Source organism: Malaclemys terrapin, chromosome 1 (genome assembly GCF_027887155.1).
Source record: "Malaclemys terrapin pileata isolate rMalTer1 chromosome 1, rMalTer1.hap1, whole genome shotgun sequence".
Classification (NCBI taxonomy): domain Eukaryota; kingdom Metazoa; phylum Chordata; order Testudines; family Emydidae; genus Malaclemys; species Malaclemys terrapin.
This window is the reverse complement of record NC_071505.1, coordinates 16,498,273-16,605,056: the sequence shown is the minus strand read 5'-3', so window position 1 is coordinate 16,605,056 and position 106,784 is coordinate 16,498,273. Positions and strand designations below refer to the sequence as shown.

Here is a 106,784-nt window from a genome sequence, read left to right as displayed (position 1 = left end):
GATCCACTCTCAGGAGGCTTGGGGAGAAGGGGGCCCTGGCTGCTTCTCGTCTGGATTGACCCACTGGAGCCCCAACGCCTCCCCCGCCCCACTGTGAATTGGTGGGGCTGGTCCTGCTTTCAGCAGGGGGTTGGATTAGATGACCTCCTGAGGTCCCTTCCAACCCTAATCTATGATTCACTGCTCTAGTCCATCCTGACCACCACCCACATCAGCCTGTGGAAGAAGAAGTGCTGCTGTAATTCAAATACAGCACTTCCTTCCCCTGGCAGCCTGGTGAGTGGTGACACCATGTGCCTTGGTGCTATTCACTCTTGTGCTCCTCCCCCTAGCAACGGGGAGGACCAGCAGGGATAACTTTAACCACCTGAGAGAGCGAGGGTGGGAATACTCATACAATTGTTTTATTTCACAGAAAGAACAGGAGTACTCGAAGAAGTGGGTTGTAGCCCACGAAAGCTTATGCTCTAATAAATTTGTTAGTCTCTAAGGTGCCACAAGTACTCCTGTTCTTTTTGCGGATACAGACTAACAGGGCTGCTACCCTGAAACCTGTAATTATTTCACAGAGTTTGCTTCATTCTCTGGTTTGAATGATTGACTGGTGGCTTGGCTGTTTCAGTTAATAAAAATAGTTCCAGGTCCCCTCATTTTTGGAGACTATATAACACCTTCATTTTCTTGTTGGAACAATGATAGGCATGGGGGTTGGGCCAGATTTGTAAAGGTATTTATGCACCTAAAGATACAGATAGGGACTTGTATACCTTTAAAAACCTGGCTCTTTTCCTTGTCCCCAGGAATTAAAGATTAATCTTTAATTAAAGATTGTCATGTGATGAAACCCCCAGGAATATATACCACCAAAATCGGCAACCCTATATGATACGTTTGCTCCAAGGCTCCTGTTATTTGTTTGCACCGATGCTTTTGCCCAGTTATCAAGTTTAGGAGGGGGTTAAAAATAGGGAGATTGTGATCAGTGCCTTCTGGATTTGTCACAGGACTCATTTAACCATCAGTTCTGAGTGAAATTTTAAATATCTTATTGTGACATTCATTTCAGTACCCTTCCTTGCAAGAATGGCTTGCTTTTGAACCAACCTTCAAATTAATCCCAAATAGTGAGAGCTGGTAGTTCTGTAACATTAGGGTCTCTCAGAAATTAGATGTATATCTCATGGGTACCATTTAAAATAAATACCAGAGCCTTCTGCATTTCACGCACACATACTTTAGCAATAAATGGTGGCTGAAAAGTTTGCTTTCTCATGCACAGTTCAACGGACACATTTATATACCACAACTCTCGTTCTTTCCATCAAAAAAAAATTTTTTTTTTTTAAGTAAGAAGTTGCCTGTCTGGGGACAGGGAAGAGTTAAGTCCATTAATGGCTATTAGCCAGGATGGGTAAGGAATGGTGTCCCTAGCCTCTGTCTGTCAGAGGATGGAGATGGATGGCAGGAGAGAGATCACTTGATCATTGCCTGTTAGGTTCACTCCCTCTGGGGCACCTGGCATTGGCCACTGTCGGCAGACAGGATACTGGGCTAGATGGACCTTTGGTCTGACCCGGTACGGCCGTTCTTATGTTCTTATGAGTTGTTCTAGAATCAAAAAACTAAAGAAAAAGAGAGTCACTTTTAGGATCTACTAGCCCAGGGGTTCTCAAACTGGGGGTCAGGACCCCTCAGGGGGTTGCGAGGTTATTACATGGGGGGTCGTGAGCTGTGAGCCTCCACCCCAAACCCCGCTTTGCCTCTAGCATTTATAACAGTGTTAAATAGATTTAAAGGTGGTTTTAATTTATAAGGGGGGGGTCACACTTAGAGGCTTGCTATGTGAAAGGGGTCACCAGTACAAAAGTTTGAGAGCCACTGTACTAGCCTGTAAAATAAATCTTTTTAGGGAAATGGTAGGGGCCTCAGCACTTGGAACATGTAAACTAGCTGAATGTATTTGTTTTGAATTGTACATTTACTAACTTGCACTGGTAGCAGGATGGACTAGGTCTGACAGTTAATTATCTCTTACCCAACCTTATACATTTTCAGAGTATCCTTGTGGGACACTGTTGCTGCTTGGGCTGGGGGCAGGTGCCAGGAATGAAGGTTTTAGCTTCCCTGAGACATGAAGCATATAATAAACTGCATTGAAAAGGCACTGGAAAGTTAACATTATTTGCAATTATTAGTTTATGGAAGGCACTCTCCTCCACAACTGGTTGTTTCCCTCTTCTCTTCCCATGGTCTGTCATTACCACTAATTTGTCTCCTGTCCAGTCCTTTTTTCTTCCTTCTCTCCTTACTTGTTTTGTCTCCTTCCTGGCTCTGTCTTCCTGCACTTCATTTGCAACTGGGCTCTTTCCACACCCAGAAAAGCATTTTTGCCCTATTATAAAGCCTTAGACCGGGGCAGTCAGTGGATAGGTACCAATTGTTCACCAGGAAAAATAATTAAAAAGGAGCTTCCAATTCTTGATTTGGCCAGCAGGAAGGTCCTGGTGTCATTCTGGGGACTCAGGTTAATTTCAGAATGCTGATTCTAGTAACAGAGCACTGACCTTCAGCTTGCTTGTTCATTTTTTGGAGGAGTCAGGGGATGACAGAGGCTAAACCAGGGCAGCAGTCTTTGTACACTGCTCTACATATCTATAAAGATCTTTATCAATAAGTTCAGCTGCTCTTGGAAAGGAAAGGGATAAAAAGCAGGCAATCTATTGCTTCTACCTGCAGGATACAGAAAACCTTCTGTGTTTGCTAAAGGAGACAGTCACAAACAGGTTTCAGAGTAGTAGCTGTGTTAGTCTGTATCCGCAAAAAGAACAGGAGTACTTGTGACATCTTAGAGACTAACAAATTTATTTGAGCATAAGCTTTCGTGGGCTACAGCCCACTTCATCACAAACAGAGGATTCAGAAAGATTGTTTGGGGAAGAAGGTATTTACATTAATTTATTCACTGTGCTTGGCCGAAGCTGGAATGCTGAAGCCGTTACAGGAAAAAGAGCCAAAATTTTGTTTGATTTTGCAGGATGTCTGTATGTTACCCACATTGATAAAGCCCTGCTGGTCAATGGCATGAATTTCCCCAAGGGAACTTAACAGTTGCCAGACCAGACCAGTAACAATTCCATTATATTTGAATACCCTTCAGAGGAGGATCTATTTCCATTTAGCTACTGTATATTATGAGCTATGTCTAGATACCCTGACAAACAATAGAAGCATATTAACAGTCGTGTGGCTATAATACAGTAGGTCTCATTGCTATTAGAAATCTAAACAAAATAATCAGTTCTCTTTTCTTTGTTGCAAAGCTAAATACATCCAGGAATCACACCGCCACCTCTAGAGTAGGTGCACAGCTAGATGCACAACCAGCACACTGCAGTGGTGGAGAGGTGCCCAGGGCAATTCCTTATCTTTCCCTGGGATCCAGTTGCCAACTGTCTAATCGCACAAACCCAAACACCCTTGTTCTGCCCCCTTCACTGCCCCTTCCCCATGGCCATGCCCCGCCCCTTCCCCAAGGCCCTGCCTGCATTCACTCCAGCCCCCCTCCCTCCGTCGCTTGCTCTCCCCCTCACTGGCCATGGTTCACCATCCCAGGCCAATTGGGACTGCAGGAAGCGGCGCGGGCCGAGGGATGTGCTGGCCGCCCTTCCTGCAGCCCCCATTGGCCTGGAGTGGTGAACTGCAGCCAGTGGGAGCCGTGATCAGCCGAACCTGCGGACGCAGCAGGTAAACAAACCGGCCTGGACTGCCAGGGACTTTCCCTGAACAAGCGCGGCCCGCCTTTGAGAAGCACTGAGCTAGAACACAGCATAGGAAGCCCTTAGGTTAGCATAGAAAACTGAAAGTTAAAGCATAGACCAGGCATGGGAAAACTACAGCCCATGGGTCATGTCTGGCCCATCAGATGTTTTAATCCAGTCCTTGAGTTCCGGCCAGGGAGCGGGGTTGGGGGCTTGCCCTGCTCCACGTGTGCCGTGGCTCTGCGGCTCCTGCAAGCAATAGCATGTCCCCCCTCCGGCTCTTATGCATAGGGGCAGCCAGGGGGTGCCACATGCTAGTCCCACCCCAAGCGCTGCCCTCGCAGCTCCCATTGGCTGGGAACCAATGGGATATGCTGCTGCTTCCAGGAGCTGCGGGGACAGGGCAGCATGCAGAGCTGCCTGCCCATGCTTCTACGTAGGAGCCGGAGTGGGGACATGCCGCTGCTTCTGGGAGCTGCTTGAGGTAAGCGCCGCTCAGACCCTGCACCCCAACTTTGTCCCACGCCCCAGCTCCCTGCCCCAGCCCTGATCCTCCTCCTGCCCTCCAAACTCCTCATTCCCAGCCCCCGCCAGAGCCCTCACCCCCCCGCACCCTAAGCTCCTCATTTCTGGCCCCACCCCCAGAGCCTGCACCCCCAGCCGGAGCCCTCACCCCCTCCTGTACCCCAACCCCCAATTTCATGAGCATTCATGGCCCGCCATACAATTTCCATACCCCGATGTGGCCCTTGGGGCAAAAAGTTTGTCCCCTCCCCCCCCCGGCATAGACCATTCTGGTTAGCCCAGAGCTCAACCAAGCTGTAGTGAACTCCCAGGTTCAGGCTCCGTCTCTCAGTCTGACCTCCTTGATCAGTTCTCAGGTGAGAGCCTCCTACTTCACTCCAGCAGCGACCTCTTGTCTCCCCTACCTGCCCCCCCCCCCACACACTTTCCCAGTCCTTTGTTCTTGAGCTGGGATCTTTGCTCAGCTTCCCTTCTGAGTAGCAGGGAAATCCATCTCCCTCTGGGTCATTAGTTGCTAGGTGTCAAAGTCCCGGAGATTGGCTTTTCAATTGTCTTCTTGGATTTTCCATTGATATGGGGTTGGCTTCCGACAGTCCTTTTTAATGACCCATTCAGACAGCTAGGCAACATGCGTACCTGTGTGTCTCCCAGCCTGCTCTGAGAGCAAACAGTCTTTTTTCCTCCACTGAGAAGCCATTCAAAATATAGGGGAAACTGATGCACATATAGGCTTGATAAAAATTAATGAAAATTCCCACTGTCTCATCTCTTCACTCTTTGAGACTGTTCTGACCAGGTCACTTTAACCAGTGACTCTGAAAGGGGAACATCTGATGGAGATTGGGCTCCTGTCTCCGCCTGCTAGACAGCTAGGTTAGTGAGCCCAGGCCTGCTGGAATCGATTCTAGAGAAGGGCTGGATCCCATCTCAGGCATAAAAGCCACCAAGGGATATTCCTTGTTCTCCCACTGCCAGCACCAATTTCTCCCTGTCAATGTATGGTTTCATCCTATTGACACGATCCACTTGATGGCTGTAAGCCAGGGCAGACAGTTCCACCACATAATTCACTTCATTAAATGGTTTGATGACTTAGAAGGCCCATCACAAATGGATGAGAACCATCATCTGGTCTTTGTGCCAGATGAGCAGGTATCAGGGCCGGCTCTAGGCACCAGCCTGGCAAGCAGGGGCTTGGGGCGGCCACTCCGGAGAGGGGCGGCACGTCCAGCTTTCGGTGGCCAGTCCCTCACTCCTGCTCGGAGCGAAGGACCTCCTGCCGAATTCCTGCCACAGATTGTGATCACGGCTTTTTTTTTTTTTTGTCTGCTTGGGGCGGCCAAAACCCTGGAGCCGGCCCTGGCAGGTATGCACAGAGTGGTCATACCAGACCCTCTGTTTCCCTTGGGCCCTGGCTACACTCTCTCTGGCAAAACCCAGGAGTTCAGGGAGCCTCTCTCAAAAGGACAGCACATACTCCACCACTGATTTTTCCATAGAGGGAGATTTTCCCCTTCCACTTCACCCTCTGCAAGTCCAGGGCATCCCCTCACTCGTCTCCCATACAGCAATTGAAAAGAGAAGAAGATTAATGGGGCATTTTCCCATAAGCAAGCAGCAGGTAGGTTAAGCATTTGTCCCTGTCCTGTGGATGCTGGTCCACAAAAGTCCTCAACATCATCTTTTGGGCCCCATTAAACCTTTCCAGCAGCCCATTTGTCTGAGGGTGATGTGCAGAGACATAGGTGTGCCGGACCCCACATTTCTCCTACAAGCACTGCAGAAGGTCTGACATGAAATTAGCCCCAGGTCTGTAAGGACCTCGCTGGTGAGTCCTTCTCTGCTGACAATGGTCAGCCGTGCATCTGCATTGCCAGCGGACAGAGCCACTGCCTTAAGTTAGCAAGTGGAAAGTCTACCACCACCAGACTGTATTTCTTCCCTGACCAGATTGCCTTGCTACAGGGCCCCACAATGTCCATCGCTAGCTTCTGGAAGGGTTCCCTCTATGATTGGCAGTGGTCTCAGGGCTGCTTTACACTTACTCCTACCCTCCGACAGGGATCATAGAACTTACAGTACTGCTTGACTGCAGCAAAAGTCTGGGCCAGTAAGTTCTGCAGCAGTTTTTGCCTGGTGCACTGGATCCCCTGATATCCTGAGAGAGGGACATCATGGGCCAGCTATGATAGCCTCGGACGGTACCTCTGAGGAACCACCAACTACCTCCTGATGACCCAAGACTCAGTCCTGGGGAGGAACCCATTCCCTATACAGGAATCGCTTCTCCCACAGGAATCTTACCCTGCAGTCAGCCTTAAGAGAGTATGCAGCACTGCAGCCTGCCATGGCCCTCAGCTTCTCTAAGGGAGGATGGGGGGGATATCCTCCTGCAGGCCTGCCTGAAATTCAGCTGCTAGGGCAGGGAGTATGACTGTCCCTCCTTGCTGGCAGGGACTGAAGTCACAAACCCTCTGGCTTTGCCCAATGCAGCCCTGTCCCAAGGAGCACACTTTCTTCAGTCAGACGTTTGCTAGCCCCAAGCTTGGTAGTCTACAACTCTGGGTCTGGGCAGGGTGGTAACTCTGTGCTTCTGGCTCCTAAGGACCAAGCCATTCTGGCACCATCTGGCCAGTCATCCAGATCATTTCCCATGAGCACCTTTGCAGGTCCTATATCCCAGTCTGTGTGCACCCTATTACAGGTACATCCTCTCTATAGGCACCTTAACTGAGGGTCCAACCTCCCCCTCATGATTATTCATTGGGCACAAACGGATCTGGGACCACCACTTTGGGCCTTGCCAGTATCACCTCAGCATCTGTGTCCCCGGTACCCCAGACCCTTTTCCCAAACACCTCTTATGGGGATGATAAAGTGATTACGCCCCAGGGTCTGCTCTGTGTACACCCTGTGAATTGGATACACTGGGGCATGAGAGTTAAGACCAGAGGCCTGACCTTCACACTCCCCAAATGGAATAGTCTGGCTTGGAAGCCACCAAACCCAGGACCACCACCCTCATGCCACAAGTACACTGTCAGCCCTGGTTCCAAGAGGATCCGAGTGACAGAGGCAGCAGCATAGCATCCTCAAGACCCGCTTCCCCTTCCAGCAGGGTGTCCTCACGGCCAGGTTTCCCACTGACAGATTTGAAGTGGTGGGAGTTGAAGCTGAGAGCAAAGGAGCTAGCAGACCGAGAAGGAACAACCTGACCATGGGAATCAGCAAAAGCACCAAGGGAAGCAGAGAAACCATGAACTGAATATGGAGTAGCAGAGTTGCAACAGGACCTATAGAGGGATAAGAGGAGAAAGACCCTGCAATGCTAATTCCCGCAGGAAGCCTAGATACCAAATTGTTGCCCCAGTTTAAGAAAGGGGTGGACATAGATGCCTACCTCACGGGGTTTAAAAAGACTTGCAATTTATATCTGGTTGACCCTGTGGACTAGCTCCGCTGTCTCACCCCCTCAATCCCAAAGCTTTAGAGGCATACAGCCAGATAGATGAGTTGATACTGGGGACTCTGAACAGTGCAAAAAAGGCTCTACTGCTTACGTTTGAATTGACACCTGAGGTTTATAGGAAAAAGTTTTGAGGTATGCAAAAATACCCAGAGGTTCAGTCAAGGAGGCAGTAATGTAGCATGATCTACCCTGGAGGAAGAGGAAGATCCCTTGGGGATCTGGCACACTGAAGGGGTTCCTCCTAGAGACTCTTCCATAGCTGTGGACATAGTACTGATCCTGTGTATCCGTGACAGTTATCCCTGTTTTACAGATGGCAACGCATCAGTGAGTTTCAGTGACTTACCTATGGACAGATGGGAAGTCTGTGACAAAGCAGGGAATTGAGTGTGGGTCTCAAGTCTTATACTAGCACCTTAAGCACTAGATCATCCTTCCTCTACATCATTATTTGTGGTCCTTTATTGTCAAGGTGAAGTACTACTGCATCAATCAGGGTTATAACTTTAAACCAGGGGCAGGCAACCTATGGCACGCGTGCCAAAGGCGGCACACGAGCGGATTTTCAGTGGCACTCACGTTGCCCGGGTCTTGGCCACTGGTCCGGGGGGCTCTGCATTTTAATTTAATTTTAAATTAAGCTTCTCAAATATTTTAAAAATGTTAGTTACTTTACATACAACAATAGTTTAGTTCTATATTATAGACTTATAGAAAGAGACCTTCTAAAAACGTTAATGTATTACTGGCACGCGGAACCTTAAATCGGAGTGAATAAATGAAGACTCAGCACACCGCTTCTGAAAGGTTGCCGACCCCTGCTTTAAACATTTAACATTTCTCCTACTTGAATTGAATTGGTACTGATCTGAAATCAATGTGAACTGGTATCATTGAAAATTGCTGGTGCTCAGCCTCTCTAAACTTGGATCCCAAGTACTGTAAAAATTGCACTTGTCTGGGTAACTCAATTATTATACCTACTGTACTCTTTAAGCAGCAAAACACATCAAAGTTTCTATCCACCATAAACCAAGCAGTACTCTGAATTTACTGTATTAGGTGTGAGAAATCTGTCTGCATCCATGCCATTAAATACAGTGGACATCAACTTGTATATAAAACCATATTTTATTGCTATTCCATAAGTAAACAAATACACACAAATGTCTTCCCTCATACAGGTTTTTCACGTAGTGATCACAAAGCCATTTGACATTAGCTTGAACAGTGAAACCTTCACTCAGGACTCCCCACTCCAAAAGGGATCACACCTTGCCAGTCTTTAGAAGCAGTTTCATTACTCACGTTTTGGTACAACTTGGTACAAACTTTAAAGACCCATCTACAAATAGGTGACTGATTTTTGCTTGTTCACTGGTTGGCTGTTTATGACTGATGTATCAACAGTTCCAAAAGGGTCTACGTCTCAAAATAAATAAAAGATTTGGTGCTGAAATGCTGTTATCTAATTTATTCCAGTCTGCAATGGCTCATTAAATATATTTAAAACAAACACACATCCAACCATTAGGGAAACAAGCCAACAAAAAAAGTCTCCTTTCAAATGAAATTATGATGCCACTTCAACAGTGATGACTTCACATTTTCCTGTGTCTTGATCTGTGCAAGTAACATGTAAGGATCCATCCCTAAGCAAGAGAGAAATAAATATTTACATATTATACACAAGAAGTCTTGAAAATATATCTCAATATAGCACGTATGAAAATTTTATTTAGGGATATCAAGAATCAACTTTAACATTGCTTTTGGGGAAGGCAGAAAAAGATAAACCAAAGATTCCCCACAAATTCATTCCCTTGTTGCAAGAGCCCCATGAATAATTAACTGCTGCTCTTTCTTAGAGAGAAAATAAATATAATCAATTCTCAGATGAAGTTCAGCAACAGAAAAAAAAGTCTGTTTCTCTCAAATGTAGTTTTCATAGGCACTCAGTGAGTTAACGCACAGACAAGGAAATATTTTGGATTTCTGGTACCTTTTCATAGTGAGAACAGTTAATATGTCATGAAGACCGCCTTCCTTTTTATCTAAATCCTGGAGTACAATCTGTTAAAAAAATTAAAAAAAAAACAAAGGCTAAAGTTGATTATATGCATTGATACAAAGTAAGCCAAGCCCATGAACAGACCTAGTGTGCAAATTCCAGAAATACATTAGTCGTTAGGAATGAAATCCCTTGCTCTAACTTTCTAGGCCACTGCCCACTTGCCTATTCTGCTGCCGTCTCTCGAAAGTCTAGAATTTTAAAACAAGAACCTAAACTCAGCTGTCAAATTGGAAAATAGTCTGATAAAATTCAGTAAAGACAAATACAAAATACTACACTCAGGACGGAATAATCAATCCAAATACAAAATGGGAAAGGACTGCCTAGGAAGGAGTACTGCAGAAAAGGATCTGGGGGTTACAGTGGATCACAAACTAAAGATGAATCAACAATGTATACTTTTGCTAAAAAAGAGAACATCATTCTGTGTTGTATTAGAAGAAGGAGTGTTGTATGCAAGACACGAGAAGTAATTCTTCCACTCTACTCAGCACTGATAAGGCCTCACCTGGAGAACTGTGTCCAGTTCTGGGCACCACACTTCAGGAAAGATGTGGACAAAGTCCAGAGGAAAGCAATAAAAATGACTTGTTTGTTTGTTTGAAGTTTTCAAAAAAACAAAAACAAAGGAAAACCCATGACCTATAAGGAAAGTTTGAAAAAAAAGAATGGGTTTGTTTAGTCTGGAGAAGAGAAGACTGGGGGGGGGGGGGGGGGGGGGGGGGGGCGCGCATAAGTCTTCAAGTAGGTTAGAAAATGGTGATAAATTGTTGTTCTGTTCTCTGGATAAGGAGTAGTAGTAATGGACTTAATTTGCAGCAAGGGAGATTTATCTTACACATTAAGAAAAACTTCCTAACTAAGGACATTTAAGCACTGGAACATATTACCTAGGGAGGTTGTAGAATCTCTGTCACCGGAGGTTTTATGAACAGGTTAGATCAGGGGTAGGCAACCTATGGCACGCGTGCCAAAGGCGGCACGCGAGCTGATTTTCAGTGGCACTCACCATTGCCCGGGTCTTGGCCACTGGTCTGGAGGGCTCTGCATTTTAATTTAATTTTAAATGAAGCTTCTTAAACGTTTTAAAAACCTTAGTTACTTTACATACAACAATAGTTTAGTTATATATTATAGACTTATAGAAAGAGACCTTCTAAAAACGTTAAAATGTATTACTGGCACTCGAAACCTTAAATTAGAGCAAATAAATGAAGACTCGGCACACCACTTCTGAAAGGTTGCCGACCCCTGGGTCAGATAAACAAGGGACTGGACTAGTATCAGAGGGGTAGCCGTGTTAGTCTGAATCTGTAAAAAGCAACAGAGAGTCCTGTGGCACCTTTGAGACTAACAGAAGTATTGGGAGCATAAGCTTTCGTGGGTAAGAACCTCACTTCTTCAGATGCAAGACTGGACTAGATGACCTACTGAGGTCCCTTCCAATCCTACATTTCTGTGATTCTAACTCTCCTAAATGGAGGTGACAGAATCACAAGTACTGCATTTTCCAAAAATAATCAAAATTGTACATGCTGTAATTAAGCTGAATATTATTTATTCTGTTCAGAATTTATTACTGGTAATTTAGGATACAAGGTAGGTTGCAAAACAGTAAGTCCATATGTATGTGCAAGAGAGATCCATACAGGAAGGGCTCTACCCTTCGTTGAGGTAGCTCCTTGAAATGGGAAAGACTATGCAAGGTCTGATCCCGAAAGGGGCAGTGCACCTTCAACTCCCATTAACTTCAGTATCAGTTGAGCATGCTCACCACCTCTTGATCAGGTCCTAAAATACTCACTATGCAAACTTCAGAATACTCCCATTCCCATCCTCAAAACCTCGAGTTATGGCAAACTTTTGTTTTTGTCTACTAAGTGGTATGAAAGTACCTCCAGCTAGGGGTGATCAGCACTGTGCAGACTGCAGACCAACTAAAGTGTGCTTTTAGGAGGAGGCATTTCTTCAGGGATTCTGTTGATTTGCAGCCAAGTGCTCTATCCACTAAGCTAACACTGAATCCTCGCCACTACTCATCCAGGGAGTATTAGATGTACCTGACTGATTTTTAACTTCTCTAAATCAGAAGTATTGAGTACCATGCAGCGTACTGTCTTTGTTTTTCAAAGCAGTATTTGAAACTAAGATCCTATACAATCTAGGTGGACTTGAATAGATCCCACCATTCCTGGCCAAAAAAGTTCTCTCCTAATTTACCATTGTGAAGTAAGTCGCTGGGCTGGTTGCTTGCTGCATTTCAGCAGTGCTCATATATAAACAGCTTACAAAGCACTTGCAGGATTCTTCAGCATGATAAAGGTGCTAGGTAACGGTAGAATTCCTTTAAAAAAAAAAAAATACTTTGCTTGGAAACTCAGTATGATCTGTTTATGGGAATGATTTAAAGGCAATTTCTAGTGAGACTGGTGTAGGGACTACCACTCCTCCCAACAAAAAGTCTGTTCTTGTACATCCACTGAATTTCCAAATAATTCACAGCAACAATTTTATATTAACTTCTTGTATGTACTCACCTGTGCAAATTTGCCTTCCTCTTTTGCAGGACTTTTCCCTAGAGACTCATACAGTTCAAGACATACAGAGGAATTATTTCCCGGTGCAAGTAGCGTGTGCTGCCTTCGTGCTGGCAAGGGAGTTCCCGATGGAAACAGCACTGTGAATTTGTTAGTCCCCGATTCATCTACACCCTAACAAACAAGAAAAGTTTGCATGACATATCTAATCTCTGAACTTTACAGAAGGGGTTCAAATTTAAAGACATTAGTCTATAGTTTTATTCAGCTCTACTCAATGGTAATTAAGCTAGTGAAAACTGATTTTTAATTATCAGATGGCTACATACAGTGGTCACTGCTTAAAAGTATAAATGAGCATTAATACTCACAATAAAGGCCAATCCTGCAGCATGGTAGTGTCTGCAGCATTTCCTATTGCAGCTATAAAAAACACTGCACACGGAATGGTAAATTCAGCTATTATAGCGTAGGAAGGATTTGATCCAAAGTCCAATGAAATCAATAGGAGTATATCTATGGATTTTGATAGGCTATGGATCAGGCCCCACATGTTGATTTATTAGGTAGGAAGTTGCAATGTAATTGCTAGTGCTAGAATGGTTATTGGAGACTACCACCACTGTAAATCAATGAATATGACATTTCCAAGTGAGTCACCACCAACAATGATCCATTTTTGCATTAGTGGAGTAAAAAAGTTTCAATATTAAACTGAGACTTACCTTAACTAGAATATCTTTGGCAGAACACTCAATAGATAGTGCCTCCTCCTCTAATGAGAGGTTCTCTTTCCCTACTAAGATCCCTGCTTCTGTGGCTGCCCCAATGGGAATGACCTCATCTGGTGTGATAGAATTCAGCAACTCCACAGCTGGAAAAAGGTCTTTAATCAGCTGTTGTAGCTTTGGGATTCGAGCAGACCCACCACACAGAACTACCTAGAAAATATTATTCCTTAGTGACTTCAGAACTTTTACAGAATGTAAGTGAACATACAGCTACATTGTGGAAGGTTAAATTGCTCTATAATGTTTAATGCTCTATGGCCCATTGTATAAAAAACACACAGAAATGCTACAATTAAAAACACATTATTTTTGCCTGACCTCTGGACCTTTGCAAGCTGTCTAAGACAAATGCTAGCATGAAATCATTTCTGGAGAAGGCATCCTTATATCAGTCAGCTAGCAAAAAAAACAGCATTCCATAAAGAAAAAATTAAAAAAAAAAACGTTGTTAAAGAACCCTTTAAGAACCCTTTAAATCCATCCCCCCCCCATATAACAGTGTCTTAGCTGAGGCCAACCTGACCTGGAAATGAAGCAAAAAATCATGACAGCCAACTATTTACATAAAACAGAGCTCAGGAGTTTATTGCAAGCCAAAAGCAGAACGTTTATCAAAAATGTTCACTTTTAAAAGACACGTCACTTAACATTCCACTTTTATTCACTGAATTTAGTTTCCTTTTTAAAAATTTAATGTTACAATTTTCACTTTGTTTTGTGTTGACTCCTCTACTCACCATTTCCTTTTGTTAGAAATTTCTTTTAAACACACTACGCTCAGTTCAGACTTGTAGGCACCATTTTAAGTGAGCTTGTCACAGCTTTCAAACCCCTGTGGGATACCCTGATGTATTCTTTTGCCTGCAGTTCCCATTCAAGGATCAGTTCTCACTGTGCTAAGAGGATCTGTTAGTTATTGCAGAACTTAATATCTTAGATGCCATCCCTTCTCTATCCTATCACTGAAACTAAACAGATGTCACATGTGCAACATGGACTATGGAAATACCAGTGGCATGTAGTAGTATCCTTTGTGCTGAATAACTGAAAGACTTATTGGCCTCGACTATTCTGCCATATTACTGTAATTTATCTTGGGTTCTGCAAGCAGAGTTACAATATAAATGTGCAAATCTAAAAGAAAATAAAAAAATTAACTACTACTACATAGTTACTTTGTACTTTACATACCTCTCCATCTTTAAAGCACTTTTAACTCTAGCTAAACAGCTCATACCTTTGTGATTTGGGTAAATACACCTCTACCCCGATATAACATGAATTCGGATATAATGCGGTAAAGCAGCGCTCCGGGGGAGGAGGGGGGGAAGCTGCACACTCCGGCGGATCAAAGCATGTTCGATATAATGTGGTTTCACCTATAACACAGTAAGATTTTTTGGCTCCCGAGGACAGCGTTATATCGGGGTAGAGGTGTATCAACCTAATTTAATGGGCTAGTGAGGCAGAGGTAAAGTGATTTACTCAATCAAAAAGTACATTTCAGAGATGAACTAGAACTCAGGAGTTCCTTTAAAGACATGCGAAAAAGCCCCTCTCACACATTTAGAGCACAATCCAATTCCTGATGAAGACAAATGTAAAATTCCACAGACTTCAGTGGGTGTTGGAACAGTCCCTTAGCCCTCAGTTACATGATGTACATGGTTTAAGTTTTAAGAATGTTTAAAAACCTAAAATAAACCTATGAAATCACTAGTTATAATAAATCTCCAAGTATAAAAGATTTTTGATAGACAACATTTTAGATAAGGTTAGTACAGTACCTATCCCAGCGTAGGCATATAAAACACAACATTAAAAATAATCATAACTGATTTTAGTTTCCTTGAATTGATCAAGGATTTGTTATCAATGTGCTACATAGATGAAAAGAGCAGTTAAACCATAAGGCTTTAGTCATCCTTTAATTTTTATAAACCCAAAGTCTGGTGTGTGATATGTTCTTCCCTTAATGTGAACACAACACCCCTCAGCAGTAATAAGAGCTACACATACGCAGAGGGTAAATTGTACCTTTAACTATCATGACATTTAGCAGCCAGAAAATGCTTCACATACAATGATATACTTTGAGCTCCAGAAATTAACAGCTATTGGCTAATTCCTTGTTAATATATTCCTCAGGTGTTCTTCCAAATGAGTTCATAAGCATCCTGAGAATAAAGATTAATTGTTACCTTGTTAATGTCATCTGCTGTAAATCCAACTTGTTGCAAGAGTTTTTTAATTGCTTCTACACATTTATTAAAAAGTGGAGAACAAATCAGTTCAAATCTGGCCCTGTTTAACAAACAGAGAGAAAATGCTAAGTAAACAACAAATACAATCTCCCACCCGTTGGAAGAATCAGCAGTTAAAATGGAAGAGAAAGATATTTTCCACGGCATACTCTGTTTCCATAGCCATGAACTGGTAGGATTAAGTAACAGCAGGAGCAATGTACTGGTGTGAAAGAGTCTCAGAAGTATTATGGCTTCACAAATATACCAAGAAAGCGATGGATTCAACTTTGATTTTGTTTTTTGTGAAGAACAGCCGAAAAAATGCAGCAGTTTAGACATACAAAAAAAAAAAAAAAAAAAAAAAAAAAACACCCCATGATGATTTCCCACTCAAAGTTTCACCAATACACATTAATCCTGATGAGATAATGTGGTGGAGAAAGTGCCTGCATGCTATAAACTCCATCAGTGGCAGTACACCAGTAGAGAATTACAGAGCCAGTTTTTCCTCCTATATAGACGTACCACAGGTGGTCCACAGAAAACAGTTTCCATATGCAAGTTGTGGGGTGCAACAAGGTGGTGAGACAAAGTGGAAAAATTTAATCTAATTTTGATTTTTAATCTGAAGACGCACTGAAACAGTAAAACGCATTGTTTCACCTCTGCAGATAAAAGAAAGAAGAGTTCTTAAGAATGAACTGTCAACTTCTCGCTTTATGTTCACAAGCAAGTAGACTGTGGACCCCAATATGTTTTACTACCTTTAATCAGGGCTTGAGAATACCGCTCATCAAAGGTGACTGGGGAAGTTTCATGTGGTTGAAAGGTATACAATGAATCACTTTCATTAAAACAAAATATTAGTCCATAATGCTGACATAGAGCAATCCAGACTGTGGTTTCTTAGATCTGCAGATAGACTGCTCCTTTGTCTCTGCGGTGGTGGGTGGGTGGGTGTGTAAAAACAAAACACCACACACAACAGGCTGCAGCAGCAAAATGGAACTGCTGCTATTCAGTTAAGAAACTGTCAAGCATCCCATTTTATTCTGTTTCTACTGCCAACTGGGAAAGCAATGAGCAGTAGCAGAATTCACAGGGGAGGACAATCCGTCTCCAAAACCAACCAACCCACCCACCCACCCACAAGCCTCCAGGGAGGAGAGTAGTATAAACAATCCATTCTCACATCAGAAAACTGAGGAGGGGTGAAGGGAGAGAAAGTTTCTGCCCATCTCAGCAAAAAGGATAGAACTTATTCTGTGCATGGTCTTGGAACAGAACATCTGGTACAAATCCCAGCTCCCTACACCTCTCACTAATCAGGGTTCCTTATGCACTTTTCTTTGATATCTAGCTCTGGCCAGTAGGTCTCTGGTAAGGTTTTCAAGCCCCGTCTTCAATAAAGTTAGATGCTATGTCATTATGCTAGATTAGGGCTAGTCATCCTTCAAGTAAAAGTCTGGAAAATAGTGCATAAGGAATAAAGGTGAAATTCTGCTCCCAAACGTATGCCTAAATTCTGGGGGATCTTTTCAAAAGTCAACAGTCAGAACCTGCAGTGCAATGCTAGAAGCCTTCCTTAGTACTCAGAGCCCAATTCTTGCAGCCTTTACTCATCTGACACTAAAGCCAACGGAACTATTCACATAAGCAGAGACTTCTAGATATTGCAGGAATGAGCGATCAAAAACCCCGTTTTCATTTTCAGTACTCCCCCGCTGCCGAAATTCAATTTTCACACACACACACACACACACACACCAAAATCAAAAATTGAAATATAATCCTAGAAATCAATCCTAATAAAAATATCAAAAGTAATTTGAAAAGGATCACCCTTACCTGGATACATTACAATCAAAATCCAGACCATCATATAATGAGTCTACAAAACAGTTTGAACTTCCCAAGGTTGACAAAGAGTGCTTTGCAACATCAGCGCTGTTCATTAGCTTCATCATAGCTCTGGAATTTCCTCTTATATCATGTTTATAAGATCTGTATTAAAAAGAAGTGTTTACAATGACTGAGAAACTGTTTTAGACATAATACGTTAAGCATTAATGCTTTCAAGAAGTTAGTATTAAAGTGGCTCCTTTTCCCATTCTTCAGTAAATTATTCTTGTAATGCCACACTGAATGACATTCAAAATGTACGAAGCAAAAGGTCTGTTTCAAATTCAAGCAAAGGATACATTCTACAGTGCTGTTTGGGGAAAGCCAGGAATTAGTGTTTTAACAAGTAGAGATTTCATCAGTCTCTCCTCAGAACAATCTCCTAACCTAAATGAATGCAATATGGGAAGAAGATGCCTGAAGCTAATCAATTTAAAGTTCAATCATCAGGGTTGTTTCAAGAAACAGAACAACATTAAACAGAAGTTGTGATAACCTCATCCAAAAGATCTCAAAGCATTCTATAAACTTGACTAAGTGATTAGGAACAATATATATAGCAATTGCTTCACCAACTTCTTAATAAAAGCTGCCATTATTTAAAACCAAAACGAAAACACTCCAACAGCCCAGAGCTGGAATGAGACAGCTAAAAAAAAACAAAAAAAAAAAAAAAAAAAAGCTTACACTTACAGCAACACTGCACAACCGTTTGACTCCGAAAATGAAGGTTATCCATCTGAAACTTACAATTCACCCTATCTTACTTCTGCTGAAGTGCATGGGATTATTAGTCAATATTTATATGGTGGTAGCACCTAGAACAGGGGTTCTCAAACTGGCCGTTGGGACCCCTCAGGGGGGGGGGTCGCAAGGTTATTACATGGGGGGGGGGGGTCGTGAGCTGTGAGCCCCCATCCCAAGCCCCACTTTGCCTCCAGCATTTCTAACAGTGTTAAATATATTTAAAAGTGTTTTTAAATTATAAGGGGGTGTCACACTTAAGAGGCTTGCTATGTGAAAGGAGTCACCAGTACAACACAGTTTGAGAACCACTGACCTAGAACCTTCAACCAGGTAGAGGTTCCTACCATGCAAGGCACCTCACAAACAGCAAATGACAGTCCCTGCCCTGAAGAGCTTAATTTACAACCCGGAAGACCATAATTGGTGAGAACATTGGTTTTACATCTTATGTAGAAGATGGCACATCCAGAAGCATGGTGCCCACTGATTCAGTATTGTCTCAAGAGTAATGAGCAACATCCCTTCCAACACAGCTTATTTCAACAACGGGGCATTGCAGACAATTTAAAAAAAAGATAGTCCTAACATTAATAGCAATGTATGTTTTTCTGTAGCTGTAAAATATTCACCACTTACCTCTGAAATTCAGAAGCTAAATGTTGTGCTAAAGCTTCTGTGAAACAGACACCACCTATACTATCATCTGTGTTTGTGGCAAGAACACGATATATTCCACTATTTACTTCTATAACTGTCACAGAGAGCGATGTTCCTCCAAGCTTAAAAACCAACACATTGCTGCCAGGTAAAAAAAAAACAAAAAAACAAAACCTGAAAACTAGATCAGTAAAATATATACATTTCCTCATACTCATTTTTTCTAACTAAACATATACACAATATAAATTAAGTTTTTTAAATTGTTTGTCAATAACATTTGATTGGAAGTTCTGAAATACATACATCTATCATATCTATGGCTATTATTTTACAGTATTCCTCCAAGAAACAGAATAGTTGATAACACGCTTACAATAGCAAGCCGCCTATGACTAAACAGAGCATAACTGGGAACTAACATTTACTTGCTTTTACGAGCCCAAGTTATACTTACAGCAGGATAGAAAATGGACGCCTAGGCAGATCTCAACTTTTTAATTTTGTACAGCACCTGAACACTCAGGTAATAGAAGTTACATATATTCACTTAAAACTTGAATAAAACAGTAATATGTTTACTATTGCCATGACTTCCATAACAAATGGACTTACATTTTGGTTTTTATTTTCAAGTTATGTAATCATGGTCTTTTATCAATCCAATCACAGCTCACTACTGAGCAAGACTTAATTTTTGTACATATTTTTCTCCATATCCAGTGTAGCACAGTATGGGTTTTTAATTATGGTTATTTAAAAACAAATCTGGATTGAAAATGAAGGCTATAGAACTTTTCAAATTTCCAATGACAAACTTTAATGTTAACTATAATATTGTGTACCCTGGGCATTTCCTAGCAGAGTTATGATTTTTGCATTTATTGTTATGTCAATACAATGATGTCTCCCCATTTTTATAGCCATAATAAAGCCTTAATAATTACACACCACTATTGTTTATCAAACCTCCAGTTTCCAAGCAACCACACTTAAATCTATTTTAAAAAGCACACACAAAAATAAGATAAAAGCATTTTACCTTTTCCCAGTGGGTGAATCTTGTCCAATTCCATATGCCAAGAGAGCTGCAGATGGCTCATGAATTAATCTCAGAACATTAAATCCAGCTGCTCCAGCTGCTTGCCTGTGATAAGACACACCACAGCTAAAGGTCTGCATTTCACTTACCGTAATGGTACATATTACTGAGGCCTCATCAATGCACATAGACCACAGAGCCATGTTACCTGGATATTATATGATATTTTCAAGGTTTTGGCCTAGTGAAGGAACACTATTAAAAGTCCTGTCTATAATGCAAATTGTTACTGGGTCCCCTGCCTTAATTGTATATATGAAGTGTCAAGGAAAAATGTTTTGTAATGCATTAGAGTCTCTGACAAAATATAACAAAGTGAAATTGGCTGTGTTTTATTTGACTTTCAGAACAAAATCTAAATGATCACATTCCAGAAAAAAATCCCCCTAAATTGTTCTCAGCACTGATATAGCAGGAAAGTTTGGTTTTATATCTGATCCAAATCACCTTGATTGCTTTAAAAAAAAAAAAAAAAAATCCACCTCTTGAAAATTCAATGTCTCAAACTGCCTACAATTCATCTCTTCCAGGTAAAAGTCTAGTACCTTTATGCTTGAAACAGAAGTCATTTTGACTCACTCCAGTATGCATCTTGTAATAGCCATTGAACTAATTTTACCTTTCTCAGATTAACTGGCGAGTATGAAATGTTCTGAGTAACACAAAAACCTCAGAAGCGCTTTGCTCAATGACTCTTAAATACCATTCACTGGTTTAAGACTCACAATGCTTACTGTCCAAAGGGATTTTTAACAGACATCTGGCATTTGATTTTTTTTTTTTAAATCTAAAAGCTGGAGCATTTCGACTTATAATAGTAAAATACTTTGGTTTTTTTAAATGACTTATGCTTGTGTAATATAAAAAGGAGTGACAGCCCTGGAGAGAGAACCCCTACAAAAATAAACAGTGGTACAGCAAGTGGCCCTGTGTTGTCCTGCCAGCATGCCTCAAACCTAGCATGGCGGGATAAGAGTTCAGTCTCCATGCTCATACAGCATCTAACCTCCCTGGTAAAATCGCCCATAAAAGGTGCTATTTAGTGCCAATTGTCATGCTCAGATTTGTGATGTAAAAACCTAAAGGAGGAACAGCACTGAAGTCATTTTCATTTCAAGTGGAACACAACAGTCACCAGGGGATAAAACCTGAGAGGGGCGGGGAAAGATATTTTCATCACCAAAATGATTTTCATCGGCATTTTCAGTATTTAAATCATTATTTTCACTACTAGAACTACTGACTAATGATTTTGTCATTTTATTGGAAAACCAATCACTAATGCTTTTCTGGCGTTTCATTATGAAGAGTAAATAATATTGAATAGAAAACTTTAATCTCTGAATAACAGTCCAGTTAGTATTACGCACTGAAATATCACTAGAAAAACAGACCGACTATGACTCACTGGTTGTATTGAATTGTACAGAAAACAGTTGAGCAAGTGCACAAACTAGGCAAGTGCGACCCTTGTTAATAAAATAATAAACTAGACGTTTGTCTCGCATCAGGACGGACTTGGATGCAACCGAGTTGCAGCCTGCGAGGACATTAGACGTGCACAGCAACATAATTCTTGACCTATCTGTCGTAGAAACGGCTCTTTAACGGTTAGAATTTCGCGTCTCTTTGCACTTGAAGTTTATTTTGTACACCGTTTTATAAGGTTAAGATTATTCGGTTTTAAGATAATTTTATAACATTTGTTTTCATAACACTTTTTAACAACCAGTTCTAAAACTGCTTCAAAATTAACAACCGGTTTGCGCGAACCGGCTCCAGCTCACCACTGCTTATGTGTGTGAACCTTATGATACCCCCCGCTCCTCCAACTCCCTTTTGGGTCAGGATCCCTACAAATACAACACCGTGAAATTTCAGATTTAAATAACTGAAATCACGTCATTTACGATTTTTAAAATCCTAGGACCATAACATTGACCAAAATGGACCATGAATTTGGTAGGGCCCTACCCATCAGCAATCCCCCTGCATCTAAGTGAAAAGAGAAGTCATTCTTCTTACCCAAGGGCATTTTTCTGGTTCTCTCCAAACTCAAACGGTACAGTAATAACCACATCATTGACATCGGAACCCAAAGCAGACTGAGCAGTTTCTGTTTACAAACAGAAGCAGAACATGTTGATTAAAACATTACTATTTTTAAAAAGTGCCTTAATATAGCCAAGGTATTGATAACTTTTAAAGTTTTACTCCCTATTTACCTTTCATTTTACTGAATATGAGTTTTGCAACTTCTTCTGGGCAAACAAGTTTGTTATCTATTTCATACTGGAGTTTTCCATTCTTCTCAGTGACCTAGGAATAAAGCCAACATATGTGCATGTGACATGGTAAGACTCATTTTGTTTGTAATGAAAATTAATGTTTATGTCTAATTTGGTTTCCATTCCCAGAAAAGAAAATTAGACCAGGGAAACATTTTCATGTTTTTATTTGGCTCAAATGATATGAAGGCTCCCCAACAGATTTGACCAAGGAGGGGCTCATAAAGATGTCTTACATTATCCAGGCCTGAATCACGGAGCCAGGCCCATGGCACATAACATTTAAACACAAGGGCAAAAACCCTTAAGGATTTGGACCTCAAACATCATGGAAATGTTGGGGAAGGTTTGCCTAAGATAATTTCTCCCAGGCACACAGGGAGGACTTCGAGACCCTATTATCTAGCTTTTGCCCCAATTTACATGAATTTATCAAGATGGGTGGTCAAGGATTAACACAAGCCGGCTGTCACTCCTTTGGGAGGAAGGAGGTGAGGCAAGGACTGGATACAGGACAGTCAATCATTGATCTGTTACTCAGGCTCCCCCATGCCTGTGAGCTCCTGAGATAGAGATCAGGCCTGTATCTTGATTTAATAAAGTTTTTTTTAATCTTTCTTTGCAACAAAGCTTTCCAGTTGCAAGGATAATGTGGTCTTAAAATTCAGTAATGTGGTTGCTTGTGTAATAAACATTTTTAATTTCATGCTTCCTATGCTGAGCGTTTTCTGTATTTATTTATAATGTTGTTAAAAGCTAGTTACTATTCTCTTTGACGGCATTAAAGAATCACCCTCTCTGAAGTTCTCCTTCAGACATATTACCCAAGGGAGAACCCACATATAATGGATGGCTCTAACTTCACAAGAGAGAGACAAATAGAGGGTTTGAAGCAGAATATAGCAAAACCTCTCTCGTTAAAAAAGAAGCTTCTATCACACGTGGTGTCCTGTAGAGCTTCAGGTTGTGCCATATGGGTCTGATCACTAAGACACTGTAATGAGGTGTCTACGATACTAAAATAAATGATGGAACCAATGCAGATTTTTTCAGCTCTAGGGAGAAAAAAAGAAACTGGATCATACTTACTGGACATTTGCTTTCTGCAATATATTTCTCAGCTTGTGGGTCACCAGAGCTGTCAAAACAAATTAAGAGTGATAGTTTTGCAGGTGGCATTGGATGTGTAGTTCCACCTATCTAGTTGTTTATTTTTTCAACTTATGACACTCAAGTCTATGTGATCCACTTGTATTTTATTTATTTTAGTCAAAACTCCTGTGGCAATTACTATTAATAAACAGCAGGTCTGGGGCTCCACCCTTGTCATGGAAAAACCCAAGGGAAAGGGACAACTTTTCTAAAGCTTTATCTACACTGGAACTTTGTCGGCAAAACTTTTGTCATTCAGGGGTGTTTAAAAAAATAAACCAACACACAACACCCCTGAACGACAAAAGTTTTATCGACGAAAAGCGCCGGTGTGAACAGTGCTTTGTCGTCAGGAGCGCTTTGCTCGGCTACATTACACACCTTTTAGCGGCATGGCTATAGTGGCACAGCTGTGTCGCTAAAAGGTGCGGAGTGCAGACAAAGTAATTTTTAAAATTACATTTTAAAAAAGGAAAAGAAAGTGCACCCTGGAAAAATATTTGTCACTTCTTATTTACTTAATGCTAGCCTCATGGATAAAAAATACAATCTAAACAATTAACAATATCTTCTGCATTCAACGTGATTTTTATTTCAGGACCATATTTCAATATCGTTTTTGTTATATCAATTGTAAATAATCATAGCAGTTACAAACTGATTAACTTATTCTAAAAGATGAGTGAAAGTTTAACTGTTAAAATTCTACACCAGAAGGAAACTAAAATAAAAATCAGACTATACACAGGTATATTCTCTCATTCAACCTGCCATAAAGAATTTTAATTTGTTTTTAATCTGTTACAAATCTTTCTTGTTGACTTGTCACCTCTCTAATTACAAGGTTGAGTATTTTATTAGGCAGGACTAAAACCAAATAAAGTAGAACCTTGATAATTTGCAATGATGATGATTCTTGTGTTCACTGTAGTTCACAAGATGTTCTTTGTTAATTTGTGGATTTACTTGTAGTTTACTTTAAATTCAAGGTAATAATTCAGTAAATGCACTACAGCATATTTTAACCTTTGTAACGTTTTCTGCATACAAATAAAGAAGTCTTGGTAATAAGAGCCCTCACTACAGTTGACAAGTAGGCCAAACACACCATTATTTTGGGCAAGTTACGAAGTGTGAGGATTACCTATGGGCAAAGTCTTATTCCAGTTTGATTCTGCAAACAAATGCAGGCAAAGAATATTCAAAGTCTCTAACTTCTTATTCCACAGTTCACTAAAGAAAGGAAACTACCAGAAACAATTTTGGGGATCTAGTGACCTCTCTTATCAAAGCCAGATTATTAAATTGATTAACCTTTAGATCTTATATTATTAGCAGACCAGCTTTAGTGAGAAGACTGGTGTACAGATATGTGTTAAATAAACCATTTGCTACTTACATCCCCAATTTGTAATATACACACACACACTCCTCAAATAAAATATTTTCTTTCCTATCTATTCACTTACCTTCTCCCAAGAATCTGCTTTACTTTCACTACTGTATTTGCAATATTTCTTACTCTATTTTGTTTTGCTGCCAAACCAACAACCTGCAAAATGGAAAAGAAATTATGAAGTGAAAAATGGACATTCCTCTCTGCCGAAAACTGCTACAGCGAAAAGAAAAATTACCTCTTCGTTTTTTGAGTATGCAACAACAGCTGGCGTGACTCTATCACCTGCATCATTGGCAACCACATCTGCACGGCCATCCTAAAAACAAAATATACCATCCAAAGGTAGAGAGAAGTCATTCAGTGAAATATTAACATACCTTCCTACCTTAGCAATGAAATATGTAGCATCAACATTTATTACCAAACACAGCCAATGATGCCAATTAAAAACCTGTGCTCTATGAGTGAGTTTAGTATTTCATCATTCCATCCTGCAGAGCGAGATCCTCTACTGGGAACATAAGAACAGCCATAGTGGGTCAGAACAAAGGTCCATCTAGCCCAGTATTCTGTCTTCCGACAGTGGCCAATGCCAGGTGCCCCAGAGGGAATGAACAGAACAGGTAATCATCAAGTGATCCATCCCGTCGCCCATTCCCAGCTTCTGGCAAACAGAGGCTAAGGGACACTATCCCTGCCCATCCTGGCTAATAGCCATTGATGGACCTATCATCTGTTCTAAACTGAAAAGTTCCAGTCTTATTAATCTCTCTTCATATGGCAGCCATTCCATATGCCTAGTCATTTTTGTTACCCCTTTCTGAACCTTTTCTAATTCCAATATACCAGGGATCGGCAACCTTTAGCACGCGGCCGGCCAGGGTAAGCACCCTGGCGGGCCGGGCCAGTTTGTTTACCTGCTGCGTCCACAGGTTCGGCCGATTGCAGCTCCCACTGGCCGCCGTACACCACTCCAGGCCAATGGGGGCAGCGGGAAGCGGTGGCCAACACAACCCTCGGCCCGCGCCGCTTCCCAGAGCCCCCATTGGCCTGGGACAGCAAACTGCGGCCAGTGGGAACCTCAATCAGCCGAACCTGTGGACGCGGCAGGTAAACAAACTGGCTCGGCCCACCAAGGTGCTTACGCTGGCGGGCCGTGTGCCAAAGGTTGCCAATCCCTGCAACATATCATTTTTTAGATGGGGCAGCCACATCTGCATTCAGCATTCAAGATGTGGGCATACCATGGATTTTTATAGAGGCGATATGATATTTTCTGTCTTATTATCTATTCCTCTCTTAAGGAGTCCCAACATTCTGTTTGCCTTTTTTTTTTTTGGCGTGCACATTGAGTGGATAGTTTCAGAGACCTATCCCCAAGGACTCCAAGATCTCTCTCTCTCGAGTGTTAACAGTTAAATGCCCCCATTGAACAGCTCTGCTGCTAACAGCAACTGACTGACACCAGAAAAGCATCGTCTCGAGGACACCAAGGGAGGGAGACTCCGTCACGTGCAGGGGTTGGTCATCCCGGCCCGTAACAGCCCGGGGCCCTGACTGTGCCACACGCACCGTGGCCACGGGGGTCTGTCAACAGTGGCCCTGGCGCCCCCCACAGCAGCACCAGAGATGGCTCCACCGTCCCACCCCCAAGCGGCTGGCCCGGGAGAGGGCCCCCAAGCCCTGCTGACCCCTCACCACACCCCCAGCGCGGCCCACCTTATACACGGCCACACAGGCGCAGGTGCAACCCAAATGGACTCCGATGGCCGCCATGAGCCCCTCGCTCCACGCCGCCGCAGCGTTCCCCTCCCACAATGCACCGCGACGCCGCCCGCGCCAATCCTGCAGGGCCGCTCGCCCGCCCGGCCAATCACATTCCGCATCTGCTCCCCGGCGAAGCTACCGTTAGGACCAATCGCAGAGACAGGGTCAGATTTCTCCCTCGTGCTTCCGGGGCCAGACCAGGCGGCTAACGGCCAATGAAAAATCGAGCGGTGTTCGTCGTCACCGAGCATAGCAACCCAGGCACTTTTTTCCTCCTGGCAGCCCCGCCCGGGAGGAGAGAATGGGGCGGGGTCATTCGGCCGGGTCTCGTCTCGTGCCAGCACCATGCAGCGGCAGCCCGCACGCGCTGTGCGCAGCCCCTGTGCAGGTCTGGCCCTAGCGCTCCTGTGCACGGGCCCCTGGCTCGCTGCCGCCCTTGCCCCGTGGGGACATGAAGCTCAGTGCGAAGGTGAGCGGGCAGGGAGACTGGGGGCCGCTTGCCTTGCTGCACCGTGTGCTGCTGCCCTGTGCATCGCCCCCGTGCTATAAATAGCTGCATCCCCATGGCTGCTCGCCTCTGCGTGGCTGCGCAGACGCTGCGCCTTGTTCCTAATGGCATTTCATTAACAATATAACAATCATTATCCGTGTGTGAGCCCCCCGAACTGGTTAATCCACAGTGGAAAATGCAACCCCATGCATGGCCCAGCCTCCCTCCCCCCCGGCCTCTTCAAAGTGCTTTGCAAACATTGATTCCTCCCAGCTCCCCTGATGCAGATTTGCCTCCCCTGGTTTGAATCTGAGAAGTCAGGCTAGTGTTAAAGAGGTTATGGGGTGGGCTACGCTGCCTGGCTCCTACTCACTTGATTTTTGGAAGTGCTTAGCCAAAGATCCCATGAAAGTAAAGGTTTCAGAGTAGAAGCCGTGTTAGTCTGTATCCGCAAAAAGAACAGGAGTACTTGTGGCACCTTAGAGACTAACAAATTTATTAGAGCATAAGCTTTCGTGGACTACAGCCCACGAAATGCTCTAATAAATTTGTTAGTCTCTAAGGTGCCAGAAGTACTCCTGTTCTTTTCATGAAAGTAAAGTGGGAGCTATCTGTGCTCGCTCAGCAACTTTGGAAATCAGGTCAGACGTGGCAGACTGGTGTCTTACACAATGGTCCCTTGTCTTCGCTCCTGTTGCTCTAGAGCAGGGATTTTGAATGCTGCTTACATAGTTAATTATACTTCAATGTTACTGACAAATGGTAGTGACCGCGATCCCAAGGGAGTCTGCTGAGGTCACTAAATTAGGGTGAACTGCAAAGAATGGGGCAGGCAATCCCCAAAGCTGATGGATATTCCAATACTTAGACTTACCAAGCCACCACAAAGCAGCTTCCATTATACCTCACTGATTACTCAGAAGTCAGCAACACAGTCCCCTTAAAGTAACCCAGCCTCAGGCATCCACCTAGACACTCAAGTCAGGTATGATGATTTCTGAAAATCTTATTTCATCATATAAAAAAGTTTCTACCAATCCCAAAGGATTGGACACATTACCTCCCAGTCAATTCTTATGAACTAAAATTTATCAAAAAAGAAAGGGGAGAGAGTATGGTTAAAAGATCAATGTACATACAGACATGAGTTCAATTCTTGAGGTTCAGATTCATAGCAGAGATGGTGAGCTTTGTAGTTGCAAAGAGTTCTTTTAGAATGTAGTCCATAGATTATAGTCCAATATCATATCCAGAGTGTTCCAGTTTAACTGGGATCTCAGTCTTGCAACTCAAACTTCCCCTGATGAAGCTTAAGTAGATATGAGATGACAGGATCAGGACCAAGGATCTTTTATACAATTTCAGGCCTTCTTTGCTAGGTCGGAGTCCCTTGGCTTACAATAGGCAATCAGGGCAACTTTGAAGTGGGTCCATCACCTGTACTTAGCTACACAAATTAACATAAGGCAATTACCTGTTTTCCCACCATTCGCAGATGATTGGCTATACGTTTCAAAGAGAGATGAATACAATGATATCCCATGTTTACAGTTCATTTAATGCTAAAATGTTCTTTTGATCTCTGAATTAACAGAATACAGCATAGACAGGGACTGTTTGATTACATTATTGACCTCTACCAATATATATGTTTTTAAGGGTTGAATTTGATTCATTCATCCTGCATGATGCTTAACCCTTTCTGGTCATGCGTCACAGGTAGAAATTGAGGTTGGAATTCAGTTGTCAAAATTAAGGCTGCAATTTCATGCAATTTCCATTTATTAGAGGGCTTTTTTATAAGCATTGGTTGCTCTGGCCTGTTATACTTGGCCATTGATGGAGAAATAGAATAAATAAAACAAAATATTGGCCACCTTTTAGGCATCTCTGCCTGGATCCGTGTGGCTCTGTCCGTTACACCAGGTTGTGTATCTGCTTGATTTAATGGGATCAGTGTGAAAGGCTGTAGAAAATACTTAATGTTACAAATACTATGTATAATGAACCCCATAAATATGCTAATCACTGTGCAAATATACAAGACATAGTCTCTGCTTCTAAGAACTCACAATCTAGCGGTCAAGCAACAGGTGAAGGGTAGGGCAGAGGGATAAAACATACAGTGAAAGTTTTCTTCATGCCTCCTCCCTCCCCATTATGTTAGTTAATGGCTTGTAGAAGGGAGTCTTAAGGAGGGGTTGACAAAGAGCATTTTGAGCATAAAGAGGTAGTGTGGGAAAAGAGGACAAGGGGGTCAAGACTGGTATGTGCACAAGGTTGCAAAAGTTGAAATTGGCGCGCAGTTGGGACTGTCGTTGACAATCGTAAAAATAACCCCTCCACCCAGTTAAGTGAAATTCTTTGTGTAACGATGGCAAAAATTTGACTCAAGTCACACCATTTTGCCATCATGTCTCTCCTTGCTTGTAGCTTATGAAACTGTGGCTCATCTCTGCCACAGATGTACAATAATGTGTAAATAAAATTTTCTAACCTACCATCTGTGGTGGTGTGAATTTTCTTTAAAAGCTCTTATCTCTCACTGTACAGCCCCTTGTTTTCTCTAGGTCCTGTATGCTAAATGTACACACAATCTGTACATAAACAGTAGATGAATGTTGATATGATGCACGCAAAATCTTTTTCTATCAGCTTTTCTTCTTGCAGTAAGATGGACATGGTGACACGCCAGTACTGTTCGGCAACCGAAAACAAATATAGCTCCCCAGAGCCTATGTATGTGTGTGATGTTTTAGAACACGCTTGATTTAAATGGAATGTGTCAACTAAAAATTTTAGGCCCGTTTGAATCTTTTTTAAACAAAATCCAAATTGTAAAATAAATATAAATGTTTTATGCTCTAAACACTTTAAAAATGAAAACCTCAATTACCATGAGCCCAAAATGGAGCATTGTATTAGTACACGAGAATTGAGGCCCTGATCCTGCAAACCATTCCCATGCAAAGGCCCAAGCCAGTGTGGTTCCCCAGAAGCCCAGGGGTTTGCCCATGTGGAGCAGGTTTCAGGATCAAGATCTTAAGTGTTACACTGCAGTGTGATAATAGCATGGTGCTAATGCATGCCAACCAGGAAGTGAAATTAAGCAATCTAATTTCACAATCCAAATGGACTAAAAAGCTACAAGTACCATAACTGGTGAAAAGTAAATGGAATTTTAAGAATTCTTTTGTCTTTAACCATCTGAGATGATAACAGTAGCATAGGCAAAACATTCTTTTAAACATTTTACTTTCAACAAGAAAGTGGCGCACCATTACTTTAATCTCCGGGCTACTGTAGTAGAGCACAGTGACAGACTTCTCAGTGCTGCCATTCCATTGACAAGTTAGTACTTCAGAAGGTGCATGGGCAGCTCTGGAGCTGCCCTGATCCTGGGACTTACCTGGCACATGGGGCAGCTAGCAAGTAGTTACATTTAAATAAGGAAAGTGGGAGAGATGCCCAGCTTGCAATAGCAATGTATTGTAAGTGTATTAAAGGCTTAAAGGTGTCCATTCCCCTGTCTGGGGGAGAAGGGACGGTCAGGAGAGCATTGGATTGGGACTCAGAAGATCTGGGTTAAATTCCTGGCTCTGCTACAGACTTCCTACATGCCCATGACAAGTCACTCGCTGGGTATGTCCACACTGCAACTGGAGGTGTGATTGCAGCACATGTAGGCAGACCCAAGCTAGCTAGATCAAAGCTAGCACGAGTGACAATAGCAGTGGAACTGTGGGGCAGCACGTGCAGCAGCTGCTCACGAATGTACCAGGGGTCCTGGGTGGGTGGGGCTAGGCCATGCTGCCATGGCTTCACTGCTGTTGTTACTCAAGTTGGCTTGGATACCAAGCAGTGAAACTGCAGCAGTGCGGACTAGCTGCTAGAGTCACCAGGGTCCCGGGTGGGCTCATACAGCTTGTGCTGCAGTGGCTTCACTGCTCTTGTTATTCAATCAAAGCAGGCTCAGGTATGTCTACCCCTGCTGCAATCTTACCTCCCCAGTGCAGCATAGTCAGACCCTAAGATTCAGTTTCCCCTTTGTAAAATGGACACAGTAGTACTTCCCTCTGTCATAGGGTTTTGTGAACTAAAATTCATAAATAGTTGGAAAATACGGTGACCAGATGTCCCGATTTTATAGAGTCAGTCTTGATATTTGGGGCTTTTTCTTATATAGGTGCCTATTACCCCCCCCGCCGCCACCCTGTGTCCCGATTTTTCACCCTTGCTATTTGGTCACCCTATTAGAAGATGTTCAGATACTATAATGAAGGAGTCACATGTGTCTCTGAACAGAGACATTCAATTTCCTTTAAGTCTAGAGACAGGTTTCAGAGTAACAGCCGTGTTAGTCTGTATCCGCAAAAAGAAGAACAGGAGTACTTGTGGCACCTTAGAGACTAACAAATTTATTAGAGCATAAGCTTTCGTGGACTACAGCCCACTTCTTCGGATGCATATAGAATGGAACATATATTGAGGAGATATATATGCACACATACAGAGAGCATAAACAGGTGGGAGTTGTCTTACCAACTCTGAGAGGCCAATTAATTAAGAGAAAAAAAACAACAAAAAAAAACAACAAAAAAATTGTTTTTTCTCTTAATTAATTGGCCTCTCAGAGTTGGTAAGACAACTCCCACCTGTTTATGCTCTCTGTATGTGTGCATATATATCTCCTCAATATATGTTCCATTCTATATGCATCCGAAGAAGTGGGCTGTAGTCCACGAAAGCTTATGCTCTAATAAATTTGTTAGTCTCTAAGGTGCCACAAGTACTCCTGTTCTTCTTTTTAAGTCTAGAGAGATCTCACACTGAATTTCAGGGAGGTAGAGTTTTAGCCAAGAGTTCTGCTGAAATCTGTTAGTTCAACTCCTCAGACGGCCAAACTACTGGTGGCAGGTACTGAGCAAAGCAAACATTTCCCAGTCTGCAGCTTGCAGACCTGTTTCCTTCCTCAGTAGCTAGACCTGTGGGGGAGATCACACAAGTCACCACAGACCTGCATAATCTCCAGTCCCCCTCCCAGGAGTGGGAGGCAACCTATGGCATGATTCTTCCCATCTGGCACATTGGCGCTCCACACATTCAAGGCCAGACCTGCCAGCGAGATGCACTGTTAGCACACCGTGAGCTCCTCTACTGTAGGAATCCAAGCTACTACTGCACTGAAAGCCCAGGCTCAGCCTGAAATGCTGAGATTCAAAGAGCTCCCCCTCGGATTTCAGCAGGCTGGCCTGTACCTGTAGTAAAATCACAGTGATAAAAACAAGCAGAAACATCTGTTAGATATTTAGCTAGGAAGCAAAGACATGTATGCAGTGCCCAGCATCAGTGGTGTAGTGGTAAAAAAAGAAGCGGGCAAACTAATCTAACCTAAACGCCATATTCCCCAAATGAAAGGCAGGTAAACTCAATTTACCTGAATTTACCTTTGACTGTACTACTCCCCAGCATGCTGCTGGTGCTCAGTAAATAATATATGCTCTAAAATGTCCCTGGGGGGGTAAAAGAACCCCTTTTAATTATCTTTTGCATGTGCTGCCTTAATTCCTGGAAAATTAAGCTTGTAGGAGGCTGTGGATGACAGCTGTATCATCACGGTCTGTGCTCTTGTCAGATCCCAGGAGGTAAGCAGGGGCAAACTGAGTCAATACTTAAGAAACCCCCAGGGTAAATCCAGATGTTGCAGGAAATGGTGTTGGTGAACCAGTAGGTGGCACTTTCCCCTCTGAAAAAAGAACGAGGAATCCTTGTGGCACCTTAGAGACTAACATTTATTTGGGCATAAGCTTTTGTGGGCTAAAGCCCACTTCATCAGATGCATGCAGTGGAAAATACAATAGGAAGATAGATATATCTATATATATACACACACACACACACACACACACACACACACACACACACACACGACATGAAAAAATGGGTGTTGCCATACTAACTATAACAAGAGTAAAATCAACTGTTGGAAATGGGCCATCCTGATTATCACTACAAAAGTTTTTTTTTTCCTCCTGCTGATAATAGCCCACCTTAACTAATTACTCTCATTATAGTTAGTATGACAACACCCATTTTTTCATGCCCTCTGTGTATATATATCTCCCTACTGTTTTTTCCACTGCATGCATCCAATGAAATGGGTTTTAGCCCACGAAAGCTTATGCTCAAATACATTTGTTAGTCTCTAAGGTGCCACAAGTATTCCTGTTCTTTTTGCTGATACACACTAACACGGCTACCACTCTGAAACCTTTCCCCTCTGAGTTAGTACAGAACCAAATTCCTCACTGTGTTATTAGGAGCATCGTGCTACTGGAGGTGCTGGCTTTTTGAAGAGATGTAAAACTGAGGTTCTGATCACTTGTGATCATGAAAGTTCTCATGGAAGTTTTTATAAAATTAGGGCTATTAACCTCTCCCCACCCCCTAGCTAAATTCCATACAGTGTAGCTACATTCTGCCTATGTCAGAATACTTTCTTCAGTTTCAGATGGACACAGGGGTATTCTTCATTTCCTGTCCTAAACTGTTGTGTAGTGTGTATGTTAAACTGCTGCTCCCCAGAGTTGGATTTCAGTGGAGTGATAATTCTCAGAGCACTTTGGATGAAAAATGTGATATAGTTGTAAGGTATAATAACAATATTACATAGAGCTTTTCATCAATAGATCTCAAAGCGCGTTACAAAGGAAGTCATTATCATTATCCCTATTTCACAGTTGAGGTAACTGGGACACAGAGAGGGGAAAGTGACTATTAAATACTTTATAAAATCTGCCATTAGTGAATTAGATGCATTAAATGTTTTGGTTAATTAACGATAACTTGAATAGGATTTTTTTTATGAGCGGGGTGTCCAATGATACTAGATCATCAATCTTGCACAACAGCAATAAAAAAAAAAAAAGGATTAATGCAAAGCTTTACAAGCAAAATCTCTTGAAGGGATGTGTTATTTCCTGTAGGTGGCATGAACATATCATACAATTACCACCCGATAAGTCTTTTGCAGCTTGGAGACTGTTTGGCAGATTGGTGATTTTGCAGTAAAGTTTTAAGCATTGGCAAAGCTTGGTGCCAAAGGGTTTATTAACCAACATCACTGGGCTTTTTGTTAGGGTTTTTACATAACAAACACCTATAAAATTCCCTTTGCTGTTGTCCAAGAGTTGAGTTGTTGCTTTTCTTCTTTTTCCTTGAAAGGACATGGATAGCCTGGTAAGTGGTAACCACACCTCCTTTATAATACACTGAGTCACAAGTTTTAGTCACTGAGATGGAAAAATTCTATTGTCTGACAGCCTGAGACAACCAAAATCCAGACCTGCAACAAGAGTCATTAAATGACTGTCCCCTAGACAAAGCTGCTTTCCTGCACCGAACAATCCTGGGATAATTGACCAGTGAATCCAACTGATTTTGTTTGCTTGTAAACAGCACTGAACTGAATAAAATAATCAATGACTTGCTAAATCCCTTCTCTTGCTCCATTCAGTCAGCAATTCCCTGCCTAATTCTTCACTTTGGAAAGAGCGCACATGGCTAACTACACAAGGCCACCAGGTTATCGTCCATATTTCCATACTTTATAGCTAGACTTGAGACCTTTGGACAAATTACCATTTAAAAAAAAAAACGTTTGTAGCAAATCATCATATTCATGCACACATTGGATTATCCTCAGGGGCAGATACCAGGATGATGCAAATAAAATTACACCTGCACTCCACATTAATAAAACAAAAGAACAAATAAGCAGCATGTTCCCCAGATTACCCTACTGGAAACTTCAATAGACTCCATTAAAATCATTCAAGTAGTCACTGGCAGATTCTGCTGGCCTCTGGTAGTTCAACTGGATCAACTGCCCCAGGACCTAAAAGACGGATTGCTCTGTTCCAAACCTATACCCCAGCTCAGCAAAGCATTTAAGCATACACTGAACTTTAAGCAAGTGCTTTACTGAATAGGGGTGCTTTGCTGAACTGGATCCCTAGTTAACAACTGGAACTAGAGGAACCCACTGAACATTTTCTACTGGAATTTCCTCCAGGGTAGTAACTCGTGATGCCAGGACATACTCTGCAAGTTCAAATATTTGTAACTCATGAAATGAGGGGGGAAATCGGCCCCTTTAAATGCATGTTCAGTTTACGTTATCTGCATGCAGTATTACAATCTGGATTTAGGTGCCCAGCAGCAGATGGCAAGGTTTGAAAACCTTGGCCTTTCACCTCTCTGGGCCCCAGTTTCCACACCTATTAAATGGTGCTAATAACATGTCAAAGAAGTGTTGTGAGGCTTAATTAATTAATGTGTATGAAGCATTTTGAGACCCTTGGCTGGAAGGACCTGTATGAATGCAAAAGTATTGTGTTAATGACATAGCTCCAAGATGGGTTATGGGAAATTGTAACAGGGACGCTCCTCGAGTGCCTCCTGTTGCTGCATGCAGTATTGCAGGCCTTTTTCTGCGACTGGAGACCCCTGTATGTTGCTGACCTTTCTTGGTGGGTCTTCAGTGGCTTGGCTCTCTGGTCAGGTCACACAGTCAAAAAGGAACCCCTTCTGGGATAGCAAAAAGCCCAACAAACTGTCTGCCCTTGCCGGGGTCTTCAGTTGCAGCTCTAGGGCCTTTAAAATCAGTCCTTTGCTTGGGCTTCTAAACGAGCCTTGTCTTCTTCTCAGGTCTTAGGTCACTTTGCCAGTGGCTGGTTAAGGATATCTTTATCCAGATTCAGCAGGACTTCTGTACTGTTTTGCCCACAGCTTTTAGTATCTGGCTTAGTAGCACCTGCTGTTGTTCTTTCTGTAACCACACTGTTGCATGGATAATAAATAATAAATAAATAAATTAATGGAGATATCCTATCTCCTAGAACTGGAAGGGACCTTGAAAGGTCATTGAGTCCAGCCCCCTGCCTTCACTAGCAGGACCAAGTACTGGATGTCATTCAGTATGTTAGGATCATTTTTAATCTTCCTTTTTCCTCCTGGGGAGAGCTCTTTTTAGCTGGGGTCTGGCTGTGGCCTTGCCTTGCAGCCTTGTTGTGTTCCTGTATCATCTGAGCTAGGGCAAGGCAGCTCTTAATTTCAACTGTCTCAGGGTGCAACCACTACAACTCTTTTCTAAGTGTAACCACACACCTCCTGGGTGTGGTGTTCTGTCCCCTCTAGTGGCAGCGAGTCCACTCAGAGATTAATGAGTCTGCTACAGCCTTAGCTAAGAGCCCCATGACTTTTAGCTCATGCATTAAGCTCCAAAGGTCCCAGGTTCAGTCCTGCCCAACAACAACTGGGGTCTGTCAATGTTACATGAGGATGACTCCTTCAGGCTCTCCAGTTCTTTACCTTTATCCATGCTGGACCTGAAGCAAGTTGGACCTGAAGCAAGTTCTGGAGCTTAGTCTGCTCCTTCTGCAGCATCAAACACTTGTTCCCAAATCTCTTTTTTTCAATTCTGGCCAAGTCCTGTTCCCACTGTATAGCTTGAGCTCACATCCTGTCTTGAGGAGCACCTGTCTTCGAGTTCTTGCAAGTCCTCAACCCTTTGGGCCTGTAGGATATTGAATTGAGCCATGACTTCCTCTTTGACCCTGTCTTCTACTTTTCTCCATTCCAGTAGGGGTTGGGTTTGTTGAGTAGCTGTAAAGGCTACGGCCCTCACAGCAGCCTCTATAGTCGACACAATCTCTGTATTAGTGGCTGTTGTTACTAAATCTGTCACTGGGTAGTGAATCCACACACTTATACCATCTTCCCAGGTTCTTGAATCCTTACTGCATTCACCTGTGGGAATATAAGCTTTCTGGTCAGCAGTCACCAAGCTTGTGTGCTCATCACACCTCTCTGCCCTCTTCTGGACCATCAATCTCAGTCCTCTAATTTCCTCCATTTGTTCCAGGAGGTGGTTGTTGGCTTGGATGTTGAGGTCATCCTGCTGTCCCGTGACCGTCTCCTTCTTGCTCCCTTGTTGCTGCAGCTCCCATCTGAGCACTGCCGCCCCACCCTGCCCTTGGCTGGCTCCTCCGGCCACACTGTGGCCATGCTGCGCCCCCCCCCTTGCTCCTCCGGCCACGCTGCCCCCCCATGGCTGTAGAGGGAGACTGGCAGAGGACAGGGAGTTTGTGGGGAGATGGAGGGGAGGGATGTAGAGGGAGGGTAGCAGGGGACAGTGGGTTTGAGGGGAGGTGAAGGGGAGGATGTGGAGGGAGGGTGGCAGAGGACAGGGGTACGAGGGGAGGTGAAGGGGAAGATGTGGAGGGAGGGGGACATGGGGTTTGACTTGAGGGGAGCTGGAGGGGAGGATGTAGGGAGGGTGGCAGAGAACGGGGGTACGAGGAGAGGTGAAGAGGAGGGAAAGGCAGGGGAACGGGGTACATGGGAGGGGTACACGGGGTATGGAGCTTGGGGAGGGGTTACCGGGGATGGGCGTGGACTGGGGTCCCCGGGACTCTCTGTGCAGAGGGGGCTGGAGCTGCCCCCGGGACTGGGAGAGCCTGGGAGTCTGCTGCCTGCCCTTCTGCTGCTTCTTTCCGGGGCCCGGCTGCTAGGCCCAGCCCAGCCAGCAGCAGAGAACAAACCCCACTGTCACTGCCTCGGAGGGGCTCGCCGCCTGCAGTGCCAGCCCAGGCTCAGAGCTGGCGCTACCCCTTGCAGGGTGGGGGCAGAAGGCAGCGAGCCCCGCCAGGTGCGGTCCGAGCGAGCTGCAGCCCGGCTCGCCCGCTCAGCCCAGGGGCGCTGCCCTGCCCGGGGCTGCTGGCGGAGCCTGGCTGTGGGCGGGTCGCGCTGACAGGCTGCAGCGGGAGGGGGGAAGCCCCCCCCATGGCTGCCGGCCACCAGCCTGTGCCCCCCCCCCCCCCGCTCCTCCAGCCACGGCTGCCGGCCGCGCTTCGGGCCGCATGCCGCGTCCCCCTCGCTCTCTCGTCCGGAGCCCCGGGAGAACAGAGTGAAACCTCCGGACCCGCTCTCCCGGCCGCAGCGCCGGACTCCGCTCCCTGCCCCAGTTGCAGCGTCGGCCGGAGCACCGCGAGACCCCCGGACCTGCTCCCCCAGCCAGAGCCCTGGGCGGAGCGCAGAGAAACCCTGGATCCACTCCCCTGGCCGGGGTGCCTGGCGGAGCGCGGCCAACCCCCCTGCCCCGCTCTCCCGGCCGAAGCGTCAGACCCTGCTCCCTCGATTGCGGCGCCTGCCGCAGTGTGGCCAGACCCCCGGACCCACTCCCCCAACCAGAGCCCCGGGCGGAGCACAGAGAAACCCCTGGAGCCGCTCCCCCAGCCGGAGCCCCAGGCGGAGCGCGGCCAGACCCCCGGACCCGCTCCCTGGCCAAAGCTCCGGGCGGAGTGCAGCGAAACCAGCCTGTGCCCCCCCTCACTCCTCCAGCCACTTTTGGAAAGGCGCGGCTTTGGGGAAAATGTGCTGAGGGGAAGCAGCTGCTTCCTCTGCACCCCACTAGCTACGCTACTGTGGTTAGGGTGCTAGCCAGGAGGCCCAGGTTCAAATTCATGTTCTGTCATATAGATTTCCTGTCTGACCTTACACAAGTCATTTAGTTTTTCTGTGCCTCAGTTCCCCATCCATAAAATAGGGATAACAACACTTACAGAGCTCAGAGGTGTTGGGAGAATAAATGCATTAAAGACTGAGGCAATCAGATACCATGGTAATGGGGGCCAGATGCGTATTTAAAATGGACAGAACACAACAACCTTTCCTTGTCTTCCCTGGCCAGTCATGGGCAGTATCGTCTCACCTAAACTGATTTTTTTTTTAAATGGTGATTAAACACAATTAAATTTTCTAGTTGAGATTAGCTTAATTGAACCAAGATCAAAATGCTGATGTATTCTGATCTCCTGTTATAATAGAAGACTTAAGGCCGGGGTAGACATCCGGAGCTGACAGGACGAATTCCATTCCTACATATAAAGCTGTTGTTGGCAATACTGGGAGCTAAAAGGCTGAAATAAACCTTTGTTTGTTTTTTTTAAATTCTTCATTTGTTAAAATCTGTCATTTTCTGTTTTTATGAAGTGCTAATGGATCCCTGTTTTTAGCCAAGTTATTAAAATTCCTTAAGCTTTGCTAGATCCTACTGGGTGGCTTATATATTTTATTTTCTTATTACAGTGTGTAAAGGATTTTTGGACAGATTTTACAACTCATTAAAAGAAAAACATTCTGACTTCACCGTGGCCACCATAGAGAAAGAACTGGTTAACAGCTGCCTGGATACAAAAGGAAAAGAACACCGTTTGGTACTAGTCTCTTTTGTCTTTAAGTTCATGATGCTTTATAAAAAAAATACTGATTAATTGGTTCTTTGATAAAATAATATTGGTTCATCTGCACTGTTATTTAGTATTGACCAGTAGGTCACTGGTTCAAATCCAGCTACATCAACAGTGGCTGAAAATTATTACCAACTGCTAACTTACATAAAATAAGTTTGAAGGTTTCTGTTTAATTTCAGATGTATAAGGGTCCACATTATTAAGACACTAATCAAAAGCCTACACCCTACAGTTGGATGGGCACAACACATTTTTCAAGCCTGTGGTAGGTGCGTCTCTGTATTATTGTGCTGTGACCTGCACAGTCTTGAGTAAGTAGAAGAGCTGTCATTGTGCCAGGATGTGGGCTGAGGCTGCAGAGACCAAAGGCCATTAGGCCACCCTCCATTTTGGAAGTGGGGGCCTCTGGACTGCAGAAGAGACTGGGGCTGGCTGAAGCCTACTGCAGTATCTAACTGCTGTAATGTTATGTTAGTTGTTAATGCCAAGTTCTCCTGCCATGCCTTAATGCTGAGTCCCTCACAATTCAGAGGCTTTTCAGCTGTTTCCCAGTGTTCACTGGGGAGAAAAAATGCCCTTCATTCTTCTTCCTGCTCTGCTAAGCCGCCAAGTGATGATAAGGATTGGGAGAGGAATCACTGAGCCCCATAGGGAAGAGCTTCTGGGAGGGCACAATGCTGCAGTGTTATTCAGCACCTCACCAGCCTGGCTTTAAGCTAGTGACAGTCCCAATGACAGCTGTGGTGTCTTTAGCTTTGTTATGCATGGGTGGTCTGTATTCTGCCACTTTAAATCTTTAAGGACTGTTGTTTGCAAAGACTGGCAGCCATTTTGTTTTCAGTTCCTTGAAGACTGTTAAATGACACACACACACTGACGTCACTATGTCCTCTCTTGTTTTGTTAGGCTCCTAGAGCCAAGTTTTGTTATTGTTTGTATTACTGTGGTATCAACACTGCGTAGGAGCATGTCATGGACCAGGACCCCATTGTGCTTGGTACCGTACAAACCCTGAACAAAAAGACTGTCCCCGCCCCAAAGAGTCTACGGTCTAAATGTAAGACAAGAGACAACAAGTGGATACAGACAGACAGATGGGGGAGCACAAGGAAGCAACAAATCAGTCTTGGTCAGTGTGATGGGCAGTGGCCTCAGCACACCAACTGCCTAACCATTCTCATGCTGAATAGTACCCCATACGCCAAGTAGTCCCATTTTCCTCAGTGAGACTATTCAACATGAGTAAGGGAGGCAAAATCTGACCCTAATACAAAACAAAGATCCTTCTGGTTGGAAGTATCGGTTTGCTCTCTGCCTATTGAAAGACGTAACAAAAATGGGCCATTGTTTTCCATCAGATGCACCCCATTCTAGAAGGTGTTATGATAAGATGGAAATGTCCCATTGGTAACAAATTATGATTTATTGAGTTAACAGAGTGATATAATTCATGTCCTGGGGACAGAATTTCATATTTTCAATGGCTTATTTAATAACAATACTTTGTACAAAATAGTAATCAGTAAGAGGAATCTGTTCTTTGCACAAATCTGTTTTTTTGCACAATAACAGTTTCCAAGCTGCCTCATATATAAGGTGTATCTAACACAAACACACCTCATTTTCTGTGAGATGTGTCAGACCTCAATATCCCAACATTCCACCAAGCATAACAAAGCATTAATTTAACACACCACCCTGGGGAAGGTCCTTCTGTCAAAAGAGGAAGTGGTAGAAGTCGAGTTTTAGGGTACAATCCTTCAGGGTGCTAAGCGTCCTCAAATCCCATCAACTTCAATGGGAATTGGAGGTATACAGTACTTCATATGAACCCCTCAGCAGTTGGCAGGCGCCACTCCCCGTTTTGTCTTAATGCTGATGATGTATCCTGCTTGTTTCAGTGTTATTACATTGGGGCAACAAGCGATGCAGCCACGAAGATCATCAGCGCGGTCAGCCGCCCAATGAGTGCTCATGTGCCTGTGTCGAAGATATGTGAGAAACTGAAGAAGAATGACATTCAGATCTGTGAGCTCAAATATGGTAGGGCCAGAGTCTGGAGCAAACTGGGGGGGCCTAGAGATCTAGTTACATTCTGTACCTAGTTATCCCCATGTATTCCCATTGGCTCCTGCCTACATACCACATCTCTATTCATTGTCAAGTGGGATGTAGAAAGGAAAATAAATAGGTTTGTACTCTTTTTGCTTCTCCAAAATTAGGCCAGAAATGCCCTCCCCCAATTAGAAATATCAGGCGCATTAAGTCTTGTCTTTACTATTTTTGCTGGAGGACTCTTTGGCTGGCTTAGGTATGTGGGTGGGCACTCTCTCAGCCCTTACATGAAGGGGCAGTTGTGTTGAACTCTTTAAAGAGAGGTTCATGTGTTTGAGGTAAGTAGCTGTTAACAAAAAACAAATCATTTTAAACATGGTGAATTAAAAAACCTCTCTTCTCTCTCTTCAGTTAGGCTGTATTTCCTTTGTGTAACTGATGTTGAATACTTACTTCTTTCCACTTGTCCATGTAGTTTTCTGTGATAAAACTAAATGTATAATGTAAAAAACAAGCAAGAAAAAAAATCCATGTAATTTATGTGTGTATTAAAAACCCTTTCAGGCCAGTATGCACAAGGAAGAAGCAGAAACAAAGCACAACCCCTTTGGTCCTTTCCTTCGCAAGTCACCTTCAATTTGAAGAACTGGCAGGGTGCTGACCCCATGCCTGTTATCCTTCATTTGTGTTTTAATGTCTCTAACCAGAGGCAAAGGCATCCTGTTGTCCAGCTGAGCAGAACCACTCACATGGCACGCTTGGGTATATTTGCAAGCAATTTTTATGCAGGAATTGGAATGGATGCCAGGCAGGGCTTAAGAAGCTTAGGAAGTGAGCTCTGCTAAGCCAGTTCCACAAGGAATCAGCCTGCCCAAACCATTTAACAAACCATTTAAAATAAAGTCTTCACTACTGGATGCCAAGCCACAGAGTGGTGGTGAGGAATGGCCAAGGAAATGACTAACTCATGAAAATGCACCTTCTTCCATTCTCTCTACCCAATTCAGCCAGTATTTCCATCCTGCCTTTAGGACACTGAAATGTCCTGTTCCCCCTCCCCTCCCGCGAGAGTTACTCTGACCCAACGTCCGCCGCACTAATATGTTGCTAAAGCTCAGAGTCCTTAGGGCGTCATGCAAAGCCCACGGAAAGCAGCATGAGTCCTGCTGTTGGCATCAGTGAGCAGTGTTGTCTAGCTTTGCCAGTTCCAACTGTGAAGGTTTCTATGCAGAATAAGGGCTACTGTTGAGAAGCTGGCCATTTATCAGGCCCAATTCTTTCCCCTGCGCGGTTATGGGAGCTGTTTCATCGTCTCCAAAGGCACAATGTCTTTTTATTATGAAGTTGAAAATGGTTGAAAATTCTAAAAGCGTAAAATGATCACCAATTTTTTTTAAAGGGTTTTGATTTTATTTTTAAAAGGACGTTCATGACTCATCTTCCTCCTCAGAGAACTTCAAACTGCTCACCAGCGGTCTCTCTCCAGATAGAAGTGAAATGCTGTGCTGTTCAACATACTCATAAATGATCTGGAAAAGGGGGTGAACAGTGAGATGGCAAAATTTGCAGATAATAGAAAGTTACTCAAGATAAAACTGACTGCAAAGAGTTACAAAGGGATCTCCCTAAACTGGGTGATTGGGCAACAAAATGGCAGATGAAGTTCAATGCTGATAAGTGCATAATGCACATTTGGAAAACAATCCTAACTATACATACAAAATGAGGGGGGTCTAAATTAACCGTTGCCATTCAAGAAAGATCTTGGAGTCATCGTGGATAGTTCTCTGAAAACATCTGTTCAATGTGCAGTGGTAGTCAAGAAAGCTAACAGAATGTTAGGAACCATTAGGAAAGGGATAGGTAATATTGCCACTGTATAAATCCATGGTATACCTATACCTTGAATACTGCATGCAGTTCCGGGTTCCCCGATCTTAAAAAAAAAAAAAAAAAAAAGAATTGGAAGAGGTACAGCTAAGGGCAACAAAAGTGATTATTCGTATGGAATAGCTTCCATATGAGGTGAGATGAAAAAAAGACTGGGGCAATTCAGCTTGGAAAAGAGAGGAGTAAGAGGGGGTAGATAGAAGTCTATGATATCATGAATGGTGTGGAGAAAGTGAATAGGGAAGTGTTATTTACCCCTTCACAAAACCCACAAACCACCCAATAAAATTAATAGGCAGCAGGTTTAAAACAAACAAAAGGAAGTACTTCTTCACCCGATGCACAGTCAACCTGTGGAACTCATTGCCAGGGGATGTTGTCTAGGCCAAAACTATAACTGGGTTAAAAAAAGAATGAGATAAGTTCATGGGGGATAGGTCCATCAATGGCTATTGGACAAGATGGTCAAGGATGCAACTCCAACTCTGGGTGACCCTAAGCCTCTGATTGCCAGAAGCTGGGACTGGATAACAGGGGATGGAGCACTTGATAATTGCCCTCTTCTGGTCATTCCCCCCTGAAGCATCTGGCACTGGTCACTGTCAGACAGGATACTGGGCTAGATGGACCATAGGAATGTCTATAATGGGACAGACCAATGTTCTTACTTGCCTTAAAAACAAAGATAGGAGTTATAGCACTATGTGTATTATATTAAATTAATGGAGATATCCCATCTCCTAGAACTGGAAGGGACCTTGAAAGGTCATTGAGTCCAGCCCCCTGCCTTCACTAGCAGGACTAAGTACTGATTTTGCTCCAGATCCCTAAGTGGCCCCCTCAAGGATTGAACTCACAAACCTGGGTTTAGCAGGCTAATGCTCAAACCACTGAGCTATCCCTCCCCCACAGATGAAGCAATGGTAGTAAAGGTCCTGCTGGGTACATGTGTCAGGTGAATAAGGCAGTAAAATGGTTGCCAAATTTCCTTATATGAGTCCATGTCTTGTTACATGAGGGCCATAAGGCTCTGTGTTGTAACTCCTTCAAAGATCTAATCACCATCCTTTTTATATAGACCTCGTTTTGAGCCACAGAAGGTAGGATATTCAGTAGATAGAGGAAGATCTGTCCTTTTAATCAGATTTGGTCAAAAAACAATTCCAAATTTTGCAAAAATCATTGAAAAATGTTATTGAAATTTTGAAAAAAAACCTCAATAAAAAGAAAATTGAACAATCTGTAACTGGTTGAAAAAAAAAACACAATTGATGGATTTTTGTTGAAAACTCCAATTTTCAGTAGTTACAACCATGTACTTCTTATACAAGTGGTCACTTTGAGGAGAAAAGTTGGGTCTGATCCTGTTTTCACACTGGTGTAAATCAGGAGTAATGCCATTAAAGTCAATGGGGTTTCCACTTTTATATGCGTCTTAATGAGATCAGAATCAGATCTGATAGGCCAGATCCTCAGCTGGTATAAATCAGTGCAATTTTATTGTTTTTCATGTGAGCTATGCAGATATACAGTAGGTGAGGATCGGGTCCCTTATATTTAACTTTTTGTCCCTCTCTCAACTATCACCTGAGTTATAGGAGATACTTTTGGAACATTTGTAGGAACTGGAATTTTTTTCTTTGGCAACACAGAGGAGTTGAGGACAAATATGAACTCTCCTGTGGTCTCTAAAGCATGTCTCGCGTTCTTTGTTTTTGCAGAAAGGAAACTGGACTTAAACTCGGTGGATCTCTCCAAGATGAGAGTGGCTGAGCTGAAGAAGATCCTGGAGAGCTGGGGAGAAGTGTGCAGAGCATGCATAGAGAAAACAGACTTTGTGAACTTGATTAAGGAGCTGGCACCTAAGTATACGCTTACAAACCCCAAATCAGACCTTTGATACTTGTGCCAACCTCGTGCTTGCTATGGTAGGTCACTCTCTGTGCACAAAGTATGACAGACAATGGAATAGCTGGGCTAAAAAACTTATTATTTGGTTACAACTCACAAGTGCCAAAAAACGGAGTTGCTTATCTAGCACCACGAAAGGGCATTGTACTTGACAGACAAGACAAGGTCACTGCACCAAGGAACATAATATATAAGAATCAAATTGTATTTGTACTGCAATAGCAAATAGAGTCTTCAGCCCCACTGTGCTAGCACTGTACACACACATAACAAAAAAATGACCCCTGCCCCAGAGATCTTATACTCTAAAGTAGAAGAGGAGAGACCAAGCCCCACCCCCCTAAACAAACCCAAAATAGACCTTTAGCTAAACCAGTGTTGTCTGCTTTGACCATATTGGTTTAAAAACCATTAAATATTATTAACAAAAGACTGTTATTTTCCATGACATAATATATACCATTATAAGCAATTTGATAATAGTATAACTGCATCCACAGTAGAGGGTTGCATCTGTTCAACTACATTGGTTTCTAAACCAATCTGTTTAAATCAATACACAAACTGTGTGGAGACCAGCCTTTCTGTCTGTTCAAACCTGGCTTATATTGGTATGGCTTGCAATGTGCAGGCACAACTTGTACATAAATAAGCCATGTTTAAACCAGTGCAGTAAGTCTCTATGCAGAGGCTTGCACCAGTTGAATTGAATTGGTGAAATTTCTGTAGAAAATCTTCTTTGCAGCCTCTGCCTCATTCATTACACACCTTTTAACTCCTGCAGGGAATGAGGCAGGGGCCTCACAACCAGCATTGTGTCGTGAATGAAGCTGTTATCTCATCCACTGTCCATCTTGTGCATTTCCAGTCCTAGGTCGACACCTTGATATATTCAGGGAAGAGCAATATTTTTATTTAAGCGTTTGGAAACAGAGAAATTAGAGGCGGAAAAGACCTATTTGATTATTTAGTGTATTCCTTCTTCCAGTTGAGGTACTTCAGGGGGTCCACAGGCCCTGCTGATTAACTCCTCCCCCTTCCTCCCTGAACTCCTCCCCCTCCCTCCCTGTGCCTCCTGCATGCCACAGAACAGCTGTTCCTCGGCATGAAGGAGGCGCTGGGAGGGAGGGGAAGGAGTGGAGATGAGGCACGCTCAGGGTGTGTGTGGAAAGAGGCAGGGAAGAGGCGGGGCAGAGGTGGAGCAGGGGCAGGAAGAGGTGGGGCCTTGGAGGAAGGGCTGGAGTGGAGGCAGGGCCTAGGACTGAGTGGGGGGAGGGAGTTGGGGGTACAGGAAAAATTATAAATCAAAATGGAAGTTCTTGGGTTGCTAAAGTTTGAGAACCGCTGCTCTAGAACATTTTAGAAACTTGCAAACAAACCAACCTACTTTTTTGGTCCATTAAAACTAATTCGTTCCTTCTCAGATATTGACACCCTTCAAGTATTTGCAGCTGGCTAGCATATCCAACTTATTTGCTGCTTGGACACAACAGGCATATTTTGCTCTTTTAGGATGGGGTTTTCAAAGGATTTTAATGGAATTTTGGCCCCTAACTCCCTTAGACTCCTTTGAGAATTCCTCAGTTTCTTCATTCTCTCACATATTTTGTTTGGCCTTCTTTGAATTCCCTGAAGTTACTAAGTTGTACCACTAATGTTGACGGAGAGTGTCACTAGATCAATGGGACTGTTCACATGCTGAAAGTGAAGTAGGTCTTAATTGTTCTTCTGGATTGGGGTTAACTGATTATGATTACAGAGTTCCAACTCATTTTGCAATATGAAAGTGACCTAATACTCAAACATTTACATTTCAGAAAAGAAGGTTTTGTGTACACTGGAGAAAGCGATTTCAGTGCTTATCTTTAGAAGTGTTTGAAATATGGAAGATAGAGGTTACTATGAATTCACTGCCAGATATTTTCATCTTGATTGCATAAATCCCTGCATTTAATTGAAATCCAGTGGGTGATTTGCATGATTAATGTTTTATGCTTGCAAAAAAATATTTAAGCCCAGATCCTCAAAGGTATTTAGGCACTAGGTGCCTTTGAAGATCCAGGAATTAGTGGACCCACATCCTAAATTATGTGGGCCAAAATTCTATTATTTAATACAGAGACAACTCACATTGAATTGAAAAGGCATCTACACAACTTTGTTTCTTAGAGAACAGGCTTCATGACTGTCTCCTTTACATGGGTATAAATCAAAAGTAAATTCACTGAAGTCAGTGGAGTTACTCCAGTGTAAACTGCTGTGAGAAAAGAATCAAGCTTGAGATGTCTGCTGTGTGTGTAGTAGGAAAGAACCAGGCTTATACATTAGTAATGACCAGATCTCAAAAGGAATTGAGGTCCAGTTCAGATATGATTCCAACTGTAGAGGTGTGAAATAACCAGCCATCTGTGATATGGTAACCTTGCAATATGTGAAAAGCAACAGAGAGTCCTGTGGCACCTTTAAGACTAACAAATGTATTGGAGCATAAGCTTTCATGGGTGAATACCCACTTCGTCAGACGCATGTAATGGAAATTTCCAGAGGCAGGTATAAATATGCAGGCAAGAATCAGTCTGGAGATAACGAGGTTAGTTCAATCAGGGAGGGTGAGGTCCTCTGCTAGAAGTTGAGGTCGGAACACCAAGGGAGGAGAAACTACTTCTCTAGTTGGCTAGCCATTCACAGTCTTTGTTTAATCCTGAGCTGATGGTGTCAAATTTGCAAATGAACTGAAGCTCAGCAGTTTCTCTTTGGAGTCTGGTCCTGAAGTTTTTTTGAACTAACCTCATTATCTCCAGACTGATTCTTGCCTGCATATTTATACCTGCCTCTGGAAATTTCCATTATATGCATCTGACGAAGTGGGTATTCACCCATGAAAGCTTATGCTCCAATACATTTGTTAATCTTAAAGGTGCCACAGGACTCTCTGTTGCTTTTCACATATTGCAAGGTTACCATATCACAGATGGCTGGTTATGGCCACAGGACTCGCTGTTGCTTTTTACAGATCCAGATTAACACGGCTACCCCTCTGATACTTGCAATATGTGGTTTCTCATAAAGTGTATAGTATTTCCTGCTGCAGAATTACCTTTCCACGAGTTATTTGTGTACTTCTGCTTCTCGCTGAAAGAAGGAACTGCAGTGGTGTGTGAAAATTGAATTAAAGAGAATTAAGTAGAATCTTTTTTGAATTTTAGAAATGGTTCAAGTGCAGTTTGATTTATGGATAAAGAATCAGATTGGTTTTTATTACAACAAACCAGTTGTCTATTTTTATTAGAAACCAGCTGGCTGAATCTTAGCTTGCCTATGCTCTAAATTATTGTCAGTCCAGTTTTTGTATGAAAAAAGACAGAATGTAATGTCTACTTCAAAGCAACATTCTGATCTCATTTAAAGTAGTGTAATTCCACACACTTCAATAGAGTTACATTATTGTAAACAGTAGTGAAACCAGATCCTTGGCGCCAAATTCTTTGCTGATGTAACTCCATTGACTTCACCAGCAGAGAATTTGGCCCTTGGTTTCTAGTAACTAACTTGTGTTTTAATATTTTAAGACTGATTAATATTCCTCCCTCCCCCAAAGTTAGTATCACCTAATGCTGTATGATCCTTTCATATCTCACAAGCTAAACTTGTCCAGGTGTGGCTAGCTCTTGAAAACCTAGGAAGTGAGACTGGTGATTCAGTAGGTGGCATTGTTCCTTCTAAATCAGTAATGAACTAATGCCCTGGAATGGTGTTAATGTCACTCTTCTGCTGGAGGTGCTATCTTCTGCAAGAGACATACATCTGAGGTTCTGACTTCTCATGGACGTTTAAGATCTTCAAGCATTTATTAATCAAAACATCAGTGGTTAACCCCGTGTTCTTAGACAAACTCCAACTTGCTTAATAACATTCTGTCAAACTACAGTTTGATCTGAATAAGATATTCTGCATTTCCTACCCAAAACTAGTCTACTTTTGCTGCATGGTGTTAAATTGTGCAACATTTTGTCTCAGATGCCACAGGTTGCTTTGTAGTAGGGTGACCAGACATCCCGATTTTATTGGGACTGTCCCGATATTTGCTTATTTGTCCTGCGTCCCGACCTATCTTCGGTCGGGACGCGAATTGTCCCGATATTTTGCCTCCGCTCCTTCCCCCATTGGATCCCTCCCCAAATCCCCACTCTGGCCCCGCCTCTTCCCCAAGCATGCCGCATTCCTCCTCCTCCCCCCTCCCTCCCAGGCTTGTGCTGATCAGCTGTATGACAGCGCAAGCGCTGGAGGGAGTAGCACGCTCCGGCAGCCGTTTTTTCTTTTTTTTTTTTTTGCTCCACTGCCGGATTTTTTTTTTTGCTCCACCCCCCCGTGTCCCGATATTTCACCTGTGTGATCTGGTCACCCTACTTTGTAGCAATATACACGTATATTTACTATTGTGTAAATACAGTGCAGAGAGACGGTTAAGGAAGGAGTGGATAAACGGGTTTCGCTTTCTAGTCAATAATTTGGTTTTTGAACTCAGTCATGACTACATTTTCATATGAAACTATCATGGAGCCAAGTGAACACATATGACCAGATTTTCACTCTCTCTCTGTCAGGTGATGTCAATGGAGCTATGCCAGTTTGCCCCAGCTGAGAATCTGGCTCATAGCTTGCCTGATATTTATAACCAAAATAATACATGGGTGGATACTGTGTAGCCTCATGGACATTTTAGCAATAGTTTTTAAACCAAGGTAGAGGGAAACATTACTGACAACATATGGGAATAGCGCAATTTGTTGGATACCAAGGATGGCTGCCACACCCTGTTAGCCAATATAGGAATAACTGCTATCAGCATACACCAGCTTGGAATTGTGTGGTTCTAAAAATGACTGCATTTGCTGATGCCAACTATTTTTTCCTCCATGCTGCTGAGGATGCCACTCCACATACTCTGGCAGAAGAGGTACTTTGTCTCCCCGGGTCCCGTGACAAGAAGAGAAAGCCCTTTGTCCACCTACAGTAGAGCTGGTGATGAAGAAGGAAGTGTGAAACACTAGCTACTGTTACCAGCAACTGAGCCATAAAGGATGATTCTGCCAAGAGGACACAAGCTTGTTCAGCCTCCTGTATTGAGCTACTGAAAGCTGAACATAGAGAGGCTGGTATCACTAGAGAGATCTCTGCTGTATGTATGACTGTGCTTATCTGAGCCAATAATTCCCGTAAAGTTAGGGCTTTGTTATCATACTGATTCAGAGATACAAGTTGCTCTCAGAAATAATAATGATACTTGGCCTCTTGTACCTTCCATCAAAGGATCTCAAACATTATAAATTACTGCTTGTTTCACAACAATCCTAAGAAGAAGGTAGATATAGAATCATAGAACTGTGGGGCTGGAAGGGACTTCAAGAGGTCATCAAGTCCAGCCCCTGTACTGAGGCAGGACCAAATAAACCTAGACCATCTCTAACAGGTGTTTGTCCAACTTGTTCTTAAAAGCTTCCAATGATGGGGATTCCACAAACTCCCTTGGAAGCCTATTACACAGCGTAACAGTCCTTATAGTCAGAAAGTTTTCCCTAATATCTAACCTAAATTTCCCTTTCTGCAGATTAAGCCCCTTATTTCTTGTTCTACTTTCAGTGGACATGGAGAACAACTGATCACTGTCCTCTTTACAACAGCCCTTAACATATTTGAAGACTGTTTTCAGGTCCCCTCTCAGTCTTCTTTTCTCAAGACTAAAGCTGCCCAGTTTTTTAAACCTTTCCTCATAGGTCAGGTTTCCTAAATCTTTTGTCATTTTTGTTGCTGTTCTATGGACTCTCTCCAGTTTGTCCACATCTTTCCTGATGTGTGGAACCCAGAACTGGACACAGTCCTCCAGCTGAAGCCTCACCAGTGTCAAGCAAAGCAGGACAATTACCTCCTATGTCTTACATACAACACCCTACAATGACATTAGCTTTTTTTGCAACTGCATCACTTTGTTGACTCATTCAATTTCTGATCCACTACAGCCACATCCTTTTCAATGCTGCTACCAGTTATTCTCCATTTTGTAGTTGTGCTTTTGATCTTTCCTTCCTAAGTGTATTACTTTGCACTTCTCTTTATTGAATTTCATCTTGTTGAATTCAGACCAATTCTCCAATTTGCCAAGAATTCTAATCCTGCCCTCCAGAGTCCTTGCAACTCCTCCCAGTGTGGTGTTACCTGAAAATGCTATAATCATACTCTACTCCATTATCCAAGTCATTAATGAAAATATTGACTAGTACTGGACTCAGAAAGAGTAGGGGACTCTGAGTATTGTCTTTCAACCAGTTGTGTGCCCACCTTATAGTAATTTCATCTAGACCACATTTCCCTAGTTTACTTATGAGAAGTTCAAGAAGGGCTGCATCAAATGCCTTACTAAAAATCAAGGTATATCACAGCTACAGCATCCCCCCATCCACTAGGCCAGTAATCATGTCAAAAAAGGAAATTAGGTTGGTTTGGCATGATTGGTTCTTGACAAATCCATGGCTGGCTATTCTTTATATCCCTATTATCCTCTAGGTGCTTATAGATATCCCGGTTTTAATAATATCCCCATTTTACAGATGGGGAGGCACACAACCCAGGATTGGATTAAGGTAGCCCAAGGCTCCAGGCACTCACCCCTCATAGTAGGCTCTCTCATCATAGTCTGTCTTGGAGCATGTAGTAGTGGCAGTGGCCCCCTTCCCAGAAAAGGGGCTGTGGCAGTAAGCCTGGCAGCAGGAATCTCCTTCCTCGGCTCTAGGGGCTGCTCTTCCTTCCCCTGCTGGAAATTGTCTGCAGAGCCAGGCAGATATCAGTGCATTGGTTGCAGGGCCGGCTCTAACTTTTTTGCTGCCCCAAGCAGCAAAAAAAGCGCCTCTCCATCGAGCCCCCCTCGCTGAGTGCCGCGGCGCCGGAACCCCCCCCCGAGCACCGCGCCCCGCGCCGCCCCCCCCGCTGAGCGCCGCGGCGCCGGAACCCCCCCTGAGCGCTGCGCCCCGCGCCGCCCCCCCCGCCGCCGGAGCCCCTCCCTGAGCGCCACGACCTGCGCCGCCCCCCCACCGAGCTCCGCGCCGCCGGAGCCCGCCCTCCCCCGCCGAGCGCTGTGCCGCCGGAACCCCTCCTTGAGCACCGCGCCCCGCGCCGCCCCCCCGCTGAGCGCCACGCCGCTGGAGCGCTCCCCCCCCGCGGAATGCCGCGCCGCGGTGCCCCCCCACCATCCCAAGATTGGCCGCCCCTTACCAGGTGCCACCCCAAGCATATGCTTGGTTGCCTGGTGCCTGGAGCAGGCCCAGATTGGTTGCACTGCGCATGTTTTCAAGCTTTACTTTTCTTTGCTAGTGTAAGCGGAGTCTGAATGAGCTCTCCCCTGACATCTAGTGGTGAGCTGCGGAAGAGGACTTCAGGAGCTGATCTCGTTTGCATGGGCACACCCACCTTGCCTAGGTGCTCAGCATGATGGGATTACTTGCCCAAATGATCACTTTGGGCTGGTGTTGGATCCCCAGTATCCTTGTTATTGGGGCAGGAGTAATAAAGGGTTGTTATCCTTGTTGTGTGAACTGAGGGCAGCAGAGCTGTACTTGGCATACCCTGATTGAGGGACTCACCCTCAACTCAATGGCACTCTCTAGGCAGGGGACATGGGTTCCAAAGATCATTGAGTAGAGGGAGGGTGGGGACAGATAGTTGTGTTTAATGTCATTGTGTAATGAATGAGCTGATTTAGACTTAATTGAGAGTCTTGTTACACACTGCAGAGCTGAAATCACTGATATCTAGGTCTAAGTGTTTGTTAGACCTGCTTTGGGACAGTGTCTCTGATGCAAGAGACTGTCCAGTGTGCACCAGCAGTGAGGCTCTCCCACTCACAGCTGAAATTGTTGAGAGTTGTGTTAAGTGGTGGGACCTGAAGACAGCTTGGTAGATCAGCAATTTGCCAGTGGAGAGGACTGGAGCAGAGTCCCGCAGAGAGCTGTGGCAGTCGGCCAGCGGGGCGGCTGGTGGGGATTTCTCAGTAGGGTGGCTGGCAGAGAGGTGGGAAGTGCTGATTGTCCAGCAGGTTGGCTGACGAAGAGGAGTGGTGAGCAAGTGCCCAGGCAGTGGAGCGAGTAAGGTGCCTTCTTACCCCGCACACTACCACCCAGGGTGGGAGGTGAACTCTGCAGATGTGCCTCTCAACTCTGGGTCTGCACTGACCAAGGACAACAACTGTGAGTGGGGTGCAGAGAAGAGATGGGCACGTTAAAGGAACTTTTGGTTGCTGGACTTAAGAACCTGAGGGGAAAAGGACACTGCCCAACCTACTTAGGGGGGGTGTCTTTTGCTCATGGTTTATGTTTATGAACTCTGTTTGCTGTAAAAAGCAACAGAGGGTCCTGTGGCACCTTTAAGACTAACAGAAGTATTGGGAGCATAAGCTTTCATGGGTAAGAACCTCACTTCTTCAGATGCAAGCCTGTTTGCTGTGTTTTCCCAAATTAATGCTCAGTTACTTTTCTCCTTTTATTAAAAGTTGCTTTGCTACATAAGAGGGGAAGTATCGCCTCTTAGAGATGCTCGGGGTGGTGTGTAATTGTCCCAGCTCACTTGGTGGGGGCTTGAGCCAGTGTTGTGTTGTTGAAAAGGAACCCCTAAATACTGAACCCCGCCCTTGTTGCTGCCAACTCTGACTGGCAGAAGGGTCACACTAGAAACATTGCTTTAAAAAAGTGAATCTGAGACTCTAATGTTGTCACCCAGGACCCTAATGACATGCCCAGGCCTTAACCCAGCCCTGACAGCACCCAGACCTCTTGACCCCTACTATTCTATTCCAATCACTAGACCAGTGGTTCTCAACCTTTTTGTGCTGGAGACCCCCTCTGGACTTTACAAAAATTGTGACCTCCCCCCACTTGGACCAATTGCAACCCCTTACCTTAAGCTCGGTCTTGGGCTCTAGCCCTGGGCGGCAGGGCTGAAGCATGTAACTTAGCTTTGTGGGGCCCCTTATGGTATGAGCCCCAGGCAATTGCCCTGCTTACCACCCCCTAATACCAGCCCTGCACTTGCACCCCCCTAAACCCATCTTGTGATATGTTGGGGTTGAGAAACACCGCACTAAATGACACTCCTCCTAGGGAACCTGATAGCCCTTATCTTCAGGAGAAGACGTTTCGCTGGGCTAAGGGTTTCAAAGCTGCTGCCTAAAGTTAGGCTCTTAAGTCCATTTTTGAGGCACCTAAATAAGTGGCCTGGTTTTAAGTGGTCTGAGCTCCCAGCCACTGATTTCATCGATGGAGGCAAACAATTGCTCTTGAAAATGCTGTAAAATTGCCTACATTGTGGTTTAGTCTGACCTCATTAAACCACAATTGAAGGGGTGTGGGATGAGGGAAATAACCATTTAAAAGAAATCAGGAATGCCTGTGAAAAGGAGACAGCTGTTACAAGCATTGACACAGGAATTCCAGCCTGTGATCAGGCAGCCAGCTGCAGCCAGCAAAACCAATTGAGAAAAGCTCATAAGTGGAAGCCTGCACCTGGCATGCTGTGTATGCGCCTGTTTGGGTGGTTTTGAGAAGGGAAGGAAGTCTTAATAAAGGAACTCAATCAAATGAGAGTGAAACTAACAATGTAGCTGTATGGAGGCCGTATTGTAAGCGATCACTTATTAATTGTCTTGCAAAGAAAAATAAATGGTTCAGGGTCTCTCCCAAAGGAGCTATCAATGTTTAGGCAAGTTTCAGGACCTCTGTATAAGCTACTAGCCTTTTTACTATATAAATTGAGGCTAATGGCAACCAGGCTGTACAAACTGAAGTCAGAGACATTTAGTTTTTGCTAATATAACACCACCTTGGGATGGGTCATTTGCAGGGACTGAAGCAAGGACCAATGAGTTTAAACAAAAATGTGGATTCATTGGCCTGGGGGCAATGGCAGACTCAAGGATCTTTACATGGTCCAGTCACTAGAGGGGGACAAAGACACACCTGGCTAGTGTTGCACACAAAAAGTTCAGCTCTTAAGTTGTTCACCAACTGTCTATATTGACCAGTCAGTCAGGGCCGGACGCTACTATCTTATTCATGATGAATAGCACCTCACTCCACAAATTGCTCTGATTTATAATCCAGCCCTCAGTATTGACAGTTTGCTAGTAGAACCACGGGACTGGCCACCCTAAGCACATGTCCTCACCTCTAAGGCACCCCCTCATGCCTGGATACAGCATTACAGGGAGTCCTCATCTCTGGCACCCCCTCTTGGGCTCTCCCTCAGACCTGCTTCTCTCAACTCCCCCTCTCGGTGTTCTGTGGTTTGGCCCTCCAGCCAGGTCACAAAAGTCTAAACCCCTTCCAAGAAAATCTTCAAAGTAATAGCTCATCTGCCTCTCTCAGGCTTCAGTGGAGTTCCCTTGTAAGCTGTATCTCAGAGCTTCCCCGGTAGAAGCCTAACCTACTCCTGTAGTATTCCTCCTCTGTTATCTGTCTGGTTAAACCCTGTCCCAGGGCTGCGCTCCTCCAAGGAGACCTGTCACCGCTGTGGTCTCTTTCCAATTGAGCTCCCTCAGGCTACTTACAAGGTTAGCTCTGCTTCCTCTGACCAGGAGGCAATTGGTTAATCACCCTTCCCCGCCCAGGTGCAGAGCATGTCTAATTGGGGTTCTTCCCTTGCCTTGCAGGTGATGGGGGTTAAACCCCATCACAGTCAGCTACATCACATGGCATTGTTTCTGTGTGCTGATTGAATGGATGACCTTAACTTTGTAACTTACTTTGCTTCTGCCTGAAATGAATTTTATTTAGTCACAAATTGAATTTTGTTTATTGAGTAAGTGAATATTTTAGCCACAGGCACCACCATTGATTTCCACAAACATAGAGTATGAATGTTTGCAAAAAGCAAACAATGAGGTGTGAACATAGCTGAAATGAAATGGAAAGAACCAAAATGGTTGCAAATACTTTTTGTCACTAATCATCTTCCTCTTAAGACTGTTACGTGAGGGAGGAGGTGTTATTTAAAGCTAGCTAAAAAAATTCCATCAAAAAACTCTTACCTCTCCCCCTTTTTTAACTATTGGTGGAAAAAAAGTGTTTCCCAACCCCAACATAAAATCAAAAAAAAAAAAAAAAAAAAAAAAAAAAAAAAAATCATGTTGATTGCTTATGTTGGAAAACCAAAAGTTTTCACAGAAAATTGTGTAAAAAGTGAATTTTTAAAATGTTCACGAAATATACTTACCTTTTTGAGGAAAAAAAGGTCCATTTTTATTACTTACAAATTGTGAACACATTGAGATGAAGATTAAACTTTGCTCAATAGAAGCATATGGAATCTTTATATACATGGAATATGTGATTCCAGTCTTAGATGATGATGTCTTTTCAAGGGGGTATGAAATCTGAGTAACATCTCTTCCCATATCAGAAATTACTGGGTGAGTTTCTATGGCTGGTGTTATGCCGGTCAGACTAGATGATCATCATGGTCTCTGCTGGCCTTAAAATCTATGTATCCTTCTGTCAGTCAGCTAAACTTACTGGATAAGCTAAGCCAGTGTTCTTCACTGCAAGGCCCGCGAGCCACTGGCGGCTCCCATGGACCCTAAGTGTGGCTGCCAGTCGATTGCACTCTCTGGCGGTGCAGTGGGGCTGCAGCTAAGGCAGGTGCCCTTCCTGTCCCAGCCCCACGCTGCTCCTGGAAGCGGCCAGCACACCCCCGGCGGGTAAGTGGAGGGACAGAGGTCTCAGCATGCTGCTCTTGCCTGCAAGCACTGCCCCCACAGCTCCCATTGGCTGGGAACAGGGAACTGTGGCCAATGGGAGTTGAGGGAGCAGTGCCTGCAGAGAGGGGCAGTGCACAGAGCCATGTGCCCGCCCCAGGGGCTGCAGGGGCACGTTGGCCCCTCCCAGGAGAGGCTTGGGGCCGGGGCCACCCAAAGTAAGTGCCGCCCCCTTCAATGGGCAGGTCTGAATAACTCTTCCCCCACCCAACCTGCAGCCTCTCGGAGCCAGCCCCCCCATACCCCCTCCTGCACCCCAAGCCCCAGCCCTGAGCTCCCTCCCAGAGCCAACCCCCTCACCTCCTCCTGCACCCCAAGCCCCAGACCTGAGCCCTCTCCTAGAGCCAGCCCCCCCATACCCCGTCCTGCACCCCAAGCCCCAGCCCTGAGCCCCCTCCCAGAGCCAGTCCCCCCATACACCCTCCTGCACCCCAAGCAATATTACCAATAACGGTGATATTACCATATCCACCAACAAAGAACTTGGAGTGTTCAACCGTCTGTGTCGGGTATGTGTTCCACTGTCTGTGTCACATTGAAGGTTTTTTGCCACAGTCGCCCCCACTTAAATAGTGAAGAACACCGAGCTAAGCATTAGCAAAGTAAAAGTCAATGGAGCTGTGCCAATTTACACTTGCAAAGAATGTGTCCCAATGCAATAAATATCAGGAACCAGTTTGCTGTTCTGTCAACAGGAGGAGAGAAGCAGCTTCCCAAGGCTGAGGAAGAAGAGACCCCTGGCCCCCAAGGCTGGGAGGGTCACGGCAACCACACCCAAGAGATGCAGAGTGTTGGGGATTGGGGACTCCCTTCTAAGATGGATGGAGGCATCCATCTGCCAACCTGACCTGATGTTCCTGGGGGCAGAGGTGCTGGAACAATGTGTATAGTGGGGGTGCTGAGAGCCACTGAACCAAACTGTAAACCCTGTATGTGATGGAAACCACTTCAAGCCAGCACCCTCTGCACCCCTAGTTCCAGTATCTAGGCCGGAGTGTGTGCTGCCTGTTTGGAGTCTGAATCTGAGACATCGCTGAAAGGTTGCTGAGGCTCATCTGTCCCTCTGACCACTACCCCACGCTGCTCATCCTTGCAGGCACTGATGATACTGCCAGGTCTGACCCAGATGAAAGCATGGCTGCACAGATGGTGTTGAATGAAGGGCTTCGGTTTCCTCGACCATGGGATGTTGTTCCAGGAAGCAGGAATAGTGCCAAGGCATCTTCCTCGAGTGTAATGCCTTTCTGCGGTGGTCTTTCCTAGACATTGCCACCTCTTATTGTTTGCACCATTGCTCAGCGCATACGGTATCATCGGGGCTGGAATCCCCTTAGGGCTGGGACTGTGACTCACGTTTTTGTGCAGTACAATGTACACTCTTGCCCCATAGTGAAGAATAAGTAATGATACAAAATCTGGACTGGAGGGGAAGCTGCAAGTCCAGCTTGTTTAAATTTGGTTACATGTGCGCAGTAGAGAGTGAGGGAAAGGCTGAATCAATGAAAGGTATGTCGGTCTCGGTATCAGCTGCATCACAGAGGGCCCATTCCAAGAGCAGAAGGCCACTGAACAGATTTCCTCATTCCAGGATCCTAATTAGCCATCTGTGGTCGGGAACTGGAAGTCTGGTTTGGTTCATTCTGTGGAAGAATAAAGGGGAAGACCAGAGTATGATTCCGCTTGATTCGATTAGATCGACATTTCTACGTACATGGAAGCGGAATCTATTTTTTGTTGTTGCTGAATGTTGACCCAGCTGAAGGTTAGATAAGGGAAGGACAGTGCATCCCTTCAGACAATAGGTATATGGAAGCAAAGAAATCAGAGCTGAGTAGTCCCAGATGGGCCTTTAGCAAATACATTTCAAATGTGCATGTGGTGTCTTAGCCATCTGCTGTATTTATATGCCAGTCTATTGAATTGGCATTGTTCCCACTTATACTGCTGAGGGGCTGCCTGCCTTGAGACAGTCTTGCTGGAATTGTAATTTCCATTTTCTGTTATCCTCATGCATTTATATTGGTGCTGATCTAACACCCATTGATATTCCTGGTAAGACTCTCATTGACTTCCTAGCTTTTTACCACACAAATCGGATGAGAGATCCTTTCCCTGAAGAGCTTACACACAAAACAAACTTATTCCCTTTCCTTCATTGCTTTAAGGTATACTGCCTTTGACTGTGCTTACAAAGCTCACCCAATAGCCCCACATTTAAATTTTGTTTAAATAATGGAAGAGGATGTTTGGTTTGTTTTTTTTACAAATTCAAATATGACTAGAAAAGTATTTCCTTGACTTTTAAAATGATTAATCCATGAAAATGTGTTGTTTTGGACATATTCAATGCCCTGCAGTGCTACAAACAGTCTAAGATTCTCATGAGAGGACAATAACTGGAAACCGAAGCTGATTATAAACAGAAAGTGAAGCTGACAAATCTAGTTTCATTGAGTGAAGTGCAGAAAGTAAAAAAACAACAAACACCCTCCCAACTCCATTAATGAAAAGTCAATAAAATTAAAATGTTATTTTAAGTCAGCAACTCAAGGTGTCAGTAGTTTGCTTCAGTAATAATAATAATAATAATAAATGGAGGTATACCTCCATCTCCTAGAACTGGAAGGGACATCAAGTCCAGCCCCCTGCCTTCACTAGCAGGACCAAGTACTGATTTTGCCCCAGCTCCCAAAGTGGCCCCTGCAAGGATTGAACTCACAACCCTAGGTTTAGTAGTAGGCCAGTGCTCAAACCACTGAGCTATCCTTCCCCATAGGTCACTCTTGTACATTTTAAAAACAATATACTGCTTTTATATTTGGTATTATCTTGAATCTCTTGAATTATGGACAACCAGAATTCTGTTCTTGTCTCAAATGCAAGTGTAGTTCTTAGAAGATGCCATTTTATTTGCACTGTTGTTAAGCAACCTGGATTTAGCACCAAATTCCCAAATCTCTCTGTTTTGATATTACTCCTCACCATATTATCTTAGTGCCATGGGGAAAGTACCAAGTACTATTGTTGCTAAGGCTAATTGAAGAGGAGTGATCTTATGTAAAATTGACTTGAGAACAAGGAGGAAGTTCAAGGAAGACATCTTGGAAGAAAGGAGGAAAATAGAAGGTGGTTACATGGTGAGTTGTATTAAATAAAGAATCTCATTTACTCCTTCTGACTACTTCTGACCAGAGACTCGCAGGGAACATTTTACTTCGTTAATTGGTGCTGGGGCAGTCTTAACCTCCTCCTAAAACAAATTTCAGTATTAAGAATGGGGCGTGTTGTGGACAGAACTGACATTTCAATTTAGGTGAACAAGGGGGTGCTCTGCAGAATCTTTCTGCAGGACGCTGGGGGAAGTAATGGAGAAGGATCTTTGTAAAATACGGATCATGATACTTATCTCTATTGTAAAGAGCTTTGAGATCTCCTGATGAAAAGTGCTATACGAGAACGAGGTATTTTATTATTATTTAGGTATTAGTTTAAAATCATTGGCTCAGAGGTATTGGTAGCTCTAGGAATTGGAATATTTAGTGTCTTTCTTAAAGCCCCAGTGCTGGGAGGGGGCATGTGATTTCATGAGAATCTCAGCTTCCATTAAACTAAACAAAGCAAAACTTTGTGGTCCGCATGGTTGCAGAGAAAAGCTGGAAAAAGCAAAACCTAAAGGTTTAAAACCCAGAAGGCAAATAAAAAGAAGCCAAGGACATTTTTGTTGTTGTGGGGTACGGGGAGGGGCCTGATTCATGATTTTTGAGTGTTTGGGGTTGGCAATACTGAAATTCTGCCCTTGCCTGGCCCATGCAATGCCACTGAAGGCAGTGGGGCTATACAAACAAATAAGAACAAAGTTTGTCCCATAGATTTGTCCATATGGAATCTGCTCACTTGTTAATTTCCTTTAACCCCTTGGAAAATGTGGACAAATGTATCTATTCAGATGTCCCAGATGTTTACATATGCGCACACATTCTCTAAACATTTATTTGTATGGCATTTTCTGGACTGACAATGTGTCAAAGGTTAACTTCATTGATGTTTCACAGGCTACTCCTTTCTGCAACGTGGCCAGAGCTTGGACATGGAAAAACTATAGAACAGCATACTGCTTATCCAAAGAGTCATTTGCAAGTTAGACAAGAGAATCTCTTAAAAGTGTTTCAACTGTGGCTTTATCCACAATAGCAATAGAAACACTGCCTGGGAAACCAAGTTTATGTCCTCTTATGCTTGGTTTCACAGGACCTGTAAATTAATAATATATTATTTTTCAAAATATTAGCTAATGAATGTTAAGTGCACCACTGGAAGATAGGGAGTAAGAATTGTTATCCCTATTTTGCAGAGTTCACTGGCAGAACCAAGATTAGAACTCAGGTGTTCCTGGTGCCCTATCCTATGCCTCTTTCATGGATTTCTATGACCATTATGTGCATGGGTAGACAAGAGGATATGCACAAGGACCTCTGCTTCACTACTAGAGAAGAGTTGATACATACAGCCATCAACTTCTCTGAAGCAGAGGAGGGATGCATTTTTTTAAGCAGAGGTCTTCTAGTCCTGTCCCCTGCACTCAGGGAGGACTAAAATATTATCTAGAGTAGACCATTCCTGACAGGTGTTTGTCTAACCTGCTCTTAAAAATCTCTAATGATGGAGATTCCACAACTTCCCTAGGCAATTTATTCCAGTGCTTAACTACCCTGACAGGAAGTTTTTCCTAACGTCCAACCCAAACTGCCCTTGCTGCAATTTAAGCCCATTGCTTCTTGTCTTATCCTCAGAGGTTAAAGAGAACAGTTTTTCTCCCTCCTTCTTGTAACAACCTTTTATGTACTTGAAAACTATTATCACGTTCCCCCTCAGTCTTCTCATCTCCAGCCTAAACAAATTCAATTTTTTCAATCTTCCCTCATAGGTCATGTTTTCTAGAATGTCAATCATTTTTGTTGCTCTTCTCTAGACTTCCTCCAATTTGTCCACATCCTTCCTGAAACATGGTGCTCAGAAGTGGACACAATACTCCAGTTGAGGCTTAATCAGCATGGAGTAGATCAGAAGAATTACTACTTGTGTCTTGCTTACAACACTCCTGCTAATACATCCTAGAATTAGGTTTGCTGTTTTTTGCAACCGTGTTACACTGACTCATATTTAGCTTGTGGTCCACTATGACCCCAGATCCCTTTCTCCAGTACTCCTTTCTAGGCAGTCATTTCCCATTTTGTATGTGTGCAACTGATTGCTCCTTCGTAAATGGAATACTTTGCCTTTGTCCTTATTGAATTTCATCCTATTTACTTCAGACCACTTCTCCAGTTTGTCCTGATCAATTTGAATTTTAATCCTATCCTCCAAAGTGCTTGTAACGCCTCCCAACTTGGTATTGTCTGCAAACTTTATAAGTGTACTCTCTATGCCATTATCTAAATCATTGATGAAGATATTGAAAAGAAATGGACCCAAAACTGATCCCTGCAGGACCCCACTTGATATGCCCTTCCAGCTTGACTGCGAACCACTGATGACTACTCTCTGAGAACATTTTTCCAAACAGTTTTGCACCCACCTTATAGTAGCTCCACCTAGGTTGTATTTCCTTAGTTTGTTTATGAGAAGGTCATGTAAGACAGTATCAAAAGCCTCACTAAAGTCAAGATATATCACATCTACCGCTTTTCCCCCATCAACAAGGCTTATTACCCTGTCAAAGAAAGCTATTAGGTTGGTTTGACACAGGGCCAGCTCCAGCGTTTTTGCCGCCCCAAGTGGTGGGAAAAAAAGAAGAAGCCGCGATTGGCGGCACTTCGGCGGCAGCTCAACCGCCTCGGCTTCATTTTTCAGCAGCCACCGAATTGCCGCTGAAAACCCAGATGTGCCACCCCTTTGCCTTGGCTGCCCCAAGCACCTGCTTGCTGCGCTGGTGCCTGGGGCTGGCCCTGGTTTGATATGATTTGTTCATGACAAATCCATGATGACTGTTACTTATCACCTTCTAGGTGTCTGCAAATTGATTGCTTAATTATTTGCTCCATTATCTTTCTGGGTACTGAACTTAAACTGATAGGTCTGTAATTCCCCAGGTTGTCCTTATTTCCCTTTTCATAGATAGGCACTATATTTGCCCTTTTTTAGTCCTCTGGAATCTCACCCATCTTCCATGACTTTTCAAAGATAATTGCTAATGGCTCAGATATCTTCTCAGTCAGCTCCTTGAGCATTCAATATAGATCTAGGATGTATTTCATCAGGCCCTGGTAACTTGAAGACGTCTAACTTGTTTAAGTAATTTTTAATTTGTTCTTTCCCTATTTTAGCCTCTGGTCCTACCTCATTTTCACACACATTCATGACGTTAGATATCCAATTGCTACTAAACTTTTTGGTGAAAACCAAAACAAAAAAGTCATTTATTACTTCTGTCATTTCCACATTTTTCTGTTATTGTTCCCACCCCCCCTCATTCAGTAACGGGCCTACCTGTTCTTGGCCTTTCTCTTGCTTCCAATGTATTTGTAGAATTTTTCTTTTTACCCTTTATGTCTCTAGCTAGTTTAATCTCATTTTGTGCCTTGGCCTTTCTAATTTTGTCCCTACACACTTGTGTTATTTATTTAGATTCATATTTTGTAAGTTGACCTAGTTTCCACTTTTTGTAGGATTCCTTTTTGAGTCTCATGTCATTAAATATCTCCTGGTTAAACCAGGGTGGCCTCAGTGCAGTCTGGTTTTAAGTGTTCAAAGCTATGAGAGTTCCAGGTTTACCCATGGAAGATGCTCTACAATTTACTTGACCAGGCTGCTTCAATTTATCCAAATTTCAAGTCTTTGACCATTTTTTTAACTGAAATTTATATTTGAGAAAAACAAAACAACTTTTTGTTGAAGATTTGAGCTCCAGAGCTGGTTGACATTTTTTTCAAGGATCCAAAAAAAAAAAGTTGAAATGTCATCTTTTTTTTTTCTTTTTTTTCAAATGGTACCAGTGAAAAAATTCAAAAATATTTGTGATATTTTTTTTTTTTACTTTTTTAAAAACCAGCTCATTGTCAGCTTTTCTTGATAGTCAGCCTATGTTTTCCCTCTCTTAATTTCAGTGCGTTGTTCCTCATTAGGAATATAGGAATTGCCGTAATCGGATCAGACCAACAGTCTATCTAGTTCAGTACTCTATCTCTGACAGTGCCTAGTACCACACACTTCAGAAGCAAGTGCAAGAAATCTGGCAGTTTACATGGGATAACCTGACCACTCTATTTTATTATTAATTATTATTATTTACATAATAATGTCACGGACCAGGACCCCATTATGCTAGGCGCTGTACAAACATAGGACAAAAAGATAGTCCCTGTCTCAATTTAAGTATAAGACAAGACACAACGGATAGATACAGACAGGGAAGTACAAGGAAACAATGAGACTGTATTGGGCAGCATGCTAGGCTGTAGTATCAGTGCACCCACAGCCCAACTGTGTCAAGTTTGCTGTAGACATCATGGAAAAGGAGAGTTTGAAGGAGGACAATGAGTCAGCTTTGCAGATGCTAATGAACAGCACCTCCCAAGCATGAAGGGGACCCTGAGAGAAAGCACGGAGGTCCGAGTTGAAGATGATGCCCAGGTTGTGTGCCTGAGTGACAGGCAGGATGGTGGTGTTGTCTACAGTGATTGAGAGGGGGCAGCGAGGCTCCGGGGGGCAGATCATGACCTGTGTGTTAATCATGTTGCGCTTGAGCTGACAGGCAGTGATTTTTAGTTTGGACAGAAGGAGACAGGTCTGGAATAGAGACTTAGACCTGTGAGTTGTCAGCATTGAGCTGGTAGCTGAATTTGTGCTTGTGGATGAGATTATTCAAAGATAAGGCATAGCAGGAGAATTCCTTTTCATTCTTGGTGCTTATGCCTTATGCTTTGTTGTTGCTTAGCTGGGCAAAGCTCTTTAAACCTCCCGTCATAAACCAGTCCATCCATCATGCGTTACTCTTCTCCAAACTCCCTCCAGTCAATCGCCACCTTTCTGATACTTAGATGTCTCTAACTGAACTCAGTATTCTAGATTGTCTCACACATCACCTTTCATTTCAAACCTCCTTTGTAAGGAAAGATACCACTGCTATAGAAACACACGAAGTTGAACATCAATGGGGAGTTTCCATATGCATTTGAGTAGCAGTGGAAGATGTTTTCATTAGGCACAGTTGTATATTTTATTAACATCTCAGTGGCCATTTTTCTTAACATGTATTAGTTTGCTACTTAGAGATTGACAGGAAAAAGGTCTGTCATGAGGTACAGCAGGGAGTCTAGAGTCTGATACATTGGCTTGTCATTTAAGTGTAGTTCAGCTAACAGACAGTCCCTTGAAGAGTATTTTGTAAAGTGAGTAGAACCATATGTGTTCAACAGAAGAAAACAAATGGCAGTATGTTAAATTGAGAAGATTGAAAAAATTGGGTTTGTTTAGTCTGGAGAAGAGAAGACTGAGAGGGGACATAACAGTTTTCAAGTACATAAGAGGTTGTTACAAGGAGGAAGAAGAAAAATTGTTCTTAACCTCTGAGGATAGGACAAGAAGCAATGGGCTTAAATTGCAGCAAGGGAAGTTTAGGTTGGACATTAGGAAAAACTTTCTAACTGTCAGGGTGGTTAAGCACTGGAATAAATTGCCTAGGGAGATTGTGGAATCTCCATCATTGGAGATTTTTAGGAGTAGGTTAGATAAATGTATATCAGGGATGGTCTAGACAGTATTTGGTCCTGCCATGAGTGCAGGGGACTGGACTAGATGACCTCTCGAGGGCCCTTCCAGTCCTATGATTCTATGCACCCAGGGTGATGAGCTTTTAAACAGGCCATTTCAAAATTAACAGAACAATTAAGAGCCGAATTCAGATGTAAGTGGGCACCTGGGCTGAATTTGGCCCAATATGTCCTTCTGAGCCTTAGAAGAGTAAAAGAAAAACCACGTCAAGGAAACTGTAATTTTGAACTAATGATTCAGAGGACAGGTCATCCTGGTGGCTTGGCTGAAATTTGCCTTCTCCATTTACTCTCAATGTCCAACCTACTGATGCGTTAAGCCAGTACATTTGAGCTTGTAATTAATTTATGAGCAAATTCACAGAACAATAAGCCAGTCTTGTCACTTGTCCTAATAGAACCTGCCTCAAATAGAAATGTAGCTAACATGCTTGATTGGTTTATGTGAGGAGAGCTGGGCGAATGAAATAAACCTGGAGTCACACCTTCAAGGTTAGCAATAGAGATGGTTCCAAATCAAAGCTGAATACCCCCAAACTTGGAGGAGTTTGAGATCCAGATCTGAACACCGGGGCTCAGATCCATCAATAGTTATATATGTCATGAAAGTTCCACCTGTCAAGGCGGTTTCTCAGTCTTTTTAAAATTCAGGGCCAGATCCTTAGCTAGTGTAAATAATCACAGCTCTATTGACTTACACCAACTGAGGATTTGGCCCTCTGTTTATTGAAAGTGTTTTTAAAAAGTATTCACAAACTATAGATGCTGATCTGTGTATATAGGACACAGGCAGCTAATGCATTTCCCAATCAGCGGTCAGACAGGACTAGGCATCGTTTACAACACATGCCCTGTCTCAAACCAACATGCACAGTACTAGGCTGGCTTATTGTCTATGATCATGTCTCTCTCTAGTGACTGGCCCTCTAAGGGTACATGTACAGAGCAGCTGGGAGGCTGCTTCTAGGGTGACCAGATGAGAGAGAGAAAATATTGGGACACAGGGGTGGGGTGGGAGGGTCTGCCGGCGGAGAAAACAAACAAAACAAAACAGTGCTGCTGGCGGAGCGAAAATATCGGGACAAATTGCGTCCCGACTGATCTTCGGACAAACACCTAAATATCGGGACGGTCCCGATTTTATCGGGACGGTCCCGATTTTATCGGGACGTCTGGTCACCCTAGGTGCTTCCCAGCACAGATAGACAGCTATGCACTGGTGCTGCTTGAGCGAGCGCATTAAAATTAGCAGCGTGGGCACAGCAGTACGGGCAATGGCTTGGGCAAGCCACCGTAGCACAGTCCCACTCGACCCCCTGGACATGTACTTGGGTGGCTAGCCAGAGCTGTGGCTATTTTTAGCATTCTAGCCCGAGTACGGCTAGCTCGTATGTAGCTAGCGTTCTCCCAGCGGCTGTGTCGTGTACACATACCCATAGAGACCAAACCCTGCTCTATACACGGTGTTCTTGGAGAGGACTGGGGGCACACGTCCTGCACTGATGAAGGGATAGAAAGGATGTTTTGTAGGTGGCTGTCGGAGTTGCTGCTGAATTTACTTTAATTCTTTTGGGATTTTATTGTACTAGTGGTGTGTTAGAGCATCGAGAGCCTTGGATAGGTGTCTTTTTAAGTCATTATTTAAATCTTAAAACTATACTACTCCTTGATGAAAGAAGTTACTCCTTTAGCTCCAGTGGAAAGACTTTGCTTTTGGTATGGAAGATCTCCGGTTCAATCCCCCCTATGACCATGATGCCTTTATGTCTGTAACCAGCATTTGTTTCACTTCCCATTCTCTGTTACTATTGTAGCTCCCTGGAGCAAGAGCGTGCTGTAGTGTACAATGTCCCATCTAGCTCATATATGCAATCATATACTAAGTACTCAAAGACATAGACAAGCTACACAATTAAGGGTAGAAGGTGGCATAGAAAACTTCTGAGGGAATAGAAAAAAACCCACTCCCCCCGAAATACCTTGATGCACTAAGATTAGTAAAGGGAAATATTTTTAGGGAAGGGTAAATGGGTTTGGGGAAAAATAAGAATTCCTCCAAATTTTTGCCCATGTTTAGAATCAAACTGAACGTCTTTGGCGGTTCTGAAATGTATGGAAAACTTCTTCAGAATATTTTCCCCATGCCCTTTGTACTTCTGAGGCCCGGGCTAAAACAGAGGAATCATAAATCTTGTGAGAAAGTTTGTTCTCATGACATTCCGAGCCCAGTCTCACATACCCAACATGTCTGTATAATTCAAATAAATACCCAGACGGTTGGGTACTTGTTTGAACTCTGAGCTTTTGGAGGTTCACTGGTATAAGCGGGATGGATATCACTCTAGGGGACTTATATGCCCCCCCCCTTACTGCAGTATCTGAGCAGCTCATGATCTTTAGTGTGTTTATCCTTACACCACTCCCATAAGATAGGGAAGTGCTATTATCCCCATTGTATAAATGGAGAACTGAGGAATTAAGTGATTGGCCCAAGCTCAGAAAGTCTGCAACAAAACAGGGAACTGAACCCAGGTCTCCTGAGTCCCATGCTAACGCCCAAATTACCAGACCATTCTTCCTCACACAGACCACTAGAGTCTAATGTGCTCTTCCTTTATTAAAGCCATCTTCCAGGGAGCCCACAAGAAGAGGATCATAACACTTAGGGTGGAATTTTCAGAGAAACCTAAGGGAATTGGGCACCATTTGCCTTAGCTTATGTAAAAAAGGGGGAAAACCCCACCTCTGGATGTCCTCCTCGCCTCTGCATTCCCATGTTTTAGGTGTCCTGACTCAACTTTTTTATAGTTTGGACCATATTTTAATAGAATATACATTCTCATGTAACCTCCGCTCCCATTCTCGATGACACAGACCACTTACTCTCCTGTTACGTGGGATGGCTAGTTGGCAGCCGGTATCAAGTGGAGTGCCCCAGGGGTCAGTCCTGGGGCCGGTTTTGTTCGACATCTTTATTAATGATCTGGATGATGGGCTTAATTGCACCCTCAGCAAGTTTGCAGATGACACTAAATTGGGGGGAGAGGTAGATATGCTGGAGGGTATGGATAGGATCCAGAGTGACCTAGACAAATTGGAGGATTGGGCCAAAAGAAATCTGATGAGGTTCAACAAGAACAAGTGCAGAGTCCTGCACTTAGGAAGGAAGAATCCCATGCACTGCTACGGGCTGGGGACCGGCTAAGCGGCAGTTCTGCAGAAAAGGACCTGGGGATTACAGTGGATGAAAAGCTGGATATGTATCAGCAGTGTGCCCTTGTTGCCAAGAAGGCCAATGGCATATTGGGCTGTATTAGTAGGAGCATTGCCAGCAGATTAAGGGACGTGATTATTCCCATCTATTCAGCACTGGTGAGGCCACACCTGGAGTATTGCGTCCAGTTTTGGTCCCCCTACTACAGAAATTATGTGGACAAATTGGAGAGAGTCCAGCGGAGGGCACTGAAAATGATTAGGGGCCTGGGGCACATGACTTACTAGGATAGGCTGAGGGAACTGGCCTTATTTAGTCTGCAGAAGAGAAGAGTGAGGGGGGATTTGATAGCAGCCTTCAACTACCTGAAAGGGGTTCCAAAGAGGATGGAGCTAGGCTGTTCTCAGTGGTGGCAGATGACAGAACAAGAAGCAATGGTCTCAAGTTGCAGTGGGGGAGGTCTAGGTTGGATATTAGGAAACACTATTTCACTAGGAGGGTGGTGAAGCACTGGAATGGGTTACCTAGGGAGGTGGTGGAATCTCCATCCTTAGAGGATTTTAAGGCCCAGCTTGACAAAGCCCTGGGTGGGATGATTTAGTTGGTGTTGGTCCTGCTTTGAGCAGAGGATTGGACTAGATGACCTCCTGAGGTCTCTTACAACCCTAATATTCTATGAACGTAATATTAGGAAAGGATCTAATGCAATGTAGCTGCTGCCATCCAGGAGGAGAGCCAGTACCATGTGACCAGCCATGTCAACAGACAACCAGCAAACAGTGCATGGCCCACAGTTTGAGCAGCTGTAGACCACATCTGCCTCTGTAAAGCATAAGGCTAAAAGAAGAATGAATGGAGTCACCTAAATAGAGCAACAATTGCCTCACAATCCAAAATGGACACATCAAAATAATTTATTTCAATGGCAGTTAGGTGCCTAAATACCATTGAGGATCTGGGCCTAAATTACTTGCTCAAGATCACGCAGGATGTCTGTGGTAGAGCAGGGAATGGAACTCAGATTTTGTGAGCCCCGTTCAGGTGCTGTAACCACACAATCTTCCTTCCTCACTGAGCAAAGTGTCATTTCAGTGGCCAGCATCAAGCCACTTCATGTTGAGAAATAAAACAGCTCCCCTTACATATTATTTCAACTCTCTTGGGTTCTTGGCCTGACTTTAAGTGAAACTCTTCCCCTGCGTAGTTCTGCAAGGGTTGGAGGTCAGTAAGAACAGCATGTGCTGCCTGAGAGGAGCGGGGAGGTGTGGATAAATTAATAAAAAGAACCGAGCAGTGCATTATTCATTGCTTCCATGACACAAGGAAGGAAAGTTTCTAAGGGCTGGACTCCTATGTGCGCATGCAGTAGTGGGTCTGAAAAGATGCGTGATATAATTGACTACGCAGGGCTAATATAGGACCTAATCTTCTCCCTTCTGAAGAAAGCATAAAACCAGCCTCCCTTTTTAATAATGAATGATCCAGCCGGGGCCTGAAAGTACATTTTTGATTTTCATCAGTGACAGAGGATGATTTCAATTTTTGCTTTGTTAATCAATATTTGAGCTGTGTCACTGGAGCTGGTTATGCTATTGTTGTGATGTCACTGATACACACGTTAATATTATTATAGCTGGGAAGATCAGGCTACATTATCTTTTTGCTGCTTTGGCCAGGTAACTTGAGGCCACAGCCCTATTGACTTAGCCCTGTCTAACGCTGAAGCACCTGTGCTGTAACCGTAGCCTGCTGTGGGTATGGTGCTTTTGTGAGAGCTTTGTTTAACTGCTGACAGCTTTGGGGAAGAGCATGAAACTGTCTCAAACATTTTCACTGTACCTGCCCCTCTCCCGCCCAAAGACGCTACCTGCCAGAGGATATTAGAGAATGGCTGGCTGAGGACTGAGGGGAATGTTTGGACGGTAACCCGCTCCTAGGGATTTGCCAGAGAAGCCACTGGAATGTTCTTTACTTCAGAGAAGGGGCTACTCTCTCTCTAGGAAGCCTGGAGTGACATTATGCTACCTGCCTTTAATTTTGGTTCTCTTTAGGATGTGAATGCTGGCTGCTGACTATGCTTTGGTGGAAAGCAGGCTAGGCAGAGACAACATCCTGTTATCCAAAATGCATCCGTTCCCTTGTTCGGCCCTGCTTACCTGTTTTGGAAGTGTGCGAGAAAACACTGCTTTCGACCAAACTGACGGGAACCCCTTAGCCGCTGAGGTGCAAAAGGCTGAAACGGATTCAATGATATGCAGGCAACCGTCTGCAAAAGGAGCTGGCAGTGTGAGTCACAGCGGAGAGAAGAGTGGGGAGGAGATGTTCCAAGCCAGCAGCTGCTCAGAAAAACATAGCAGCGCAAACAGCAATTCAAGTAATCATGTTGTTGCTCAGCCCGCACCTACTCCTACAGATCCATCTATGCTTCCTGAGAATGAGCCGGACCATGATCCCATTACAGTCCAGACTCACATCCCTAGACCATCAATCATTGGCGTGCCAAAGGTGAGTGCTCTAAATGCTGATATACGGAGTGATAGAAGAAGTGGCTCTTTAATAAACCAAAGCATAAAAAGCAAAAGCATCATCTATTTTGTATTGATTGGAACAAGACAGGGCTAATGGTCGCTCATACTTAAATAACACAACACGGCAGCTATTGCTTTTCTGGGCTATTATAGGAAGGCTTGGGGAATGTTAGTAATAATACTGTGCACTTCTGCAGTGCTTTTCATTCACAGATCTCTCCCTATTCTTTGTGACCCGCACTTATTTTTAGACCTTATCCAAAGCCCATTGAAGTTTTTCCATTTACTTCACTAGGCTCTGGATCGGGCCCTTCGTCATGTTGTCTTCAGTTTTAGAGTGTACACATCTTACGGCCGGATTTCTCCATGTCTTCTGTAAATACAATCTCTCCTGGCTTTAATGAGAAACAATACAGCATGTAGCACATTTATGGGCCCTATCAATCAATAAATAAGAATAAACAAATGTGATATGCAAATTTCCACCAGGCCAGAAAGTGACTGAGTTAGGAATAGAACCCAGGTCTCTTGTCTCAACTTTTTAATAGTGTGGGCTATATTTTAATAGAACATTCTTATATTACCTTCCCTCGGCCATTCACAATGACTAGGACCCTACCAAATTCGTGGCCATGAAAAATACATCATGGACTGTGAAATCTGGTCTTGTGTGTGCTTTTACCCTAAACTATGCAGATTTCATGGGGGAGACCAGTGTTTTTCAAATTGGGGGTCCTGACCCAAAAGGGAGTTGCAAGAAGGTCTCGAGTTTATTTTAGGGGTGGTCGCGGTATTGCCACCCTTACTTCTGTACTGTCTTCAGAGCTGTTGGCCAGGCACCCAGCTCTGAAGGCAGCACCCTGCCAGCAGCAGTGCAGATGTAAAGGTGGCAATACCATACCATACTTACCATACCTTACTTCTGCGCTGCTGCCTTCAGAGCTGGGCAACCGGAGAGTGGTGGCTGCTGGCCACATCTGCTCTGTCTGAAGCAATTGGTGCTGCCTTTGTTTACAGCACTGTTCTCTTCTTGGCAGCCAAAGGGACACCACCAATAAACACATCATTGGCCAAACTATAGCTGCGGCAGAGCAGGTTCCCTACCGTTAATAGAGAGAGCCCACTTGGTGCTCCTTACTCCCAGAGTGGCTGTTGATGCTGTACTGCAGGCCTGTACTGAGGAAAATGCAGGTCACAATGATCTACAGGTCCATCTGTGACTACAGGAAGAGGAAGTAATGGAGGAACCGCTATACTGACTCTACCGTACCCTCGGCTGGGGTGATTCTCACATAGCCTGCTATGCTTCTTTGAACCATCACAACAGCAAAAAGTGGTCCCAATGCACAGCAGGATGTGGCTTATTCAAATCTCCAAGTTCCCCCACCTGGTCCTGTCTGTCTCTTTAAGACTTATACAACCGATTCTCCAACCCTTACAAGCCCCCTATATGATTTCCCTGACCCTCAGCAAGGGCTGTCTCCCTCTACCTGCTGTGCTGCCTTCTTGTGAGGTGGGCTGCCCCTGAAGGCACTCAGTGCCACAGCTAGGGAGTGAGCCGCCCTGGCGTCTCTCAAAGATGAAGCGCCAACTCCTGAGGTTGAGCAGGGCTTTGTTGACTGAGCTTGCGAGGCCTGACCCTCAGCTCAACGGCATTTCTCTGTTGGTAACAGGATACATATGGATTGCTGCATCCAATCCATTCCAAAATTGTGGGGAACATCCTAGGCATCAGTGATCAGAGAACCCTATTGATTTTGGTGACATCTGGAAAACTGGAAGAGGAAAATGGAGGACCAATGGGGCCCCTTGCATCTAGTTAGCAGAGCTTCAGCCACCTCTATAATTGTCTATAGATGAAAGAACCGGTTGAGGGTGGTGACTAACACCTTCCAACAGAGCAATACCCACCATCGCAGCTCAGACCATAGACCCCACACAGTTTAAAATGCTGACCCCCTGGATGACTTAGCTTCCAGATAGAAAGGAAAGAAATAAGACTGGTGAGAGGGAAGGAGAGCCTGGGTGGCACACAGAGCCCCTGGCATGGGGTGTGGGAAGAATGAGACACAACATTATGGGGAAGAGGACAGAGTTCCTACCGTTGTGGGGAACGGGGACAATGGTATGGAAAGGGACATCGGGGATACACAGAGGCCCTGGTATGTGGCGGAGAAAGGAATGGGAAGCACACAGAACTACTGGCATAGGGGGAAATGGGGAGCATAGGGGAGAAGGGTGGGTCACAGAGCGCCTGGTATGGAGGAAAGGAGAAACAGGGAAACCCTGGTGCTGGGGGAGGGAAATATTGGGGTGGTGTTGCAGGGAGCCCCTGAAATAGAGGGAGATGCGAGGATGACATGAGGGAGCTTGTGGGAAGAAGGGAGGGTTACAAAGACCCCCTGGTGTGAACTTGGCCTACAGACACAACAAAGCGTGTGATCTTCTAGAATATAAGGCCCTGAAAGAAAAGGGGAACTACTAGCAGGAAGTAGCAAGCTGCTGGCTTCCCCTAGCAGGGCAATAATGTGGAAGGTTAGGAGTTACAGAGGGCAGAGAGGCCATACTTGGATCTTCAATGGGAGAATGTGTGTAAAGTTCCCTGAACATCAGAAAGTACTGTTCAGTTTGGCCGGCATTAATCGATGTAGGCTTGAAGGTTTAACTGAATTAATTCACTCATCTCTTCTGTCAGCTTCTTAAAATTCCAAACAGTTCCCTGCTGACCTGGCTTTATATAGTGGCCAGGACATATATCTGTTGCCAAATCCGAGTCAACTCACTCACAGAAAGGTCCCAGTGACTTCAGCGAGTATGTGGGGGACTCAGATGAGCAGAATCCCTCAGTGTATTGACAGGAACTATTTTCCACCGGTTGCAAAACACCTTAATTCTCCCCATTTCCTCACAGGAAAACAGAAAAATCTTCTTGGTAGCTAACTGATTGGAATGAAGAGGCTTGAGAGCCTGGCATTTTAAGTAGGTTTTTTTTTATGGCTCTGAATTTTGCAAAATAAATCAGCCCCCCCCCCCCAAAAAAAAAAAAAAGTTTCAGAAGCTTTAGCTTTATAATAATAAATGTATTTGGTCTTCAGCACAATTGATAATTGTGTTCAAAATCCATGCATCACAAAGAAAGGCAGTGAGGTCCAATGGACAAAGTTGGGAAACCCAGTTTCCCTTTCTTTGTGTGTGACTATGGCAAGTCACTTAACCTCTCTTTGCCTCAGTTTCTCCATGGAGACAATGGTTTTCCACCTTCCTTTGTAAAATACATTGAAATATATGGATTAAGAGATCAGTATAAGTGCTAAATATTATTAAAAGACAAATACATGATTATAAAAACAAGAATGCCATTCTATAATAAGATAAAGATCAATATATAGCAAAGTGACTTAAAATCCATGAGCTCACATCAACATTTCATAAGAAGAGTTAAGGGAATATCAGGAACGATACAGATGCTTTTCCTTCTTCATTTTCATAGACACATAACAAAAGAGCTTGCAACAAATATTATAGGATCTCCCAACACCAAGACACCCTCTGTCTACCTGTCAACATATAATCCTTTTCAAACAGAGGCTCAATCCATTTTTAACTCATGGTGGAATAAAATTCAAATTTGAGCAGATAATGAACTAATTAACTAGCTCTTCCAGCTGACCCTCCCCACTGGGACACACACAAAGATTTTGAAGTACAATGGAGTGGCATGCATGTAATTGAATCTAGAATTTGATCAATTATTCCTTGTACCTAAAACAGTGGATTCCATCTGCTCTATATGGAGCCAACTTAAATCTGACAAATTTTATCTTCCCCAAAAATTAGATCAAAACATAATTGTAAAAGAGATTAATTTTGACTATTTTAGTCACAAATTAATTTTGTGGCAACAATTTGCTTCTAAATAGTTGACCACATTTCTAATATTTAAAGCTTGCCCAACTAATACAGTGTGATAAAATGCCAATGTGATTCTCCGCATCTAGCGTCCCCTTTTGTTCCAATTTTGGCATATGGTGAATTCATTCTATTGCATTTTGTATATAGGCCTAAGGGTCTTCATCCCACTTTATCAGGCTATAAATCAAAACTGTCAGAACTATACATCTAAGCACGCTAAGACTTCAAAACCCCAGATACAGGACCTAAGCACCCATCTTTTATTTCCAAATCCCATTTCATCTACTAGTAAACACTGAACTATTTTGCTGCGATGGAAAAATCAGGAGAAATCTTCACTGTTCTGAGCCAATAATCTTGGTATCCGTCCAGTAAATGTGCTACATTAATAATAGGCATGTAGAGATTCTTTCCAACAGGAGAGATGTTGTTCACCTAATTTGAACTTTAAGCTTTCAATTACAGGTGGTTGTTTTAAAAACCAAATAAAACAAAACATGGAACATCAAGTTAACTTTCTTTCAGTGCACCACTGAATCATTTCTGTATGTAACCCAGAGTGATGAGCCATTCAAGTTGTTTGGGATTCAAAGCATCCAGCAGGCAAGAACCCACATGAACAGAGCTTGTGAATCATATACATCTCTACCTCGATATAACGCTATCCTCGGGAGCCAAAAAATCTTACCGCATTATAGGTGAAACCGCGTTATATTGAACTTGCTTTGATCCACCAGAGTGTGCAGCCCGCCCTCCCCCATCCCCCGGAGCACTGCTTTACCACGTTATATCCGAATTCATGTTATATTGGGTATATATTGAGGTAGAGGTGTACAGGATGGGGCAAGCTCTGCTTTCTGTTATACCTGTGCAGTCTCATTGAAATCAAGTGTTCTTCCTTCTCTCTCACCAGTGCTGGGCCAGGTGCCACAAAGGCTTCCCCAGCCATTAGGCTAGAAGGACATTAACACGTCCTCTCCATGGCTAATCTGTGACCGTGGGGGTTCTTTCCCCTCTGCATCTTCTCAACACCAAGGCTAGCTATTAGGATGAGCACTGACAAAGTGGCTTTGGCCCAATGAGGCTAATCCAAAGCACGCTGAAGTCAATGGAAAGACTGAGTGACTTTACTGAGCCACTGATGTCACTGAGCTTTAGATCAGGCCTGATTTGAATTGTAGGCCGATGAAGAGAGATGGGTGAAACCCAACTTTAAGTTATTATTTAATATAATAAATTATTGAAGAGAAATGTCATGAAAATGTTCCAGAAACTGTTTCCATATTTTTGATCCATATTTTGCTTCCATTGACATTTTTTTGATCAACTCTAATTGTTATGATTATTAGTGAGGTCAGATGGCATGCTACAGAAAGGATACAACATAAGGGCCTGCTTCTCCATTGCCTGCCACTTTGGGTAGCCATGTACACCTGTGCAAAGAGGATGTAAAATGCTACCCAATCAGAATTCTCCATTCATTTACAACAGTGGAGATGCACAGGAGGAAATGACTGCAAAAGGTCCCAGAGGCCCTGTCCCTACAGTTTTAAATCTAGAGCCCCAATCCTACAGACTTATGCACATGCTTAACTTTAAGCATGTGAACAATGCATTGATGTCAATGGGCGTACTCATGCTTAAAGCCATGTACATGTGTCTTTGCAGGACCAGAGCCTAAGGGCACAATCCTGCAAAGATTACGGGACCAGATTCTCAACACTGCTAAATCTGTTTTGGGGAAAGGGGTGAGATGGGGTATCCTCAAGTACCTGTTGCATACCAACAGAGAAACCCATGTGTTGATCATAGAATGGCCCTTAAGGCCCATTGGCAGCTGACACAATTTAGAGCAGCCCATTGCCTGCTGGCCGCTGGATCAGTAAACCACAGATTTGCTTAAAGGCACTTTGCACCCTCACCCACCTCCAAAACCTTTGTCCGAACTGCACTGAATGCTGAAAGGCAGGTCCTTAGGATCTGGTCCTATGTGACTAGACCTTTTTTGTGCTAACAGTCCAACTGAAGCAAATGCAGCATAAAGCTTTGTAGGATCTGCCCCTATGCCTGAAGTTTGGATGGAAGTCACACCTATGCAGAAGAGCCAGCATAAGGTTTATGCACCACTTAAGTCCCACTTCCTATTATTTTGAGAACAGCTCCAAGAGTTCGCCGGCTGTGAAGGGGAGCAGACAAACTGACAGAGGATATGACAGGGGAATATAATTTTATTCAGGGAGACAAAACCTCAATTAGAAGTAAATTAATTACATTCTAGTAATAGCTTTTTAATGGATAGCGCACCTTCCATTTGAGACTATCAAAGTTTTTGATAAACATTCATGAATCAAGCTTCACAACTAGAGAATTCGCTAAACGTTTTTTTAACTGCTTCACAAATCCTCTGAGAACCTTTTCCAATGTCTATGAATGCACTGATAATTCATTGGCATTTGTCAAGTATTTGGATGCATATTTTTCAGCCCATGATTTGTTCAAGTACTTCTCTCTACAACTATTCAATATTCATGGTGTGTCACATTATTGATTCTGCTCTCTGAGTGGATGACTGACACTTCTGAAAAGGAAAAGAATGAATGTTGACTGGTGAATAATGCACTGTGGCTACGTGTTCACAAACCATTTAGGATTTATAAACATTTTGATGAATATCTGGGAGTCAGATGAATATTAGTAAATAATGAATAGTAGGAGCCCATGAGTAGCAACAAATTGAATGAAAGCTGTCTTCCATGAATATATTCACAAATAATTTTTCAACTATCAGCCAGTTCTGTTGCATCGCCTCAATGAAATAGATATTACACCCATTTCATAGATGTGAAAACTGAGACACCCAGGGCCAAATTCTGCTCTCAGTTGCACCAGTGTAGGTCTGGAGTAACTCCTTCGAAATGGATTTACCCCAGTTTAATGGAGAGCAGAATTTGGCCCAGAGGTTAAGGACAACATTTTCAAACTTGAATGTCTAAAATTAAGCACCCAAATAAGTGGCCTGATTTTTAGAGATGCACAGTGCTGACCTCTCCTTTCAGTGGGATTTGTGGATGCTCGGCACCTTGGAAAATTAGACTGTTTATTTTGGTGTCTAAATATGGATTTAGATGCCTACCCTCTGGCACACAAGTTGGAAAATGTTGGCCTTCGTGAGTTGCCCAAGGTCACAGAGGAAGCCTGTGACAGTCCAGGAATAGAAAATATTTTTGACTCCTATTCCTGGTGCTTTAGCCACAAGATCATCCTTCCTCCCGAAACAAGCTATTGAAATATTTCTCCCATTCATCTCACCCTCTTGATCTTTATTCTTCATTTGGCTGTTGCCTGGGAAGGTTGTGTGTGGGCTGGAGGTTCCTGACTCTGAATATAAACAAGACCTAAATGAAACCAGATTGTCTCATTGCTGCTTCATCTTTCCGTCATACTCCCACATGTGTATGAAAGGAACTTCATGGATCTTTTCACCCATACCAACCCTTAACTCATTTACCTCCATCAACATTCTTGTTATTGTGAGCTGCATAGATGAAATAAGATTTATTCTACAAACAGAGTAGCAAGCCCTGATCAGAAAGACTTGGGGTCAGATCCTCAGCTGGCGTATGTCGGCATAGATCCAGTGACATAAATGGAGCAACACCAGTTTTCACCAGCTGAGGATCTTGCTCTAGGTTTATGAATCTCTAAGTACCTTGAAGACAGCCATCCTCTTCTCTCTGGAGGATTCCTTGCCCAAATCACCATTCTTCCATCTCTTGCATTTTTCAAGCCAAATCTCCTTGGTAAATGCCCCAAATATGATCTTGATTCCTGGATCAAAATTGCATTGTTCCCTCTGTTTTGAACAGGAGCAAGTTTTTGATACACAAGCATATTTCTCAACTCCCACGGACGGTGAGATTTTTGCAAACAGGATCACATGGCTTGCAGCTAATATTCTCTGAAAGCTTCCCCTTGAGGCAGTGATGAAAGAGCCTTTCCAATAAAGCCTAAGAGCTTTCTTCAAACCCTCACTCACTAATACAATACTAAAGTAATGAAACTCCTGCCTGCTGATAATGACTAATACCTTCAGCGAGTTCTTGGAAGTCTCACAATCCTCACTTTAAGGGGATTAGAGAGGAGAGTTTGTAAAGAGTTTTATGAAAGGTGCACATGAAAGCATCTGAAAGCAAGGTATTGTAATCAGAACACTCTAAAACCCTCATTCAGAAACTAGAGACCACAGGAAACTTGCCTGGTTTTGGGTTTCAGCACTGAGACAAAACTCAGACCCGTTTTAATGACAAGTTCGTCAAAATGTTAGTCACTCTGAGCATGTTCCTCCTTCTCTTTCTCCGTCTGTGTACAAGGGGACTGGGATGCTGCTATGTGATCAAACGCTGCATCCCATTATCACTTAAGCTAAGCCTTGTGGGCTCCTTGGAGGGAGAATCTGCAAAAGCTGCACCGTTCAGCCTTTTCAGAGCACCAGACCCATCACTGGCCCAAATGTCCCTCTTGCATGTTACATATCATTGCCCTGAGTACAGTATGGATTTGATGCTAACATGTTAATCTCTCCAGTTTCTCAGTAAAGACTGTTAGCTGCACTCAGGGGGAGATGGGACAAAATTAGAATCAATGGAGTAAATACAGAAAAAAAAATGGTACTAATAGAACTAATCTGAAAGCATACCTAAGGAGAAATGCTATGTGTCCCCACCCAGGAGGTGCACACTTTCCTCATAAGGAGTTCTTTGTGACTTCACACATTGTGGCTTTGATGTTTTGCACTCTGCAACTTTTTTCATTGATAAAGGAAATGGTTTCAATATTCCACATTCTTACTATAGTACGTCTACTTGCTGAGAAGCCCATTCATCTTATATGGTCCGTATTACTGTAGTATCTGAGTGACTCACAACCTTTATTGTACTTCCCCTCCCCACACCCACGCTGAGGTAAGGGAGTGCTATTTACAGAGGGGAAACTGAGGCCCAGATCCTCAAAGGTATTTGGGTGCCTAACTTTCATTGAAATCACCGAATGTCTTTGAGGAGATGAGCCCGATTGACTTGCCCAAGGTCTGGCAGGAATTCTGTGGCAGAGCAGGGAACTGGAACTGCATCTCCCAGGCTCTCTCTCTCTAGTGCTGTAGCTCTAATAATACCTGCTTTTCTCATACCAGTCAAGAAAAACAGTATCAAAATCCCGATTCTGTTTTTACTTTCTGCAACCAGGGTTTTCTTCTGTACTACATTGCTTTAGTCTTGAAGTGGGAGTTAGGAACCGGGGGAGCTGAGAGAGAAGAGTTCGGTCTCTGGGGTGCCAGATTCACAGAGGAATTTGCAGTTGGGGATTGGTCCTGCTTTGAGCAGGGGGTTGGACTAGATGACCTCCTGAGGTCCCTTCCAACCCTGATATTCTATGATTCTATGTTGCACTGTATAACAAGTGAAGAGACATGGGAATTACTCTCCATGTCCCCAGGAGTGGGGGGGGGGGGGGAGGCGGGCGGGGGGAGAATCTCCTCAGGGCATTCCAAGGAATCAAGACATTTTGCTGTATGCCATTTGGTTTATTTCCAGAGGCACAGGAGGTGGGGATTCTGAGTCAGAATTCCTTTGTTTTGTTGGTCTTCAAACTAATAAATGAATCTTCTCTGAGAAAGAGAGGTTGTTTTTGCTTCAGAGACGTCTCTAGTGATTTGTGGTGGGGGAGAGGAACACAGTACCTTATCGTGCTCCCTGGAGTTCAAACAACTGGAGCTGGTTGCAAAATAGGGGGGAATTGAAGTGTGGGAGCAGTTGGATGGAAGTTTTTTGAGCAGCTGCACAACTGCCTTTGTATAACTTGTCAGTTATGCAATTAAATACTATTAATCATACTGGTGGTGTCAGGGCCCATCACGGGGCAGTCTGACCTAGATGTCTGAGCCAGGGGTGGAGTTGTGGGTCACAGTTGGAAGTCATGCCAAGGATCAAGCCACAGTCAGAAACCATGCAAAGACCAAGTATTAAGCCAGAATGAGAGTCAGAAGTCCCACCAAGGGTCAAGCTGGAGTCGGTCACTGGTATTAGGGTGAGGAAGCAGGATCAAGGTGTGGTAACACAGAGGCAGGAAGTTGGTCTCAGGGGTCTGATCAGCAGTAGCCTAGCAACTAGTTGCTCAGACAAGGGGTGGGACAGGAACCGGGAGCTTTATGGCCAGCTGAGACAGTGGGTGTCGCCCCTGGAAGTGGGGTGTTAGCTGAAGTTCCCTCAGCTGAGCTTGTAGTGCAATAGCATAGAAGGTAAGAGTCTTGCTCAGAAACCCCCTGGGTTCAAGACCTATAGCACCTGGAAGGTGGACATATGTAAAGTCACTAGGCAACACACCAAAAGGCTTAACTAGTGGCTCAAAATAGATGTGTAAATGTAATCCACACACTTCCTGGGTGTGGTGCTCTGTCCCCCTCTAGTGGCACCGAGACCACTTAGGCATTAATGCGTCTGCTACAGCCTTAGCTAAGAGCCATATGGCATTTAGCAAAAAAGGTCCCAGATTTGCTCTTGCCCACTGACGACTGGAATCTGTCGGTGTTACATAAGGAACCTGCTCAGAACCTCTGCCCTACCCAACCTTGCCACTGGGGGGAAAAAGGAGATGATGATTCTGATGGATTCTCTATCCATTAAAGTCTTTGAATCAAGAGTGAATGCCTTTCTAAAAGACAGCTTTGGTTTGAGCTATAGTGTATTAGGCTTGATGCAGAAATTATTTGGTGAGGTCTTTTGGCCTGTGTTAGGTGGGAAGTCAGATGAGATGATCATAATGGTCCTTTCTGGCTTTAAGATGTATGACAACCTCAGTTGGAGTCTTTCCTGAGTGAGAACAACAGGATTTGGGTCCAGGTATTAAAAGGTAACTTGTGTGGGGTATAACTCCTACCTCAATGGAGTGCACAAACCTGGGTATCCCAGCTGTCTTTCTCCTTCATTCACAAAGAGCTGTAGTCTAGTGACTTGGGCCTGAAGACATGAGTCAGGAGACCTGTGCTCGGTTTCTAAGTCTGCTATTAACCTGACCACAGGCAAGTCATTTCACCTCACTGTACCAGTATTGCCAACTACAGCCGTTCAGGAATTTTTTTTTTTTTGACAAAACAGGTTTTTGTTGAAAAATTCCGGATTTATCTAAACCAAAAGTTTTCATGGGAACGTATCAGTTTCAACAAAAGTTTCCTTAGGTCCAGGATGGTACTTTCGGTCAAAACCACAGAGAGAGACAATGCTCCCTCCCCATATATGTGGGAGCTGGGTCACTTTGTGTAAAATAATTAAATATTCATTGGAGCAGAGTGAGAGATGCTGAATATAGCCAGGTGGCTAGAGCACTCACGGTGGATGTGGAAGACTGAGGGTCAAGGCCCTGCTCCTCTGAGCATAATGTCAGCTGCTTTCTCCCCTGCCCAAAAAGTTCTCTTGGAAGGGAGGGAGGAATGCTTCTCCTGCAGCAGCCCTGATTGGCTGCTCCAGGCAGGGCTGAAATTCACAAGAGGGCTGGAGCTTCTGGTATCACCCTGAGACTGGCTCCAGCAATGACTGAAATTCCTTCACTGACAAGAGTCACTAGAGTTGGCTGCACTGAAGTTAGCACAGGAAGAGGCTCCCTGTTACCAGCTGCAATCCCTGCATTCCATCTTGTTACTCCTTCTCAGTCATGTGACAATGAATGACAGCAAGGGTCACTTTCTTCCAACACTGAACAAGAAACTTTATTAGAATAGGGGGGACAAAGTGTTATTCCTAAAGCTAGTGTGTGTGTGTGTGTGTGTGTGTGTGTGTGTGAGTGAGAGAGAGAGACAGACACACACACAGGTCTGTTTCACTATGCCTGACTGACTGCAGAGTTTTAAAGAAACAGTACACACAGCTGCCAAACAATTCCAGCTGCAATTGTTTTCAATTAACATCTCTCTTAACTCTCCCACACAGAATGTTCCAGAGCACAAAAAGTGTGGCAACCACACCCAAGTCACCACAGCTCTTAAAGCGGTGCATGGAGCTAAGAGCACACACTATCTATAGCTCACAGTACTGTGAGGAGAGGAAGGTAGTGAGCAGGGGGCTTTGCTCAGATGGGTGTGCAAGTAGGCCCGTCAGGGACAGAAATGGCAGGGTGTGGTATCCTCTCCACAGCATTCCACATAGCGTGCACACACTGATCCAACACACTTCCTGTGGTAAAGTGGTCATCGAGGGGTTAACTGGGCTACACAGAATATTATGGGTTGAAGCCATGCTCTCGCTTCTCCTTACCTCCTGTTGAGTTAGTTGTTGTTCTCCCCTGGTTGTGATACCATGAAATAAAGCAGCAAGTTCCCTGCCAGCAGTACTGTAGGTAGACTGATTTTTGTTGCATTGAGCAGGTCCCTTTACAAAACTTGTCACTCTGGTTTTGTACCATGTTGAATAAGGATGTGTGGTTTGAGTATAGCAAAGCGTGCATCTTCTTATATCTGTTGGGTGTTCCACTCACTCTTGGTGCGCCTCCTTGTGGGGGGGGGAGCAGGGAGTCTCGGAATTAGCTCTTGCCCTATCTGGTTCCCTCTTCCACTGTTGCTTGCACTGTAGCCCCTCTCTCTCAGTGACGTGGGGTACTCCCTCTTTGTGACTCAGTCTTCCATCCAGGTCACTATATAGTCTCCCCTTCCCAGAGTAACAAAGCCCAACTGGACAAGCTGCCCATATGTCATCTCAGGCAGTCTTCTGTTCCAGCTCCAGGTCCTCTGCTACTTTGCCAACAGCTGGTAGGGGAACCTGGGCCCACCTGCTACTCTGGGTTTCAGCCGAGGGTGCCTATGATTAGCCACCTAGGTCTGCTCAGACTCCGACCCTGTTGCTGTTTCCCTGGGCTCCTTCCTACCCTGCCTCTCTATCTGCTTACCTATCTCTGGGTTTGCTACTGGAGCTTTCTCTACTTCTCATAGCTACCTCACCCTCTTGGTCTTTTATTAAGACTCCCTAGTTTAAGGTAGGACCCTAGGATTTACTCTCCCCTTGGTTAGCCTCCTTGTCTGTGGTCAACTCCTTTCCCTCTAGGGAATGACTGCAGACCTCTTCCCTGCAGCCCCTTCCTGCTCGCACTTCCTGGCTTTATACTTCTAGCCCAGCTCCTCCCCCAGCTGGGCTTCAACTGCCATTAGGTCCTATCAATACCTGGTGCCCCTCCAGGTACTGCATATTAGCTTATTTGGCCCCCTGTGGCCCACTTTAACCCTGTCAGGTGAACCTCCCATCATACTGCTTTTGGTGCCCAACTGTGGGTGTGAAAGAAATCATTTCTCCCAAAAGTTACTATTGCATGTGTACAGGAATAACTGGGCATGCACATGTGAAGTAGCTGATGGCACACAGCATAGGGAACAGTGCTGCCACCTGCTCAGTTGCATTTCTTTGCCTTGTGGAATTCCTCTCACATTCTGGACTCGGGTTGCCACCTCTGAGGTACAAAAAACCAGGACCTCCAGGATGATCCTGGGCCTATAAAACTGGACAGCTGGCAATGTGTACTGAGCACCATTACAGATTTCCCAGGACAGATACCTCAAAAGAGGGATGATCCTGGGAAAACATAGACAGGTGGCTACCATATTTCAGACAGCAGAGGATCAGGTTCTTTTCAGTTCTGCACAAACAGTTCTGTGCCTACGTGCTTTATATATCCTGGTTCTGACGCACTAAGCTTTCAATTGGAATTCATTTCCATTCGTCTGTTCTTGCTGATGTTCAAAGTATAAATTAATCAAGGTGATTTCCACCGCCACCAGCCTGCCAAGCTGCAGTGAGTTTTCATTGCTTGGCTAATTTTAACAAAATAAAATAAATACAGATCATTGATGCCCCAAGGTGTTAAGTCTACCTATAAATTACTTTGTTTGCTTGGACGCTTTGTTGCAATTTTTAAAGGTATTTAGAAATGGCAATATAAGATACTCGAGTAACTCTAGACTCCTGTTGGCTTTTGGATGCAACTAGCTATTTTGGGACTCCTGGGTTCTATTCCCAGCGATATCCCTTAGTTTGGGTTTGACCTTTGGTAAATCTGGTTACTTATTTGTGGCTCAGTTTATCCACCTGTAAAATGGGGATCATAATATTTGCCTACCCAAAGCTTCTGAGACTACATGGTAACAAATATATATTAGTCTTCATGGAAGGCAATGACTTGGCAACCTTGGGTAATAAAGGCCTACTTATGCATAGGATAGCTGCAGCAATACAAATGCCCACCCACTGCCTCATTAACTGTGACCTTCTGAATAGTCTGTGTCTTAAGTCACCAGGGTAAGAAGGAAGTTCTTATTTCCTGTCTATTTAAACTGAGGTGCCTCTGCTGAGACTGCAAACATGGGTGCTAATAGTGCTGAAGGTTTTGTGATATAGATATTTGCCCAGTATCATCTGAATTTCAACCACCAATTCATTTTGCAGATTAGTCCTCATACTATAACCACACTGGGGCACTACCAGCGTGAACTGCCTTTGAACCAGTAGGCTAGATGAAAGGCTCTGTGGTCTGACCCTGCACCATGAAAGTTAATGGAATCTCTGCCATTGACTTCAATGGCCATAGCATCAGGCTACTAAATGCGGTTACCTGAGTCTTACAGACCTCATGAAGCTTTGAGACCCACAAAAAGCATTAGATTGTGCATATGGTGGTTTATTTGAGGTAAAGTTCAGCAGAGGCTATGTCCCTCTTCCTGCAATTAGCAGCAGGGTCCTTTAACTTGGGTCTGATGATTTATTTGAAAAGCTGCCTTCTGGTGTCAGCCACTTTGTATAAACTATAGACTTGGAGGATGAAGGCCTCCACCCTGTCTGTTTAGATGTGTCCTTATTTGTAACTCTTTAATTACATAATGGATGTAATGCAAGGACTAAAGAAGAACAGTCCCTTAGCTTGCTGCCCTGAAGTAAACCAAACTGATGGCCTCAGTCTAACAACATTGTAGCCTCCCATCATGACAGGATGGCTATTGTAGCTGTACAATACATTGCCATACCTGCATATATTCTTGCATTCACACACACACACACACACACACACACACGAAGTGGGTATTCACCCACGAAAGCTTATGCTCCAATACATCTGTTAGTCTTAAAGGTGCCACAAGACTCTCTGTTGCTTTTTACACACACACACACACACACACACACACACACACACACACACACACACACACACACACACACACAGAGTCACTAAACATTATTCAGACCCAGAGGAAATAAAATACGTATTCTTTGCTTGCAATTTCAGATCAAAATATAAGCAATGGCCTGAAAAGGAAAACAGCCCCCCCCACCTTTTTGTGTGATCTGAGGCGAGTTATTAAGACCAATGTTTTCAAACTTGGATGCCTAAAGATAGGCACTTTAATCCAAATGTAGGCACCTAAATCAAATTGGGCCTGCTTTTCAGAGTTGCTGAGCACCCATTGATCTCTGCTGGAGCTGTGAGTACTAAGCACTTATGAAAATTGGGCCCAATGTATCTAAAGTGCGGCACCTGAAAATAGACACACCAAAAATTAGAGGCCATTATGGTAAGTGTGGGCCTACATATTTGTTCTCTCTATATATAAAAGAATAAAACCAATTTTTCTGACGCTTTATGCTAAAATGCAGATTAACTGATTTGCACCAGTTTTGGAAACCAAACAACACATGCAAGGTGACACCATGTGCCAGATTTCAGCTCAGTGAGATTTCAAATGGCCACGATACAAAGTCCTGCAAATTGGTATGAATAATGGAAAGACTGAGTGCTGGAAATGAATCACAGAATTAGAGGCACTAGATGAGTAAACAGCCTATGAGATCATCCCTTTCTTCTCCCAGGCAGGACAAGATTGTTCCCTACAGTACATTTCTGAGTGCTTTCTCTAGGCTAGCTGCAAATGCAACACTATAATATCTGGGGGTTGGAGTACTGTACTGTACCTTCCAGTAGATGAACTCTTTGAACGGAGGAGTGGAATTCAATCTCTCTTCGAATGCCACCCTGCTTCCTTTTAGTCTTCCAGATCAAACTCAAGCTCCTCATCTTCATAGATTCTCGGATTCTAGTCTGATTTATTGTATAATACAGGCCATAGAACCAATTCTTCACCTTTAAGGCCCTGACATCTTACCCCCTGCCTACCTCTTCCCATCTCTATTTGCTCTGAGTTGCTTCTTCTGCTCATGCTAACAGCAGCACCCTTCTTTCCCCTTCTCCCACTCTCATTGCTGAGCTGTTCATCTATGTATTTATTATACTGCACACATCACCATAGTATTTAAGTGCTGACCAAAGTAATCATGGGTAGAAGTGGCTAGGTTTCAGCATCTTCCTTGGTTACTCTCCATTCTCTCCTGGGCATGGGTTAGTTTGTGTGTGTGTTTTTTATTCTCCCTTATCTGCCTCATCTTCAGTAGGCTGGAATTATCGGAAGGGTGACTAATATTGTGAAGATGGATCTTGCATTTATTCCTGACGCTGGTGATATTTTTGGGTGTTTGCGTCTTTTCTGGGAAGGCGTTCTACAGCTGCAGACCTGCTGCCAAGAAGGTCCCCATCAGAGATGGCTCTATGTTTTTTGCTGCCCCAAGCACGGCAGTCAGGCGGTCTTCAGCGGCGGGCGGTCCGTGGTCACGCGGATTCAGCAGCGTTTCTGCAGGTGATCTGCCAGTCCCGCAGCTTCAGCATACCCACTGCCGAATTGCAGGCACGCCGCCAAAGGCTGCCTGACTGCCGCCCTCATGGCAATTGGCACGCCGTCCTCCATGGTGTGCCACCCCAGGCACGCGCTTGCTGTGCTGGTGCCTGGAGCCGCCCCTGGTCCCCATCACCCCAAAGCCTCCCTTATTCATTGGACAGTTCCACAGGACTAGATGAATGTGTGTGTGTGTGTGTGTGTGTGTGTGTGTGTGTCACATTCTGGGGTAAAATCCAGACGAGTGAGGGGTTGTGTCACTGCCTGCCCTGCAACTTTGGGTGCCTCACAATCATAGGGGCCAATGTTTTGATTCCCGGGGAGTGCTCGACCCCCGCTCTGCCCCAGGCCCCACTCCCTCTCTATCCCTTCCTCCAAACCCCCACCCTGCCTCTTCCCACCCCTGTTCCGCCCCCTCCCGCGCCTCTTCCCAGCTCCCTCCTCCCCCTCCCTGCAGCGCCTCCTGCTGCTCGTGGTGGGTGGGAGGCTCTGGGAGGGAAGGGTAGGTGCTGATCGGCGGGGCCGCTGGAGGGTGCTCAGCACCCACCATTTTTTTCCCGTGGGTGCTCCAGCCTTCAAACACCCATGGAGTCGGCGCCTATGCTCACAATGCTTTGCTATTATAGCTCCCAACCTGGGCCGCACACAAACAGCAAACAGCCTGCAGGTCACACCTTGAGTGTCTGTGTATAGCTACAGCTCTGGTCTAGCAACTTGGATCCCAGCAGCCTGTCAGCAACACACCAGCCACACTCTGGCTTCCAACAGCCTTGGTTACTACCTGTAGGTGACCCCAACACTCCCAGTCCCAATTCCCCCCTCGCCCCCAACATGTGTTCTGCACTGTCCAGCCCTCTCCTGGGCAGTTCAGATAGTAGAGGTCCATTGCCCCGTAAGGACTCAATAGTCAACACTTTCTTTGTCGTCTTAGTTGAGAGAGAGCGAGAGAGCGAGCACGGGGTGTCAAATAACAAAGTACTGATTTGTTCTGTTTGTTTTGTTATATTTTTCTCCATCTTGCAAGTGTTTCACTATTTCCTTTCGGAGATTCATCTGTACTGCAAAAGGCAGACTCAGCATGTTGGCCTTCCTGAAGTCAGCAGCAAATCTACTCAGCTCCTAAACATGGAACAAGAAGGCTGCATGTTCTGAGATCTAAATAAGCATATGCAGGCTGGCTCCCTTTATGGCTGTTTTCAAGAGAATTATTTTGGGTGCTAGACAAAGCAACAACCATATTGGTAGCGACACTGACATTAGAAAAAAGTTTTGTCTCTCAGTCACACCATATCTGCAGACAACTGTAGAAACCGTGCTGTCCTTTCTCCATTTTGTAGGTGGATAAACTGATATTTGTTGACCAATTCATGAGTGGTCTTCAAAGGACTGTTTGAAGGTTTATACTGCACAACTGGGGTGCATATTCCTATGGTGTCCGTGTTATCTGGTAATTAGAACAGGGGACTGAGAGTCAGGATTCTTAGCATCTATCCCTGTTTTGTCACTAACATACTGTGACTTAACTTCAGTGACTCAGTTTCCCTACCTGTAAAATGGGAATATTATCTAATCACAGCTGTATTGTGAGACTTAATGTGAGACTGATCCTTGGATGGAGGAATCTGTAAATAAGCACAGAATATTATCTTGAATTTCATTGTCTTATATTAGATTTTTGAAAATGAAGTCCTTCCATATTCCATGTTAGTGCAGCCACCTATTTATGTTTCAGCCTATGGATCAGAGGATTATTTTAACTGAATACCTTTGTGGCACATTTTCTGTTGTGTAACATAGTAACTGCTACTTATTAAAGAATGCTAGTCACTGAAGGTCAAGTATGCCAATATTTAACATACTGCAGGGAATTAAACATAGTTCATCAATGCCCTTAAATACTCTTGTAAAATAAGAGACTTTCTGCGGCTTATACTTTATGGATGGGACCTGTTTACTGGATTAAAAAAAATCAATAAGGCAGGAAACTTGCTTAAACAAATGTAGTAGCAAATACATAGGGTGTATGTACAAAAGTTCCACGAGCACAGGTCTCTGTGAGCAATGAGAAGAGATGGATAACAAACGAATTTGCTTTTTATTTGTGATAATATTCCCATGGAATGACGATCAACGTTAGGAAGACAAAGTATGATAATAAGTAAACATAACGCACAAGGTAGGCAACACCTATACCTTGATGGTCAAGTGGCGAAACAAGTGTTTAATTTCCTTTGTTTAGGGAGCCTAATAACATGAGATGGAAGATGCAATGAAGAAATGAAGAGAGGACACAGTTTGCACAAACTACATTTGACAACTTTCAGATACTCTTGTTTTGTGCAGTCCTAACTTTTGCCCTCAGCAGTAGATTGCTGTAGTGCAATATATGGTCAACCCTCCCGTATGGACGTGAGAGCCGGATGCTTAAAAAGGACACAGAGAAAACTCAGTGTTTGAGTTTTGGTGTTACAGAAGAATGCTAAAAGTTAGCTGGCTAACCAAAGGTGTTGATGGTGATGAGAAAGACGAATTTAAAAAGAGCACAATTACCTGTGAGCGTAGGGAACGAATAACATCTTTCTGCAGATGCATTGCTTGCTGATCACACAGTGACTTGCTTCCAGTACTCATCCTATCAGGCCATATTGCAGACAAACCAGGAAGTTGAAGAAAGACAGCCAGCCAGTTCGCAGTTCAGACAGGTTCCTGTTGCTGTCTTAAGTAGGACCAGTGGGCCAGTCAGCTGCTCTGGGACTTTGCAAATGGCACATATGGGCCAGAACCTCAAATTGGGGCTGTGCGTCATGGGTCCTGAGTCAGCAGCTGTCAGCAGGCTGCCAAGTGGAGGGTTGAAGTGTGACTGCTCCTGTGAACCTACATTTGAGCCCGGTGGGTTATGACATCTAGAGATTAATTTGGGGCACCCCAGTTTGAGAATATTGGCCTTTGCTGTCTCTTTAATCCCATGCTCTGCCCATTCTAATCCCTGCAGGGCAAACCACCCATAGCTGCAATACTGTAAAAACAAGAAACGAACGTAGAATCTACAGACCCCACCGAGCCCATGCTTTCCTTAGGTACCTGTGCAGTGTGCCCTGTGCAGCTGCAACCAAGGTGCAGGAAATAAAAAGCCATGAAAGCAGATACAGAGAACAAATCCGCAATGACCCAAGGTGCGGTAGACGTAACCACTCTGGAGAAGAGGCATCCTTTGAGCTTGCCCTACTGTGTTGGTGCAGCCAATTGACAGGAAGGGAGGATGAAGCTGAAGGAGCCCTGCTTTCCCCAGCACTGCCATTTGTGGCTGGTACCTTGCCTGCCTGCTAAGCCTGATGTCCTCTGGAAAAATGGCTGGATTGACCAATAGCAACACTCCTAACAAAGAGGGCTGCCATTGGTCAGTGGCTGCTATAGCCCAACCATTAGGGTGGCCTTGGACTTCTGGCCCCGCCCCTAATCCAGTACCAGCTATCATGGCCAGAGCCTTCTCCAGGTGAATGCTGAAGGTAGGTATGTAAGAGGCAAGAGGTTATATGGGCCCATGTGTTACTGAGTAAGGGGCATGCTCTTTCCTCATTGAGTGTGCATCCTGAGCAGGACATAGCTTTCTACTGCTATCTAGCAAATAGTTCCACATGACAGAATTCCTTTCATCATTTCCCACCTAAAATAATCTAGGAAATTCCATACAAATAACTCCTTTAAAAAGAATGTTAAGGCTGCAAACTGGAGGACTGGAATGTCAGGAAATGTTATCAAGGTCGAAACTGGAAAGATTTTAAAGGTGGCAACTGTATTTGTTTAAAAACACCCCCAATGTAATCTTACTGTTGGCAGCCTCAGAAAAAGCAGCGATGGCGGGAGAGGGATTAAAATGAAGGTTACAGTGTAAAACTGCACTTTAGGGAGGCCTGATCCTATTTCCTCTGAATTAAATAGCAAAAGTCCAATAGGACTTTAACAGCAGCAGGACTGAGCCGAATATCAGTTCCGCTGCAGCGTACCACTTTAACCTGTCAAGCCGTTGCACCTCACGATCACAAACTCAGCGTGACTGGGACCATACTTGGATGGGAGATCTCGATGCTGCAGAAAGTGGTGTTAGTGACTAAGGGCCTGATCTAAAGTCCATTGACATCTGGAAGGCTGCCATTGATTGGACTTTGGATCAGGCTGTGAATGGAATTAGTAGTGTCTCTGTAATCCTATCAAACATATCCTTCTGAAAAGATAATTGTGAGCCAAATCATTCTAACACATCGACTCATTGCTGCTTCACCTTTCGCGCCCCCACACGCGTGGCAATTTCAAAGTACAGAGCAAATCTCCTTTCCCTTAGACTTGCAAACACTCTGCTTTTTTCACTGGCTGTGAGTCCTTTGGGGGAAGGGCTGTCTCCTAGGGCTTTTTTACACACAAAATTGTACTTCTTTAACTATACTGGTATGGTTACAGCTGTACAACCCTGCTAGCATGGACATAGTTATACTAGTATAAAGGTGTCAAGTATCAGAGGGGTAGCCGTGTTAGTCTGGATCTGTCAAAAGCAACAAAGAGTCCTGTGGCACCTTAAAGACTAACAGATGTATTGGAGCATAAGCTTTCGTGGGTGAATGCCCACTTCGTCAGACCCACGAAAGCTTATGCTCCAATACATCTGGTAGTCTTTAAGGTGCCACAGGACTCTGTTGCTTTTTAGTATAAAGGTGCTTATCACAACATGGCTATTGACATAAGGGAAGGGGAATAAGCAATATCCTTATAAGGCACCTTTCCATGGATACTTCTGCACCCATAGTATGCATTGTACTGCTTTAACTAAAGCTGAATGAAAACTGTCATTTCTGTTCCATGGGAAATGCCAGCATTCAGCATTTGCTTTTGTTTCAACTAAGGGGGGGGAAATGAAATATCAAATATTTCTCTGGAATGAAAAGTTCCAAAAAAATCTCCATTTTGGAAATGGTGAAATGTTTTTGTCTTGGCATTTTTGATGGAAGTGAAACAGTTTGATATTCCAGAATCAAAACATTTGGGTTTGTTGAATTGACCCAAAACATTTAATTTTGAGTCAGTCCAACGTTAAGCTGCATTTCCCTAACGTGCTGCATTGCTTCACTGGAGTTGCAATTTGGGTGCCTGATGACCCCATTGTCACCTATGCGCTGAGCTCCCTGGCTGAAATATACCTCCCGGGATGCACCTGTGGTTGTGGAATCACATGACTCTAGATTTAATTGTTTTAATAGTAAATCTCACCTCCAACCGAAATAGTTAAATAATTACAAAAACTGGGTAGACCAGGTCTCACTATGTGTGTTTAGTGCTATGCAGCCCTGATTGTTATTGAGGCTTTAGGTATCACTGTTAAAGTAACACTGGACCCGGATCTATACCCTGTGTCCAAATCTCTCTGAATCCCCAGGGAATTCAGGTCCAGAGGTGAATTTGACAACTTCAGGCCCATAACTCTTGCATGTGTTCAGACATAGACATTTTTTCTATTTTTGTTGATCTCATGAGAAAAGTTCCCCTCTAGGACAGGCTACAGCTTTTGACTAAGGAAGATCTGACTCTTAGCTTCCAAGACCCTAACAAAGATCTGCATGTATAAAATGCCACAGGGTGTTTGCACAGAGAATTGCCTGCATGTTCCCAGTTGGGTCACCATATCCCATGTCTCTGATTCCATTGAGGTGTATTTCAGGGGTCCTAGCGTGAAATACTGGCCTCACTGAAGTTAATGGCAAAATCCCCAGGGACTTCAATGGGGTCAGCCTTTCACCTCTAACTTCTGTAGGGTATCGAAACAAATTTATTCAAGTGACACTCATAAGGGGCATCATGAAGTATCTTAAAGTCTATTTTTCATGAGAACTTCTCACCTCATGGTGGATCACTCACAAAGGGCCTGATCTGGCTTCTGTGTCATCTTGGTAATTGGTGTTCTGTGACTGCTGCTTATTATCCATTGCTGCTGTGTATGATCATTTCACTGCTACTTTGTCTTCCTCTGTTTGCTGTGTCTACCTATTGTGTCTCACCATGCTACAATTGTAAGCTCTTCAAGGCATTTTCTTTCTTATATGTATGGATAGTATTTAGCCCAATCAGTCACTGCAATATAAATAAGAATATAACTAAATAGGGAACTTTTGCCAGTGACATCAGTGGAAACACTATTAGGCCTGAAGACAGAAATTAAAGGGCAACAAGAAACTAGAAAGAATCTGTTTTGCTGTTTATGTGCTCACTTGGCCCACGTGGGAGAGAGTATAAGGACCACATAGCAAAGCAAAAATATCTCTACGGTGATGAAGCACCATTGTCTCTCATTCTTTATTTTTGCAAAGTAAGTATTTTGCAAATACTTCGTACTATCCCTGTAAAGGAAACACCCCATCTATGTAGTTTTTCCACTATGTGCCTATAACCCATTCTGAAGAGGAGTTAGAACTTTTATCTGCTGAAGAGACACTACTGGCTTGAACATGCTTGGTTGGGTGCCTTATGATATCCACAAACTAGAGATGGGCATGAACTGAAGTCAATGAAATGATATGTGTGCAATCAGAATCAGGCACCATCTCTCCAAAACCTCACATTCAAACATCCCAGAACATAGGGGTTTGACGTTCAGAACCAAATTTGAACTTTGCTACAGTGTGGGATATTCAGATTCGGAGACACAGAAGGTTGTAGCTGCAAACTTGGATGCAGGGATCTGACGCATGTCCATCTCTACTGAACATAGTGTTGCATCGGTATTGTTATCAGTGAGAGTCTTCTGTGGCCTAGTACCTCATGCAATTTTAGGGATTGCTCATGCGCCATTGGAGTTTTGCCACTGGTTATGATGGGCGCCTGATTGAGACTTCAGTTAATAATCAGTTGCAGGTCAGGCATGGGTTGCTGAGGGAAAAGTAGCTGACCTACTGACTTGACAGTAATTATATCTTGTGTTTGCTGTGAGCTTAGGTTGTACAAGGTCACTTATGAAATCTGCTTTATGTGCATACCAAAAGCAGTAAAGCCCACTGTCAGCCCTTTGCTCCTAAGGGAGGCTTATTACTGTAACTTCCTCTCTGGCCCCGAAGCATCTGACTTTCACCCCCTATCTCCGAAAAGCTGCTGACAAAGATCTCTTTCTCTTCCACCACTCAGACCAAGTCAGTTCCCTGAGTTCTTTCACTGGAACTTTTCCCCCATGCCATCTGCATCAACCGCAAGCTGCTCTTCCTTCTCGCACCCAAGGCTTTATGCCATATTGCCCGACTGCCCTTGCCCGCATCTCAGCCCTTATTTACACTGCTGCCCCCTTCTGTTGTGTCTATGCACCTTCCTAACCGCCCAGTTTCTATCCTCCTCTCACTACTATCTTCATGCCTGGATCCAATGCATTCTCCAGGGCCGCCCGGGGGGGGGGGGGGGAAGTGGGGCAATTTGCCCCAGGCCCCGGGCCCCACAGGGGCCCTGGGAGCCCTGGCCTGATGGTGGTCCAGGTCTTCAGCAGCATTTCGGTGGCGGGGGGCCCTTCAGTGCTGCCGAAGACGCGGAGCAACTGAAGGACGCCCCACCGCCGAAATGCTGCCGAAGACCTGGACCGCCGCCGGGTGAGTACAAGCGCCGCAGCTCCCCTGCTTTGCCCCAGGTCCCCTGAATCCTCTGGGCAGCCCTGGCATTCTCTGTACTTGGGGATCCTGCCACACCCTTGTATCTGAGTTGACTACATTTTCTTCATTCAAATCCTTCCTTAAAATTCACTTCTTCTAGCAAGCCTGATTAGGGTTACCATATTTTGTGCCTCCAAATGGAGGACACTCCCCAGGGCCCCGGCCCCGCCCCCAGCCCCGCCCCCGCCCCCGCCCCAACTCTGCCCCCTCCCAAAGTCTCCGCCCCCTCCCCTGCTTCCCGCGAACATTTAATTCGCGGGAAGCCTGAAGCAGGTAAGGAGGGGTGTGGGGGGAGGAGGCGCGGCCCAGGCTGGCCCCCGGAGGCTCCAGCCTGGGTCGGCTCGGGCCCTGGGGTGCCGGCCCCGGCCGACCACCCCCGGCCGTATTGGCGAACCGGGAAGTGGGCGGGCCCGGCTCCCAGCCCCGCGGGCCCGGCTCCCCGACTTCGGCCCCGCGGGCCCGGCCCCGGCTCGGACCCCGGCCCCGCGCCCAGCCCGGCCCGGCACTGCGACCCTGGCCCGGCCTGGCCCCCGGCCACGCACCATGCCCCCAGCCCCGGCCCCAGACAAAGAGGCCCCGGCCGAGCCTCCCAATTTTCCCGGACATGCCCAGCTTTGGGGGATTTCCCCCCGGACGGGGATTTGAGCCCCCAAAAGTGAAGCCAAAAAAAAAAAAAAAAAACGGTGACCTTAGAATACTGTTTTGTCCTGCAAGTTTGATAGTGACTTGTGCAGGCCAGATTTATGAATTTCCCCTTGCAACGATCAAATATTTCAGCAGATTTGTGAGCAGTGCAAGAATTTGAATAGTGGGACTCTGAAACAGAAGTGATTTTGGGGATTTTGACTATGGGTTTGTAGTGGGGTGGTTACCCCGCTCCTGCCCTGAAGGGCTTAAAACAGCCCTGGGGGAAGGTTGTGGCAAGGAAGCAGCTGCAGCTGGGCCACACCCCAATCAGGCCTCAGCTGGCCCTATATAAAAAGGCTGTGAGGCAGAGGCTAAACAGTCTCTTTCTGCTTTCAGAGAGAGAAGGGCCTGGCTGCAGTGACAGACAGACAGACAGACAGACAGACAGACAGAGTGGAGCAAGGCTGGGGACAGGCTGAGGAGCTGGGGTGCTCCAGCCTGGAAAGCCCCAGGCTGTGGCCTAGTAGGAGGCCAAGGAGTACTGGGGGTTGCAGAGGGCAGCCCAGGGGTAGGCCAAGGCAGCAGATCCAAACCCACCCTTGCCTGTGATGAGTGGCTGATACTGCAGTCTGCTCCAGGGAGTGGGGGCTAGTTGGTGACTGGCAGTGGCCTTATTCTGAGGTGAGGTAGGGATAGTGGGTGGGGGTTCCCTGGGGAGGGGAGACCCTAGTACTGAGGGGTGTACTGCCAGGGGACAGCACCCCAGATAAAAGGGCACTGGGGTCTGGGAGGGACATGAGGGACTGGAGGACAGGCGGACCACTGGCCTGCAGGGGGTGCTCCAATGCTGAAATGAGCTAATTCCCGGAGATGACCAGCGGGAGGCGCCACAGGGGTGAGTCTGCTCCTCTACAGGGTTCTTTTTCTCTTAGCTCTCCAAAAATGCAGTGCCCCTGAACTTAAGGTTCATGTGATCGCAAAAGAGATTGCTAGGTCCAACAGAGAAACAACCGGTGGATATATGCTGTTATACATTCATGATATTGCCTGTCATAGGTGTTCTAATAAGACAAATTCTGCTCTTGGTTATGCAGATATAGTTCCCTAGAAACTTTCCAGAAGCTGAAGTGCTGGAGTTTGATCAAACTTGAAAACATGCCGTGAAGCTTGTGGGAAGGATACTATAGAACCACAAGAATCAAAATGAAATAAAAGGGTAACACGAATACCTGAGAAGTGAAACCACCAAGTTTCCTATGAATAATAATTAATCAAGATAAGTGTAATGGTCTTCATCATATATTGGGGGTGTCTGTGTTAGGAAGTATCTCCAGCTGTCTGTTAATCTAGGTTTTCATAAAAAGTCACCCATCACCATGATATCTAAATGTGTTCCATCCTGTACATATCCTGCTGGGTCTTGTGTCTCATGTGGCAAGTAAGTCACGCTGCTGGAAGGGAAATCCCATCTGTCTGTTTTTAACTCTGAATTTGTCTACTCTTGTGAGTCTGTGCAATGGCAATGGAATCTAAAGAGGAAAATATTTTGATCAATGACTTTGTTCTTGTTGGAGAACTGAGTTGCTAGCATTGGCAAGTATGTTACGATTGCTGTCCGCATGACATGATTTGACATGTGCCCTGTGAGGGGGATAAAAATCTACCCCAGAAGTGGCTGCAATTTCAGTGGTGGTACAGGGGTAAGGTTAGGCTGAAAGGGGCTGTAAAGACAGGTAAAAAAGCAAAGTATTAGCATTTATTACCATATAGTTCATGATTATGCCATGGAAGTGTCACAGGGTGCGAGGGCCTTTTAAGGGGAGTTTGGTTCTCTCCCACTTGTACCTGGTTACATGCTTCCCTCAGGTGATGGGGTTGGGTCAGGTGACTAGGCCTTGTGGGCTGTCTATAAGCTGGAATCTGCTACTGCAGAAGTTGCAGGAGGGAGACCTGGGGCTAGGGAAGGGCTCTCTGGAGTGGCCTGGCAGAGATCTGGGGAGCTAACAAAGTTGGGGCCAGATGCCCTGATACAAAGGTAAAGAGGAGAGACACCAGCAGAGAGGCAACTGTAGGGGATACAAAGGTGATCCAGAGTTGGAGAGGATGGGGAAAGAAGCTCCCCTTACTAGCTAAGGGGCAGGGCAGGAACAAAATTGTGAGAGAGAGAGAATGAGGAGACCAGGCGGTGCATAAGGCACTGAAGGGCTGGGAGACTTTAGTTTAGAGTGAAACTGTCATTTTATGTTGATATACTGGACCTGTAGTGGGGGTGTTTCTCTGACAGGGGCCTGGTGCAGTTCTTGGGAAGCCCAAGTGGCAGCAGCAGTGGGGACCAATACCAGATGAGACGACACTCCCCTACAGCAAGGAATGTTGGCATCGTGATTTAACAGAATCCTAGAAGATTAGGGTTGGAAGAGATCTCAGGAGGTCATCTAGTCCAACCCCCTGCTCAAAGCAGGACCAACACCAACCAATTTCCTGAGACTTTAAACAAGTCCCACAGGAAATCTTTGGCAGAGCTGGGTGTTGAACCCATAACTTGTGAGATGCTGGTCTGTGTCTTAACAAAGTCCATCCTTCCTCTCCTGCAATGGGTGCAGTCCCAATCTTGAGGCACTTACAACCCAATAGACAAAGATGAAGAATAAAAAAAACTGGCCCTGGCAGACCCCGAGTATTCTCTAGTGTAAAAATTCTGGTCCTCTTGGTGAATGTTGAGCAATGCATCTTCTGTATTATGAAGTTACAGTTAAACACCAGGACTCTCTTAAATGGAGCTCCATATCTGACCTCTCAGTCCTCATACTCAAAGGAAACCTGCACAACACCTTCAAAAGACAAGCTGGGGAATTTAAATTCATAACTCTGCTGGATACTAAAAACCAGGGACTTCACAGAGACACTGGTTTTATGGCTCATTACAACAATTTGTAACATGCTAACACTGCCTGCTATCCCTTAATTGCCCACTTCATTTTAAGTGGTCTCCTACAGCTTGTGTGACCCCTGTATATTCAATCTGTCCCACCTGATATTTAGCTTGGACACTCTGGTTACCTTCTGACCAGCTCTGTGAAGCTTAACAGCTTGTCAGAAGTTGGTCCAATAAACAATATTACTTGACCCACCTTGTCTCTCAAAGGTGGTGGGGTTGTTTTTGTTAAATTTTCTAGTGTTTCCACTGAAACTGGAAAACACAAAAGTTGTTCCCCTCTTTTTTCCTCCTCCTTTCAGTAATGGGGCATGTTTGCCAGAAGCTGGGAATGGGCCACAGGGGATGGATCACTTGATGATGACCTGATCTGTTCATTCCCTCTGGGGCACCTGGCATTGGCCACTGTTGGAAGACCGGATACTGGGCTAGATGAACCTTTGGTCTGACCCAGTATGGCTGTTCTTATATTCTTATGGAAGAGAAAAATCTCAAAACCAAACATTTTCAATACAAACTTTTATGAAAATTGTTTCTTTTCAAAAACCTGGAGAATGAAAATGACTGGTTTTGTCACTGCCCCAACCCCCAATATTTCAACCACCTCTACTTGAAAAGATCTGTGTAAACCAACAAACAAAAACCCAACAAAACCCAGTATGCGGTATTCATTCTGTAAATCCTTTTGCACACTCAGGTTATGGTGGTTCACTGTCTGCTAAATGAGCCTTAATGTCTCGCCCTGCTCTCTTTCTGAAGCGGCTGTCTGTGTTGCTGATCCTCATGTGATTCCAGTCTGTGGGGGCTGGCAGGATGAGGTCATTCTCATTCAGTTGTCTTTTATACTTTCTGGTACCATTAAAATGACAAGCACAGTCAGCAGCCATACAGTTATAACACAAATTGTATTTCTTTGTTCCAGGCTTTCACTGTCCCTTTAACTTACCTTCTTGTCTGGAATGTTGTTCAAAGGATGCAATCTCCAGCTAGCTTACAGCCCAGGTGGGAACTGAGGGGCTGATTCATCAATGTGTAAAGGAGACACGGGCCAGGTATAAGCCATCCTTAAAGAATACCCCTGAAGCACGTGGCCTGTGGACCAGCTGCAGAGCAGGCTTCCCCAGCTTTGTGCTACCTCTGCTCTGCCCCCTGCACTAGGAAGGGCTACTGTAGAGGCTAGAGGGGGGAGGGTAAATCGAGGGCAGGAGGGGATGTGACTATGGGACACAAGTGTTGTGTGTGTGTGTGTGTGGGGGGGGGGGGGCTAGCCTGTGCTATCAGGCTGCACCAGCATAGTGGAGGTGGAAGCCAGCTCTATTCTGACTCTGCCTATGCAGGGATGAATCTAGCCCTTAGTAGTGTTGCTGCAGGTCTCTCACAGTCCTGAAGCCTGGTCTACTCTACAAAGTTAGGTTGCTGGATCGACCTAGTTGTGCATGTGTCTATACTCAAATTTGTCTTTGGCCAACATAAGTGCTCCATGATGGTGCTGAAGTAACTCCACCTCCCTGAATGGCGTTGAGCCATGGTCAACCTACTGAGGCCAACACAGTGCAAGTGTTGACACTGCGTGACCTGTGTTACCCCTAACAGTCCTCCAGCACCTGTCCCGCAATGCCCTATAGTCACTGCTCTGGTCACAACTCTGAACGCCCCTGCCCAGGGTCACAGACTAGAAAACCCCCCGCCCGCACTCAAAACCCTCATGTATTTTTGAAATGCCTCTTCCTGATTGCCCAGCTTGGCGAGCACACCTAGCATCTCTTCCTTGTGGTGTGCAACTAACCAGCCAACCATGGCAACTCCATGAACTAGACTCGCTCCTGCCTGGAGCAGACGGGAGGTATTGGGTCTCCTGGGCCTGTGGGGAGAAGAGGCTGTGCAGGCCCAGCTAGGGATCAGTCATAGAAATGCGGACATCTACAAAAAGATTGCAGAGGGGATGCAGGTGAAGGGGTACGACGAGGATCTGCAGCAGTGACGCATTAAAGCAAAGGAACTGCAGCAGGCAAACCATAAGGCCAAGCTGGCCGACAATTGATTAAGTGCTGAGCTGCAGGCCTGCTGCTTTTACAACTGAGCTGTATGCCATACTAGGTGGAGACCCCCACCAGCTCCCCACAGAGCACTGTGGCTACCTCCAATGAGCCCAAGACACAGACCCCTGCCATAGACAGGGTGGGGGCCATGGGGTGGGGGAGTCCCGGTATGCCACAAGCCAGGATCTTTTTGAGACTGCACCAGAGTCTAGCCAGTCCTGCCAGCAGCACACGGATGAACCCAATAAAGGGGAAGGAACCTCAGGTCTGTGTACTTTTTTTTTTTTTCCTTACAGTCTTTAAATGTAAAGATGGTGCCTGGCCCATCCCCAAATTAGCAGGACACAGGTGTCATTTTTTCATTGTTTCTCTCATATGAGAAGAGGGAGTGGTAAAACAAAGGGAGAGTTATCTGCTTTTCATTCCCCTTCAGGGTTAGGTGGTGGAAGGGCATGCCGAGCAGTTTGTTTGTGTTCATAGGGATGTGCCTTGTATCCTTCTGAGCGATCACAATGAAATGGTCCTGGAAATACTCTGCAATCTGCTCTGAAGGTTTCTAGGGGTGGCAACCTTTATTTTTTTCCTCTGCAGGAGGGCACTTTCCCATACCACTCCAAGATAAATTTGGCAGGCACCATTGCAGTATACAGGCTAGCAGCGCGCAGGCCTGGGTGCCTTTGGGAATCCAGCAGCAGCTGTGCTTTCTGTGCCAAAGCTGAAGTGTCAACAAGTACGTCTTATATAAGACTTTTATGGGAATAAGGGAAGTGAGTCCTGAAGCTTATTTCACTTTCTGCTGTGACTGTAAATAAAAGGATACATCTGTCTATTATAGCTGTAGCTGCTGTTGGAGCCTTGCAGGGTTTTCCCTCCACACTCGGGAAATGCCTGACCCTGATGAGGAGGAGAAAGAGGACTAGGGAGGATAGATTCTGCAAGCCAGTGCTGCACTGGACCATGCCTAGAGGGTGAATATGGCAGACAGCATGGAGACGGAAAGAGCAGATAGGAGAGAGGCCCAGGTGACCCAGCGAATAGGAGTGGGAAATGCAATAGGACATAATGGGGTTTCTCAGTAAGCAAACACAAATGCTGCAGACTCTTGTGGCCCTACAAGCCAAATAATCACAGGCTCGCCTCCCTTTGCAGTCACTGGAGAACTCAATTTTATCACCTCCCACCTGACGTTCCCCGTGGCATTTGGGGGCACATACCTACCCCTACCACTCCATTCAGGGGGACAGTAAGGATAACCACAGATTCACATGCACTGACCTCTGAGCGCAATGGTTGGTCTATGTGTATGCAAAATGGACAGGATATTTTCTACCTTTCCAAGTAAAGTTCTGTTCCATTCATTTCTTTTAGGAGTTTGTATTGTATATGTTTTTCACTGCACCTTATTTCCAAAAAACAGTGCAAAAATAAATTCATTTTTATTATTTTATAAAATCTACTCCAGAATGCCTACAGCTGCTCCTAGACCATTACTGTAATAATTATAAATGTACAGCAAGCACTGCATAATTCCTAATGGCCCCCACAACTTCAGGACCAGGTAGAGAACAATCCACCCATGCTGGGGCTGGGCATTAAAGTGCTCTTTTAAGGCCTCTCTGAGCTTCATAGCTCTATGCTGAACTCTTCAAATTCCACCTCTGCCCTCCACCCCAGGAGCAATTTTTCCTCCTGTGCCTCACACTTGTTATGCAGGATGCAACAGGCGGCTATGACTATTGGGATATTTTTCTCAGTGAGATCCATTCCTGTGAACACCGCCAGCATCCCTTCAATCTGCCAAAAGCACATTCAACTGTCATTCTGCACCTGCTGAGCTAGTAGTTGAATCTTTCCTTGGTGTTGTCAAGGTAGCCAGTGAATGGCTTCATGAGCAGTTCCCCAGAATTACTACTGGCATTTCAACATCACCAGTGGTAATCTGCCAGTCAGGAAAGAATGTCCCCGTTTGCAGCAGTCCTGTGTTCTTAAAGATGTGAGCATCATGCATCTTCCCTAACCAGCCTGCACTGATTTTGGTGCTGTATCCCTGGTGATCCACCTGTGCTTGCACAACCATAGAAAAGTAGACCCTTCTGTTGCTGTTCTCTGTGGCAAGGAGGGCTGGTGCCAAAATAGGGATGTGAATGCCATCTATCACCCCACCACAGCTTGGAAACCTTATTTCTGCAATCTATGCACTGTGTCCTGCACGCAGTGCTGCAGAGCAGGAGATGACTAATTACTCTGTCATGCAAGTGCATAATGTCCCCCCATTGTGGATTTTCCAACTTCAAAATGATTGCCCATGGACCAGTAGCAAGCTTCCAGAGTAAGATTGCCACTGGCTTCTCAACTCTCAGTGCAGCTCTCATTCTGGTGTCCATGCGCTGGAGGGCTGGGGATAGCCCAGCACACAGATCCAGAAACGTGGCCGTTTGCATCCGAAAGTTGAGCAACCAATGCTTGTTGTCCCAAACCCTCATTAGGAGGTGATCCCACCAATCGGTGCTTGTTTCTTGGGCCCAGAAGTGGTGCTCCACTGTCTACAACTCACCATGCCCTCTGTTGTTGTGGTTCTTCTTGCTGCTCTGCAAATACCAGAGGATTGTTTGTCCTGAGTCTGCAACATTCAGGACAACAGTGCAGAGCTCTGTGGGCTCCATGATTCTCTCAGAGAGGGTGGACACTGAAAAGGGCCATGCAGGTTTATAGGATTTTTTTTAGAAAGGTGTAGAAATTATGGGATGGATGATGGGAACTTGAACTTTTACTCCCAGTCACCCCTGTGTGACTCATTTCTGTCCCACCATTCATTGCCAAAATTTTCCAGAAGACATTGCACATAGACAAGTGCACATTAGGATACCTATCTATGGTGCACTGCATGTAGACAAGCACTTCTGGTAACTGTGTAGTGCCGATGTAAATAGCCCAGTACGCGCGCACGCACACACACAAATGATATATTAACTGTGGTGGCTTTACACCAATGTAACTTGTGTCAACCAAAGTCTGTAGTGTAGATGAGAGTTTGGAGACTCCTGGAATCCCAGCCAAAAGTCTGCATTGCAAGGCAGAAGCCTTGGATTAGGCAGGTAGGTCCATGGCACGGTCCCTCTTTCAGTCCTGTGTATTCCATTTATATATATATATATATATATATATATATATATAAAACCAAGCAGGTTCTGCTTTCTAAATCCTGGTTTTGAAGCTCCGAGCAAGATTATACAACTTGGCCTTAGCTCTCTGTCATCTGTTCATGTTGCTGTAAAACATGTGATTTAATTTTATTTTCACTTTGCCCTAAGCTGAGTTAATATTTCAGAGCTGGAAAATCTGTTTTCATGACTTTAACTTTCAAAATCCCCACACATGGGAAGTCCTGTTAGATGTACAGAGAGCCAGTAGGAACCTGCTCTCTGTATGTCTACGTGATTTTTTTGTTCGCTCAGAAAGAGGCTAAATTTAATTTTCTAATGATCTCTAATTAGGGCTTTTGGAAACTACTTAATTCCTGAAAGCTGCAAAGCTTTAGCTGTCTGTTAGCTTTCCTGACACAATCAGTTTCCAAGTCTCTAATAAATCCCGTTCCACTACTAATATAAATGCTGGCACATAAATTAAGGCAGCTCAGACACAACTCTTATGAGCTGGCCCTTCCACTAGAGATTACCTCAATGCTACAAGTATTTGAAGAGTATAAACACCAAGGAGGGAGAGGAATTGTTTAGGTTGGTCTCAAGCATGTGTATAACTAAGACAATGATGTGCTGTGCATAAGTTACCAACAGGCTCCAAAGTGCATCTGCTTACAAACAAACAAGGGTGAGGGAATGGGGAAATTTATTAATTTAAACAAATATGCCCTTGTAACATGTAAAATGTGTTATGTTCCTGTCTACTTGCTGGTCCACAGGGAGTGTAATAGTCTGCAGTTGCTACCCACTAATGAAGTTATGCCTGTAGCCCAGGTGATAGAGGTTAGTGGTTTGGTGATGAAGGTTCCATATTCAAACCCTACTGATGACCTATAGTAGGTCCCCTAACAAGAACCAAGGACCATTCCTACTTGGCAAATAAGCACATTGAGTGTTCCATGCTGCAAGTGTTTAAACTACTGTATATTTCTTGGAGTATGGGGCGAATACAGCATGTAGACTCTAAGGTCAGAAAGGACTGCCATGATCATCTAGTCTGACCTCCTGCACATCGCAGGCCACAGAGCCTCACCCACCCACTCCTGTAATAGGCCCATCACTTCTGGCTGAGTTACTGAAGTCCTCAAATCATGATTTAAAGACTTAAATTACAGAGAAGTGATATAGACATTTACACTAGTCTAAACCTGTAAGTGACCCTTGCCTCATGCTGCAAAAGAAGGCAATGCCACCCCCCAGGGTCTCCGCCAATCTGATCTGGGGGAAAATTCCTTTCAGACCCCAAATATGGTGATCAGTTAGACCCTGAGCATGTCAGTGAGACCCACCAGCCAGACACCTGGGAAAGAATTTGCTGTGGTAACACAGAGCCCTCCCCATCTAGTGTCCCACAAAGCAATATAGCACCTGGTTCTGCAACTTGAAGGAGGGTGGGCTAAGGATTTGTATGGAAGTCTTGATGTATCGTGCTCTGGGAAGTTTCAGTGAGAGAGCTGGTCCATGTTACATTGAGCTTGTCCCTCTCTTTGGGATCCTTTCTTTCTATATACAAATGTATTCATGTCTCCGCCATCATCAGGGCAGAGGTACCTCACTCATGTCCCTGCCTGCCACTCCAGTTACTGTCCCAACTCGCCTCTTCCCCGTTTCTTGAAACTCCTGCACATACTTCCTCACTGCCAGCTCATGGCTGGATCCATTCCAGTTTGGCTTCAGCCCACTCTTCTGCACTGAAATTGCTCTCTCCAGAGTCTCCTGTGACATTTTCCTGGCCAAAAGTCAAGGCCTCTACTCCATCCTCATTATGCTTGACCTATTTGCTACACTTAACACTGCAGATCACGCTCTCCTCCTTAGCAGCCTGCCCTTTCTTGGCTTTGATGTTGCTTTTTCCTCCTGAGTCTTTAATCATACATTTGGGGGAAATGCCTCATAGTGCTGTAGCTGTTTTACAGTGGTGCAAAGTGGCTACAAAGCAGGTTCCCTATGATCCCCCTGGTGCAGGTCAGATGTAGAAATCCGCAGGAATCTCTCCCAAACTAGTGCCCCCGCCTTGATTTATTAACATCTACCAACTCCTACAAACACCCGCTTTCCCTCCTCTACCCTCCCCACCACTGTAGGTTGCTGTCACAGCCCCAACTTCTTCACAGAAATTGTCACAGGAAACTGAAGTCAATGGCTGGTGACTTGCTGACTCCAGTTGGAGTTGGCTCAGCCCTTATCCAATAATTCCTGTGGGTCTTTCACATGAACAGAGAGAAACATTAAAGGAAAATGTGATTGTTACAATCACCGACATTATTGT

General features: G+C 44.4%; 2 protein-coding genes across 4 annotated transcripts; one reads left to right on the top strand and one right to left on the bottom strand.

Moving 5' to 3' along the window:
* Positions 1-8,864: 8,864 nt before the first annotated feature.
* HSPA14 (heat shock protein family A (Hsp70) member 14) lies at positions 8,865-26,451 on the bottom strand. The gene is made up of 14 exons (XM_054016900.1): positions 26,367-26,451; positions 24,883-24,963; positions 24,718-24,800; positions 23,186-23,234; positions 22,034-22,127; positions 21,834-21,924; positions 19,749-19,853; positions 18,686-18,847; positions 17,249-17,404; positions 15,356-15,458; positions 13,089-13,304; positions 12,364-12,537; positions 9,755-9,825; positions 8,865-9,404 (listed from the first exon to the last, which is right to left on the bottom strand). Exons 1-14 carry the CDS (start codon positions 26,421-26,423, stop codon positions 9,326-9,328), a joined length of 1,521 nt encoding a protein of 506 aa, XP_053872875.1. The 5' UTR covers positions 26,424-26,451; the 3' UTR covers positions 8,865-9,325.
* A 308-nt stretch (positions 26,452-26,759) lies between these two features.
* CDNF (cerebral dopamine neurotrophic factor) lies at positions 26,760-70,955 on the top strand. 3 transcript variants are annotated; one of them, XM_054016815.1, is made up of 5 exons: positions 26,760-26,883; positions 39,055-39,182; positions 41,120-41,261; positions 44,885-45,091; positions 70,905-70,955. In XM_054016815.1, the coding sequence occupies exons 1-4, from the start codon at positions 26,760-26,762 to the stop codon at positions 45,061-45,063; spliced, it is 573 nt and encodes a 190-aa protein (XP_053872790.1). In that variant the 3' UTR covers positions 45,064-45,091; positions 70,905-70,955. The 3 variants fall into 3 exon arrangements, with proteins under 3 accessions (XP_053872790.1, XP_053872800.1, XP_053872781.1); XM_054016825.1 differs by lacking the exon at positions 70,905-70,955 and adding an exon at positions 50,027-50,541; XM_054016806.1 differs by lacking the exon at positions 70,905-70,955 and adding an exon at positions 50,002-50,541.
* The last annotated feature ends 35,829 nt before the right edge of the window (positions 70,956-106,784 follow it).

Excerpts from the sequence above, each read along its gene's own strand:
- CDNF (XM_054016815.1), top strand. The coding sequence starts at position 26,760 with ATGCAGCGGCAGCCCGCACGCGCTGTGCGCAGCCCCTGTGCAGGTCTG. Across the intron at positions 26,884-39,054 it reads ACATGAAGCTCAGTGCGAAG|TGTGTAAAGGATTTTTGGAC; the intron begins GTGAGCGGGCAG and ends TTCTTATTACAG. Across the intron at positions 41,262-44,884 it reads GATCTGTGAGCTCAAATATG|AAAGGAAACTGGACTTAAAC; the intron begins GTAGGGCCAGAG and ends TTGTTTTTGCAG.
- HSPA14 (XM_054016900.1), bottom strand. The coding sequence starts at position 26,423 with ATGGCGGCCATCGGAGTCCATTTGGGTTGCACCTGCGCCTGTGTGGCC. Across the intron at positions 17,405-18,685 it reads TTAGCTTCTGAATTTCAGAG|ATCTTATAAACATGATATAA; the intron begins GTAAGTGGTGAA and ends TTTTTAATACAG. Across the intron at positions 9,405-9,754 it reads ACTGTTCTCACTATGAAAAG|GGATGGATCCTTACATGTTA; the intron begins GTACCAGAAATC and ends TCTCTTGCTTAG.